We start from the raw sequence: 140,669 nt of genomic DNA, 5'->3' as shown, positions 1-140,669 counted from the left end.
GTTAAGTTAGATCTAGTTTTTATTCAAGTTTCTTAAGTTTTTAATCGGTTGTTTTTTTCCTTAAAATGCATAGATCTGATGTTTCCCGCCACCTTGCATGCTGATCTGAATGCATATGTGTTGATTTCTGCATTGCCTGGTTGCATATGTTGATTTTCGCTAGATCTAGTATTAGTGTATGTTTCGGGGTAGATCTGAGTTGTTTGATTTTGACCTCAAGCATTCATCCATGGAAGTTTAGTTTGCTGATCATTTTTCGTTTGCTTGGTGAAGCAGAGAACGTCGCATTCTAGTCTAGGACAACCTTTTGCTTTAGTTGCTTTTTCTGTTTGTCCTTTGCTTTTTCAACCTTTTTCTGTCAGTCCAAGTAGCAGTTAGCCAGTGAGTCCGTTATTCCTTTTTGCTTTTGTCTATCCATTTAGGGTAAAGTTTCACTTTTCACGTGCACATAAGTTGTCCAACCCTTACTTTCACGAACACATTCCACAGCATTCAACATTTAGTTACTTACTGGTTAGGATAGATAGAGTCCCATTTTATTTTACGCCTAGGTAGAACTCAACCCCAAAAGCGTGGTAGCTAACCAACCCTCTTAGATTATCATCGCAAGTGTATCTCTATGGGATCGATCCTTTACTCCATTATACTAGCCAGTAGAAGTGGGTTGAGGTTTTTGATAGGGAAGATAGACACAGACCCAACGACACAACTAGGTATAGGTATCCTCCTAGCCAGTTGACACACTGCAGAGTCGGAGTCTATTCTCATGTTCTTTCAAATGGCACCGTTGCCGGAGATGGATGCCGTTTTTGCATACATTTGTTGCATGACACTTTAATTTGGTGTATATATTATTAATAGTTTTTCTTTTCTTGTGTTTTTCAGTTTATGAGAAGGAGCTCGAATCTCGAGCATTGGAGACCAACAATCCTTCCACTAGGAACCCTATCAAGTTGGTTAAGGAGAGAAGTGATAGAGCCTGTCACCACTCGTTCTGGCCTGACAACCGCACTACCTGTTGATCTAGGCTCGAGCAGTGACGAGGACAGAAGAAGAGCCAACTAACATGGCCGACAACATTGATGACGATCCAGAGATTGGGCCGCTGAATGCTCATTCCGACGGCGAGCCCCCTCAAGCTATAGTTGTTACACCTAGGCAAGCCGCTTGTGATGCCAAGCCACACGTTATAGGGTTGTTGCCTTTGTTTCATGGGAAGAGCTATGAAGGCCCCTATGAGTTTTTACATGAATTCTGCAAGATATACAAGGCGCAGAAGCAGCCGGCGGGATCGAGCGAGGATGATTACAGGCCCTGCCCTTTGTCTTGAAGGGAGAGGCGAACACGTGGTTTATGAGGTTACCACCCAATTCCATCAGAACATGAGCTGACTTCAAACTAGCCTTCTTTCCTCATCTCTCTTTCTCCTTCCTCTCCTTGTTCTTATTCTTCTCTCTCGGTTTCAAGCCACCATTATTATTTATGTCCCTGTCGCCACTGCATTCGGCGCCTGGACTCGTCATCTTCACCCTCTGTTCCTTCACACTGGCGTCGCCCTTATTCCCGGTGAAATATCTTTCTCTTAACTTTATTTATGTTTTCAAAATTTATAAAATAAATAAAATGTTTTGGTGTTCAAATTTTCAAAAACGGGTGACAATCTACCTCTTTCCGTAGCCGGATTCCGGGCAGAATCACCCCATAAGATAAGCACTGCAATAAAAAAAATTAGTTTACATTAGTTCAATGAAGTCACAAATGCAACCTCAATTAATTGTACACCTATTTTTAGGTATATCAAAACTTCTTCGAGATATTTGTTTCAAAATTTCCAATAGTTATGGCTTTTATTTTCACCAATAGTTTTGTTTCCCGCCTAAACAGCACTCTTGTTTTTCACACGACGCTATATAATTTTTCTGGTGTCTAAGATTTTAATATCCATTCATTGATTAATGTATTTCATAGATATGAATTAAATTAGAGTTTGTAACGTTATCACCAAAGTGAAAATGCAGTTTAATGAATATGTGCTCTCACAATTACTTAATCGTCATTAAAGTAACGTGGTTGTTATGATTTTGTAGAAACCGACCTTGTCCCCCTATTAAATTAGATAGATCAACATGTTGGTATTAGAGATACCCATCAATGAGGAATCCATTTTCTTGTAGCCAAAAGTTACAAACATATGTGGTAGTATATTTTTTTAATTTATTAGTTATATGCTAGCCATCATTTTAACAAAGAAGGGAAAATATTTAATTAGAGCACATGTAAGTGAAGGGTCATATTCTAATGTTTATAGCATTCTAATTCAAAATCAAGATCAAATCTCCATTCATTAGATTTTAAATAAGTGAATGAGATTAAATCTTACGAATCTCAATAAATAGTAGACAAAATATCAATAAAAGGGTAATATCGTCATTATGTTATCATATGATAATTTTCGTGAATATTTTTTTATATCAATATAGTGTATTACAAATATCAACAATATGACATAAGAATATCAACACTAGTACAAGAAAATATCAACACATATTTATTGAGATTTTTGCTACATGGCTTTATTGAGATTTTTTGATGTATTTGTTGATAAAAATCTGGTTATCAACATTTACGAAAACTAAAATAAAAAATATCAAATTTCATCATCTGAACGTCGTCGGAACATATGCAATTGAGATGTCGTTAGAATCCTTATAAAATTATCTTTAATTTGATATATTTTTTGCGAAAAAATAATTTAAATCGAGAGAGTTACGTAAATTTAAAGTTTTAAGGTGATTTTAATGAAAGAGAATTGACATTAATACCCTCTAATTTTGTTTATTAATTTTTTTAATTAAAAATATAATTCGTATGACATTATTTCAACCACTAGATCTTCTAATCTAATGGCTAAAATTTAGTCTTAATTTAGAATTAATTTAGGATATTAGCAATTGATCCCTCTCATGTATGCGTAATATTAAAGCCCGGACTTGCAAAGATGAAAGCTTACTAATTAGTTATAAAATATTTATTTATTTTATCTATAATACTAATAACCCATAGACCATAATATCATTGTCCTCGCTGTCATTCGTCAAATTTATGAAAGCTGGAAAAGGTCATCGACCGGTTGACGTTACCGAATACCGAATCACAATCACACGTTTGCTCACTTTGAATCCATTTACGTGTCATAAAATGATAAAATATTGAACGATGTAAAACATATCATTAATTAATCTTGCTATCCACACCAAATCGGGGAATCATTTTCAGTGAGATATTGTCACATATATTAAAATAAAAAATCAAATAATTTAATTGTAGGATAACGAAACACGCAATATTAATACAACCTTTTTGAATAATTCAAACAAATACTAGTACTACTAAATAAGACTCAACCTTTGTGAACGGGCGATATATTAAATAAAATAATGAGTTTAGGTTGAATTTACGAATAATGACGAGATTTGGCTATATGTAGGTTATTTAATATAGAAGGTACGTAGTTGAGATTAGGTTTGGTCAAATTTATGATATGATCCTCGATTGCGCCTAGCTGTACTTTTTTATTTTATCCTCTTTGTTCATCTACACGTTATATTATATATTTGTATGTTCTAGGTCGCCAATCATTGAATAAGATTTTCTCAAGTGACTTGCATAAAATAATGTTTTTTCAGATATAATAATATTAATTAAATAAAGCTTATTTGTGTTTGAATTCTTAAACTTGATATTTTGCTGCCTAAAACGTGATACCGTTTTGGTGGACGTCCGATATATAGTACCCAATCTTTTAACAATGTAACGCAAAATTTCATTAATTCCGAGTCAATTTTTTCGAGCTTTGAAAGTTGATACCCATCCTTCATATGCAAAAACCCTAAAATAAAAACCAACAATTATTCACCCTTGATGCACATATTTCACCACATTTTCCTAGGTCAAAAAATTCAGATAGGATTCTTTTGTTCTTTATTTAAAGAAATTTAAATTTTGAACATTATGATATTTTCGGGAAAGGGGAGTGATCAATTGCTAACTTATCATTTAATTGCTAACTACAATTAATTTAAGCCCATAGGATTTTAGAAAACGTGTGGTCTACAATTTGCCACGTGTAAAAAGATAAAAAAAAAATAAAAAAAAAAAAAAAAAAAAACTCCAAATTAGGGTTTTGGATGAAAATTTCAATATAGTGTTCCGAAAATATCAACACAATGCTTTGAGAATGTCAACACAATGTTTTAAGAATGTTAACCCATTGCTTATATTGACATTCTACATGTATTATATTGACATATTTTATATAGTATTCTGCTGCATTTAAAAAATTAAAAAATTTCAAAAAAATTTTCAAATTTTGACGTCGGAACATATGCATGTAGGATATCATTGGAATCCTTATAAAATTATCTTTAATTTGATATATGTTACATGAATTTAAAGTTTTGGGATTTCTTTTAAAAGTTAGTTATATCTAATTTTGTAGTTAATTGACATTAATACTTCTATTCATATTTTTTAGAATTAATTCTATGGCCTTATTGATGTTTTTTATTGATCGTATTGACATTTCAGGGTTGATGATCTAGGCCTTTAATTTGAATTTAATGGCTATTGTTTAGTTGTAGTTAACAATTAAGTATTGAGTTAACAATGTAACACTCCATTCGGTGAAAGTGTTAATTAAATGTTGAGACATTTTTCTCATATATATAGTTCAATTTAATATATTTTTTAGAAGTCAAACATAATGGAAGGGGCCGCCCCACAAACACGTTATCAATTTGATGCATATGTGAGAAATAATAAATAAAATAAAATAAAACAAGCAGCCCATAAAATGGTTAGAGAAATAGACTATTTACAGTCAAAAATTGGAAAATGAGTAGTTGATGATTAAAAACGCGCGCATCTACCCCTCTCTATATATATATCCAATTCTTCTTCATTCATCCATTCATTGCAATTTACAAATCACTACTTTTTCATTATTTAGAGAGAGAGAGATGTTGAAAGGTATAGTAGATACGCTGACGGGGAAACATGAGGAGGAGAAGAAGATCAAAGGAAGAGTGGTGTTGATGAAGAAGAATGTTCTAGACTTCAACGATTTAGGAGCATCGATTCTCGATCGTCTTCACGAATTGGTCGGTCAAACCGTTACGCTTCATCTCATCAGCTCCGTCCATTCCGACTCTGAAGGTGCTTTCTCTTTCTCAGTAATGCTTTGTATGTCTTTGTTAGTAAACATCTTTGTCTATGCATGACTTTCTTTCTTCTATAGTCTATATGTCGTACATATTTCATTTTTTTCTCGTGATTTTTCAACCAACCAATATTAATTGCACCTTTAATACATTCACTCACTGCTTAATAGTAGTAGTACTATATATTTTTGGCTCTTTATTTATCCAGTTTATTATAAGGACAGAACTAGAATTATAAGAATGAACAGTTGATATTATAGTAGTGAAAAGGTTTAAATAGAAGAAGAATTGGCTAGTTGACTTTCTATATATATGGGGGGTGTTCGGTTTGCAAGTTGTATCCCGGGATTAAATTTGAAGTATGTTTGGTTCAAAAATTTAATCACACAGCTCAATCCTAGATGGATAATCATGGAATAATTAGTGATAGCTAACCCCGACTAAAATAATCTCACAACTCAATCCTAGATTATATATTGGTATTATTTTATCTTTGAAACCAAATACCACCTTGGTGTATATTTTTATTCCATTAGATGATTTCATGAGCAAAAATGGAATAAAATACGATCACATGATGTATGTAATTATGTAAAGGCATCAAGAACATTATTTTCCTCACTATCTTGATCCGTCGCAATCGCATTCATCTATTTTCAACAACTTCAATTAATACCATTTTACGTGTATGTATCTATATGTGTTGATATTATTCTATGAGTCTATATGACTGTAGAATGTCTTATAAAATAAAGATCAAATACTGAATGGAAATACTATAAATTAATTTGTAATATGTGGGATTAATTAGTTCAGCAAATAAATGATTAGTCGTGGGATGAACCACTCAAACCCTAATAAAAGTTAATGCACCACGTACTAATACCTAACCCATTTATCTAATTTCATTAAGATCGAGTTGAAATTATGCGTCTTGGATTAGAGTGGTCGCCGAATCAATTCTGACGGCGTCATTATTAAATTATGAATTAATCGTATACACTAGTTTACTTTAATTACTCTTTATTTATATTTATAAAATAATAATGAGTAGGGCCCCATTATTGAACCAACTAAACAAGGAGTACAAAAATAGCCACGTGATAAAAAGGAATATTAAATTGTCGGCACTGAAAATTGGAATAAATTACTCCATCCATTTCATATGGAGCAGTGTTTAAGAAAATAAATTAGACAAAAATGTAGAGAATAGTTTTAATTATATTTATTTTATTATGTTTTTATTTTAATTATTTATTATTTTTTTCGTTTTATTTTAGGAATTATGATTTATTATTTTTGGGTGTTCTATTTTAGAAGTATTTGTTGGATATTTCATAAATGGTAATAGGCCATGCATTCCACTAACTTTTTAACATTCATATTTTATTATAAATCTAATATATAAAAGTAGAACCTACATCTTCATTATCTTTTTTCATCAACTTTCCTTTACATTCTTAAAACTCGTGCCGAACTTTAAATCAGATTCTTAAAATGAGACGGAAGGAGTACTCCTCCATCCCAGTCTAAGAGTCACATTTTGTCATAAGTCCGTCTCAGTTTAAGAGTCACATTTAGAATCCTCCATATTTGGACATAAAATTTTACCTCATTATTCATCAAAATTACACCCAAATGTCATTATCTATATAAAAATAAATTCAAAACAAAATGAAAAACCAAAAAGTCAAATCATCTCACTTTTCACCATCTCACTTCATTTATTACCCACTCTACTAATTTAAACTCGTATCATAACTAATTCTTACTCCTAAACTAGGATAGAGGAAGTATTATTTTTCAAAATGACTGAGAAAAAGAAATGTTGAACGTAAATGGAACAGAGGAAGTACAAAAATCCAACGGTTTTAACAGAAACTAAAACCACTACTGCCAACAGCCCAGCAGCAACAATATAATAAGATCACTCAAGAATTTTTTTTGCAGGAAATAAATTGAAGGGGAAGGTGGGGAAAGGAGCAGAGCTAGAAAACTGGATCACAACAATCACATCTCTGAAACCAGAAGATTCAGCATACGAGGTGACGTTCGATTGGGAAGAAGACATCGGAATCCCGGGCGCATTCCTGATCAAGAACAACCACCACAGCGAGTTCTTCCTCAAAACCCTAACCCTCGAGGACGTCCCCGGCCACGAGCACGCCCCCATCCACTTCGTCTGCAACTCTTGGGTCTACCCTTCCGACAAGTACAAATCCGACCGCATCTTCTTCGCCAACCAGGCCTATCTCCCCTCCCAAACTCCGCCTCCACTTCTGCCCTACAGAGAGGCGGAGCTCCTCGTCTTGCAAGGAGATGGCACCGGAGAGTTGCAGGAGTGGGATCGAGTCTATGACTACGCTTATTACAATGATTTGGGCGACCCTGATAGTGGCGAGGATTCCGCCCGACCCGTTCTTGGTGGATCCTCTCAGTACCCTTATCCTCGCCGGGGGAGAACTGGCAGGCCTCCTACTGAAACAGGTAATGTAATTCATTTTTTTCCTCTATCCTAAATTGGAACACTGTATCATATCATATCAGTTTTTTTCTTTTTATGATACGACAGAGTGTTCCAATTTAGGATATGAATAAATGGGTACCATTATTGAATATGAAATGATGGAGTTGGTTTTTTATGGCATGCAGATCCTAATACTGAGAGCAGGATCCCATTGCTTATGAGCTTGAACATCTACGTCCCGAGAGACGAGCGTTTTGGGCATCTGAAGCTGTCTGATTTTCTGGGTTATGGCCTCAAATCCATCACGCAGTTCCTTCTCCCTGAGCTAACAGATTTGTGTGCCAGCCTTAGCAACGAGTTCACGAGCTTTGAAGACGTCCTCCAGATCTATGAGGGGGGAATCAAGCTGCCGGAGGGGCCCCTGCTTCAGAACATATATGACAATGTCCCTGTGGAGCTGCTCAGTGATATTTTTCATAGAGATGATGATGGTTTCTTCAAGTACCCAATGCCGGATATCATCAAAGGTACGCCTTCATATCTGATTCACCCAACCGCAATCAGAAACAGAATGTGTTGATTGATTGATGTGAATATGTTTTGGCAGAGAGTAAGACTGCGTGGAGGACGGATGAAGAGTTTGCTAGAGAGATGGTTGCAGGGATGAACCCTGTCATAATTAGTCGTCTGCAGGTATGCTCAAATCCAATTATTGCATCTATTACTATAATTCTGTTGTTGTTTACACACCAAAAATAGTTGTTCTAGAGTCATGATATTGTTGTCTGAACATGTGAAGTTGTTGAATTGCAGGAGTTTCCTCCGAAGAGCAATCTTGACACTCAACTGTATGGGAACCAGAGTAGCAAGATAACGTGGGATCATATCAAGAATGGAGTGGATGAGCTCACTCTTGAAGAGGTATTTATGGTTGTATCAATTTATGGTTGCAGCAATAATACCATGGATGATATGCATTGATTATGACTGATCTGCAGGCGTTGGAGACAAACCGGTTGTTCATACTGAACCATCACGACTCGCTGATGCCATATCTGAGGAGGATCAACAGCACCACTACTAAAATGTACGCCACAAGGACTCTGCTTTTCTTGCAGAAGGACGGGAGTTTGAGGCCCTTGGCGATTGAGCTCAGCCTCCCGCATCCGGATGGGGATGAACATGGTGCTGTGAGTCAGGTGTACACTCCTGCTCAAGACGGCGTTGAGGGTTCGATTTGGCAGCTGGCCAAGGCCTATGTTGGAGTTAGTGATTCTGGAGTTCATCAGCTCATCAGCCATTGGTAACTAAGATACCATCTTCACCAGCCTTTCTTTTTATATAAACTGGTGGAATTGATAAATGTTGATTAAATTTTATGTGGTTTTTTAATGCAGGTTGAATACTCATGCTGCGATAGAGCCAGTGGTGATTGCAACGAACAGACAATTGAGTGTGATGCATCCTATTCATAAGCTTTTGCAACCCCACTTCCGTGACACAATGAACATCAATGCTTTTGCACGACAAATCTTGATCAATGCTAATGGAATTCTTGAGGCAACCGTCTTCCCTGCTCGATATGCTATGGAGCTATCTTCATTCATCTACAAGGACTGGAATTTCACCGATCAGGCTCTCCCAGCTGATCTACTCAAGAGGTATCCATTGTTTTGTTGTACTAGCTTAGCTATTATTCTATTGTTGAAATTCTTCTTAGTAAGTTGATTCATCATATGATATGTATACTCTGCAGAGGAATGGCTGTGGAAGATTCAAACTCCCCACACGGAATCCGCCTGGTGATGGAGGACTATCCATACGCAGTGGACGGCCTCCAAATCTGGTCGGCTATAAACACATGGGTGGATGACTACTGCAACTTGTACTATCCCACAGACGAGGCTGTGAAGGGTGACACCGAGCTACAATCATGGTGGAAGGAGCTCCGAGAGGAGGGGCACGGTGACAAGAAGGATGCCCCGTGGTGGCCTAAAATGCAAACCCGCAAGGACCTCATTGACAGTTGCACCATCATAATATGGATTGCATCCGCGCTGCATGCAGCGCTCAACTTCGGGCAATACCCCTATGCCGGGTTCATGCCCAACCGCCCCACCGTGAGCCGCCAGTTCATGCCTGAGCCAGGCAGTGAGGACTACGAGTTGCTGAAGACGGACCCGGACAGGGTGTTCTTGAAGACCATCACGGCGAGGCTGCAGACGCTGCTGGGGATTTCCATTATCGAGCTACTGTCGAGGCATTCCTCGGATGAGATATATCTCGGGCAGAGGGACACCCCGCTGTGGACCAAGGATGAGGAGGCGTTGGTGGCGTTTGAGAGGTTCGGGAAGGTGTTGGGTGTGGTGGAGAAGAAGATCACGGAGATGAATAGTGATGAGAAGTGGACAAACAGAGTTGGGCCTACCAAGCTGCCTTATACCTTGATGTATCCCATGAGTGAAGAGGGGGTGACTGGCAGAGGGATTCCTAATAGTACCTCTATCTAAAGTCTCTTATTTGATTTTAATCATGTTGATCTAGGATTTTCTCTTGCTATCGGTCGTGAATAAATGGATTCTAGATTTAGTATGTAATGTTAGGATTTATCTCATGTAACTTTGTATGTAACTTTGTTCCTGCTATGAATAATATGTATGACTTCTTTCTAAATAATTAATGTGTTTCTCTATTTGTTTGTACATTTTTCATTAATGGGAAACTATTGCTTCTTTTAATCATAAAAAATTACTTGTTACTTAGAAAATTGGAACACTATCTCCTTCATTCATAATGATATTGATACACACTTTTCTGTCATAGTGAATTTAACCTCACATAAGTTTTTGTTAATTATTAGTGGAATGGAGCAATTTGATTCACAAATTGACAACTGATATGATAAAGAAGAAAGGCTCTCAAAAATGCTCTCATGATCTTGTCTCTTTTACATGCCGCGATTACAACAATGAACTTACCTGCTGTCGGGATTCGAAACAAGTAGCAGGTTCGATCTAAGCACTCGGAAACACACAAAACTATCTAAAACTTCAGGCCTTTGGCTTTGTTTCTCATCGAGTCTTCTTGGCTTTCGCCAACTTCTTCTTCTTCTTAACAGCTTTTGGTACTTTGTTCTTGCGCGACTCTCTCTTTTCTTCCTTCACTTTCTTCTTATTCTCCTTTCTGGCTGATTTCCTCTCTGCCGGCGTTTGCTTATCACCATCAGAAAAGGAACCATCTTCTGAGTCAGAGTCCCCTTCACTCTCCTCCGTTTCTGTTTCTGATTCTCCATCAACGCAGCCCTCTGTTTCAAGTTTACCATCGCATTGCTGCTGCCCCGATTCTACTAGGGAAGAATTGTTCAGAGAAAGGGCCGACTTGAGACCTGTGATAGTCTGATAGTACATTTCTCCAGTGTCCTTCCCACTGATGATACGTTGCACGTCCTCCTCCACGTGCTTTACATCATCCAGGGTCTTCGGAATGTATGTCTGGAGACAAACAGCGAAATTGTTTGTAATTTGCAACATTGCTAATATAATGTTCAAACGCCAGAAAATAATTTACATATATGTACAAGTGAAAGAACAAATAAAAACCGGCCTTGTTCTATTTACTAGAAACCAATCTTGTTCAAAGATCTTGATTGAGGCCTTGTTCTATTTACTAGAAACCAATCTTGTTCAAAGATCTTGATTGACAGACGGTCAAGATTAGTTCTCAGACAGAATTATGCTTTTTTGCACATAAATTAATTACATCGTCATAATTCTTTGTTCACACTTACAAAAATAAGGCCGATTTTTACCAGAATATGTGAAGATGTATATGAAGAGGGATATGAAATCACAAACCTGGACAAATACTAAATCTGCAATTTCTTCTTCAGCAGATATCTCATCACCTCTAGCTAAAATCTTTTTTTGCACCTATAGAATAGTGCATATGAACAATAGGAAGAATGTTACGTGTCATTAAAGAGATACGAGTTCAGATTGCATCTGTTTGGTTAAAGTATTTGTGTAAATTTTCCATACCACTTCCAGATAACTATCAATAGAATCATCATCAATAGTGGGATCGACTATAAAATCAAACAATTCCCGTATTGTCATAACAGCAACCCCATGTTTCTTGAAAAAATCCTGTATGAAAGAGGAGGAAAGTTACGAAACTCAGTACAAGTAAACAAAGAAAGTATAACCAAGGGCTATAATTTGAGAGGCGCGTACTGAAACATGGATACAATCCTCTCGAAGGAAATCAAGGGCATGAGGATGGTCAAGATCAACTGATTGTGACACGTCAATAATATACAAGTGGCCCTGCATAACGCAATAAATCAATTGCACTAGTAATAGATATATATGTCGGATAATGGTATTCAATATGAGAGAAAAACAAAAGCTTGCCTCATAATAAAGTATATTATACTCACTAAGGTCTCCGTGCACTAGCTTACACTTCTGATACAATGTCCGCATTGACATAATCATCTGGCATTGAGAAGGGAAAGGCATCATTTAGTTTTCTATTTACATATTTCTTTCAGAAAAGGAACTAAAAGTATTTTAAAAAGTAGCAGAAATTACCTCGACATAACATTCACGTAGCTTGTCGTCAGATAAGTCAGCATCTTTGAGCCGAGGAGCAGCCCAACCTGCCTTGCCTGTATTGGAGAAATATAAAACAAATTTAGGCAATTTAAGTAAAGTCTTTTGCTGATAACCAAATCTGATAAAATTTATGGGATGAGATATAAATACACGTAATGTAAATACCACAATCGCCAAAAACAGTAAAAGTACCTATAAATTCCATCACCAGAACATGGAGTCTCAAAAGTATTGGAACTGGACACCGTATTCCTGCTGCTTTTAGCCTTCAGGTTTAGGCAGAAGTACAATCATATCAGAGAAAAAAATGGTTTTTAGTATTTTTCACTCTTCAATTGCATAGAGTTTTACTGAAGCACCTTCATGAATGTTTTTAGGGATTCTGCTGCCGATTGAAGTGCAGAACAGAACTCCCACTTTGTTCTCTATTTTAACATAAAGGAGCAATGGAGGATTCAGAAGATTACCTCATGAGATTCCTCATTTCTTTCTCAGCCCATGTTTTAACCATTTTTCGAGGGTTGTGCTTGCAGTATCCATGTCTAAATCTGTAGTCACCTTGTACATAGCGATCCCTATCCCTGTTGGTTCCAAGAGGAGATAAGATATACGCCATTATTGGTGAACTAATCACCTTCATGCAATAGTTAGAAGGCAAGCAAGACAGAGGAAACATAAGAATATATGAAGATTTTTCGAGGGAAAATATTTAAACGGAAATAAATGGGTTAATAGTGAGACCATCTCCCACTGACCAACATCCACAAGAAGGAAACCAGAAAGTGATTCATAGCTCATACCACAAACATAAAAATAGTTGATGGGTTCATTTGATCATTTTCCCTTTTCTTATCAATCTAAAAGGTAAGTACATTTTCATTCGATAACAAGTTTTACACCAAGGGGCATGAGAAAAAGTCAATGGATATGAACTAAAATGGTCACATACTTGAATACAAGGACTGATGTTTTGTACACCTTGATAGCAAGCTCCTGGCCATCAGATTTGGTAGCATGATATACATTGGCCTGTTGGAGCAGAGAATAAACAATATGAGACTCAAATTTCGACCTGCACTTTCACTAAGGAGAGAGATAAAAAGTTCAACCAGAGAGGAGTGTTTCACTTACTTCTTTTCCAGTTGAAATGCAACCATTTATGTCATTAAAGATACCCTTGTTAAGCATCTTGAATAAAACCATACGGGTTCTAGGGTCAATTGCCTGAAAGGAAGAAGAGATTTCTAAGCATAACAGTATGTATAGTTCAACCAACAATCAGCTCCCTAAAAAAAGGAAATTATTAATCAATAAACAAGGGAGCAGACCTAAGAAATGCACGAAGAAAGATCTAAAAACCTGCACATTCAATGTTTCTGGCAAACAACATATACCTGCTCAACCGTTGCACGATCTGCTTTCTCGGTTGTCTTTGTCTTACCAATAGCCATATCGCGAACACTGCCACGAATTGCAGTGGTAACAGAGTTTGACATCCCAACATCAAACCTTCCTTCCCACTCCTGCACAACATCACAACCAATGAGCAAAATATCAAACTTAAAAGTGGACAAGCAACCACCAAAATACTCGGTAGAAAAACAATCCATAACAATTTCTAAACGACATAAAGGCAATCCCATTTAAACAACACACACACACAATGACTCAAACATCAGAAAATCAACAAACCATAAACACAAATTGCAATCCATAAACACAGAACCTGGATAATTTATCAATCACGGAACACTCAATATCAGAAAATCAGCAAAACACAAACACAAATTCAACAGAAACGCAAAATAAAAAAAAGCAATCTTTATGCAATGCTACCTCCAAAGGCGAAGCCCTGATGTGATTGGCAAGTTTCTGCGATTTATTCGAGATGGGCTGAAGAGAAGAGCTGTTGGGACGCGAGTGGAGGCCACCGTGAGCGTTGGGGCGGCGCGTGTGCAGCGGCGTGAAGGATCCATCGAGTAATCCGCCCTCTGCATCTTCTCTCGAGTCCAGAAAGTCCAAAGCCTCCGCAATTTCGGAGTCTGATGATAGGTAAAGCTCATCGTCGTCTTCCTCTCCCTCCCAGTCCTCTTCTCTCCCCGCCTCATCCCAATTTGTTTTTTTTTCTTCTTCACAGCTTGCTTCTCTGTCCTCTCTAGCAATTTCATGTTCCTGTTCCTTCACAGTGGCCGTTACACAACTGCCATCGCTTTCCTCTCTCAACATCTTGCCGCCACCTAGAATTTCTTCGTGATTTTGTTAGGGTTATCAAGCATCGTAATTTTGAGTCATTCTAGTTTCAGTTCTATTAATCCTAGTCAATGTTTTAAAAACCGGATCGGCCGGTGAACTGGCGAGGCTACTGGTTCACGGTTCAACCGGTCCAACCGGTTCAATCACTGGTCGAACCGTTTTACTGTTACAAATTATATATAATATATAAAATATATTCAATTTCAATGAATGATAAAATTTATTAAATTTTTTATCCATAATTATTAAATGTACAAATTACAAGTTAGTATGGATAAAATTTTTAATATTTTAGATATAAAAAAAATAATTCATAATAATTCAAAAAAATTATATGACAAAATATATAAATAAATATGAATGTTTAATTAGTTTTGATGAAAATATACTATATAGTAAATAATTTATTATAAACCTTAGGTATAGCTACTTATATTTACATAAGTATCTATATTATACAAATAATAGTTAATTTTAGTAAAAAAGAGTGAATTTTAGATGATAAATATATTATCATATTAATACCTACTCACTATAATATAAATTTAAACTTGAATAATTAGTTTGAGTAAATAAAAAAAATATTTTAATATAATAATAACTAATGTTCATGTTATTAACAAGAAATGCTTGTGGTGGAGTGGTAATGGACTTGGTCTTCTTGACCAAGAGGTCATGAGTTCGATCCCCACCAAGGTCCGGTCTGGTTTTTAAAACACTGATCCTAGTATATACTACTATTATTATTTAATTCTTCAAATTTATCGATAAGTTAAATTTGATATCACGTTGGTGGCAGATTATTTATACTATTATTTTCTTTGAAAAATAAACGGTTACTAATTCATAGTACATGCAATCTCCGGCATGTCATATTAACAATTACTATGTCAGAATTTGATTTGGTGAAATTTTAATAAAAAATTGAAAGATTTGATATTTTTAAAAGGTTGAGATAGATTTGATATTATTAAAAAATTGAAAGATTTGATATTTTTAAAAGGTTGAGATAGATTCGAAATTATTAGAAAAAAAAAAGTGTAAATAGTGTCATATTAGAGTGTCCAATATAGGGATGTCAATGTAGCCCGCAACCCGTGGGCCAGCCCGAATAACCCGCCAAATTTACAGGGTTAGGGCTGAAAATTTTTAGCCCGATAAAATTACAGCCCGATTAGCCCGCACCCGATTAACCCGCAACCCGTTAGGGCCAGACCCGAAAACCCGACGGGCTGGCCCGAAAACCCGATAAAATTTCTATCGTTCTATTTGTTTGAGTCTAATTCGAAATTCATTGGCTATTTTATAATATAAATTATTAAAAAAATAACTTTCAGTTTTATATATTAAATATATAAATTAAATATTAAATTTTTATTAACATATTAATAGATATATAAATTAGAAACTTTAAATTCACTGAAAAATATATTTAAATTTCTAAAACATGCTTTAAAATTTTTTGATGTTTACGTTTTATTTTGTATAAATCTCAAAATATTAGTATTTGATCATGTTTATTTTTGAATTTAAGTATATATCTCAAATTTATCATAATTAAATATTTTACATTTTATAAATATAACTAATTTTCACAATTGTTTATTGGATTGAACGCGTGCTAATTTGTCGGTAGCAACCCGATTAGCCCGTTGGGCTAGCCCGAAACCCGAGCTTTTAGGGTTAGGGTTCAACTTTTATAACCCGAAAAAATCACAGCCCGATTAGCCCGCACCCGATTGACCCGCAACCCGAATAGGGCTGGCCCGAAACCCGGTGGGCTGGCCCGATTGACATCCCTAGTCCAATATAGGACCGCCGCCGCGGCGGTCTATTGCTGGACAAGGGGCACTGCGGTGGAGGGGAGCCGTGTATGCGGCGTGGACGGGATGGAGGGGACGGTGACTTCGGCGGACTCGAACCTCGAGACCTTTGGCCTCAGACATTATTAACCTCTCTACCGCTTGGTCAACTCACACAAACTGGATTATGTTTTCATGACAATATATTACGTGGTACTCCCTTCATCTATGATTACTTGCACATTTTTAATTGGCAAGAGTGTTAAAAAATATAGTGGAAAGTGAGTTGAAAAATTGAATGAAATGTGGATCCTATTTTTATATATTACCTTTATAATAAAATGTGAGTGTGATAAGTCAGTGGAATAGTTCATTACTAAAAGTAGTACTCCCTCCGTCCCGGATAATTCGGGTCACTTTGACCGGGAACGGATTTTAAGAATTGTAATGAAAAGTGGGTTGAAAAAGTTAGTGGAATGTGGGTCCTACCTTTATATATTAGTTTTATGATAAAATGTGAGTAGAAAAGAGTTAGTGGAATATGGGGTCCACTACCAAAAATGGTAAAAGTGAAGTGGGACAAATTATGTGGGACGGACCGAAATGAAAAATTGGGACGAATTATCTGGGACGGAGGGAGTAAAAAATAAGAGTGTCAATTGATTGTGAATGGACAAAATAAAGAAATTGGTGTCAATTAAATTATACTGTAGTATTATTTAAATATTTTAGTTATGTACATGACGATATTAATTTGGAATTTTTTATACAAAGAGTGAGAATAAGGAATTTTAGATATCTAAAAGATTTTATCAATATTATTTGATTACTTTTAATAAATAATTTTATTATTTTACATATTATTTATAAAGGAAATACAATTTCAATTATGAATGATTCGATTTTGTTCGTAACTGAATTTAGCTACAACATAATACAAATTCATCACAATACCAATAAGAGGAGTACTATCACATTTTAGCAACAACATAATCGAATTTATCAAAACCTTTTATCTTGATTTAATTTTATCTAACTAACAACATACTTATCATATCTTACCTAAACCACGGGGTGAGTTAGCGAGATATAACGTACCAATTATATTTTAGTTTATTTTATTTTTTCAATATACCATACAATATGTTGTACAACAAATTGAAAGTATAAGTAAAAACAATACATATACCTTACCAATTTTTTTGGTATATTGTATTTTCGGTAAGAAAAAACTCTATACAATATTGTACCTCATTTTCACGTGTCGTATTTGAAATTCTATGTACCAGAATTCTATGACGATATAACTTATTAGAGTTTTGTATACTAAAAATCACATTTTGAATGATTGAATATTGTAAAAATTCTTATTTTATTTTTCAAAGAATAAAATAGATTATTTAGTCATAATGATGTTATGTTTTACATTTAATGGTTGTTTTACATGTTTAAATGTATAAGAAAGATAACAAGTCTACGTCTTTGTTTAGTAGACCAGTTGTGAGCGCCGTCCACTTTAAGGTAACACGACCAGTTCTGAACAAAGGAAAACACAATTTCACAACTTAGATAGGCTTTGACTATTTATCGTGAAAGGTTGCAATGTCACTCCATATATTTCTAATCCGTACTGAAATAAGATGACATTGATGTGATTAGCATTGAATGGATCTAATAGCAAGACATATCTTTATGCTATCTACTCAAAGACCAAGTCTTGATAAATAATCATTTCTTGATCAATACATTTAGCATTGAGCATACATTATTGATTATACATTACTTTGATTTATCAAGTGGTGCGGGTGATAAGGATCTTTGTGATTGAATCCATATGTTTTACCCAAGGAATATGCCTCTAGTGTTGATCAACAAAACAAATAAAAATAGGGTAGATTTAGCCAAAAAACTAGATCCAAACTTGATATGGATGTAAGATTGGAAATGGAAGACTTTGTAAATGTTGAATAACTAGGATTAAAACCATAGGACCTTAACCAAATAGATGGAGACAACCCTTGGCAACTTTCATTAATCTTAATCACTCTTTGGCTCCACTACTCAATGGATACACTACCATTGATGCATACCTATACTGGAATCTATCTAAGGAAATAAACAAGTAACCTTCAAGAAGGTATTAGATAAAATCCTCAAAGAGGAATACTCACAAAAGAGGTTAAAACATTCATCAAAAGCTGCTATCAAAATGATACAAAAGAGTATTTATAGTTAGAGCTTCATCCCCCCAAAAAAAATGGTTCACAAAATCTAAAAATTAAGGCAAACGGATAAAACTCGGATAGGCGTTAGGACAGAGGTAAATCGCCGGACCCGGGCGAACCCTTCTGGAATTCGCAAGGCATATGCCCAATCGCCCGGTCGGGTGTTCGGAAGCGTTATTTCGCCTGACCGGGCCAAAACTCTCTGGAACTCACACGCCTTCCGCCCCAGCGTCCAGTCAGTCGGGCGAAGCGGAGCTACGATTCCTTTGAGCGGCTAAGAGCGTGGTCTTCGCAGCAAGTTCAACCCCGGACTTTGACGATTCTTTTTGCAACACCCTTTAGACGAGATTGGAGACTTCTCATTGGAGATGTCTTGCCTTGGCTCTCGTCACAGGTCCCCCTTGCATCTTGAACGAGGTGCGCTCCTTGGGTGCGGTTCCTTGGGTCGTATTAGTAGGTTTTTCGCAACCCAATAATCCTGATATCTTGGATAGTGGTGATTAATTTCTAGCGGTGCTAGGATTGCTATTATATTTGAGCACACGCCTGGTGAGTCTGGTTTGATAATGTCCTTAAGAGGAGCTCGAAACAAATTTTTATTATTCGGAACCTAGCTAATTGGAATTTAATTATTCCATGAATAATAAATAAACGAATCTTGTTAAGTCCACTCTTGGAACTAACAAGCTATTATTAATTAATTAAATCTATAGCAGACATTAATTAATTAATGGACATTTATATCTTTAGCGCGAGAAATAACTTTCTAAAAGTGAAAACTCGAGTTACTTGTACTTTTGGATTTGGAAAGGTAATTCAATATTATCACTGTAGTGACTGATAATAATATTCCAATTTGAGCTTGAATCAAAATTGAGGTTCAATTTAATTAGATATGAGCCAATTGGGTGTGGCCTCATCCAAACCTCCATAGATCCCTGACTATTCTCAATATGTAACTTAATATAAATATGAGATTAAGGAGAGACAGAACACACAATACTCTCATAATTTTCGTTCCCCTCACTCTCTGAGTGGGCGCCGATTTTTCTTCTCCTACTTTGTGTGGGAGTTCTGTCTTCTTTTATTCAAGTCCTATATATTTTGATAAGATCAGCTCACCTTCATTTTGAAATATAGTTCAGGAACCAGTAAGAAGATTTATAGTTTAATACTGAAGATCGTCACGTGGAGAAGTAGCGAGCCATCTGCGGTACTTTGGAGAATCAAGATGGTGTTAAATCCTTTCTATAGAAAAACATGTTATATGTTTCAATTAATCAAAAACATGTTTTAATTCAAGTTTTGAGCATGATACATGTGATACTTCCGCGAGGAAAATTTTTCTAAATAATCTGCTAAATAGATCTAATTTTCTGATTTATTTGTTCTTCCGCTGCCAATCCCATCAATACTGCAAGACCGTTATTCCATAATATAATATTATAAATATTTTCAATGTAATCTAAATTGAGTGAATGTAAAATGCAAATACATCCTTAGTATGCTACTACAACTAAATTGCCTAGATCATGAAATCAATGCTCAAGAATCAAGATGATCTCCGCAAGTACCAATAAGATGAACAACAACTGTTGTTAACTACCAACTCATTAGATATAACTAACTATTTTCGCTCTCTTAGGAGTATTCGGTTGGCAAGACTAAATCTCATGATTAAATATGTATCATGTTTGTTTCATAAGATTGATCCCTTCAACTTAATCCTAGATGGATAGTCTCATGATAATTAGTTATAGTCTTCCCCCTCCAACTAAAATAATCCTACAACTTAATCCTAGATGGATAGTCTTATGATAATTAGTCATGACAACCGAACGCCACCTTAAATATAGCTAGTATATCTCAAACTTCGAATTCATATAACATTTCAATTTTATTTTATTTTTCTCACAAAACATATATTAATTTTATTTTATTTTTTAAACGAATTCTGATTGTATATGTTCAGATGATAAAATTTAATGGAATAATATTTTCATGAGTTTTATATATTTTGATAATCAATTGAAATCAAAATACCGATCATAATATATCAAATATAATATAATATAGTACATGTATAATGTTAATATTAAATTATGTTGATATTCTTAATATACTGTATTAGGAAGGTGATCAATTGCTAATTAATTAGCAATCCCAAATTAAAACTAAATCTTAGCCATTAGATTAGAAGATCTAGTGGTTGAAATAATGCCACATGGATTATATTTTTAATTAAGAAAATTAATAAATAAAATCAGAGGTAATTTCAATTCTCTCTAATTAAAATCATCTTAAAACTTTAAATTTACGTAACTCTCTCGATATAAATTATTTTTTCGCAAAAAATATATCAATATTTTATAAGGATTCCAACGAGATCTCAATTGCATATGTTCCGACGACGTTCGGATGATGAAATTTGATATTTTTTATTTTAGTTTTCGTAAATGTTGATAACTTGATTTTTATCAACAAATACATCAAAAAATCTCAATAAAATCATGTAAAAATCTCAATAAAACCATGTAAAAATCTCAATAAATATGTGTTCATATTTTCTTGTACTAATGTTGATATTCTTATGTCATATTGTTGATATTTGTAATACACTATGTTGATATAAAAAAACATTCACGAAAATTTTCATATGATAACATAATGACGATATTACCCCTTTGTTGATATTTTGTCTACTATTTATTGAGATTCGTAAGATTTAATCTCATCCATTCATTTTAAAATCTAAGGGTGGAGATTTGGTCTTGATTTTGGATTAGGGTTCTATAAGCATTAGAATATGACCCTACTGTATTAATATTGCAATCCTATGCTCCAAATTTGGTAGTTATTACTCCCTCCGTCCCATAGAATTAAGTCATATTTCATTTTCGCTCTTCCCATCCAAATAGCTCATATGCATTTATGATAACCTTTTTTTCCCATTTTCTTTTACTTTATTATAATGGACCCACTATCCACTCACTATTTCAACTATCTTTTATCTTTCTCTTTTACTTTATTAATTATACATTAAAACTCGTGTTCATACTAAATGGCCTATTTTTATGGAATGGAGGGAGTATTAAATAATAAAAACAAAATTATATCACTAATACATATCATTTGATATCTAAAATCCTAAGGTCTCCATTAGTTAGTATTCCAGAGAGAGTTAACAATTAATTACAACTCTATATAAATATTTTGTATTTGCAGTATATACTGAAGTAGGTATATGCACAATATATCGAAAATTCGGTATATCGCTATGTATGAAAACTCATCGTACCGAAATCTCTTTGTATTCTTTTGTTCTTTTATACATCGGTATTTCGATATTTTTTTTGGCACAGGTAAGATTCTAAACGCAACATAACAAAGTAAGTTCGTGGGCTAAATGTGTGTTGGGCCAATCCTTCAAACTGGGTCTTCAGGGCCGACGCGTTGGTCCAACGGCTCCGTTTGCCTGTGAAATTTTAAAAACAAGCAAAGCGTGTAATCACCCTCATGTTTGATGTATCCATACATAACATTTTCAAATTCAATTTCCTCGCCTTCTAATCTTCTTCATTTCTCTCTCGAGATCAACCTGTGGCTTGTTCCCTCTATCAAATTAGCTTCATAACTAAGCGATTTTATAGTGCAGTCCAAGTCCAAGGATCATTGACTCCGAGCTGAGTTGGGGATATGGAGAATCTGATTTCATTGGTTAACCGACTGCAGAGAGCGTGCACCGCTCTCGGAGATCACGGGGAGGAGACCGCGCTGCCTACTCTCTGGGACGCCTTGCCTTCTATCGCCGTCGTCGGCGGTCAGGTTTGATTGTCTACTTTTACTTAACCATTTTCCCTTTTTTTCTGTTCGATTAAACTCTATTTTTGTCTTGATCTACGCGGAAATAAGGTCTATTTATTTCAAGTGAATCTGCCTTTTGTTTCTGTAGATCGTAGTTAATGCTGAATTTGTCGGTTATTTGACGCGTTTTTTTGTGAGGATCGGAGTTTGGATCTGCTTATCAGCTGTTTTTCGAATTGAATTCGTTTATTGTGATATTGAAGATTTTATTTCACCTGCTTGTTTGATCGTTGTTTAATTCATGTTCAGGTGTGCTATTGGCTTTTACTGTATTGCGCTTTAGGAAAATGTTAGACGATTAAGTGCCCTGAAATCATCGTTAATTGCTCTATATATACAGAGGAAAACGATATAACGGTTCAATGAAAATTGTTACGATAATAACTTTTTCCCATACAGGAACTTTTTGGAGAGAAATTTGCATAGAAAATTAACAGGAAATGCCAGCATGTGTTTTGGAAGTTCGAGTTTATGTGATTTTCTACAAAAAAATGTATAGCCATATTGTTCTGAATATTTCTGATGATTCATATACATTATAGCTCAATTAAGATTTTGCCCCAGCTGTTTTCTGAATGATTCAATAGCATTCAGATATTTTTCTGATCTTATTGTGACATTGCTACAAATCAATTGCACCTCATCATTTATGATTAATTTTGACTTTCTTAACTTACTCATTTGCATTTTTGGCTGTTTTGATCCAAATGTTGTAGAGTTCTGGAAAGTCTTCAGTACTTGAAAGTGTTGTCGGGAAAGACTTTTTGCCTCGTGGATCTGGTAATGCTTGGGCTTTCATTTTTATAGTTATAATAATCATGAATTACTTCCATTTTTGACACGTCAATGGCCTTGATACAAACAGGTATTGTTACTCGACGCCCTCTTGTTCTGCAGCTTCATCGGCTTGATGAAGGTAGAGAATATGCGGAATTTGGACACCTCCCTAGAAGGAGATTTACTGATTTTGGTAAGTTTCTTCATTGCTGGTACTGAACTTTGGATTTTGCTCTGATATGAAATTTCTGTTCATACTTCTCTTTGATTGTTCCAATACAATAGTTTTTACAAGCCAATAAAACCACTGAACTAAAATAGCTCTAATGACTAACCCTCTCTTTCCTTTGTTCCACACTTCTTACATGATTGTTTCTTGCATACTTGTCTTCAAATGCTTAACAGTTCTGGTTTTTGCTTGATCTTTGTCATATTTTGCACAGCTGCTGTGAGAAAGGAGATTGCTGATGAAACTGACAGAGAGACTGGACGTTCTAAGCAAATTTCCACTGTCCCAATATATCTTAGCATTTATTCACCAAATGGTAAGTCGAGTTGATCTTGATTATTTGTCATGTGTCTATGTACCACATGAGTTTCAAAAGGAGCAGCATTTATGGCTGCTGATTTTATACTTTATTAGTTTTGAGAAGAAGTATGCAGCAGCTCTTATTCTACTTCCTTACAATCCTATATCTATTTTTCTCTAAATAAAGTTTACCTAAATAAGAATCAGATGTGATTTCTTATTCTAATCTAATGTTCAGAGAGCAAAAATTAAGTTTGCTAAATTTTGTGATTGCAGTGGTAAATCTAACTTTGATTGATCTTCCTGGACTTACAAAAGTGGCTGTTGGTGAGTTTGCCGTTTTCATGTTTCTTCTTTCTTTTGTTATAGCTATTGTTAGTTCTAGCTTAAGTGCGTAACAACCTTTCAATTTTGACAAAATGGTTATTTGTTTGTTTTTCATAGATGGTCAGCCAGATAGCATTGTTATGGATATTGAGAACATGGTCAGGTCTTACATTGAAAAGGTATTGTCAATCTTTTCATTGGATTTCACTATTGTTAGAATGTCCAGGGCATATATTTTTATCTTATCCTCTGAGGCTTGAAATTATTCACGATATGGTTAGTCCCTGCTTGGTTTTACTTGAAAGGCATAATTGCTGACAGTTTCGTGCTTATGTGATTTCTTTTATCAGCCCAACTGTATTATTTTGGCTATTTCTCCTGCCAACCAAGATCTTGCAACATCAGATGCAATTAAAATTTCTCGCGAAGTGGACCCAAAAGGTATAATCTGTCGGTATTGTTGTAAAACTGTGGGACTATGTGTCATTCTCTTGCATGTGATTGTTGTTTTCAGATAGACTGAGTTACACCTTTTAACCAAATTATTGTAATCACCAAATTATCTACTTTCTGATATTTTATGGTAGTACGTTTTGAAAAGTGACAATCAACTAATCGTATTTCAGGGGAGAGAACATTTGGAGTTCTAACGAAGATTGATCTTATGGACAAGGGTACTGATGCTGTAGATGTAAGTTTACAAATGATGATATCAAGCTTATATATTGTAGGAAAATAATTAAACAAGTAACAATACTATTAGTTTTGATACTGGGCATATTGTACTACCATCTTATGTGTTTTAAACTGATTTTTTAGTGTGTGCGCGTCTTGCCCTATACATTCGCTTAATTTATTTGGATATGCACTATGCAGATCTTGGAAGGGAAAGCATACAGGCTGCAGTTCCCTTGGATTGGTGTTGTTAATCGTTCTCAACAAGACATTAACAAAAACGTTGACATGATCGCTGCTAGGCGTAGAGAGCGAGAGTATTTTGCTCAAACTCCAGAATACAAACATCTTGCACATAGGATGGGTTCGGAGCATTTAGGGAAAATTTTATCAAAAGTGAGCAACTCAGCTTAAACCTTACCGACTTATTCTTGGCATAAGCTTTTGAGTGTTCTATCAATTTCTCACACTGACCTTCGCTTGCATCGTTTGTCGTCTAATATTTATATTTATGCTGCTGTTTTCTAGCATTTGGAAACAGTCATCAAATCACGAATTCCTGGCCTTCAGTCTTTAATCAACAAAACTGTGATTGAGCTGGAATCTGAGTTGAGCCGTCTAGGAAAGCCCATTGCAACTGATGCTGGAGTAAGCTTTTACCTTATTACATTTATATATGTACAATTATTGTCATTAATATATCGCGATAAAGCTTTTTTAGTAGACCTTCGTGATCCTTTCTGTAAATATTTTTCATGTAGGATCAATCTTGTATTTTCCTTTTAAGTAGGGGGCAACCAAGCAGCCTTCTTTAATTTTGTTGATTGCTGGTCCCCTTGATGATCTACATTTTTATTAATATTGACTGCATTGCAGGGAAAATTGTACATGATCATGGAAATCTGCCGTACATTTGATGGAATATTTAAAGAGCATCTTGATGGAGTGTATGTATTTATGTGCTCTACTTGTCCTCGTTAGCATGCATTGCCAGATGTTTTTATTGCTTTGTAATTTGATTTTTTTTCATGTCATTCCTCATTTTTGCAGTCGACCTGGTGGTGATAAAATATACAATGTCTTTGATAACCAACTGCCAGCGGCCTTGAAGCGCTTGCAGTTTGATAAGCATCTTGCCATGGAAAATGTACGCAAGTTAATAACTCAAGCTGATGGGTATCAACCTCATCTTATAGCACCCGAGCAAGGTTATCGCCGTCTCATTGAAACTGCCGTGATCACTATCAAAGGTCCTGCTGAAGCTGCTGTTGATGCGGTATGCATTTTAACTACAGATCGTCTATATCCAGAGTTCATTGATTTTCCTAGCTTTATAGATGGAATTTTCTATGTATTTTTTTAAAATATACTATATATCTTCGTGCTAAGAAGTCATATTTCTTATACTTCCTTTGGATAACTAAGTCTTCCCATCTAGTATTTGTTACAATGTCTTTTTGTCAGAAGCAGATGACCATACAGTGCTCATATAATTTTTTCTTTTCTTACTTTTAAAGGTTCATGGAATACTCAAGGAACTGGTTCACAAGGCTATTAATGAGACAGTAGTAAGTCTTCCAACTTCATTGTAGTCTGTTATAATTGGCTTTTATATAATTATACAAAGTTATAAGCGCATTGGCACAATAATCTTCTTCAATCTTTTCCTTCTCCCTCATAATTCATAAATAGAAATTAGTCTTACGATAGAATCACTTGGTCTCTGTTCCTCACAGGAGCTAAAGCAATACCCCTCTCTCAGAGTGGAGGTGGGGAATGCTGCTATTGAATCATTAGATAGGATGAAGGAAGAGAGCAGGAAAGCAACTCTACAGCTCGTAGAGATGGAAAATAGTTACTTAACTGTAGATTTCTTCCGGAAGCTTCCTCAGGATGTCGAGAAGGGTGGCAATCCGACTCACTCAATCTTTGACAGATACAATGATTCATATCTTCGCAGAATTGGTGAGCGAAAATAACCTCTTAGTGACTTCAGCATGTTCAAATTTTAACAGCGTTCTTTTATCTAATGTATCAGGAACAACTGTGCTGTCTTATGTCAACATGGTATGTGGAAGCTTGAGAAACTCCATTCCAAAGTCTATCGTGTATTGCCAAGTCCGTGAGGCAAAACGGAGCTTGCTTGATCACTTCTTCACTGATTTAGGCAAAAAAGAGGTAAACCCCTCACACACACACACCCCTCCCCAAAAAAAAAAAACATAATGCTTTTTGCTTAGGATTCTCTGAAATATAAATAGAGAATGAAGTAGTAACTAGGAATATTGTCAGGATCACCTTCTCCTAGAAGGATCACATCTAAAATGTGATCCATTTTGTTTTCACTCTTTACTAAAAAAATTAACGTACTTGGTGAACAGGGGAAGCAGTTGGGCAAATTGTTGGATGAGGATCCGGCTATCATGCAACGACGCCTCTCCCTGGCCAAGAGACTGGAGCTGTACAGAGCTGCTCAGGCAGAGATCGATTCAGTCGCATGGTCAAAATAGTGGGTTGATGGCTAAAATATTGCGCCTTTTGCCATCTCATTACATATATAGCGCTTTCATTCTTGGTGCGACCGATTATTCTTTGTATGATCAACAGATTTTTAGGTAATGCGTGCACTCCAGTTTTGTTGTATAATTTTGTCTTACTATTTTTTATATTGTATGTTGGGGTTCTTTGCACTCCAGTTTTACTTCTTTTTCTTTGCAGAAACCGAGGTTTGGGGTTTCAGAGAAGTTCGAAACTGAGTTTTGTTTTCTTAAATTCTTACTTGATTGCAGTAAATTGACTTATCAATCATTACAGAAAGTGAATAATTTTGTTGCTTTTAAAAAACGAAATATACTAGTAGTATAATTAAATGAATAATAGAAGTCAGCAAATTTGGGATTTTTTTTATCAGAATATTACGTTATTCCAAACTTAAACCAAGTTCAATATGTTCAATTTGTTATGTGTCCAAGTTTAATATGATATTTTAAGATGCGACATGAAATTGAGGTAAATATGGTGTTAAACAAAGTTTATTGTGCTAAAAGCGACGTGGCAGCCCGTCCATGGTTAAAAAAATGGAGGTGCGGGGAATCGAACCCCGTGCCTCTCGCATGCGAAGCGAGCGCTCTACCATATGAGCTACACCCCCTTCTGCTTTTTTTGTGGAGGATAACTTATTGAAATAACATAGCCAGATAAATCTGAGTGCGAGATCGTAAGAAACATATTCGGTGAACTATGTTGCAGAAAATGAAAAATGCGATATTTATTTTCTCTCATTATTATGATAAAACAAAGGATCCTCTGTTGAAAAAACTTTTAAAATATAAATTATCTTTTTACAAAAAATATATCAAATTAAAGATAATTTTATGACGATTCTAACGAAATTCTAATTGCATGGTATTATATCAAAGACTAAAAATTTATATTAGAATGTTTATAAAATGATATGATGTTGATGTTTGTTGTTACTGTCTTATTGAAAAAATGATTTTAGTGCATAAAATTATATATTTCCTTCGTCTTAACTAAGTTGAGTCAATTTTTGGACACGAAGATTAAGAAATTGTGTTGAAAAATAGGAGGAAAAATAAAATAGAAAAGATAAAGAGAGAAGAAAGTAGATGATGGAATAAAGTAAGACTGATTGGAAGTTTTATTTTTTAATCTAAAAAGGAAATGACTCAATTTAATTGGGGCCCTCTAAATATCCATTTGTCAATATATTAGTGGTAGGACACACTACGTAACATTTCCACCTTGGTATGTCAAGTCTATGGAATTTTTTCTCGGGGGAGGAGAGAGTATTAAATTGATAGAATTATCGTAATAGTCTTCACAATTATGGGCAAGAATATTTTTTTCACCTTTCAAAAATAAAGTAGTTTCCTTTAAAATTGAAATGAAATTGGAAGAGGCAATGTCAATTTTCATTCTATAGTTAATAAATGGGAAACTCATAAACCGAAAAAAAAAATGAAGGGCAATTAGATTGCCAGAAAAAATCATCATTGTGACGAATTTTAATAAATTCTGATTCCCTTTTCTATCAATTGCAATAGGATTAATTCAAGATGTATCTCGAACTTTCTTGAAGAAATGAAAGGACATGATTTGGTGAAACTTTACAAACATTTAGCAATAAGAATCTGATCCATTTTATTTCCAGTGTATATAGTTCCCATACAAAAAAGAGATTATTTTCTTTTAGTATTACAGATATATGATAGAACGTATAAAAAACAATCATGTTATATGATAGAACATATAAACAATCATGCCACAAATCATATATGATACTCCATATAAACTTTTCACATTCTTGGGGTTCTAACTTTGTTTGCATGTATGAAGCATATAAACAACAATCATGCAAGACGGGTACAAGTGAGTTAGGAGTTAGATTTGTTTGCTTTTAGCCATTTGATGCTTATGAAGCATACTATCTTAAATGAATAAGCAAGCACAACGTGATAAACTTCTTCGTTTCACAGCGGGTAAAAGTAAGTTTGGAGTTTATCTTATACATGCAATAGTTCGATTCAAAACCAACTTTTCCAATATACCAGCTCCAGGGTGTGCTGTGTGTGTAGCACCCCCTACCCAAGCAGCGATTGACCAAATATGAGATATCAAATTTTATTCTTATTTATTATAGAAATACAATATCTCTACTTACTTTACATAGCAGCAGAAATGAGCAACACAATAGTAAAACACTAAACAATACCTTACATGCCACAAAAATTACTTGATGGAAAATCCTACTTTCATCCCAAAGTAGGAGTCACATTTGGTGTGGTTACGAATTTTCAGAAATGTAAAAAAAGTGGGTTGAATAAAATGCAAGTGTAATAAGTTGGTAGAATGTGGAACGTACGTACCATTTATGGTAAAAATAAAGTGTGACTCTTATTGTGGGACGGACCGAAATGACAAAATGTACTCTTATTGTGTGACGGAGGTAGTAATATACGTAAATCGGTGTTGACGAAGAAGCGAACGAATATACACACAAATAATCAATCAACTAGCAAGTAGCACACTCAACAATTTAGTCAAAACTCTCTATAAGCAAATAGTATAGTAATTATAATAAGTTCTTATTTTATTTATCAATGTCTACCTTCAGTATAACTCGACATAACCACAAACATTTCGCATCAAGCACCTATACACATATCAAAATCATTGGCAATCATATTCACCATTCAGCACAAGTAGCAATAACAACAGCAAATTAGCAAAATATTAATATCATCATATGATCACATGTAGCATCGATAGCCCCAATAAAGTGTTTGGTCTCAAAACACAAGTACACGAACAATCACCAGCAACAGCCCAATAGTGGGCGACAATAACACGAGCGTGTAGATAACACATAAGAGGGTGTCGATAACCCATATGAGGATGTAGAACTCATGTTCGGATGCCGAAAACCCGTATAAGATGAATAATCATCACATACCATCATATACGACGATAGCAATACTACAGTCCTATGGCATATGCCAACTATACCCAATGTAATTGACCAGGCATAGGGGCACAACCCATGTACTCATATTCTTTCATTTTCATATTTCATTACCAATTCATTCTACCGCTCATCATATTTCTATATTTTATTCCATGAATTCCTTATCACGTGATTAATCATACATAATTCATCAAGTTAACAATTCACACAATCACATAAACTACACAACGACATTTAATTATCACATAAAAGAAAAACATAGTAAATAGGAGGTAACTATGGAAGGGGATGTAACATTTAGTAATTATCTTCATGAAGAGTTCATAGAAGGAGTAGGATAAGTTCAAAACATCTTCAGCTTTGAACCTCAAATGGAAAACCATAGCATATAGAAAAGTTAACTATGGAAGGGGATATCAAGTTACCAAGTACTGAATCAAATCATAGTATCCAAAATATCGATATCAGAATTGCTTTCTATGAAAGAATTAACCGGGACTTCAAAATCTTTGTTACGCACTGTCAAAATATATCTCAAAATAAAGGAAAGAATGCACCAATATGACTCCAACTCCTTTACTGAATGGTGGAAGAAGCATATACCAGGATCACCACATCCACACAAACCAAGAACAATTTTCAAAAGGAACCTGCGCATTTAAAGATCACAACGATCAGCACAAGATCAAAGCTCCTGGAATATAATTGAGGAAATTGTTACTTCCCGAAAAGTTGCTATTCTATATTGAACAGCCGAGCTTGTGAAAACAACTAAAAGTAACAATCCTTCAGATGGACGGTAATGCCCTATCTCAAAACTAGGAGCTGTTTTCAGCTCATATAAAATAACGCTACGGGACTAATCTATGTAACAATTGAAACCAATGATAAGGATATCTGCTATAGAAGTTTCAGGGGGGAATTATTAAGGCAGATCAGATACAGGACAGTTAGAACTAAAGGGTATAATTAGAACTAACCTTTATCAGCTGATCAACATGCTCAGGCCTGTGATATGCGTATCACTTTTGGATTTTCTGAAATGTAACTTCTATCTCTTTTCAGCCATCGTGTTGTATTATGTGAATAAGATGATAAATCTACTCATGTAGCATTTGCTGAACTGGTCTCTTTGGAGTTAAAGCTCGGGGAATTAGGAAGTTCCGTATCCCTAACAACTCTACTATACACAACTTTGAATGGTTGTGAACTATATGGTCGTTTGAGCAAACTTAATGGCATTCTCAACATCTGCTTTTTGTTCCTTTTCCCTCTAACTAAAACACTGAATCGTTTCTCACTGTCAGCCTTAAACTGCTGTCTCTGAACATGATAATCATTGCATCTCTCGGATTTTTCAGTTGGACCATTACTGCTATGTAGAAGTTTAACAGGGATCGGTAGACCATGGAACTTGGATTCAATTTCTTCCCCATTACCTGATTGAACCACATCTATATCACGTAAGTTCTCCACTGCCTCTGATGCAGGAAGATCTATTTCTTTCTTAGACTCATTCCCAGAGTCAAGATCCAAAGGTAATGCCAAATTTAGGTTCTCTGAGATGATGGATTGTTCCTTTTCCTCCAAAAAAGGTTTAGCAATTGGTTCAACCACTGATGGGGAGGGAAATTCTAATGGATGGCAGCCAGGCCAAAGTGTGACAGGAATGTATTCTTGTGTGTTAGCACGTATATTGCATTGCCAAGCAAATTGACCGTGATGAAACTGGTTGCTGGTAACTTGAAAAGTGCTAGGTGGTAGGGACTGGGCCTGTGTGTAAGGAGGGTACATCAAAGGTAAGGGGTGGATCATATTTGGTGTTGTTGGTGGCGAAGGATAGGGGTGGTGGGGAGAGGAAATTGGACTGGGTAAAAGAGTAGCATGACCTTGATGAAGTCCCATATTCATTGGCCAAGGACCAACTGGTTGAACAGCTCCTGGACCAGAAGAGAGAGAAATATTCATAGGCAATGGTGCAACACATGGACTAATGACTGATGGATTGTACGGAGCTGCTAAAGCTGACAACTTCTTGTTAGAAACTTCTCTTGAGTCACTTTGACAAGCCACTGGAAGTTTTGATTTCTGTTCTTCCACCCCTTGCAAAGTGCTTTCCGAATCACCATTCGATCTAGAGACCAATAGATCTTCAGTACAAGTAGCAGTTTCCAATGACGAACCAGCGCAATTTGGCACATTATCCGTGTGGGTACCTAGCTCTTCGTGTTGACTGGACTCATCATTGCTGGACTGCACTTGTACCATACACTCAGATACAACCATCGAGTTTTCATGATTCTTTGCAGTATCTGAGTGTATTTCCTCTTTCTCTTCAAGAGCTTCATTTTCATTTTTCAGTTGATCTGTGGAACCCATGACTGTATCCTGAATGTTCCCTTCCTGGTCGTTTTGTGAACTTATTTCCACAGACACGGATTTTTCCTGGGCCCTTTTGTTCTGTTCTTCAGGTTCAAGTACTCTGTTATAATGCGCATCATCCTCAGGATGTCTCACTTGCAACATAGATATGGTACCAGGTGGTGCCAGAGCTACTTCCTTATATGAGGGAGATTTACCCAGACTTACTATTGAACTTCTCTTAGCAACAGTTCCAACTTCTTTTTGTGCAGATACCGGCCTTGAGTCTGTTGGAGAGCATGATGTCTCATCTTCATTTTTAGAGTTCACCCCTGCACCATCCATGGTGGATGGAGAAACCGACTTCACTCTATATGCTACAGTTTTCACAACTCTCCGTCCATACTTGGCCCCTGGCATAGAAGTCTTTGCTACATAGTATTCTGCTATGCTTCCTGCAGGAACTGCTCGTTTCTTTAAAACATAAATTTTTCCACTTTGGTGGTTATTCTTCAGTGTGGCATGATCCAATTCAGCAACAAGTTCTTTCTTCTGGTGATTAAAAATCTTAGTTCCGTGCTGACGTCGCTGCCTTAGCCGTTTTCCAAACAAGCCGGACGATCTTGATTTTTGAACTGGCTGCCAGCCGTCTTCTCCTTCAGCATGTGTTTCAAGTGATACATCACTGGACTCAGGAATTCTGATTTCAAGGTTTCCAGGCTGGACAGGATTTTCATCAGGAAATACTTCCACAGTGTCTTCAGACTGAACTGGCCAAGCATGGTTCACTGCTGCATCAGTGTCAGAGACATGAACTTGTTTACCTTCCTTTGCCTCCACAGCAAAGGTATCTGTCGAAGCAACCTCAGTATCTGAGATGGCTAGATTGTCATGGATGACTTTCTCCTTAGCCTAAAAATCAACCAGATAAAAAGCATGGAAATAAGATTATTACATAGAAATTTGATAGCCTTATATGAAAAGCATATTTAGTTGTTGTGCTAAAAAGAATAGCTGCATTTCTTCAGTCGGAATGGCTATTTGGGTAGCTAATTAGAAGTGTGAGCAGCCACAAACCCTCAATTTTATAGAGAAGATTTTATCTGCCTTATCTGGATGGAAATATTCACTTGCATAAAACAATCAACTAGAATAAATAAAACCTTTGCAATGTAATTTCTTCTCTTTGATCCAATGGCATCTTTCCCTTTAGCATCCTGACTTGGATTTATGTAGTCAAGCAAATCTGATACACTGGCAATAACAATTGTGAGTAATTGAGAGACTCATGATCTCATCTAGGTTTCTAGTTTGATCGTTATCCAATACAAGAAACCTTGTTCATTTTGAATTGGTGAGAAAATGTATGCATATCACATTAAAAGAAAGTTACAAAATGAAGGCTTTGTATTCTCTATTGCATCACCATTATTGCTCTTGCATGACCACCAAATCCAAAAGTTAAAACTATTAACGAAGATGACCATTTAATAGTTAGCAACACTAATTGGTGAACCACCATGTGAATAAGAGTTACTTTGCTACTGAGTCCTTAAATTCGAACTTAGGATATATTATTGGTCTTGATCTTACACTACAAAGAATGACCAAAACTAAGTCGCCCATTAAGTATAACTGACGCCAATGTTATCCCTATCAAAAATAGATGCTTAAATCAATAATTATGCAATCCAAATTAAAGAACGGAAGGAAGGAATTATATCTGCAGATGGGAGTGCTCTAACTATACTCAGTTAAGGGTGTTAAAGATGGCTCTACAAATAGGGGTCAGCATTGCAGAAAAATTACATGCATTGATTATATGCCAGATCCCATAAGTTGATTTACCTTAGGTGGCCCTTGCTGGCTATAGAAGCATCTGGCTTTCGTGTCCCATTTCGAGCAGCTTCTTGCTGCTCAAAAGCCTTGGATTCAAAGTATTCAAGCCATGCAGCTGCATCCTGTAAAATACACAAATAAAACCAAGTGTTCAATTAAACTTTCTGAAAAGTTTGTCACAGATATATTCGCAACCAGAAACTATAGTACAGAGATCAAGAATCTCTGGAACTTAAAGGTAAAACTGTGCAAAATAGCATCAACTGTCTCGTTAATTATCCAAGCAAAATGCAATGTAAATAGCAAAAGAACTGGTATCAACTTATCGCTTCTTGAGGAGTCATAAAGACATTAATACCTGTGTCCGGAGGTCGTCTGGTCCCAGCTTTGCCCTAAGTATTTGTAAAGTTGTCTGTTCATGCTGAACACTTAAAGGGTATGCTTCCATCAATGAGAGGGCTATGGCAATGGCATGATAACTTGCAGCTGTCTGAAATGATTAAATAATTAAGCATATTTTATCTGAAACATACAAATCTCAAGCTTAAAAAGATTATAGAAATATTATTAATTTATGTGCATATTTTGAAGTAAAAGAAAACACACCAAAAGTTTTCAGTTGATAGGAAAGATGGTTCAAACAAAGTTTCAGCAATGAAAGAAAGTAAGAACGGTGATTTCTAAATATCACTAGTATTGGGCCAATGGAATTATAAAAATATCATTTGGAAGCAAAAAGAGTACATATTCTAATTGTGGCTACTATCACCACGTAAAAGGAAAAAGAATCACAGAAGTATACAAGAAGAATACAATAATAAGAATTTAAAATGATTAGTTGAATTTGCACGAAACCTGAATATGGTCTGGACCAAGAAGTTTTTGGTTGCATTTCAGCGCTTTATGAAGATATCTTAGTGCAACGTGCACATTACCCAGGCCTTCCTCCATCATAGCCACATTTATGTATGTAGCCGCAGTGTTTGGATGTGATGGGCCACAAGTGAGATGTAAGAGATACAATGCTCTCTTCACGTATCTAAATGATAGAAAATCAAAGGATTATCATTACCATGTATCAATCATCAAACATCTCCGTCCACAAAAATAGTCTCATTTGTGGATGGCACAGGTTTTAATGAGAAATTAGTAAAGTACGAGAGAGGAGAAGAAAAAGTTGGTAAAGTAAGAGAGATAGGGAGAAAAAGTGGGTAATGTATGAGAGAGAGGAGAAAAAGTGGGAAAAGTATTAGAGAGAAACCCATTTTATGAAATTGGACTATTTTTCGTGGACATCCAAAAATGGCAAAATGGGACTATTTTTCGTGGACGGAGGAAGTATAATTATAGGTTAAACCTAGAGAGATCAATGTCTCAGTATTTTATTAGACTTTTATCATTCAGACTCAGATTAATTTAATCTTTTAAGTAGTTGCCAAAAATCAGAAATGCACTGAAGTAAATTCACATATAAAGATACTTAAAGGAAAGGAACTGTCCCTGTTGTTTAATCATACTTATATGATGTAATTGGGAGTCATATATAATCTTGGAAAATGCAAAAGGTTCATCTTTGTATGAAAAAAAGCAGAAAGTTCTTCCAAATTTTTAAAATGGAACTTCTGGGGTAGGAATTTGTGGAATAATTTCAGAGTGCAAATGGCACCAGGCAATTAAGTGATTAACATACTTGAGGGCCAATTCCGTGTGTTGTAGTCTGTAATAAAAAACAGCAAGATCCCCGTAACTTTTCATCGTATCCGGATGATCAAGACCTAGCTCTCGTTCATTGATGTCCAAGGCTTTTTGCTGATAGATAGTGGCCTGTACATAATGAACAAAAGACTTCAGTACTTCGAAATAGACATGTAACATGCAAACATAGTTCGTTAAATAAACTTCAATATTTCTCTATATGGAATCGTAATATAGTACAAAAGATTGAGCAAGGACCTGGTTGAAATCTCCAGTGTGATATAAAACAACTGCAAGAAGGCTGTAAGCACCAGCTGTCATGCGATGATAAGGACCACATACGGCTACCAACTTTGCAAGGGCCTAAAGTGATTGATAAATTACAACTGTTTAACTCATTAACCAAAAACTAAAGCAGTAGATATAAATTTGAATCAGGTTTTACAGATTGTTTATTCTGAATTGTGTTTTCGGAATTTATCAACAAGATAGGAGAAAAAAAGGCAATGCGTAATTTTTGACCCGACTGCTGATCTGATCTCCATGTAGAGAACATTTTCATGGAAGCCTGACACACATATAATCCCCAAAGGATTTCTTGTCAAGTTACATATGAAATAGTACCTTTGTTCCATAGCTAACAGCATCTTCAAGTTTTCCTTTATCCAAGGCTGTTTTAGAGGATTCTAAGAGCTGCCGTCCATCAGCAGATGAGCAGGCTGCTTGCTACAGTAAACATATGACATTTCTTTTTAAGTGAAAACTTCATAGATGGAAATGTGAAATTTCAAAATCTACTTCATTATGGTGGATAAGGGATCCAAGCTCACCTTATGCACTGGTACCAGGCTCACTATATCTTCCTTCTGAAAAGGGCGTGCAGATTCCATATCAAAGTCTCTTGGTACAAGCTCAATACCCACCTAAGGAACAGAGCAAGTCAGGATTTCAAAGTAATACTATGATGTGAACTCTTGCCTATATTGTCTGAATCAAACTAAATATTGCCTCTTTCTTAATGTTTCTTTCTGCCAACTAATAGAGGGGCTGACTTAGTAATTTAGTTTGTGATGTTGATCTAACCAAACAACCTAATTTGACATCTCTGTTCTGGGCTGGTGTTCTTGATAGATAATCTGATTCAGAGCTGCAAAAACTATCTACATAAGAGTATTTGATGGGTACATCAGCATTTATGCTTTGTAAAGCATATGCATAAAAATACTTTTCCATCTTGTATTCTCTGAATGGACTTAGATATCTTGCTGGATTTGAACCCTACAGATTTATGCACGTCGGCATAGGGGAATATCTATCTTTGATTCAGAACAATGTAAAAGTTGGAAAAAAAATCTAGGTAGCAAGAAAATCTGTATGTCCACCGATTACATCTGGTGATCAGGTCATATTTAGTTTTCTGGACAGTTTTTACTATGTAAATCATCATGCATGAAGAAAAAAAAAAGAAGTTATGCATTGATTGCATTCCAATCCAAAATAAATTAAATGGAACAGATCATAGTTCATTTTTCAGGCTTAATAATATACCTTATGGCATAAACCACGAAGGATTGCAAACTTTCTGATATCCTCATAGTTTAAATTCTTTATATTCCACTCATAGCGCTTCAGAAGAAACACTTCAAGCCAATTCCACACAACGGAATTGACACCAGAAGGCTGATCTGGTTGTACATTTTCAGGAACTCCAAGCATTAAATTCAATGCTGCTGCAATTGCTGCTGCCATTTTCTCAGGCTTCTGAACTGCAGATATTACTGCCTGCAGGACATGCTTAAAAGCGCGTACTATCATCTCATGTATGCAAAGGGATTGCACATGTGATAACTTTTCTGAAAGCTTAACCTGGAAAAAAAAACATTAAGTGATAATAATTAGGTTATACTCAAGTAAGGTGGTGTTCGGTTTCCTAGATAAAATAATACCAAGATATAATCTAGGATTGAGTTGTGAGATTGTTTTAGTCATAGGGGGTTAGCTACGACTATTTATCTCATGATTATCCATCTAGGATTGAGTTGGGAGACTAAATCTTATGAACCAAACACACTACTAATTTAATCCCGGGATACAATCTTGCAAACCGAACACCCCCTAAGATTATATGCCAGGATCTTCTTCATCCAAATAGCAAGTAACGATAATAACATCTGCAGACTAAAGGACAACTCATGCATCTGAGCCTGGGTTCGATGGTGATACTAATAGAAAATGTCCTAGTGATAAACATATCAGAAGGAACTGTAAAAACGTACAACTTGTCCAAGGGATCGCATCCGAAGACCTCTAGTATGCATGAAATCTGTCAATGTCCGGCCATCTACTGGTGAGAGCTCTAAAGAACCAAAATCTGCAACCTGTTATCCATGACAAGTGTCACTCGGAATATAAATGGTACAACCAATTTGATTTTTATGGAAGGATATATATAGTTACCAGTTTCGGTAGCGCTACATCATCATAATATTTTTGGGACAACTCAATCAGTTCGTGCAGCGACTGTCAAGGTAAATGCCAGTCAAAAACATGTTTCAACATTGGAAGTAGTATACTCAACCCACATATATGAAACGCTACCTTTGAATGAAGTCCAGTCTCGGACTCTTTTAATCGAGAGAATGCAGCATCAGATAACATTGATTTTAACATAACCTCATTTTCACTTTCACCGTTATCAAGCTGAGATTCTGTCACATTCAATGTTTTTTCAGCTTCATCCTTCACTTCATCAGCAGAAGATTTTAAATTCTCATTCTGTTGGTCTGCAGTATTTCCGTCCAGTGTCTTCTTTCTGTTTTTAAGGGATTTAAGCGGTGTTCCTAGTCCCTCAACCTTCATTTCATTTTTGGTCTTCTCACTAGGCGGTTTCTTCTCTTTTTCTGTTTTCTTCTGATCTTGTAAATGCTGTATCCAGCAGGCTCCAAGTTCCCATCTCACAAAAGCATCCAGATCATGTTCTTCTTGCCGAAGCTCTTCAAGACTGTCTTGCAGCAGTCTCTCAACAAAAGCTTGGGAAGATTCAAGTTGCTCAGATTCTAATGTTCGAGAATGTGCTGATGCTTTATTTTGTTCAGTTGTAGCATTTTCATGTAGTAATAACCTTAAACTGCAAAATATAAGGTCAAAGTAAGGGCTAATTAAATCAAAGACAAAAAGAGAGAAAACTCAAATAAGATACGCGATAAGATACTTTAAATGCAAGCATGGAACAACATCCATGGTTGCATAAGCAACTTCTTTTGTGAATCAAGGTGGAGGTGAAGGAACAAATTGTGTAAGACAAGTATCAAAAGTAATTAATGTGCTACTAAGCATAATTACAAGAAAAGAGTATAGCAACCTATCAATATTTAGGGCATTAGCACCCCCATCAGGCTGGTCAAGAAGCTCTTGGCTTCGCAATGGAGTATTTGCTCTGGCATTGTCAATCCCTTGAACTTTCACGCATGCAATATAGCCACAATACCTCACACTCACAACACCTAAAGTGGCAATATCCTGCAAATACTTATTTAATAAAAATCCAATAAAAAAAAGCAAGATAAGAATGGACAACAGCAGTACTTCTATCATTCCCCTGAGTTTCTTACATGAGCAGCCGTATTTTCATCAGCTGTGATCCCCTTAAGCAGGTTTCTTTCTCCCAGTTTCTTGTCATCCAATCCTATAGCTTGTTCTCCATCAATCTTAGTATCGATTTTGCAACTAGCATTAGATGCATCTTTCATGACAGTTATGCTCAAGTCTCCAACTTTCTCTGTCAAGACAATTCGACTATTTGAAGCAGAATTAGCTGATTCTAAAGTTTGCATTACATGTTTCACAGCCGCAATGGCCTTGAATATTGCAACATCAACAAACAAACTGTGAAGAAGAAATGCTTTTCTATCTCTAATTTGCCTCTCCTCAGCAGTTTTGCATGGCATAGATGCAAGAAACAACAGTTCATTTGCATAAGGTAGCAGGTCACTTTTGCCATCTCTGCCTAGACCACCTCCATTCCCTCCCCAGTTTTCATCTTCTGTGGGCAGAGGGGCAAATGTAGATGGTGATTGTGCAGCTATGGGCGGAATAAGCCACGTGTTGGCTCTGAAGCCAAAAGGAAGGTTTCCAAACTGCAGTAAGAAAATATCAGGTCACACATATTCTGCAATACAATGTTGCGAAGGAAAATCTTTTAAGATGACAATTTATCAGTGAAGCTGCAGAGAAATTAGGAGTAGTATGCCCTCTACCTTATTCCTTTCTGAGAATGCTTTCATGAGTTCATCATAAGCCTGAAATGGATAAATTAAGGTACGTCAAATCTCATAAATATTTCCAGCCTTTGAAAGGGAACAGTTACACAAATTTTTAGACAACAAGTGGAACATTGTTGACCAGAAACATATATTTAGTCATCTTGATCTGTCATCTGTCAACCTGGCAAGAAAGTACTATCTAGCTGAGGCCATTCTTACAACGATTCTGGGAACCCCATTTTAGTGGTGCACCAAATTTGTTTGGAACCCCAAGTACCTCAGATATAAGGAAGCAAAGTCTACACATCTCAACTCTATGAAACATAACTGAAAGATTTACATCCATCTCAATTTAAAGTTGACAGGAGCTACGACACTCAAAAACTCTTATATGCTGTGTGCATAGACAAAATTGGAATATTAAACATGCATGTATAGTTTAAGTCCCATCAATAAAGGTTAGAGTTCTTACATTATCAAAGGCTCTACTGAGTTGTCTCAGCAGATCAACCAGATTATGACAAAAAAACTGCTGCTTTCCAGTGCCATAAAAACCTTTCCTTGAAGCTTCTATAACAATCAATTTCCCATTGCACAATTTTACCTGCAAAAAAACGTTGCTCAAATGCATGCATTAAAACCTCAGCAAATTTAAGCGATAGAAACAGTTCTCACCTCAAGAGAGAAAAGGTGATCATCACCAGAAACTTCATCGACACTTTTCCTCTCCGCTCTCCTTATAACTGCATAAAGGATTTTATAAGTATACCTCATATACTAGTCGAAATCTCTAAGAAGAAGAAGTCTATGAAAAAGCAAGAAACTAAAGAGCCGGACACACATAAAGCAACATCATTAGTTAAAATCTGTGTTAAATTTAACAAAATAGAACAATGCATCAACTTTGCACGGAAGAACTTGAATTCGTTTTCACATCTTAACATATGCTTTGCATAATTCATGATGAAATACACCAACAAACAGCTATGTTATCTATCATTACTTGCACATCGATTTCTCCGATCATACTTAGTTTTTTCTAATACAAACACCACTATGCAGTATCATTATGCATCTCCAAACAAATTTCGTTGTATTATCAATCACATGTGCTTCAATTTCTGGCGCGGATTTCATAATATCAAGTTCAACTGTTTCAAACGAAACAGAACAAAACTACAAAGTTGAAGTGATTGAATAGGTAATTCCAGCTGATAAAAATGCAAAGAGACGGCGTAAGAAAAAGCGGCAGACATTACATTGAAGAGGAGGCGTGAGGTGAGAGAGAGAGAAGAACTCGTAGAAGCTCCCGAGCTTCGGAGAAGTGTTGCTCATCTCTCCTTCTCGATCAACAGCAGCTGCAGATCCGTCCTTCGCCTCCGACTCCGCCGGCGGCGGCGGAGAACTCTCTTTCTTACTCTTAGCGCGGGGAGACTTGATCGCTTTCTTAGAAACCTTGCCGTCCTGAGCTCCACGGCCATCCTTTCCCTCTTCTCCGCCCTTGGGAGATGCGGCGGGAGAAGAGCCCTTTTCCGCCGACGGCCCAAACGACGTCGTGCAAGCGACGATATCCAGCAGCCGTCTAACGTGCGCCGTGGCGCTACCTTCATCGTAGTCCTCTGCGAGGGCATAAAAGAGAATTAGCACCTTTTAGTTGGTACGACGCCGTATTGATAATTTCATGTTTTATTTTTACAATTTTTTTATACTACCTTCCACAAGCGTGAGAGTGCAGGGTTTGAGCGCGGACACGTCCACCGTATCTTTTAATCGTGGGCCCCTCACCTATTTATATAACAAAATAATGTAAGTAAAGAATTTTTTTTCCTACAATTTCCACTTTGGGATATGGAATGACGTATTTAGCTAATTCAGAAAATCCTAACTGGGATATTCATAGATAGGTATATATTTGTTGGATACTATTTTAATATTTTTGGAAATTAATGAAGAATAACAGACCATCAGATGCAACTAGAAGTCTAGAACACAATGATGAATATAGAATATCAATATAAAAATAACTAATTTAAAATAACAATAACAATAATCAAATATATAAATCAACGTATAAACCAAAACACATATTTTTATTAAAAATTGTACAGAATAAAAACATGATAAGCCACTTAATTACCTCATGAGATAAGGAATAGTTAGTGATGTTGCTCGTTACAGTACTAACGGATAACAATCGACGAACGTCTATAATTCTGTCCGTAGAAATTCCCTGCGTTAAATTCAAAAAAAAGTTAAGATTATATATTGAATCGCTGAGATAAAATATTTATTTGAGGCAACTATGTCATCTGTTTACATTAAAATTAAGCTTAATTCCTTTTCTATTTGTGTTTTTTTTTCACCACCGGTGTGTAGGCACTAGGCAAATTTCCAATGACCATCCTATAATAGGAGTAGTTATTTTTCGCTCTTCCTTGATCAAATTTATACGTATTAAAATTCTTGCACTATTAAAACTAATTTTCATGTACAATATATTTTATCATAATAAAGAAAAATACATTAAAAGAAGAAAAAGAAGAAGACACCCGAGTAACGTTTACTTTGTATTGGTCATTCGAATTTGCAGAATATATCGGTTCGCATACTTGATTTTATTTAATTATTTACTTTTTTTCTATTGATTTGAATACATTTACGTAACAGATAATAGCATTCTACAAACCTTCAAAATAACATGAGTCTCGTCCGGCAGATTCACTTTTATATCCACCACAACTGGAAGAACTGCAAAAGTATAAAATTATTGGTTTATTTAATAAACATGTGATATAGTAGCAAAAATATAAAATTATTGGTTTACAATATATAGTAGCAATTAAAAATTATAGTCCTATATATTGTAAATATAATACTTACCCTTTTCTTCTTTCTTCTTCTTGTCTCCCTTGGTCTTGCCTCGCCCACTCTTCGGTGCCATTTCCAAGCTCGAGCTCGACTTGTTTACTTGAACGACGGAAGGCTCACTGGAGTAATTGCATATTACTTAAAATTGCAAGATATCTTTATTATATGCGTAATTCTGCATGAAATTTTATTTGCAATAATCTACAATATACGTCACATTAAATTTAAATTGTTACAGTATTAATTAGTACTTCTAGTACTTTTGCTGAGGAGAAAACAATAAGTTTAAAATCGAAAATTCAAATTTATTATAGCAGGACCCAATAAAAGATGAGATTCTGACAACTTAGAATCCAAAATTTAATGTAACAAGTTATTTAATGTGGCTTTGAATGTCCAATAAAGTAAGAATAAGGAAAGAAAAGTACTAACCAGTAGCAGAAGGTTGTAACCTGCTGCGTATTGCTGTTGCAGTTTGCAGAGGTTTATGTAAGGTTTAAGAGTTTAGATGGTAATGGAAAAAAAGTGCACCATTAGAGAGTTTGTGTTGAAGCTTTTTCACGTATTTAGAGAGAGGGAGAGAGAGAGAATGGAAGAAGAGCAAGAGGAAGAGATATAGAGGGAAGTGGGGTGTGATAAGGAAGGAAGGGTTGAGATTTAACAGTCAGAATTATAGTGGCATTTTGTGGCAGCTTCTGTCCATAGGCAGTCATTATATACTTATTTTCTTATACTATTTCATTTCCACCTAAATTATTTTCTTATAGTAAGTATATTACTAAATTTATGTTCCCAATTATATAGCGAATAAATATAGGATTATTATTTATATGTATGCCGAGCAATAATATTTGTACATATTGTTCAATTCGGCCGTAGGAATTGTCGCAGTGGTGAACTGTTTGAGGAGTATCATTAACTGCACGATTCTTAATTTTAATTAATTGGGTTAAAAAATTAATACTACTAGTATTTATATTGTTGTTCAATTGCTATGATTTATTATATAATTATTTATAAATTAAGTTGTGAGATTATTTTAGTTGGAGGAATGACTATCACTCATATCATATGATTATCCATCTACGATTAAATTGTGAGATTCAATTTATAAACCAAACACATATTTAATTATGAGATATAATCCTTTAAATCGAACGGCTCCATTTTGTACACATACTCAGCTCAAGATTACTAAATCATGCTTATTATAAGCAACATTTTGTGGTGTAGAATTTTGTATTTATATATAATGGTTCGTCATTTTACTTTATAACAGAGGAGAAATGTTTTGTCAATTAAATTGTGCTTGGTCGTTTATTTAACCCATTTGGTTTGCTGGAATTGCTATACACTCCATGATATAGTATTAGTTTTATGCACTTTAGACGCATTATTATTATTTAATTATATATTACTATTATTACTTATTTATGATGCTACTAGTATAACTATTATTTATACCGCTAAGAGGGAGCAGATAACACTTTAGCAGATCGCAGAGGAGAAAAAGGGACCACTTATTGTTTATCTACCCCACAAATGGGACGGTACCACTTGTTGAATAGTTTTTTTGTTATTATTACTATTATTATACGATTAATGAAGATAACCTCGACACATACTATAAATCTTGTACTATCTAATTGAAGTTTTATTATATTTACGTCTTTGTTAGTATATCAATAACGTAAAACATTTATTTGTCATTCAAAGAGACTTGAGTTAGTCTCAGACGCAACATTAAAAACATAAATATTTATAAGATTTAACTAATTAATGGTAATTATATATGATTACCAAATGTTTTAATTATATAATAAATAAAATTAAGATAAAACAAAATTATAATTTTAACTATAAAAGTACTACCATAAATTCATCAAGCGTGTATATATTCGAGCTATGATTTCATTTTTTTAATTTCTGAATACATCATTTTAAAATGGGATTATAGAGAAAACACGTCATTCATATTGAAAGGATCAAGTAAAAGACAAGACACTATAAAATTAAAAAAATTATTTGAGTTGATCACGCATAAAATTATTTTTGTCAAAATTATCTGATTACTTGGTTGCGTTTTCTTATTAATTACTGAAGTTTAAATTGGTCAGTAGAAAAGACACCAAGTTCTTACAAAATTTGTATTAAAATATCAATGAAAAACTCATTAAACTTTACTAAAATAAAATGAGACATATCATACTTTGCCTACGTTTATCTCTCAAATGTGCTCAGTGCATAAAATAAAACCAAAAAAGAAACATCTTAATGATCAGTTAAAACTAAGAAAATGTATCCACGTCTTGTGCTTGTTTTATTGTGTTTTTCTTTTCTTATTCTTTGAATATTAAAGAGATAAAGGAAATGGAAAATAATTTTTTGACAATAAGAAAAAAAGAAATGATGGAGATTGATCAGATGACAGGATGTAGCTAATTTCCCCAACTGCAACTTGGAAAACATGTACAAGAATGTGAATCAATATTGGACAGCTATATTAACATATGGCCATTATTTTTTTTTGTCTTTGTATTAATTACATATTACGTATCTAGAGATTCTTTACAATTGATTTGTGCAAATATTTTCCTCGCCTTTTTCAAATGACTATATCATTACTCATTTCACAAAACGAAATTCATATTATCTCATAGTGGCACTCTTATATATATAAAAAAAAAACCTTCGTATTATCTCATAGTGACATTCTTATACAAAAAAACCATAGTGGCACTCTCATACCAAAAAAATCCTCACTCAAATGTATGACCTTTTAAGTAGTGTTCGGTTTCTAAGATAAAATAATATCAAGATATAATCTAGGATTGAGTTGTAACATTATTTTAGTCATAAGGAGTTAGCTATGACTGATTATCCCATGATTATCTATCTAGGATTGAGTTGTGGGATTGAAACTCATGAACCAAACACACTACAAATTTAATCCCGGATACAATCTTGCAAACCGAACACCCCTTAAGGGAAACACACTACTAGATACAATCTTACGAATCTAGTAGATTCTTCTTGCGTTTCACGAGATAGGAAAACACACACATATATAAATATATATATTGCAGAAAATTACGACTGTAGGATAATACAATTTGCACCACAAGTTTTTTAATTTCTTGAAATTACGAATTAAGAAACAAATAGTCAATTATCGGAAATTGACTAAAAAGGATGAATGAACTATACAGACAAAATTCTATGTGGTGTAATCAACTCGATTTTCATAACGGCATTGCGACCTTTATTTATTGTACCTTACACGCAACTTTATTTGAATTGTTAGAACTTCATTTTCTAATATTACGATTTTCAATAATAAATAGGAAAAAAGTTCATACGCTGCGGTCGTATCATACGTATTTATTCTATACCAAATTTTATTTATCAAACACCAAAATTTATTTAATTAATTAATTATAAATTTAAAGGATATTGGTTCCTAAAATGGCAATTTTCGACTTAAATTTGATATATCTTGTGAACTTTTAAGTTGATCCAAAACTTAGACTTGTAGTAAATCTCCCACTAAGTCGGTATTTTCCCAATTCATAAAAATTCACTACAAGGGATAAGTTCATAATTTTTCCGATCAAATTTTGAGTTAATAGGAAATACCAAATTATGACAATTTTTTATTTTAGGACCACTAGCCTTATCTTAATTTATTGTTTATCATTTCTCGCACAAAAATTTTATTTTAAACGATATTGATTTCATTCTTAATTTTCTTCGTTATCTCAAATTTGTGTAACTAAATATTTTATGTGTTTCACTACTTTCTCCGTCCACGAAAAATAATCTTTTGTCATTTTGTAATGTCCAAAAAAAATAGTCTCATTTCAAAAATGAAAACATTATCTCATATTTTTTTCTCTTCTTTTTCTTCCTTTACCAATTTCTCAATAAAATCCGTGTCATCTACAAATATGACTATTTTTCATGGACGCAAGGAGTATTACTTTCTCAGACCAAATCTTGACAAACAAACTGCTTACATGACAAGTGCACAATAAACTTAATGACTCTCCTTTTGTGTGAATATTACTACTACCTTTGTTCTATAAAAATTTTAGACATTTGGGGTAATAAGAAAATTAATGCACAATTATAAAAAAGAAAAATAATTATAGTATTGTTAATAGAGAATGAAGCTCAACTTAATTACCGAAAATAGAAGGGTATTTTTTTTGGGACATCCCAGAGTAAAAAATGTTTTTATTTTTATGTGACTTGAGGAGCATATATTTTCACAAACGGGAAACCCACTTCTATCAATACTAAATTCGTGAACTGGATGTGGAATATTCGTAAAGTCGTAATAAACGAATAATCAATAAATATACATGCATGTACTTAAAAAACTCTCGTAATTGTGGATTTAAATAAGTAAATGTTGTGTTGAGAATAATAGAACTCGAAGTACTGAGATCAATAAAATAGATATTTATAAGAAAGTTTTCGCCTTATTTTATAAAAATGGTTACTGTTGTCAAACGATTTGTTGAATCGCATATGCTCATTCAATAATATGGTTCGCCTAATTCAATCGGAACGAGAATTAGGATACATGGAAAACGTTATAAATTAGCTAAATTAAATTTATGATTCACAAAATTTAATAATAAAATTATTAAATATTAATGGAAGACTGATAATTACTCCCGGTCTCCATTAAATGTTTCCTTATTTGGATAGTCCTCAATAAATATCGAATTTCATATTCACTGCTTTTACTAAATGGACATTACATTTCCCTAACCCTTTCTACTTACAATTACTTTATAAAAGTGAGGTTCACATTCCACTAACTTTTTCCACACACATTTCTTCATAAAGTCAAACAATTTCATAAAATTCGCATCGGTCAAATATGGAATAAAATTCACACCGGTCAAATATAAAATTCACATTTCTAAAAATAGAAACATCACTCTCTCTACCTTTTCCTCCTCTCTTACTTTATTCACTCCACTTAACTCACTAACAACACTATATAAAAGCTCATGCCAGAATAGAAATGCTCTACTTAGAGTGAGACAGATGGAGTATAAATGAATTGACCAATAAAGAATATTCCAAATTATAAAACATGTTTTGAAATCTATCAAAATATATCTATGTTTCATTTTAATTTTATAAAACTTAATATTTTTAACATATCAATATCCAACAATTCAAGAATTAATATACTTACATCATTTTTGTCCAATGTCATATCTTTTTATATTTATACTTGTAGTGCTTAATCCGATTTGTGTTTATGGTTTTCACATGATTAATATCTTTAATTTTTGTATATGTTTATACGTTATAAATTTAAGTTTCTTAGGAGAAAATAAGAATATTTATTTTAATATTTAGCTTTAATTTTATCCTGATTAGCTCATCAGGCTAGCCCTAATATGAACGTTTAGGTTTATGGTTAAAAATTTATAATCCGATAAATTTCTAACTCAATTATAGCATCAACCAACCAATTAACCTGCAGCTCAAATAGGGTTGAACCGAAACTTAATGTATTGACCCAATTGACATTCCTATTTAGGAAAATAATATGACCGATGATGAATTAATAGAAATAATTTAAATTCATTCATTGTTATTTTGATGAATTATTTGATTTGAGCTAGTTTGACTATTTTATCCTTTAAATTGCTAAAAATATACTTTCATTCAAATATGATTACTAAGCCCATCCAGAGGGTACTTTGTTATAAATGTGTTCTTATTATAAATATTGCATCATACACCAGCAATGCATTCTTATTATATTCTGCATTTTAATTTGTACTATTTCCATTTTTAATATAAAATACAGAGCCGTATTCAGAACCTTTAGCAACAGTAAAATTTATCGAAAATGCGTGCAAATAAAAAGGTGTGTCACATTTATGTATTCTTATAGGTCACTAATTTGCAATTTGATTAATGGGTTCATTTTTCGTAAGTCTACATAGACTACATAGCACACAGAATTCAGTTTATATCAATGGGCATACAAATATTACTTCACCATAAATTTTCGCTTTGAACTATTTTTTTGTATGTCCTGCTTCCATAATGCATCTACGTAATTCTTAATCACTATCATTTATATGTAACCGCACTAGCATTACATTAGGAAAAAAGTTTGGAAGAAGTCAACTAATGCGCAATACCCACTAATCAATTAACGAATTATTACAACATGATTAATTTAATTAGTGGGGCGGTAGAAAGTAGAAACCCTAGTACTACTAATTTATTCTTTCATCCTTAAATATGACATTAGTATACATAATTTAATTCACCGCGTTTTAGTCAAATGATTAAAAAATTGACACATATTTTTGTCACCTCGGTATCTCATCATTAAATATTGCAAATTGGTTGAATTCTAACATTACATTCAGAGTTTATATCATACCCCATAGCAACATGAATATATCTCTACAAGTGAAAAACATGAATACGACAATCGATTTAAGGAAAAATTTGCTAGAAATAAATGATTAATTACTTTATTGCTAAAAAATATAATTAATTGAAACTTTTAAGGGCACCCGGAACGACATGGAAGATTTACTTCTGAGCACGTACCGACTTTCCCTACCGCAAAGCATGACTTGATCGCATGAGGGACAATTAAGCGTGTTGTAGCGTGTAAGAGTGTCCACAATAATGTGGCACAGCCACGAAGGCGCTCAAGGCACAACCACAAAAACTTGTCCAGCCCAATAGTAGTCACGTCACCGCCACAAATCACACTATTTTATCAATTGTTGATATATTTTAACTGGACCGGAACAAAATTAAATGGACAAAAAGAAATAGAATGAAATGGAATGAAAAAAATGATTTAGAAATATATATTTTATAGATAAAGATTTTTAAAATTAAAAAAAAAAAATTAGAAGTCAAAACCGCCGCCGCGGCTCTCAAAGCCATGTAATAGGGCGCCGCGGTCAACGCTGCGTATGCTGCTTACGGCTTTCCTCCACCCTCCACCACGCCTGCCCGTGTCCTCGGCAATGGGGAGCCACGGCGCCGCCGAGGATGCGTCGGCCGCCGCGGCTCCCCTATCATGGACACTCTAGGAGCACACCATTGCACTGCCAATTAGAGTTTGTCATGACATTAATGCTCTACTTCTTAGTACTTAAGAAAGAATTATATATGTATTAATAAAAAACACATGAATTATGTAAGTGCTAAATTTTTTAATGCTTAGAGGTTATAGATAGTACTAAAAAAATAAGTGAATAATATAAGTGTCAACGTATCAGTGTTCAACGATATATGAGAATTACTTTGTCATGCAAGAATGAAAAAATCGGGTAATTTTATATACTTGTGACTGCTATCACTAGTTCAAAACATTAAATATGTCACGTTCTCTTAATTTGAAGGATACGATTGGGAAATATTCACCAATAGGGTTGGAGCTTAGTCCGAATTCTGTTGAGGATTAGCTGAGGTAAGAGCTTAACTAAGATACAGCATTTAATTAAAAAAGATTAAGTTGTACAAATTCCACTGATTGTGCGCCTTATACATACAAAATAATTTGTGTTTTTATATTTTGATTGACATTTTCTAGAGTCGTCTTATTGGAGTTAATTCTTGATAGGATGTCGCATTCATATCCAATTTGAAAAGAGGAAAAATAGAAAAAAGATTATAATTAAGATATATATACACCTTTTTGGAACTTTTTCAATTTTAAATGTTAAAGAGATTTGGACCCCTAATTTTATATAGTTGCCCTCCTCACCAGAAATTATATGTACAATTCGAATATTTAAAAAAACGAGAGATGCACATTACATTACCAAATACTCCTTCCATCCCAGATAGTTTGTCCTATTTTTCTATTTCAGTCCGTCCCACACAGTTTGTCTTATTTAACCTTTTTACTATTTTTAGTAGTGGACCTCATATTCTACTAACCCATTCTTACTCACATTTTATTATAAATAAAACTAATACTCTCTTCGTCCCAAGATAAATTAGCACAAACTTTTCGGCACGAGATTTAAAGAAATAGAGTTTTGTTAGTAAAGTGGAAAGTGAATAAGGTAAAAGAGTTAATAAAGTAGAGCGAAAAAGTAAGAGAGAGAATACCAAAAAAGGAAATGACTCACTTATCTTGGGACGTCCTAAAAAGGAATGCAAGTCGCTTATCTTGGGACGGAGGGAGTATATAAAAGTAGGACCCACATTCCACTAACTTTTTCAACTCACTTTTCATTACATTTCTTAAAACCCGTGGTACTGATCAAAATGAGACAAACTATCTAAAACGGAGGGAGTAGTGAGGGAACTTTTTTTTGGTTCACGAACTTTGCCAAAGTATCATTTTAGGTCCATGAACTTTGAAAATATCATTTGAGGTCCATCAACTATGGGATAATATCATTTGAAGTACTCTTTTACTATTTACAAGTTTTTTCTGGACGAAAATACCCTCAATACCTTAAAGGATATATATTTTTAATAAACTTATCATATACTCATATTTTTTATAAATATCTTTACAATATATTTTTGATGATTTTTCTAAATATAATTTGACCTTCAATATTATCACTTAATTTTGTGATATCCAAGTTAAATTGTTTCTTCAATTATTTATATTAAAGAATTTTAAAATTGAATATAGAACTTCTTTAATAATATAAAAATTGAATAAGGATTATTTCTTGCATGTCACAATATTAAGTGATAATATTGAAGGTCAAATTATATTTAGAAAATTCATCAAAAATATATAGTAAAGATATTTATAAAAAATATGAGTATATCATAAGTTTATTAACAATATATACCCATAAAAATATTGAGGGTATCTTCGTCCAAAAAACTTGTAAATAGTAAAAGAGTACTTCAAATGATATTATCCCATAGTTGATGGACCTCAAATGATATTTTCAAAGTTTACGGACCTAAAATGATATTTTGGCAAAATTCGTGGACCAAAAATGATGTTCCCTCTTTTTTATTTTATTATTAAAAACAATTAATGGGCTAAAACGATTTCTACTTTATAAAACTAATATATAAAAGTAGGACTCACGTTCCACTAACTTTTTCAACTCACTTTTCATTATATTTCTTAAAACTCGTGTCTGATCAAAATGCGATAAACTATCTGGGACGGAGGGATTAGTATTTTTTACTTTATTATTAAAAACAATTAATGGGCTAAAACGATTTCTACTTTATCCAATTGAAGGGCTAAATAAAAGGTAATCATATAGGCCCAATTCAAGATGTCGAATCCTGAAAACGGTACCTGAGTAAGATCCATTTGAAAAACACCGGCAAAAATTTGAATTACGCCCATATATATAACATCCAGAAATTTAAAATATAAAATTGTTTTACAAATCGCAACTGCAGAAAATGGGGAAGAGATTGAGTAAAGCGCGATCAATCTGCTGCTGCGCCTCCCCACGGTCATCGTACCGGTATCCTCTCGCAATTTACAGCTGGTGCGTATCTGATTCGGATGCTTTTCAATGTTTGTGTTACGAGTTTTATTTTTCTAGTATTTTTTTGGAGTCTCTAAACTTGAAGATGAATAATATTGTTGATCTGAGTTCTAGCACGTGAGAATGTATTGCTTGAGTGTGGGTTACAATCGAGTGAGATATGTGGATCTAATTTGTGTTTGAGTGTTTTTGTTGTGTTTTATATTCAGCTTAAATGTTTTCATGATACATAATCCCTGCTTCTGTTGGAGAGCTTCATTCTGTTTTTGGATTCGCTTAAGTTTTTCTGAATTGCAACTGCTTCTATGCTTACAGAAGATGTCTCATAAGTTACATTTGCTGGACCTCACTTTTACATTTGAGTTTTTAACTTGAAAACTGGCTTTGCTTCAGTATCAATTTTAGGCAGTGTGCTGAGCCTCACTTTGAATAATGCAGAGATTGCACCAAGCTTATCCATGAGTTGAAATATGACTAGTTATGCAGTAGCATTTCTATGATCTGAAGGTATATTAACTGAAATCCTTCTGACTCGTATTTATCTTTAACATGAATAGGTATGAAGTGGATGTATGGACGAGGTTGCCAAATTGTTGTATGGGAGATCTCTAGTGATGCTTGCTGTAACTTGCAAATGGTTTCGTCGCATTATGATGGAGGACAGTCTATGGAAGTATTCATGCTTGCGCGACCTTCATGTTCCTGACCCTGGAAACGTCACATTCAAATGGATCGAACTCTATACCACAGCTTTTGGTATTTTCAGTTCCTTAGAAGTTTTGTACAATTGTGGGATCAGAGAAATTGTTTTGACTGATGTATAGAGTTTAATTTACAGATGGAAGTCACACATACATCTTCCGTCAGCAGGAGAAACATATTGGTCATGCATTTATATGTACATTTTCCTGTTTTCTCTTTAATTTTGTTTACAGTGAAGTGTTTGAAGAATGTTGATGGCTCTGAGTGCCATGACTAGGTAAAAATGTAATCTATTAGGGTAGTGATTTTCAGTGAATGACATGATTAGCTATCTCTTCCCTCAAGTTTTAACTTGATATCTATCTAACTAGTATGAATTTTACTCCACTTTCGTGCTTTAGAGGACAATAAACAGTCTTCTGTCCAAATTCATTAGCTTTGTCTGGTAACAGATTGGGTGCGAATTGAAGGATTCTTGTTTGACTCACCTGATGCTCTCCTGACTGAGAGTTTAATAGAAAGCATAAAAACTCCCAAAGAGGAGACATCGGAGAAATTGGTGCAGAAAGAAGGATACTGTTTGTTAAACAATACTAAAACTGGAATCTGGATGCTGGTAATTCAATCAAATTGCACCGTTACATTCCATTCCTTTCTCTAACTGACTTCTATTCAACTGCTTTTCTGTTTGAAGACTTGCATCTTGTCCGATGCCCTGTTTGTGACCTTGGTACTTGTGATGGTGAGTTAAAACTTTCGACAATATCATTTATCAGTTTACATTCAAACTGCCTTAGTATGGTTTGATTCAAGAACACATGTCAAAATCTTTAATCAGCTTGCATTAGCACTTTCTATTGTTAGCTGTCAAGAAATATGAGAAACAAGCGAAACCATTAGTCATTATCTCCTCTGGCATGCTCATCTATAAAAAAGATCTGTCCCTGAACTAAACAAGTATTCAATGCAGGTACAATGCAGACATTGGACGCTAGGCATATTGAACTCTTCCTGAGTGAGGATTATCGTAGTGGGAGCTGGGACTACCACCTTTTCGGATCCCATAATGTCAACAAGCAGGCTGATGGGGCTTTTGGTGGGATTTTCAACGTCAAATATCTTAATGATGAATCAACTTCTGGTATATATCTCATATCATCACATTTCCTTTTTGAGAATTTATTCATCCAATCCTCTGTATCCTCTTAGTCTTCTTATATCCACTACTACAATCAACCTTAAGTTAGCCTGTGTCATTCTGAATAAAATTCCAGATATCTTTGATCTCAAGTTCTGGGTAGGAAAAAGAAATGACTGGAAACCAAAAGCTATGATAACTCTTCACGCAGTTGCAGTAAACACTAATTTGCAAGATAATGAAGGTACTATTTCCATTTTTGGTAATAGTACTGCATCATTCATATCTTGAAATTTGAAACAAAAGCCTTATTCTTAGCAAACAGATTGATTTAGTTGCAACAGCTCAAAATAGTGATAAGAATGCTACTTCTTATGATTAATATGAATCAGTTCTTCAGATTACATACCACGCTATGAGGGCCGGAAAAGACAGCAAAGTCGTATCAATTCGTATATCTCAGTAGCTGCTTTAAGTTTTGCCCTTAGCCTATTCATTTTTTGAATAAGAGTGTGCCTTTAGCTCATTGACTTCTCAGCAAATATAACCATTTTTAGGCTTATCTTAAAGCATGTAGCCCTGCAATTCATTCTTGCACATTGTATTACTCCCCATTTAGCACCACCTTATTTCCTGCCCTTTGAACCTATTTGTTAATTGAAAATACCCAAATAGTAAACAGTTGTTGACAACATTATACAGTAGTTGTAGGTCACCTCTATTTCTTTTTTTTTGCTCTCGAAAATTGCCTTCATTTCAAAATAACATGATTGTCAATCCATCATTCTCCAATAATCTAATCCCTGCTCTGCTCATGTCAACTCCCTGGCTGCAACTTGAAAGAGTAAAATCAATATTTTTTGCAAAAGTCAAAACATATATAGGGATACATGTCGCATGTAATTTAATATAATCCCTTAAATATTTTATAATTAATGTTGGAAACTAGAAGTAAAATGCCTCACGGTTCTTAACAAGATTGCAAATTTGCAATTGTTCCTTTCAGGCCATTTTAATCAATTTAGTGAGATAATCAGTGACATGTTATTAATATCATCAATTTTATATTCAAGTTGAATTTGATCATTTGGTTAGCCCACCAAGCAAGCATCTGACTTTTTTACTTTATTAGCAACCCACACAGTACACATACATGAATTCTCTCTTTAAAACCCCCAAACAAATGACAAATCCAACTCCTTTGACTAATGGAACTTGTCATAAAACTCATCATCTTCTTCACTTTCCTCCTCTCCTCCCACAAAATCGAAGCTCAAAAAAACCATTGCTTACCACAATACTGTGGAATCAATCCCGCACCTGTCCGTTTCCCCTTCACACTGCAGGAACAACAGCAGCCTCAAAACTGCGGCGGCTACCCCGGCTTCTCCCTCACTTGCTCCGGCGATATTGCAGGGAGAGGAGCCCTTCTCTTGACCCTCCCATATTCCGGAAACTTCTCCGTCCGCTACATAAACTACCTCATGCAAGAGATCCAACTCTACGACCCAGACGGCTGCCTCCCGCGGAAGCTCATGGCTCTGAACCTCACCTCCTCCCCCTTCGAGGCCATGTACATGGATGAGTTCGTCTTCCTCAGCTGCCCCCGCGCCGCGGTGGCCGGGACGGGTCTCGCCACGGTCGACTGCCTCGGGAACTCCACGTCGGCCGTCGTGGCCACCACTTCGGGCACCCTCGCTGGGTCGATGAGCATGTGCACGACTATGTTCACGCTCCCGATCCCCGTGTCGTGGGACGACAGCGGCGGGGGAGGAGGAAGTGGTGATTGGCTGTCGTCGGATCTTGGCGGAGATCTGAGGCTGACGTGGAGCTTTCCCGACTGCAAAGGATGTGAGGCGCGGGGTGGAGTTTGTGGTTATGATCGGAACAGCACCGTCGGTGGGATTACGTGCTACTTTGATCACGGAAAAGGTAATATAATCATTGATTAGTAGTATGATTTTGTTGAGCCTTTTGTTCGAATTCAAGCAAAGTCAAAATTATTGTTGGATGTAGGATATTGATGGATTGCGATATCACTGTAATGATTTGTTTTTAGTGAGTATGTTAAACAGATAAATGGGGACTTTAACTTAACCCTCAAGAAAAGAATGGACTTTAATTAGGTGACCAAGTAAATATACACATTGATAATTTTATGTGTCATGATTTCTTTCCTATTGAAACTCTAGGAGTATTTATGAAGTTTTTACAATTAAGATGTTTTTATAAATACGACTCTTTGTTCTTTTACTGAACATAACGAGAAATTTATCAAAGTAACGAGGATTTTAATTACTGATATATTGTCTTCTTTATTTCCACTTGTCACTGTTGTATTTTTCAAGCCTAGTTTAGCGTATTCAACCAAAATTCAAGCCACGAAATTAGAAAACAACCGTCATTGCCTATATATATCACAAATTAAAATACAATGACACAAACCTTATGAACCTCCACTTTCTTATATTTAAAATCCTGGTAAACTCAAATATCTTAATTTAATTGGACTAATAAACTAATCCCACCCCGTCAACTTTGTATTGTATGTTAGTATTTATTTGTTGTTGCAATACTTTTTAGCCAAGTTGTGAGAAATTTAATCTAACAACTACCCACAGGTAAAAAAGGGCTTGAGGTATTCAAAATCATTGCACTATCAATAGTGATACCAGCCATCATATGCTCCATATGCATTTCATGCTTCACATGCATAGTGGAAAGGAGGGCAGCTCGGAATAGGGCTGCCACGGTGGCGCCGCCTCCACCTCAGCCACCGGCAATGGTGGGCCTCGACGAGTCAACCATCGAGTCATACAAGAAGGTTGTACTTGGCGAAAGCAAACGCCTTCCCGGACCTAATGGTGTCACCTGCCCTATATGCCTAGTCGATTATTGTCCAAAAGATGAACTCAGATGCATACCAGAGTGTCAACATTGCTTTCATTCCGAATGTGTTGATGAGTGGCTGAGATTGAATAGCTCTTGCCCTCTTTGCCGGAATTCACCGTCACACCCTTTAGAAGCAGTGTGAGTGAAGATCGATTGTAAGTTCCAAAAGGATACATCATGTTAATAAAATTTTCTGGAGTTATACATGATAAACAATAAGGGCATGAGAGTTTTTTTTTCTGTATATTTTACTATCAAGTCTATTTTAGTTTTGACTATTTAGTTATGTAAAAAATTAACTAGCCATGATTCTTTGTATATGATTGCACAGGTTGTTGCACTCAATGAATATTTTTGTTGAAAGAGATAAAGGTAAATATAAAGAAACATAAATTTTACAGTAATCGTGTTGGATACATTTCATGTTATTGATTTTATAAATTTTTTCCTTCAAAATTGCATAACGAATCAAATATTAAAATTGTATTTTCTAATTAAACTTAAAAAGCCATCAAATGCTCGATTTGATATTCCCTAATACCTGAACGAATCTAATACAAACCGCGAAATGCAAAATTTATTTGTAAATTATTTGAATATCAATTTGTATATTCACCCCCTTTAACAAATTCAGTATAAAGATATTTAGTTCGAGTTGATTCATTTACCTTGATTCATTTACCTCCCTAAGAGCATCCACATTGACGGATTTGGTTTAATTTTTATCCACTGACGTGGATGCCTAACCGTGAATTATGGTTCATATTAATTGAATAGATATTCTAATTTAAAATGTTAGAATACAATGAAGATTTGGAAAGCTTATTTTATAACATGCAATTACATGATTAGATAATTAAGAAGAGAAAAAGGAAAGTAGATGATACTCCATTAACTTAGAAGCCCGCACGATCCAAGCTCATCAACGAAGAACTATTCAAAACCTCATCGGCCCATTATTTTATTAGACAAAAAGATTATTTAAATCAACATTTTTCGATATTCCTAATTCTAATAAAAAACATACTCCATAATTTTGATTCCAAACTCAATTGGAGTACAATAACAATGACATTTAATATCAAAGGAATGTGGTCGGCTCGCTAAACTGCTGCAATATAAAAACAAGAAACAAATCTCATGTGATAGGAGATCAAGAAAGAAGACAGAGAGAATAGCCAACCTTCTCAAATTAGCTGCTGGGACTTATGTAATTTTATATTTTTATGGTCTATGTAGTACTAAATTGAGGCAACATGCTTTCTAAATAAGACAATTGCTTTAAAAAACTTTGTAGCGTTTTGATAGAAATACTATTAATTAATGTCTAATTAACTATGCGGTAGCCAATATTTTTCCCTATGTGCTCTCTAGAATTGCATTCATTTTCAAATAACACCCAAGTCCACTTATTTGCTTGGGTCAAAACTTAAAACACGATTATCAATCCATCATTTTCCTAAGACCGACCATTTTTAATATGGCATGAAAATCTGATACAAACACAGAAATAATGAATTTGGTTTAGTTCCTTATAAGATTGACATGTTGGGAGCCGATAATTTTGTGTTGGATTCAAGTACAGTTAGAGGTTGAGTTCGGATAACCCATTAAAAATAATAATATTATTTTTATTTTTTTAAAAAAAATAATATATAATTTATTCTTTAGTTTTGTGTAAATCGGGTTTTATATCGTGCAAATCCGATTTTTATTGCGTAAATCAAGTTTAACTGTAAATCAGATTTTAATAATGTAAATTAGGTTTTTATTGTGTAGATAAGGTTTGTAAATCAGGTTTTAATCATGTAAACTACGTTTAAAAATAATATTTAATCATGTAAATAAAGTATAATTATGAAATATCGGGTTCACATCGCATAAATCAGGTTAGAGTCATTATCGTGTTGTTATTGCATTGTGTCAACCCATATTTATATCGGGTCGTTAACTGTTTCGTGCCGTGTTCAAATTTGACGGTAGCAGATCAGGTCCGTATTTAGATTAATAAGAACTTTAACGTGTCGAATTCAAATCATATTGACTAATGGAAGTTCTCATAAAAATCATCCTCTTCTTCACTTACCTCCTCTCCTCCCACAATGTACAAGCTCAAACAAACCCTTGCCCACCACAACAATGTGGGGGCAATAACATACCTATCCGTTTCCCATTCACACTGCAGGGACAACAGCAACCTCAAAACTGCAGCGGCTACCCCGGCTTCTCCCTCACTTGCTCCGGCGAGATTGAAGGGAGGGGAGTCCTCTCTTAACCCTCCCACATTCTGGAAACTTCTCAGTCCGCCAAATAAACTACCTCAAGCAAAGGATCCATCTCTATGGCGCCGACGGCTGCCTTCTGCGGAAGCTCATGGCTCTGAACCTCACCTCCTCGCCCTTCGAGCCCGTATTCATGGAAGAGTTCATCTTCCTCAGCTGCCCCCGCGCCGAGGTGGCTAGGGTTAATGGGAAGAGCCTCGCCACCGTCGACTGCCTCGGGAACTCCACGTCGGCCGTCGTGGCCACCACATCGGGGACCCTCGCGAGGTCGATGGGCGCGTGCACGGCTATGTTCACGCTCCCGATCCCCGTGTCGAGGGCCGAGAGCGCCGGCCATAGGCTGTGGTGGAATCTTACCGGAGATCTTGTCCTGACGTGGAGCCTTCCCGACTGCAAAGGATGTGAGGCGCGGGGCGGAGTTTGTGGATATGATCGGAGCAGTAGCGTCGGAGGGACTACGTGCTACTCTTATAACGAAAAAGGTACTATAAATGGCACGAGTTTTAATGCGTAATGTGTAAGTATTGATGATGGAGTGGGCGTCCATATTATTAGTTAGTTTAAAATTTTCTTTATTTAGATGGTCTAATTTTAATAGATGGTTTAAAATGGTAAAATTAAACTATTTTTTATGAACAGAAGGAGGATAATGCTAGTACTCTCTCCATCTCATAAGAATATGCATTCTTTCTTTTTTAGTCCGTCCTACAAGAATATACACTTTCTAATTTTGAAACTCTTTTCTCTCTAATGAGGTGGGACCAATTTTCCACTAACAATACTCCCTCTGTTCCATAGTAATAGGGGCGTTTTTCCATTTCCGTCCGTTCCATAGTAATAGAGTCATTTCCCTTTTTAGTAAAAGTCAACACATTTTTCCACACCTACTTTACTCTCTCTTACTTTTTTCTATCTTCATCTCTCTACCTTTTTCATTTTTCACTTTATTCTCTCTTTACTTAACTCACCTAATACAATTTTTCTTAATCTCCGTGCCGAAAAGTTTTGCCTCCATTACTATGGAACGGAGGGAGTACTTTATTTACATTTTCTCTCTACCTCTTTCCTATTTTACTAATTTTGCATTAAAACTCATGTCGAATCCAAAGGACATATTCTTTGGGACGAGGGAGTACTAAATATGCATAAGTATTTCTTTTTGGATATGATTTTGTGGAGCCTTTAATTTGTTGGAATTCAAGCAAAATCAAATGTTGGATGTAGGATTAATTGAGGAAGTCTATGATTGATATCCTAATGATTTTCTTTCATTAGGTGACTAAGTAAAACACACACATTGATAATTTTATGTTTGTAGATATATGACTATGTTCTTTGAATGAAAATTTTATTACTACAAAAATTTCAAATTAATGAAAATCTTAATTTATGATACAGTATTGCCTTCTTCTTTAATTCATATTGTCAACGTTTGTACCCCCTTCATTCCTATTCCTATGTAGTTAGTCGTACGTATTTCTTTATATCTCTTCACCTCTCTAATTTTTTCCTTTTTTTATTTTTTTCTCCATTTACTTAATTGACTTAAAACAATTTTTCTTAAATCTTGTGCCATAAAGAAATGCTTCTACTACAGACGGACGAAGGGAGTACTACTCAAGGTATTCACTAAATTTTTCAACCAAAATTCAAGCCCAAAAAACTAATCCTACCCGTCAATGCAGCTTTGTATAGTACTACTATGTTTTTTATTTGTTGTTAGATTAGTTTTTATCAAAGTTGTGATCAGAAATTATGATCTAAGTACAGCCATAGATAAACGAAGGCTTCAACTATTCACAACCATTCTTACAATATCAATATTGATACCAATCATCCTATGCTTCGCATGCATGGAGGCAAGGAGGGCAGCTCGGAATAGGGAATTAGCTCGGCGGCTTATGGTTTCCATATTGGAGTCGCGGTCCCCACCGGTGACAGTGGGTCTCGACGAGTCAACCATCGAGTCATTTGACAAAATTGTACTAGGCGAAAGCAAACGCGTTACCGGACCTAATGATGTTAAATGTCCGATATGCCTTGTTGATTACTGTCCAAAAGATGAACTCAGATGCATACCAGAGTGTCAACATTGTTTTCATACCGAATGTATTGATGAGTGGCTGAGAAGGAATGTCTCTTGCCCTCTTTGTCGGAATTCACCGTCACACCCTTTAGAAGCAGTTTTAGAAGCAGTGTGAGTGAAGATCAATTGTAAGTTCAAGAAGGATATACATCATGTTAATTAAACTTTCTGGAGTTATACATGATAATCAATAACGACATGAGAGTTTTTTTTTTTCTGTATATTTTACTATCAAGTCTATTTTAGTTTTACTATTTAGTTATGTAAAAATTGTAATTCTTTGTATATGACTGCACATGTAACGCCCCACTTTTTCAAATCCTAATTTTCGGGTTATAAAATTTTTGCATTAAATGCTATGATATGTGAATTAATTGATGAGTAATTAATTACATGGTGTCTTTGTGACCTAATTGCGTATGAGAATGGAGATTGAGTTGAATAGTCAACTTGTTGAAAATATGACGTGGCTATTGAATAGTCAAAGATGTGGAAAATATGACGTGGCCGTTGAAAGGTCAATGCGTTGAGAAAATAAAGAGAAAGTGAAGATATGATTGATTTGGTGTGAATATTTTGATGCGGAGTAATATAATTGTGGTGGATTATTTTTCCTAAGGGCATGTTTGTTCGACATGGATTGTGGACCGGGAAAGTAATCTGATTCCCATTTGTTAAATTCTTGTGTTTGGTAAAAATGTGGAAAGTAATATAATTCCCCATTATTAAATTACTGTGTTTGATGAAATTATAAGAAAATTAGGAAAGAAATCTAATTCCTAAAATAAGGGAAAGTTATGTACTAATTTAAGGATTCTTTTTCCTCGAATAAACCTTAGTATTCTTTTTCCCCGTATTAAAAAAAACGGTTCTCTTCCACTTCTCCTCTAATATCTCATTTCTCTCTCTTGGAACGTGTTTTATTTACTTCTAACCCTTTCTCATTCATCTCTCTTTCTATCTATTTCTCCATAACTATTTTTCCCAGTTCCCATAGTCTACAATCTTCAGCAAAATTATTGGTAACTTTAATTATTAGTTGATATATTTCTATTCTCTATTACTGAAATCTTCTTGTTCTCAAAATTAGTTGCCGATTGCTGGTTTTTTATATAGTAAAGTTGAGAGCTATGGAGAAAACTACTATTACTACTTTTTTTAAGAGTTTATTATACACCAATCTCACAGAGAAAGGATTATCAATCCATACGAAATGAACAAAGTCCACTAATTAATTAAACAAATCTGATGCATCATTCCATGAGATTTTTGAAAAAGAGGGAATTGTTTATTATATTATTTGATCTCTTATTTATTCTATTCCATGAATAAATATAAATATGCTAGAATATCTTACGATATCTTGCCAAATATAAGAAGATCTTGCCATATCCTAATTAAATTAGGATTTGAAATTTAATCCCTTGTGAGATAGGCATAAAAATCGCCTACTACTATTATTTGGAGAGGATTTAATTATTTATTCTGCTCCGTGATATATTATTCTACTCCGTGAAATATTTGAATTTAATTATAGGCTAATTAAATAGCCTACAAATTTCGAAATCCTCCTAATTCTCAACGGTTTCAACGCCAACTACTATCAAATCTCTCCATATCTTCTAAAATCTTTAATTTATTTAATTAAAGATATTATATCCTACACTCTATAAATAAAAGAGAGACCCTAACCCTAGAAATCAAAACCGACGCCCCACTCCTCCATATTTTCGAAATCTCTCTCCCCACTCTCTCCAAAATTTTCTTCTACTTTCTTCAAGAGTTTTTCATCAATTGAGAAGAATCCAAGTTGAAGTTCAAGATTTTATTGAAGAACCAAAGCTATAACTTGTTTCTACCGATTGTTCTTTTGGAAAAAGGTACTATAATTTTGATCTCCTTTTCTTCTACCGATTAATCGGTGTTCTTAAGTCAACATGCATTTAGATTGAGTGAAGGGGAACTAAATTGATGAATTTGGGATGCATGGATGTGTGTGTGTGTGCGCGCGCACGCCTCGGCGTGCGTGCACATGTGTGGTGTTCGTGTGCGTGTGTTGTATGTGTAGAACACTCATGCGTGATACGATTTAATTGTGAATTTAGAGTTGTCATTCGAATAAAAATGATATGCTAATCGTACCTTGATTTTTGAATAATGATATTAAAGATTTATCAATGGGAAAAAGGGAAACGTGGGAACATGCATGATTTGAAATCAATGATTGAAACTGATTTATGATACGCCTAATTTAAAGGTGATACTTCGCGCTCTCAGCGTGGTAAACGAGGAGAAGAGAATACTTTCGAGCTAAGCCGACAAGGTGGGCTTTTCTTTTAAAATAAGGACATCGTCCTAAACTGATATTGATGAGAATGAGATATGTGTTATCATGCCTTGATTTGTTTTGTCGTGCCTATCCCTCGTGGCTATGCCACTATTGATTTAATCGAATTCGGATCCTTGTAGAGCCGCAAACTCTACTTGGGTTAGTGTACACCAATGTTAGAACCGAGTGTCAGCGTACGGGTTGGCCGGTCTAGTGACCTGGATTGCGGCCGCATTCCTTGTCATGTAGAATGAGGATATGGTAAACGTCGATGTGAAAAATGGTTGCGCGACCGTGATATTTGATAAAGAGTATATTTTGGTGCCTCGGGTCTTTCTAAAGTTAAAACCCCGATGGACACTTGAAAATGGCATGATAATTACTATTGTTGATAAAACTGTTTTCGGCAATGAGTCCACTGAGTATGATTATAAGTACTCAGCCCTGCATGTGTTTTCCCTATGTGCAGGTTGAGCGGTGGCGAGCGGGCGGCGGTGTTGAGTAGGAAATAATATCATGCTCTGTTGGAACTTTAAGTGTCGTTGTGTCTCCATACATAGCTTCACTTCTCTCTTGATCGCTTCCGCTATATTATGAAACTTGTAATCTTTTGGTTGGGTTAAACTCTTTTATTTCGTGGGAATATATTAGATACAAAACAGATGAGATTACTTTGGAACTTTTGCTATTTTTGGAGCATATTTGGTGATAGCCTTTTGTTGGATTTCATTGCTAAGGCGTTATTTCTCTCCTACTTAATTGTTCATTAAATGCTTTGGTTAAATCTCTTTTTAAATGGAACCATAGCCTATGATCTTTGATGCATTTAAGTCCGCCTAGTTAACGATCGCCGCATTTATTATACCCTAGATGAGCGGGTCGTTATAGCACAGGTTGTTGCACTCGATGAATATTTTTGTTAAATACTCCCTCCGTCCCACTTAAAATGAAACATTTGGAATTCGGCACGGGATTTTATGCAGTGTTGTTTTGTGAGTTAAAGAAGAGAGAGTAAAGTAAGAGAGATGAAAAAGTAGAGATAGAGTTATAGTAAAACGTTTCATTTTTAATGAAACGGAGGGAGTATAAAGAAACATAAATTTTACAGTAATCGCGTTGGATACATTTCATATTATTGATTATATAAATTTTCTCCTTCAAAATTGCTAAACGAATCAAATATTCTAATTGTATTTTCTAATTAAACTAAAAAGCACATCAAATGCTCGATTTGATTTTCCCTAAGGCTATCCATAACCCTGGCCCTGATTCAGGCCTCGAAGTCCCCTTCACGTCATCATTCCTCTAAATTTGAATCCCAGGCCACAACTCATCTAGTCCTGCAAGCCTCATCCCAAGCCACAACTATTAAATTGCAATATTCACTATTTACAACCTATTTTACGAGTGAAATAAAAAATGCCAAAAAATTTCAAACACGGAAAAGTTGTTCTTCATTCGGAAATTGAAAATTATAACATAGAAATTTAAAAACTCAAAAAAAACATTAAAACATAACGTCAATGCTAGAAAACGTTGGTGCGTGTCCAAATTTCTTCAGTTAGATCCGCTTGGAGGAGAGTGTGTACTTCTTCTTAGCGCATCGTAACTGACGGGCCATGACATTGCGCATGTAGGGAGGAACACCCTGCACAGGTGGGGCGGTGACAGTGTAGTTACTAGCGGTGCTGGAGAGTGGATCGTCGCTCCACAAAGTGACATTTTCTCGCTCGTCCTCAACGATCATGTTATGCATTATGATACATGCATATATGATGTCGGCGATTAGTGGACGGTGCCAACCACGGGCAGCTCCCTTCACCATAGCCCATCAGGCTTGGAGGACTCCGAATGCACGCTTCATATCTTTCCGAGTCGCCTCTTGTTTGTAGGCAAACAATGACTTCTTTGGTGTTGTCGGACATGTGATAGTCTTCACGAACACGAGCCATCGATGATAGATCTCATCTTCAAGATAGTACCCCATATTGTACCGACGTTGGTTGGTCGTGAACTCTACGTTCGACGCTCGCCCGACACACAAGTCGTTGAACAATGGAGACTCGTTCTACACATTGAGGTCATTGTTCGAACGAACGACACCAAAGTAGGCATGTCAGATCCACAATTGTTGGTCAGCAAAAGCCTCCAACACAATTGTTGGATGTGAGCCCTTGTGCCCGCTAGTGTATTGTCTTCTTCAAGCTGTTGGAAAATTCTTCCACTGCCAGTGCATACAGTCGATGCTGCCCAGCATCCCCGGAAAGCCGTGGACCTGCTCGTGCATATTCACCAACATGCAAACGTCGTCGGTCGTTGGCTTGCTCAAGTATGTATCCTTGAATGCTTTGATCACTGCCCGACAGAATCTAGCTAGGCAATCGCGTCCAGTTTGCTCGCTCACATGGAGATACTCATCAAACATATATGCAGTAGTTCCGTAAGTGAGTTGGCGTAGGGTGGATGTGCATTTCTGCAAAGTCGATATACTTTGCCGCCCAACAGGATCGGTGGTTTGCATGAAATACGAGTCACGAGCTACAACTGCGTTGACGATGCGCAGGAACAAAGGCCTCCGCATCCGGAACCGACGATGGAACATCTGATCACTCCATCGCGGATCTCTAGAGTAATAATCTGTGAAAAGCTATAAACTAGCTTGTTCACGCGCTCGGTGGATATGAACAACTACGTGAGAGGTGTCTAGGTACTTCCGTTCAGGTTCATCCGTTCAGGTTCATGCTCCATGATTGATGTTGTAACGTTTGTAACCGCCGACCATTACAATTAGCCTTAATGGGTGCTTTGACTCCACCTCTGCATGCATTGGACTTGCCTATAAATAGGCATGCATCCCTTGCATTGTCTACACCAATTCATAAGCACACAAAGCATAAGCTCTCTTTCTCTCTTGCATTGTTCTTCTGTCGAAGCTCTGTCTCACCTTCATCCAGTTTACCGGAGCTCTGTTGATTGCGGTACTGCTTCATCAGAGACGTAAGCCGTTTTATCTTTGGGACGACAAGCCGATCCGAGAGCACTACCAGGCGTATCTCGTCTTGCGGAAAGAGGCCTCTTCGACTCGGTTTATTTCCAATATTTTACGGTTTATTGTTTCGAATTCTTCTTTGTAATTTCGTTTCAGTTTACTTTTCTTTATTCCTTCTTTTGGGTATCAAATATCAATTTGTATATCACCCCCTTTTAACGAATTCAGTATAAAGATATTTAGTTCGAGTCGATTCATTTACATTCCTAAGAGCATCCACAACGACGGATTTTTGATTTTTTATCCAATAATGTGGATGCCCTAACTGTGAAATGTGATTCATATTAATTTAATAGATATTCTAATTAAAAATGTTAGAATACAATGAAGATTTGTAAAGCTTATTTTATACTAACATGCATGAATAGATGATTACGAAGAGAAAAAAGAAAGTAGATTATATATTAACTTAGAAGTCCGCACGATCCATGCTCACCAACGAAGAACTATTCAAAACCCCATCAGCCCATTATTTTATTAGACAAAAAGATTATTTAAATCAACATTTTTCGATATTCTCATTTCTAATAAAAAGCATACTCCATAATTTTGATTTTAAACTCAATTGGAGTACAATAACATTGACATTTAATATGATCAGCCCATTATTTTATTAGACAAAAAGATTATTTAAATCAACATTTTTCGATATTCCCATTTCTAATAAAAAGCATACTCCATAATTTTGATTTTAAACTCAATTGGAGTACAATAACATTGACATTTAATATGAAAGGAAGACCTCTTTTTGGTCCTTAACATATTGCGATTTTTTTATTTTGGTCCAGAACATTAACTTTTGAATTATTCGGTCCCTCACAAATAAAAACGGGTCATATTTGGTCCGAATTTGACGGAACTGTTAAAATTTAACGGTCAATGAATTTTAATTACATTTTGACTGGATTAAGAGTTAATATTAGAATTTTAAATTTTTTTTTTTAAAATGAGGAAAATGCAGCAGGAAATTGCTCTCAAATCGGCGTGGATTTCTTCGCTGAGGGAAAATTTGATGAATGCTTCGTTCCAGCATGGCGATTCCGTTCACAATTAACAAAATTATTAATACAGCAAGGAGATCTAGCACATTGAAGCCTTAACGAAGGAATTATCCCTAAATCAGAGGAAATCGGGATTACTATTGAAGATGCTAGCGAGATAGGAGGAGAGGGCGGTCGCGGAGGCAGCGGTGGGGTGGCGGAGAGGGTGGAGAGGTAGGCGGAGAAGCTCTGGAAGGAAGGCTCCGGGAAGAAGTCGTGCTTGCTGAATCGCGATTTTTCTCTGGCGGTGAGGGGAGAGATGTGAGGTCGTCGTGATTTTGATTTTGGTTTGATTAGGTTTCAAATAAGTCCACTTATTTGCTTGGGTCAAAACTTAAAACACCATGGCATTATCAATCCATCATTTTCCTAAGAGCGACCATTTTCAATAAACACTTACGAAAATAATGAATTTGGTTGAGTTCCTTATAAGATTGACATGTTTGGGAGTCGATAATTTTGTATTGGATTTTGGGTACAGGTTCTGTTAGGTTGGGTTCGAATAAGTAATATTATTATCTTTACTTTTTTTCAAATTTATATTTTATTCTTTAGTTTTGTGTAAATCAAGTTTAAATTGTGCAAATCAGATTTTTATCATGTAAATCAAGTTTAATTGTATAATATCAGATTTTAATAATGCAAATTAAGTTTTTATTGTGTATATAAGGTTTGTAAATCACGTTTTAAAAATATGATTTAATCATACAATATCAAGTTTTAATCATATAAATAAGGTATAATTATGAAATACCGGGTTCAGAGGGGTTACGTGCAAAACCGATATAGGTAATACTCCCTCCGAATTTTAATGCATAATTGGTAAAGTAAAAGATTGGTATAAAAGATCAGTTGTTTAAAATTTTCTTTGTTTAGAATTGGTAAAATTAAACTACTACTATTTTTTATGGACAGAAGGAGGATAATACTAGTAATAATACATAAGTATTTCTTTTTGGATATGATTTTGTTGAGCCTTTAATTTGTTGGAATTCAAGCAAAATCAAATGTTGGATGTAGGATTGAGGAACTATGAGTCCGTGATTGATATTGTAATGATTTTATTTCATTAGGTGACTAAGTAAAACACACACATTGATAATTTTGTGTTTGTATATTTATGACTCTTTGTTCTTTGAATGAACAATTTTTTACTAGATTTTTTTTTTCAAATCAATGAAAGTTTTAATTTATGATATAGTATTGCCTTCTTCTTTAATTCCTGTTGTCAACTTTGAATTGTAGTTTAGTATGTCAGTATTTATTTGTTGTTAGATTAGTAATTTTTAATTATCCAAGTTGTGGGAAATTATGATCTAACTACAACCACAGGTAAACGAAGGCTTCAACTATTCACAACCATTCTTACAATATCAATAGTGATACCAATCATCCTATGCTTCGCATGCATGGAGGCAAGGAGGGCAGCTCGGAATAGGGAATTAGCTCGGCGGCTTATGGTTTCCATATTGGAGTCGCGGTCCCCACCGGTGACAGTGGGTCTCGACGAGTCAACCATCGAGTCATTTGACAAAATTGTACTAGGCGAAAGCAAACGCGTTACCGGACCTAATGATGTTAAATGTCCGATATGCCTTGTTGATTACTGTCCAAAAGATGAACTCAGGTGCATACCAGAGTGTCAACATTGCTTTCATACCGAATGTATTGATGAGTGGCTGAGAAAGAATGTCACTTGCCCTCTTTGTCGGAATTCGCCATTACACCAATTAGAAGCAGTGTCTGAGAATGTTTGATATATTCACTTGTATTAAAAATGAGAATGCAGCCATATTCACTCTCCCATGTTAGAAAAGGATATAGAGCTATCAATAACAACATATAGTATAAGTTTGTTTTTAGTACTACTATTTGCTATTAGTCTATTTTGGATTTGACTATTCAACTATTTGAATTATTTTGCTACAATTATTTTTTACATGATCAGCTAAAGGAGAAAAGGTAAATAGGGAGTAGTAGTATAGGTTGAGAAACATAAATTTTATAGTACATGTGTTGGATACATTCCACATTTATTGAAATTTTAATTATTTTATGAATTTTCTCATTTAAAATTGCTAAAAGAATTGAATATTTGAATTGTATTTTCTAATTTACGTTTACATTTAAAATACGAATCAAATGTTCAATTCGATATTCTCTAATACGCTAACGATATTGAGTTCAATTCAATTCATTTATATCCATAACCGTGAAATGTGATTCATATTGTATAATTGAATAAATATTCTAATATAAAATGTTAGAATATAATGAAGATTTGGAGAGCTTATTTTATAACAAGCGAATTACATGATCAGATAATTAAGAAGATAATAAAAAAAGTGAAGGGCATTAAGTTTGAAGCTGGCACGATCCATGCTCATCAACTAACAGTTCAACACCATAACGGGCCATTATCATATTAGATTAAAATATTATTTTAATCAACATCTCTCAATATTCCCTATTCTAAATTAGAGGAGTATGTTTTATTAGAATTTCTAATAAAATATAATATAGTTTTGTTTTTCATATCAAATGAATATGGGAGCCACGCTCTCTACTGTTGCGAAATAGTAAAAGCAAGAATTAAATCTCAATAAGATAGAAGACTGATAATACTAATAGTCAACCTTTTGAAATGAGCAATCAGAAAATGTCTTATCACTTTCCCAGAATAAATTTTTCCCAACTAAGTTTTACTAAAACGTTCAATAAATTAGTTTGCAGCATGCAAATAGCAGAACACTTCTCCAACTGAAGAAAAGAAAAATATAATCCAGAAAAAATAAAAAGGAGAAAAGACTAAAGCAAAAGTTGACAATGTCTCAACAATTTCCTTCCCTTGTCTTTACCCTCTAAGCAGGCCTCACTACTAAAATATGGGGCATCAGACAAAATATTAAACAAGTTTACATGTAAAGTAGTACTAGTAAATGTTCATGATGAAGACTTATACAACAACCTTCTTATTCTTCTTCCAGTTAAAACCTCAATCTTAATTATGCATATGGATATTCTTAAACTCTTGATTTTCTTCAATCTCTTCTTATCAGGAAACTCTAACAACCTATGTCCAATTTCACATTGTCCAAACAGCACCTTGCCTGTCAAATACCCTTTCAGAATACAAGGCTATCACACTCCAAAGTGCAGCTATACTGATCTTAGATGCAGCAGTGAAGGTGCAGTGATCCTTAACCTTCCTAACTTCGGAGATTTCTACGTACGAGACATACGTTATGGACAAGAAGACCCTCTGATCTTTCTCTATGATCCTCAGGAATGTCTCCCTAAGCGATTCATGGCCTCAAACTATTCGTCGTTCAAACCTGGGGAGGCTGCATATTTTCTTTACTACACCTTCTACAGCTGCCCTCCTGAAGAAATTGTTCGGAAAGGATTTCCGACAATCACTTGTCTGAGCAACTCCTCAAGTGCTGTAGTAGCTACTCGCGCAATTTCAAGGCAGACGATGACAGATATGTATAGTTGCAAGGAGATTGTTACCTCATCCGTGGCAGTTGCAGGGCACGTTCCGCCAGATTTTATTGGAGACGAGACTGATTTCGCCTTGGAATGGCGTGCCGGTAGCTGTGTGAGTTGCCCTTATAAGGCAGGTAAACATTGTTTTTTCTCAGTGTTTACCTTCATCAACCATCAATGCAGCTGGGAATGAAGTGTTTTAGTTTGTTTTTGCAGGAGTGGTGTCGGATCCTGTTTGGATGGCCTTAGCTATGATCGTTTACTCTACAATAATAGTGCCGGGTATAATCTGCTTAGGCTGCTGTGTGAGTTTCATCTCATTGTTTAGGAAGGAACTCAAGGAGAATAGGTCAAATGCACCTACTAGCATCTCAAATGCACCTTAGCTGTTTTCAGGCTTTGCCCCAAAGATCGCGGACTATTGCTTGAATTTGTTACAGGAGAAGCTTATTACATAAGTGTAAAACTACTTGAAAGATCAGAACAATCTATTTTTATAATGAGATGTCTAAAATGTGCATATTTGCCAAGTTCCCATTTTGTCTGAAGATGAATGCACAGTTTTGAGACAGAATATCTAGTTGTTTACCACAAATCATGGATGTTAGAATAAAGAAGTTTTCTTGCAACCAGACCATTTGTACATGACTAGATGTTAACCACAAACAATTTCTGCTATCAAATGTTTCAACCACACTATGTAATAATGACAAATGCATTTCTTGAAGGAATTAGACAGAGCCAAATAGTCTTAACCAAAAATCATGGATATGTTATGAAGGAAAGCAAATGGTTCATTCACTATATTGATGCAGAGAACAAGAAGCATATCGAGATTGATCTTTGCTTGATGTACGATTATTTGATGAAGCAGCATATTTCCTCATCTATTTTGGGTAAGTACAAGGCTAGTTGCATGCATATCATTTCTTGATATCAGGTTAGTCAAACAAGGTAATTTTGTCTCACTCTCTCTCTCGTAAATTTCATCGCAAAACTCACAGCTAATAGCAATGAGCTATTAGTGTAGCTTAGTCTCCTTGCTGTTAAAATTTCACGACAGTGTCCAAAAAGTGATATCAACAATGCAAACACTCTCCAAAGATTCTACTTTGGCCGGCAGCCTCACATACATACAACGAGACATAAGAAAATAAGTTTCATTACATATGAAACTGCAATAGATAGTCCAAAATTGTTTGATTTTGGAAGAATAGTAGTAGTTGTTTTTGTTCTAGTGTATGTGCATAAGTAAGCAGATTGTTCCTAGAAGAAAAAGGGTCAATATTACTCACTCCAAAATAGCTCAGCCCACCTAATATGTCCATTTTTCTATGTTATACCATGAATCTTGACTATGAATATGATCTTTGATTTGTGGATTTTGTTAGTAAATCTATGTTCTTGAATATGTATTGAGAGAAAATTTAATTTTTTTTGCAGGTGGATGTGAGTGATGAATATTCTGAAATTAATACTTGGTTTTATACTTATGATACCAGCTATCACTTTCCTTATGATGGTGGTCTTCCTCTGCGTGGCATGCATATCGCACACAATGGACTGTTACACCGGAGAAATAGACAGTGAAACTGCTCGTAGAAGGATCATGGCTGAATTTGGAACTCCACCCACCACGTTGAATGCAGCTCCGGCTGCTGCTAATGCAACACATCTTGATGATACTCAAATTAAGTCATGCTCGGAGCTGATAGACGTGGAGACTAATGGAAGTGGAGTTCAAGTCCAGAGTGAGAAGTATGGCTGCTCGATCTGCTTAGAAGAATACTGCGCCAACGAGAAGGTAAGGCAGATAAATCTATGCCAACATCGCTTCCATGCTGATTGTGTTGATCATTGGTTTCAAAAGAATAGCACCTGCCCAATTTGCAGAGTGTCTCTGTTAGATGAGAAATTGTAGCATTTTCTTCATGTTTTGAAACATGACAAATTTGTAACCATTGTAGTTTTTTGTGTAAAGATTGTGAATGATCTGATATTCAAGAGCAAGGAGAAGGCATTCCCTTTATTTCCTTTTTTTGCCTTTTCTTTATATTTTGGTATTGCTAATTAGTTTTTGAATTTTCTTCGGAGAACATATGAACTAGCTCCCGTTGTGACAGACAAACTGCTCAGAAAATGTTCCAAATGTATAAAACCATTTTCTACATAGAATTAAATATAATGAGAACCACGAAAATCACATGTAACGTTGGCAAGAAAAAACATATGGTGCGTGTAGCTTTTTGATTGTTGAATCCTTCAAACACCAGATAGAGTAATATATTTTCTAGAAGAAAGAAAGAATAAGAATAAAGAAAGACCTGATTTTGTCTTTCACATATGTTTCCTTGTTATAACTCAAGATAAAATAGTTGGAACATGACACCATTTTGTCTTATGTAATGAATCAATATCATTAAAACTTGACTTTAGGGAATTTTACAGTCAATGTTTTTGGCATTGCACATATCATCCCTTGTAGAAAAAAAGATACAATAAAAAACACACTGCAAAAAGATCAGTTAACAACATGAGAATCCTTAATTTTTCCTTTTCTGTATTCATCTTCATCTTCCTCGATGATCCAGTCATCCATGCCCTCGACATAAACTGTCCATATTCTCGCTGTGGTAGCAATCCTTACTCCATACAATTCCCTTTCATATTAAAAGGCCAACTGCCTCAAGTTTGCAGTCACTACATAGACCTAACATGCATTTCTCAGACCAGCACTGTTCTGAGTATTCCTTTTTCAGGAGACTTCTATGTCAACTATGTTGACTATTCTGCACGAACAGTCACACTTCTCGATCCTAAAAACTGCCTTGCAAAGCGGCTGATGAAGTTGAACCTTTCTTCTTCTGCTTTTGCACCTGTATATGATTACCAGAACTTTACATTTTATAACTGCCCTGGTGATAGGCCATTGTACAATTTTAGAGTGATTAATTGCCTCAGCATCGATCCGAATGTTACTGTTGTTAGCTCCCAGCTTTCGCCTGCAGAAATGGAGAAATTCTATGGCTGCAGCAAAATTAGTACTGAGGAATTCCCTCTTCTTGAGAATGATACTTTTAGTGAACTCAAGTTGAGATGGAATGTTCCAAGTTGTGTAGATTGTGAAGGATTTGGACCACGGGGAAAAGGTAGAAACTGTTATCTATATTACTTCAAGAGCAAGTTTCTATAAACTAATTTTGTCCAAAAAATTTACATAGTTATTGACTTATTGTATAACTAACTTTGTTCTATCCAAAATCTGTATTGTGATATTTAAACATAAGAATAAATCATGACAGATGGATCCAAGGGAAATACGTTCAAACACGTTGAATTCGTCTTATTGATTCCTTTGGCGATAGTGGTGGCGTTTCTGGTTGCATCATTCAAAAGAGTAGCAGCAGCAAGATCCGCCAGGAGGGATGTGGCTCTGACACAACAATCTACGACCACCACCAACTCTGGTGATGGTGTAATGCAGCCACGATTGGTTAGCGTTGAAGCTATGATGGTCTCTGATGGTCAGCAGGCCTGCTTGAAAACCATGAATTATTTGAAGTTTGTTGAATTTAATGATGGAAATTTAGAGGGTCATGATCAAGGTAGTTGCTGTACTGTATGCCTTGAAGAATATAGTCCACAAGATGTAATCAAGTGCATAACTTCATGCCACCATTACTTCCATTCAAAATGCATCGATAGGTGGTTCCAAGATAACAACACATGTCCAATTTGCAGGAATTCAATCTTTGATGTATAGTATGTGTGTGTGTGAGAAAGGGAGAGAGAGAGACTGTGAAGTGTATGTAGATTAAAGTTGATACGTTGTAATTTGCACGTGTATATATTTTCTTTGTTAGTTTTGGGATATGGACATTTTTGTCTTAGCAGATCATTACTAGTACATATTCTTGAAGAGTTAAGCATTACTATTTCATAATCCAGCAAATTTTCCTTCCTCTCTCTCTTTTCATTTTCTCACTGCATGTGAGATGATCTTAGAACCATCCCCCTGCAGCTGATGTACAGCCTGAATCTGCCACCACCGCCACAGAGCCACCGCGATGATATGACAGTGGACTAGATGAATTGAATCATTAGTAGTTCTTAGTGAAGTTAAATCAATTCATGAGGCTCCAGTGCTTAAAAAACCAAAATCATGGATATTAGAATAAAGAAGTTTTCTTGCAACCAGACCTTTTGTGCATGACAACATGTTAACTACAAACAATTTCTGCTGTCAAATGTTTCAATTCCACTCTCACAATGACAAATGCATTTCTTGAAGGTGTTAGACAGAGCCATATTGTCTTAACCAACAATTTTGGATATGTTATGTAGGAAAGCTAGTGGTTTATTCACTATACTGAAGTAGAGAACAAGAAACAAATTAAGATTGATCTCTACTTGATGTAAGATTATTATTTGATGAAGCAGCATACTTCCTCATCTATTTTGGGGAAGTACAAGCTAACTGCATGCATAACATTTCTTGGTATCAGATTTGTCAAACAAGGTAATCTTGTCCTACTCTCCCTCGTATCAATTTCATTGGAAAACTCACAACTAATAGCAATGAGCTATTAGTGCAGCTTAATCTCCTTCCTTGCTGTTCAAATCTCATGATACATCCAGACTCCCTTAAACTGTCAGTGTCCAAAAAGTGATATAAACAATGCAAACACACTCCAAAGATTCTATACGGCCGACAGCCTCACAAACATACAACGAGGCATGAGAAATAAGTTTCATTACATATGGAACTGCACTTGATGGTCCAAATTCATTTGATTTTGAAAGAATAAGTGTATAGGCATAAGTAAAAAGCTTGTTCCAAGAAGAATAAAAAGGGTGATTATTACTCCAAAATAGCTCAGCCCACCTAATACGTTCAGTTTTCTATGTTATACCATGAATCTTGACTATGAATATGATATTTGATTTGTGGATTTTTAAAGTAAATCTATGTTCTTGAGTATTTTAAACTTTTTTTGCAGGTGGATGTGAGTGATGAATTTGAAGAGAATAATACTTGTTTTTATACTTATTTCACCAGTTATATTTTTCCTTTTGATGGTGGTCTACCTCTTCGTGCACAATATGAACTGTTACGCTGGAGAAATAGATATGGGAATTGCTCGTATCATGGCTGAAGTAGGAACTCCATCCACAACGTTGAATGCAGTTCTGGCTGCTGCTAATGCAACACATCTTGATGATACTCAAATTAAGTCATGCTCGGAGCTGATAGATGTGGAGAGTAATGGAACTGTAGTTCAAGGCCAGAGTGAGAAGAATGGCTGCTCGATTTGCTTAGAAGAATACCGTGCCAACGAGAAGGTAAGGCAGATAAATCTGTGCCAACATCACTTCCATGCTGATTGTGTTGATCATTGGTTTCAAAAGAATAGCACTTGCCCTATTTGCAGAGTGTCTCTGTTGGATGAGAAACTGTAGCATTTTCTTCAAGTTTTGAAACATGACAAATATGTAACAATTTTATTTTTTTGTAAAGATTTTGAAGATACCTTCCACCTATATATAGAGCTATGGAAATAGTCCTATTACTAATCAATAAATTCAGAAATAAAATCCTAATTACTACTTAAAATAATAGGTTCCAACTTGATGCCTATCGGCTACTCCTCCAGATGTGGCAGAGACTCGAATGCCACATTCCTCTTGTTCTGATATCAGTCTTTCCACATACGTTTCCTTGTTAACACTCAACCTAAAATAGTTGAAACATGACACCATTCTGTCTCATGTAATGATTCAATCTCATTAAGACTTGACTTTAGGGAATTTTACAGTCAATACTTTTGGCATTAATGCACATAAAAACACCAGGCCTGCTAGTATCATCCCTTGTAGAAAAAAGATCCATCAAAAACACACTGTAAAAAGATCAGTCAACAACATGAGAATCCTTAAATTCTCCTTCTCCATAAACTGTGCATGCTCTCTCTGTGGTAGCAATTCTTACTCCATACAATACCCTTTCATATTGAAAGGCCAACTTCCTCTAGTTTGCAGTCACTACATAAACCTTATAACATGCATTTCTCAAACCAACACTGTTCTGAATATTCCGTTTTCAGGAGATTCCTATCTGCACGAACAGTCACACTTCTTCTTCTTTTTAAGATGGCAGAAAAACACTGCATGATCAGTCAATGCTTGCTTTTTTCTAATATAACATTAAGATTATATGTTTTTTCCCAATTTCCCAATTTCCCAACAAATTTCCCAACATCACGTGTAACATTGGCAAGAAAACACTATCTCTCCCGAAATATATATTTTTTACCATATGGTGCGTGTAGCTTTTTTATTGTTGAAGAAAGAAAGAATAAGAATAAAGAATAATATATTTTCTAGAAGAAAGAAAGAATAAGAATAAAGAAAGACCTGATTTTGTCTTTCACATATGTTTCCTTGTTATAACTCAAGATAAAATAGTTGGAACATGACACCATTTTGTCTTATGTAATGAATCAATATCATTGAAACTTGACTTTAGGGAATTTTACAGTCAATGTTTTTGGCACTGCACATATCTTCCCTTGTAGAAAAAAAGATACAATACAAAAAAAAGTGTAAAAAGATCAGTTAACAGCATGAGAATCCTTAATTTTTCCTTTTCTGTATTCATCTTCATCTTCCTCGATGATCCAGTCATCCATGCCCTCGACATAAACTGTCCATATTCTCGCTGTGGTAGCAATCCTTACTCCATACAATTCCCTTTCATATTAAAAGGCCAACTGCCTCAAGTTTGCAGTCACTACATAGACCTAACATGCATTTCTCAGACCAGCACTGTTCTGAGTATTCCTTTTTCAGGAGACTTCTATGTCAACTATGTTGACTATTCTGCACGAACAGTGACACTTCTTGATCCTAAGAACTGCCTTCCAAAGCGGCTAATGAAGTTGAACCTTTCTTCTTCTTCTTTTGCACCTGTGTATGATTACCAGAACTTTACATTTTATAACTGCCCTGGTGATAGGCCAATGTACAATTTTAGAGTGATTAATTGCCTCAGCATCGATCCGAATGTTACTGTTGTTAGCTCCCAGCTTTCGCCTGCAGAAATGGAGAAATTCTATGGCTGCAGCAAAATTAGTACTGAGGAATTCCCTCTTCTTGAGAATGATACTTTTAGTGAACTCAAGTTGAGATGGAATGTTCCAAGTTGTGTAGATTGTGAAGGATTTGGACCTCGGGGAAAAGGTAGTAACTCTTATCTATATTACTTCACGAGCAAGTTTCTATAAACTAATTTTGTCCGAAAAATTTACATAGTTATTGACTTCTTGTACAACTAACTTTGCTGTATCCAAAATCTATATTGGGATATTTAAATATAATAATAAATCATGACAGATGGATCCAATGGAAATACGTTCAAACACGTTGAATTCGTCTTATTGATTCCTTTGGCCATAGTGGTGGCGTTCCTGGTTGCATCATTCAAAAGAGTAGCAGCAGCAAGATCCACCAGTAGGGATGTGGCTCTGACACAACAATCTACGACCGCCACCAACGCTGGTGATGGTGTAGTTCAGCCACGATTGGTTAGCGTTGAAGCTATGATGGTCCCTGATGGTCAGCAAGCCTGCTTGAAAACCATGAATTTTTCGACGTTTGTTGAATGTAATGATGGAAATTTAGAGGGTCATGATCAAGGTAGTTGCTGCACTGTATGCCTTGAAGAATATAGTCCACAAGATGTAATCAGGTGCATACCTTCATGCCACCATTACTTCCATTCAAAATGCATTGAGAGGTGGTTCCAAGATAACAACACATGTCCAGTTTGCAGGAACTCAATCATTGATGTATAGTGTGTGTGTGTCAGACAGAGAGAGAGAGACTGTGAAATATATGAAGATTATATTTGATACGTTGTAATTTGCGCATGTATTTTCTTTGTTGGTTTTGGGATATGTAAATTTTATCGTTGCAGTTCATTCCTAGTCCCTGGCGCAGCTGGCCCTGAGCCTGGTGTGGCACCCGTTGGTGTTTGAGGCAGGTTCCATCCGGCTCGGGCTGGTGCTGTGTGCGGCCTTGTTTGGGGCACTAGTCGGCTGTGACTTTATAAAACTAAAACATCACAAAGTTTTACTAAAGCATTCATCTTCCTGCGCATCTCATGCTTTCCGTGCATCATGTTAGCAGCCCGAATGTAAAAATTTGGAAAGAATTTGGCCCTCTAGATGGACATGGTCTTAACTTGGTGTCACCATTATTTTCATGCTAACTAAATTCATTTGATCATTGCATTGAAAAGTATCTGACTTCCATTTGTTGATGTAAAGTTGAGATAAAATGGCAACTTTATGTGCATTATCAGCATTGTAAGATGATACTTTTGTCTTCTTCTTTTTAAGATGACAGAAAAACACTGCATGATCAGTCAATGCTTGCTTTTTTCTAATATAACATTAAGATTATGATATGTATTAGTACCCCAGAAGTCTATTTTGTCTCTAGTTTGCTCTCTCCCACATGCATTATTCAGCTGCCATATTTTGCAGTTTAATCACCCAGAAAATTGTTCCAGATTTTGAAACTATGGATCTTACAATCAAGCATACTTTTCTCATAATTCTCATAATCTCCCCTGTTATAATCCACTCCAAAGGTTCGTGCCCGAATTCAAGCTGTGGAAGCAGTTTCTTCCCAATAAAGTACCCTTTCAAGCTAGAAACGGACGAGCCACCAATGAACTGTCACAAATCCATCAATCTGAGATGTGATGATGATGGCCGCACCGTGATAAATCTCCCTCATTTTGGTGATTTTTATGTCACTGATATCAACTACAATCTCAGAATAATAGCTCTGACATATGCAAAAAACTGCCTTCCAAGAATGCTCATGACAAATTTTTCTGTGTCTCCTCTAGCTGCCTTCTCTGTTGAGAATTACACTTTTTTCATGTGTGACGAAAATCGTTTTACACGTCGGTATGAGATCAGATGCCTGAGCAACTCCACTAAAGCAACTGTGGCGATGACTAGAGATTCAAGTGGACATTTTGAAGGGCTAGGATGCCGGCCAATAGTTAGCTCGATGATCCCTGTCCTGTTGTCAGATGAAGACAATGATTGGCAGAATCTTGATCATCTTGAACTAACATGGAATCTTCCTAGCTGCCAACATCATTGTGAACTGCTTTATGGTCAAGACAAACAAGGTTAAGTTATGTTAATTATCTATTCTCAACTTTCTTAAACTTTTTCTGAAATTTTATCATGATGTAAGACAATTGGTTTTGGTATAATCATCTTCTTTGAAATCAATAATTCTCACAGATGAAACCAAGAGCAGATGGGTCAAATTGATCACAGGATCATCTGTCTTCATTCCTTTAGCTGTTATACTCACAACATTCTTCAGCATAGCTTGCATCATTCGCCTTCTGAAGCTCATAGCCGGTGGCGGCACCACTACCACAGTGGCCCGAAACATCCCAGAAGGTTCCACCGCTACCACCGTAGCACCACCACCGCCAGGCGGGCCCGCCAGCGCCGAGCCCTCCAAAGTGGAAAGTTTCTCACAAGTGATGGTTCTTGATGAAGGGAATCAAGATACAGCATTGATGTGTTGCTCAATATGCCTTGAAGAATACCATGGCAAAGATAGGGTGAGAAGTTTGGGTCAATGTGGACACCTTTTTCATGCTGAATGCATAGATCAATGGCTACTGAAAAGCAATAGTTGCCCAATCTGCAGAACTCCCCTTTCTGTTCTCTAAGTTTGTGTGTGCGTTTCTTTATATAAGTGTATGTTATATATCAGACAGTCAGTACTACAAATTTGTATTAAAAGCTTTCTTGCATTCCAAGATCAGGTCCTGAAAAGAAAATCCACTTAAGAGAGTGAAAGTAACTTTATCACCACCAAAGCTTGCAACTTTATCAAATGAACTTTTATAAATGGGTCATCTCTTACACATATCTTTGGATAAGTATAAAAATTAAAACAAAAATGCATTAACTGATGGAGAAACCTCTTATCTTCACTTCATCGAACGCTTTAACGCATAAGCTTAGTGGAATCATAGTAAAGATTCTTCTTAAAATATTAAAAATCTGTGGATACTTAGCCTGCTACAGTTAAACCTTCATATCTTTGCTATTTTTCCAAAATGTGACCAATGGCTGAACAATATGGGCTTATTGCAACTCAAGTTGCTAGTTTTGCTTTCTGTTTCGAGATTTGCTCATCACATAACCCCCTATGATCTGAAATTCCCTGAACCTCACTTTTTCTGAGGAGTTCTACTTTCAAGATATCGACTATTTTCAGCAGCAGATAGGGCTCTAAGATCCAAACAACTTCCTTCCAAGGAGGATCTTGAGCCTTTCGTCTTCTCCATTTGTTGCTATGAGCTATCAGAATTATACCTTCTTAAGCTGCCCTCTCGAAAGCCCAATTTCTCGTAATCTCACTGGGATATGCTGCTTGAGCAACTCAACACCTCAGTCGCACCTGCATCGGAAATTTCATGATGGATGAGATCAAGGATGTACAGTCTGCAACTCCAGGTTTCGCAGGTTTTAGAGTTTCTGTACAATGGCTGTGATGGTGATCTTTCAGTTGGCATGGATTGATCCTAGTTCCACAGGAAACAGCAGAGGTTGCTGATATATTGTTGCATTTTCATCACGTTTTTGGCAACAGAACTCTAGGATTTAGTTAGTCCAATAACAGTGTTACAATGTTTTAGCATCCAATCTGGTAAGTTCTTAATAAGAAGTTATGTCTTTATTTTCTTTTGGGAAAGAAAGTTGATCATATAACAACTTTTTGAACAGTCAGATTCCTTAAAAAACATTTGAAATGTGCTTTTTTTATGCAATAGTGTCAAACCCACTTCAACTGTCATTTCTGAGTGTGGTTGCAGACGCCCCTGATGGCTTCGTCTCAAGCATATCTGCAGCTAGTGACTCCAAGTGTCGCTGCTGCAGTCCACTCTTACAAGTCAGAGTGTGGCTGCAGATGTAGTTGATGGCAGTCTCAGTCACGGCTTGGGCATGCTTGCAGCTCGTGGCAACAGATTCCATTGATGGCTCTTCAGTCATATCTTCGATTCAAGCCACAGCTGCTCTGATGATTCTTCATCCGACTTGACTTGCTTTTGATTAAAATTGTAAACTATTTTCTGATTTAATTATACTATTGTGATTGGTGATTGCAGCCCTGCTGCTTAAATACAGGTTTACTACAACTATATGCTGAAGATGTTCTAGTAACAATAATATAACAGACTCATTTGAAAGACCAATGTCAAACACATTATTTAAAGTAAATTGGAAATTAACACCTGTTCTTGAATGTTTTGCAAAGCTGCAATATAAAAGCAGCCTTTTTTTCCAAAATGTACAAGAAAATAAATAATAAATAATTATATCAGCCAATAATTATATCAGCCAAATATTAGCAAGTTTAATTTGTAAGAACAAGATAGATATGAAGAAGAAAGTTCATTTCTTGAACAGCTAACACAGAAAATTCACATACATCATCAGTAAATAGTGACGACTTCGTCATCTATTCGATAAAAGCAGTAGAATAGCCCCCGTTCATAGAAAGACGAGGAGTAGTACTAGGGGTTTCATTTCTTGGCAAACAGCTTCTTAGGAAGCATCTCCAACGGGGTGGTTTTGAGAAGGAAAAGCCTCTCTGCACGTTCTTTCAGAGTGCCACCACACTTCAACCCACGGGCTTGAAGTTCTGATTTTAACCGTTCCAAGCCAAGAACCTGCAACGGATCCATGAAACAAAGGATAAGTTGCCAACAACATTTATACCTTACAGAAATACATGATAATTGAGGTTGACATATCATCAGCAGAAGAGAAACAGAAACGCACCTCCATCATAGCAGCTGAATTATAATCATCAAAGTTAAGAGGTTTCTCTACATTTTCAAGACTTGCAGCAGCAGATGCTGATTCCACAGCAGAAACTTCTCTTGTTTCTGCAGCTAGTACCACTTCATCCTCTGAACCAGAGGTACCAGGGGGTTGGCTAACCACTTCGTGTACCTCACTTGGGTGAGATTTGCTGGGAGAAACTACTCCATTATTGTCTTTACTTTCATTGGGACTCTCTATCATTATCACATGGGTATCCCCAGTTTTACTATCGCCATCTTCACCACATCCATCAAGACCTTTTGTCGATTTTAAGGACTCCTCACTACCTTCTTCCTCTGAGCAAATCCCCGAGGAGCCTTGTTCAATAGTTCCAGCACCAAGTTCCTCACTGGCAACTGAACCTGAACTTCCACCTACTTCTTTGCTTGAATCTGAATGATTCCCATCATCTATTATCACAGACCCCTCATTTTTCTCTTCTTTTACGCATGTACCATCTTCGTCATCATCCTCATCCTCTTCACTGTCGCTGTCACCCAATTTTCTCTTACCATACCTGAGGAACAAAGTGCAATAAAAAATTATGACCAATGTTGTGGACAGAACACATAAACTACTCGATATTCAGGGCATGGTTCCTCGCACTTTGTATTCATAACATATATGTTTTCAAACTACAACAAAAGCCTCATATACAAACGAATGGTATTGAAACCAAGACTATAATCTTTCACACAACCAACAAAGGCAAAAAAATTAAGCTGCAATGAACTAAACAAATTTCTGTTTTCACTGATAAGGCGATAACCCAGGTCATAGAAAACACCCCATTGCACCATATTAATCACGTCTTCTAGTATTAACTAATCGCCCTATAATTGCAGAAATTCGAGAAATAAATTTACTCATACCAACCCAATGCAAACAATCAAAAAACCAAATGCATCATAACGCGGAGTTCAGAAATTCCATACCATATCTTAAACTTCTTGGCAGCAGACTCATTCCCCTCCTCCTGGTTCTTCCTCTTCGAGCTCATCAATCCCTTAACCGACTCACGCACCGACCTCTCCACCTCTTCCCGACACTTCTCAGAATCCTCCCTATACTTAGCCACATACTTCTCAGCACCATCACCCCCATTTCCCTTGCCACTCTTCTTGATCTCTTTCGCCTTCTTCTTAAGGAACTCATCCGCCATCTTCTCCAACCTCCTCTCCTCTGCCCCCGCCTTCCACTCCTCCAGCTTCTTCTCGGCGTTCGCATGCCGCAGCCTCCGCCCACTCATATCCCTACAAGCATCAAAATTGTTCGTTTTCTTCTGCCCAGCCTTGGTCGCCGCCCCTCTCAACAACGACCCGAATCCCCCTTTCCCACCCCTTAGCCTCAGCAACAAATTCACCACAACAGGAAACTTCCCAAATCCATCAGAACGGGATCGAGTAAAGCCTCGATTTTGATCCAATTCGGAACTGGAATCAGGTATTAGGGTTTCAGAAGATTGGAAATTCTGGCGGAGGATTAGGGTTTGGTGGTCATCGAGGATACGGGAGCTGTTAAGGAGGAGCTGGAGGTCGGAGGGGATGGAGGTTAGGGCTTCGATGCGGCGTTTGAGGGCGGAGATGGAGACGGAAGGCGCGTCAAAATTCAAGATCCGGTGGCTCCCATCTAGCAATTTGACAAACACCTGGTGAATCTCTGACTCGAACGCATCCATTGAATAACTTGTGATGAACGATCTTCGATGGATTGATAAGGTTATGGTTGTTCTTCTCTGCTAACGTGCGCGCACTTGGAATCTGATTGAAGGAGGAAACTGGATAATGATCTTGAAATCACGCCCCAATTTTGCTACCAATTTATGCTTCTCCGATTATATGAACACTCTGGGCTTTGCTCAAAAACTTGATAGTTGGTTGGGCTTCTTAGCGAGACTGTAAGCCCAGTGAGAACCATTACAGTATTTAAATTTTGATTAAAAGATTCGTTCTAATTTCTAAATCCCTATCTTGATTAGTTTTTAATTAGTTCACCCAAAATAAATCCAATCTTTAGGTTCGTGTTAAAAGTTATTTTTTTTAAAAAAATAGTTATATTAAAATTGCAAATATATAGATATATTTCTATAGTAGGGGAATGATCAATTGTTAACTCATCATTTAATTGTTAACTGCAACTAATTTAAGGCCATAGGATTTTAGAAAACGTGTGGTCTACAACTTGTCACGTGTAATTTTCATTTTTATTAATTAAGTCAAAAAAGATACTTAAAAAAAACTCCAAATTAGGATTTTGAATGAAAAGTGTCAATATAGTGTTTCGAAAATATCAACACAATGCTTTGAGAATGTCAACACAATGCTTTAAGAATGTTAACTCATTGTTTATATTGACATTCTACATGTATTATAGTGACATATTTTATATAGTATATTGACATTTCTATTTTCTGCTGTACGAAAAAATTTAAAATTTTCGAAATCTTTTTCAAATTTTGACGTCGAAACATATGCATATAGTTATCGTTGGAATCCTTACAAAATTATCTTTAATTTGATATATGTTATATGAATTTAAAGTTTTGGGATTTCTTTTAAAAGTTGGGTACTCTTTCATAATATTCACTTCTGTAATTTTGTACTTCGGATGAATAATTGTACCACCGCGTGGAGGTGGAGCCGGATTATACCATACACAATTGAATAAGACAACTTTCTTTATTGGTCTCGCACGGTATTTCACCTCCACAACTTCTTTTAAAATGCCGTAGAAGTCATCCTCGTCATAGCTGTAATTCGACCCTCTGATGCACACCCCACTGTTGACCGTGGATTTACTCTTTCCATAAGAGTCTGTGTGGAATTTATATCCATTGGTAATACAAGCATTATAACTCGTGACCCGGATCAATGGTCCCTGTGACAGATAGTACATATGACTATCGCGAGGCAAATTATTTTGGCCTTGGATACCGAACACTTAGTAGTGAGTAAATTAACATCTTTTTTACAATTTAACATGTACAAAATAATATATATAGAATACTTACATATTCATTAAACCATGATGCATAGTGATTTTCTAATTCTTGATCTATCTGGGGCAGTGTTATTCCTGGAAAGCACTCGTGCAATTGCTCAACGAACATGCTGTCATATTAAAAAATCGTTAACTAAGTAGTATATAGGTAGTTCAATAATTGATAATTAAGGAAATCAAACTTACAGCTCAAACTCATTTGCTTCCTGTGTATTAAGCAATATGTAAGTATATGCAGCTTTGTACTCGATTTCTGACAAGAATCGTGTCCGTCCCTTTCCAACACATCTGGTATCATATGTAAAAATCTGAAGCATATCTTTAGGGTAAGTAGATCCCCCTCCGTCGTCATTACGAGGAACATCTCTACCGCGGCAACGGACATGTGACTCGAAGTAATGAGTGCAAAAATGAGATGATTCCACGGCCAAATATGCATTACATATCGATGCTTCCACAACAGCCTTATTCTTTACATTCAACTTCAACCTGCGCATGTACCGTTCAAACGGATACATCCATCGGAAATGCACCGGTCCTGCGATCAATGCCTCATATGCTAAGTGGACTGGAAGATGCTCCATGGAGTCAAAAAAAGACGGGGGAAATATCATCTCAAGCTTGCATAAGGTAACTACAATCGACTCACTGTACTTTGCCATATCAACATCTCGTATCATTGTAGCAGTGAGATCTCTAAAGAAATTGCTCAACTCTGTCAGAGGTTCCCATACAGCGTGTGGAAGTAACTCACGAAGTCCAATCGGTAGCAATCTTTGCATAAACACATGACAATCGTGGCTTTTCATACCATACAACTTGTGTTTCTTCATATCAATGCATCTTGACAGGTTAGAAACATAACCATCCGGGAATTTCAAAATGTTGAGCCACTTGAGCAATAATTTCATGCTTTCTTTGTCAAGTGTGAAATTTGCCTTATGATATTTCCCGTCATATGGCCAAAGTTCAGGTCGTATGCCAAGCTCTTCCAAATCTCTTCTTGCATTAGGATTATCTTTCGTCTTGCCTTCCACATTCATGATGGTATTGAAGATATTGTCAAAAACATTTTTTCTATGTGCATGACATCTAGATTATGACGAATCAAATTTGTCTTCCAATATGGAAGATCCCAAAATATGCTTCGTTTATTCCATCCAAAAATCTTGCTCAACTCGGAATTTGATGTTTCTGCACCTTCATCAAACACTCTCTTGAATTCAAACTGTTTCAAGTTATCAAGTATCTCTTCTCCGTTTAAGATCGAAGGAGGACCAGAATGTTCGGTTCTGTTCTTTATAAAATTCTTTTTGTCTCTACGAAACCGATGATTTCTATTGAGAAACCTCCTGTGACAATCAAACCAAGTGGTTTTTAGACATTCGATGTTCGGCCTTCATAGTCATTATTCGAGCATTTGTTGACAACTCAGAATAATCACATCCTGCCCACAAATCAGACTTAGACGCTTCCAACAAATTGTAGAAATGTAGCGACTCATTTATGGGGGGCTCTGGCATGTATGTAGGCGGAACATGTTGCCAATGCTCATAAGCACTTGATTGTTCCCGTGCATCGTGCACCATATGTTGGTAAGAATTCAATGGAGGATCACAATGCATGGATTCTATCTGTCCCGAGCTGGAGGACGCTTCAACATCATAAGACGATGCTTCAACATCACAATGAAATCTCCAATCATAATAATTTCGAGTGAATCCCTTTTTCACAAGATGCGCATTCACCGTGTCCGGATGATAAAATTTTTTGTTATTACAACGTAAGCATGGACATCTAATTTTCAAACCATCCATTCTCGAGGGATGTTGCACAACAAAACTTATAAACTTATCTAATCCATCAATAAATTCCAGATTCAATTCTCCACTAGAACATTTTCTCTCATACATCCATTCTCTTCCCGGAATTTTATTCATTTCACTATCTATCACACAAATATAATAATATAAATCAAATCAAGTATAGAAATATTTAGAATTAATTAGCCACAAATTGAAGAATAGTTAACAAATAAAAGTTGTACCTTTAAATAATTGGAAAAAAATGTCAAGCTGAGCTGACCGTGGGCAGCTAAAATACCTCCAAATCGCAGAAATCCTAGGCAAGAATAGTGAAAGTTCAAAAATTTTAAAATGTGGGAAAATGAGAATTTGGAAGAATAAACTTATACCTTCATATAATTGGAAAATGTGAAGTTGGGTTGACCATGGGCAACAAAAACACCTTCAAATCGCAGAAATTCTAGGCAAGAAAAGTGAAAGTTTAAAAATTTTGAAATGTGGGAAAATGAGAATTTGAAAGAATAGCTAATAAATAAATTTATACCTTCAAATAATTGGAAAATGTGAAGTTGGGCTGACCATGGGCAACAAAAACACCTCCAAATCGCATGCAAGAAAATGGAAGGTCGAAAATTTAGAAATGGAGAAGAATGAGAATGAAGAAAGCGGATCTGGATAAGACTAAAGAATTTGCTAGAACCTGTATGTGTGCTCGCAAAAAGTTTTGCTAGCACATACGAGTGCTCGCAAACTGAAGGAAATTTGACTAGTTGGTTAATTTGCTAGCATTTGATGCTCACACTTTTGCTAGCACTTGTACGTGTACTCGCAAATTTGCTAGCACATTTACTCCCACTCGCAAAGTTGCTAGCACTTTTATTCCCACCCACAAAATAGTCGACGGAAAATGATTATATTTCCTTTTTACATGAAAAAACATTTGCTAGCACATACTAGTGCTAGCAAATTGAAGGAAATTTGACTAGTTGGTAAATTTGCTAGCATTAGGTGCTCACAATATTTCTAGCACATACCAGTGCTAGAAATACCACTCAATATTTTGAAAAATGGTTGTTTTTACCATATATGCTCGCAAATATGCTAGAAAATATTTCGAATTTTGCAAGCACAGCCTGGTGCTAGCAAATATTTGGTAGAAACCAGCGCCTTTTTTTTTTTAGGTTTTACCAAAATGCTTCAGTAAACTAGGTATTGATTTTGTATCAAAACTCAACATATTTATACATAGTAAGCAAGAAAAAAAAATTCTAAGTGCAAATCCATTTATCTGATCATATCTAACTCACAAGTAATGTTGCAATCAAAAAAATTATAAATAGGCTTTATCAAATGATGCAAAATTCACTTTTCTAATGTAAAGGATTATAAATTTACAAATTTAATCTTCCATTAATCCACTGATCCAACTTAAGTATAAACCATTTGTTAAATTATAATTTTATTCTATTTTTAAAAATATTTTTTAATAAATAAAATATTTTGTTTATAATTAAAAGTCTATATATCGAGAGTAACTTTATATAGCCGCCACCCCTCTAGTGCATAATTAGAGAGTAAATCCCAATCACTAGATAATAAAATGGGGTGGAAGAGATTGTGTTTTAGAAATCTTAGAATTTTCAATATATGAGATCATTTTAAGATTATTTGAGTTCATTCCATGAGTAATAAAGTCTTTTAATAATTCACAATAATGTGGTAAGTTGTGAAATTCATGGAGGTAACATAATTGGTGAAGAAAATTAAGACAAAGTGTGACCGTAGCATAGCCAGAGCTGGAGACGAGCAGATGATGAGCGAGATTATGCATCATTTCATTTTGACAATTTCATATATTTTATACCTAAAGCTTTTTCCTCTTTTAGAGGTATATACGTCCAATTTTGAAACTCTTTTATCGATTAAATTTCTATTCAAGAAATGATGAATTTAAAAAAATGCATTACAAGTTAGAGCAAGAAAAAAATAATCCCACAAAATTTATATATGAGAGGAAGTTGCAGATTTTGCCGTGGATGTTATTTCCTTTTTGGGACTGTTTTCCTTTCCTTAAAACAAAAACACACATACTCCGGCACCAAAGGGGAGGAGGGTGGACGCGGTGAAGGGGAAGAGGAGGAGGGTGGCTGCGACAAAATTTCAGAATTAAGGAGTATCAGTGTATCACATACGCGATCGGTAGAAGAGTTTCAAAATTGGGGTTTTAAATTATAGTATGTGGTAAATATTAGGGCATTCACAGTGGGACGCCCTAAGCGACACCCTATGCACCGCCATGTTAGCATTTTATCATCCTCTCATTCCACCTGCAGTGGGGCGGACTATAGCCCGCCCTAAGCATTTTATCTATTATTTGAATATTTAAATACTTCAAAATTTGGAAAAAAAAAAAACTTCATTTCATTATAATTAAAACATTACAATATGAAATAAAAAAAGGCATTGAACAAGGCTCGAGTCAAGGCCCATCTGCATTTTTGCCATCCGATGTACTCAAATCGTAGTCGTCGGGATTCATTTTTCGAGACGATGAGAGAGAATAATTGGAACGTGTGAAATGGTAGAGAATTGTAGTTTTTAAATAAGAAAAAATTTTGGAAAAAAATCAAAAAAACAAAACAAAACGCGTGAGCATCGTCCGACCCATCGTCCGCGTCGTCCACAGTGGCAGACGATGCGACGGACGATGGGGTATCCTTCGCGCATCGTTCGCGGACGATGTATCGGGCGCGGATGATGGTTAACCCATCGCCCACGATGCTGCAGTGACTGACGATGCGACGGACGATGCATCGTCCGGCGTATCGTCCGCACCATTGCGAATGCGCTTAGTATGAGGGAAATAGTAATAAAAAGAAAATAAAAATGAGAAAATCTATTATTCTAAAAAATTTGTATACCTCAAATTTCTAAAAGTTCAACAAATTTAATCTCCAATTTCAAAAGATCTGAAATCTCACTTCATATACTATCATAATTGAGTCTTCATATTGACATATTGTTTTCCAACCAGCTTATGCTATTTGTCAATATATTTAATGCATCATCGTGTATAAATTAAAAATAAAATAAATCCCTTTACTATTAAGAATTAAATATACTCAAATCTTAATTCGGTTAAAAATGGGTAAAATATACACAATTCTTAGGGCATCCACTATAGGGGCGGCGCGCCGGCGCCCCGGAGGCGGCTTAGCCGCGGCGGTCTATAGGGGAGCACGCGTCCGCCCCAGGGGCGGCTTAGCCGCGGCGGTCTATAGGGGAGCACGCGTCCGCCCGGGGGCGGACGAAAATGTTGGGGCGAAAGGGCCATCGCCCCGAAGTCGGCGAGGACGGGCCGGATGAGAGAGAAGCGCGGCGGCCGCCGCGCCTATCTATTGCGCGGCGAATCGCCGGCTTTTACTTTTTTTGATTTTTAATTCGAATTTGTAATTATTTTTTTTGGCTTATTTAAATACCCCACCAATTTGTTTTTCACTCCACACCCATTTTCACTCCACCCCCAATTTCACAACCCTAAATTTTATACCAAATGCACGGGAGAGACGAAGATTCACCCGGCACGGAAGAATCGGGATACGGATACTATCCTTCTTCCCAGCCATCTCAGCTGTGGGATCGAGTCCCACCCCCCGGGGATCGAGTCCCAGTCCCCCTCCATTCCAGTCGTGGTCACCGACATCCCCGCCGTGGCAACAAAGCCAATATCGGGGTCAATCTTCTCATCAGAGGAATTTGGGTCGTTCGGCATTTGGAGATTATCGACCCACTATGGACTCGCCCACCCATCCGCGGCCGGATACCCCTTCTCACTCTTTCCAGCGCACCCAGCACTCCTTTGTCTGATTTCGATAGGTTCACACCGGAGCAGATGATGGGGCTGATGAGTCCGGGCCTACCGGAGACCCCGCCGACGAGATCTTCCGGCGACGGCGGTGGTGGGAGTGGCGGCAGCGACAGCGGTGGTGGGAGGGGCGGCGGCAACGGTGGTGGTGGGAGGGGCGGCGGCAACGGCGGTGGGGGAGGGCTGGCGGCGACGGCGGTGGGGGGAGAGGCGGCGGCGACGGCGACGGCAGCGGCAGCGGCGGTAGCAAGTCGGCGATAACAAGTCGGGGCGGGCACTACACCAAAGACGAGTTGATTGTTGTGGCGAGGGCATGGGATGCCGTCACATCAGACCCCCGTGTTGGCACCGATCAGACCGAAATGGGCTTTTGGAAGCGTGTCTTGTTGACCTACAATGAGTTCAAGCCGAGAGGCGCCAAACCGCGTGACGCGGAACAGCTCCGGAAAAAGTTTGGGAGGATTCTGACACCCACCAGGAAGTTCGCGGGCATCTACGGCAACAACCTTCTCAACGCTGAGAGTGGCCGCAACGAAGCCGACGTGAAGGCTCTGTCTCGTGTCCCAATACAACGCGCTATATAAGCCTATGTTCACCCAGTGGGAGGAGTTTCTCATTCTCGAGAACTGCCCGAAATTCAAGTCCATCTGTGCAGAGGAGACTGAAGGTCACGGGGCGAAGCGCAATAGACGCAACAGAGCCGGGAACTACAGCAGCAGCAGCGGCGGACACTCAATCGACCTCAACGACGCCCAAACGGAGGAGCCCTCTGATACATACACTAGGCGTTCACACCCTCCGGGGCAGGTGGCCAGCATCGACGCCCAATGTCCGGGCAGTGTTCCTTCGCTACTCGGCGCCCGGGCCGGATCGCGCAGCCGCGCAGCGCCTTCTGGAGCTCGGCCCGTGGGACCATGGGGCCCATGCGGTCTTGAACAGGAACCTGAATGTGCAGTTGATGAAACAACTGCAAGATAACTGCCGTTTCTACGAGTCGGCCACCGACTCGATCACCAAGGCGATATACTATGAGCTCATGTGTAGGATCGAGAGGATCTGGGGCCGACTGGTCCAGGGGCGACGGGGCGGCGGGGCAGGGCGGCGCCGGGGGGAGTGGGCGACGAAGAAGAGGCAGAGGATTCCGACTCCGCCACCGAGTAGATGGTGGCGGTGTTTTTATTTGTTTTTAAATGTTTTTTTTTTATAAAATGTTCGTTGTGTAATTTTCCGGTATCCATTAATACAACAAATATTTGGACTCATCGCACTTTTTAATTTTATTATTATCTCGTTCTCTAATTATTTATATTCCGATAATTTTCATTGTAATTGAATTAAAATATACAACAAATAAAATAAAGTGAAATTTGTCCATCAAAAAGTGCCCACTATTGCTGCGGACACTTTTTTTTGTGGTTGTGGACAAATAAAAAGTGGCTATGGACACCACCAAAAAGTGTCCACCTATAATGGATGCTCTTAATAAAGAATTAAAAATGTTAAATTACTCGTTAAACTTTATCTTTTTATTTTCTTTATTTCCACGTTTAAGGGAAACATATTTCCATTGGATGCACGATATCTCACTAATCTGTTGCTTTGCGAACTAAACAAATATATTCATCATCCAAATTTTGATTGAAGAATTTCAAACTGATCGAGGGATACACAAAATTCAATTTGATATGAAGAAAAACGGAAGCGCGAGCAACGTTTCTGATAAGGGTCGGATCCTGGCGGTCGACCCCAATCTCCCGCGGTTTCTCTGCCAGAACTGCCGCCAGAGTCTCTGCATCGTCGGCGTCGATTCCTATGCCGACAGATTCCCCGGCTCAGGTTTCAATTTTATGATTCTCGCCTTTCAATTTTTGTTCTTTTTACTCGAGTTGATTGTCGAAATTGGGGTTGATGGAATATTATATTTAGAATGTACAGTGATGGAGAACGGGATTTGTGGAAAAAATGCTTAATTTTTAGCTAAACTGGTTGTTTTCTTAGTTTTTACTTTTTCGAGTGATCGATATTTTGGTTGAGCTGGATTGATTGAGAAGTTTGCAGTTTAGTGCATTGTTTGTATAAGTATGTGCTTTATTGTGCTTCTAGGGCATAGCTATGAATGCCTATGATGTGTAGCTGCTTTAGCTCATATGTGAATTTAGCCTTATTTTTCTCTCCCAGCTCGATTTTTGTCAGCTATGTAGATGAAGCCCTCTTCTATCGGAAGTGCATAGTTTTATTTAGGTGCAAGTTGATAAGTATAAGTATTCTGCATTGAGATTTTTGGTGTGTGTTGTGCAGGTATGCAAGGTTCTTCAATCCTTGGTACAGGTAGTGTTTCTGGTTCAACACGGATGGACCACTCATTTGTTGTGTTGCCAAAGCAAAGGAATCAGACCCCAGGTGTTCCTCCTCGCCCCCGAGGTGGAGCAATGAACCCAGATGCTAGCCAGTCTGGGAAGGCAATAGATGAGTCATTTGTTGTGTTACCTCCGCCAGCTGCTTCAGTGTATAAATCGGAACCTGGAGGTGATGGAGGTGGGACCAACTTGTCATCACCTGAGGGTGGACCCACTAGCTCCCCTACACAACCACACAATTCAGGCTTCCATTCCACAATAACAGTCCTGAATCGTGCATTTGATATTGCCACTACGCAAACGCAGGTCCACATAATATATGATATTCATGTTTATTGCAAAAGTTTGTGGCATATTGTCTAAGATTCCACATTGTACTATTCTGACTTCAAACATTTCATGTTCTGCATGTGGCATGTAATTAACAATTTCCATAACTCCTTTATGTTCTGTACATCTTATGTTCAGGTTGAGCAGCCTATGTGCCTGGAGTGCATGCGTGTTTTGTCTGATAAACTTGATAAGGAGGTTGAAGATGTGAATAGGGACATAAAATCTTATGAAATGTGTCTTCAAAGATTGGAAGGAGAAGCCAAAACTGTGCTCAGCGAACCAGAGTTTCTTAAGGAGAAACTGAAGGTGCTTATTCTATGATCATATTGAAATTAGTATGTCGTGTTTGTTTGGTATATGTGAATTTTATGGAGCTCAGTGCTATATTTGTTTACCAGTTTGTCTTTCATCTAGCAGAATGTTCAAGTTATTTGTTGATGTTAAATCTTCATGATGGAAATCCACTGTAGTTCGTGCTTATGTATCTCCAGAAATTATGTAATCAATGTCAAAGGGGAAATAGTTAATCACTTTATGCTGTATGTACTGAAGTTTTAACTTTGTGGGAAGTGTGCCCTTTTGGTATCTAACTAGAATTCAAAGACTGATTATGTCATATTGGTTAACTTATAAGATAGAAGAAGAAGAACGAAAGCTCGAAGCAGCAATTGCAGAAACAGAGAAACAATGCGCTGAAGTAACTGCTGAACTAAATGAGCTGGAGTTAAAGTCTAGCCGGTTCAAAGAGTTAGAAGAACGGTAATGCCAATAAACTTCATTATAGGACATGTGCCTTTGAGTTGTTTCTGTGGTGATGTCTGAGAAAAATGTGCATATTTTTGTTCATTCATTCTTCTTCATTTTCCATTTCTTTGTTGCCATATTTCTTGCAATTCCTTTGGATTATTCATATAGTGTTCTATCTTTTACAGATACTGGCAGGAGTTCAATAACTTCCAGTTTCAGTTGATCTCTCATCAGGTTTGTCTCAGTTGCTCCTCTGGAATCTTAGTTTCTATTCATGCTCTTCCTCGCAGCCACTCCTTATGAGCATTATACTTGCCATGCTTCCTTAAGATTAGAAGATAGAGATGCATGAAAAGAAAAGATCCCTTTCTCCTATCTGTCCTAGTTTTTTTCTCTCAGAAATATGTTCTGTAAAATTATTTAGCTTTAAATGTATGGTCACTAGGAAGAGCGGGATGCAATTCTGGCGAAGATTGAGGTCTCACAAGCTCACCTAGAGCAGTTGAAGCGCACCAATGTGCTAAATGACGCCTTCCCGATCTGGTATGATGGAGAATTTGGAACTATTAACAACTTTCGCCTGGGAAGACTTCCTAAAGTTCAGGTATATTAATGGTGTAAATGAATAATGTTATTTTCTCTTTAAATGTCCACCTTTTTCACCCGGCCTGTGGAATATTGTTAGGTCGAGTGGGATGAGATAAATGCTGCTTGGGGGCAAGCTTGCCTTCTCCTTCATACGATGGCACAATACTTCAGACCAAAGTTTCTGTATCCTTCTATAATATCGAATGTCTGCATATTATTTTCTGATATTCTACTTTGTAAAAGTATCTAGCAATGAACTTTGAGTTTAAAATTTTATGTTACCTTTCTGGTTTATCCTTTATTTTCTGCTCAAGCATATCTGAGTGTTATTTTCATAGAACTGAAATAATGAAATCTCTGCCTTTTCAATGGTTATTCCTTAATTCTTGCTTTCAGATATCGCATTAAAATAGTTCCAATGGGAAGTTATCCTCGCATAATGGACAGCAGCAATAATACTTATGAGCTGTAAGTTGGAAATGATGCCCATATCAGTTTACCAAATTTGAAATTATTCTTTGGCCACATCCAAAAGGGAAGTAAAACATTGATAATACTTTGTAGTGGGGTTGATTATTGTGCATATCATAAATTCATAATGATTCATGCTGTCAGAATCCAATAATTCCAATTGCATCTTTATTCTGCGACTTTCTCTGGATCTAATTGTCTAATTGTACCTTTAGTTCCATTTATTTGTGCATATCTAGGTATATTCTCATTCTTTCTTAAACCTTACAGATGTAGCCTGCCATAATTTTACTGCTCTTTTTTAAATTAACGGGACACGTGGTTTACTGTATATTTAATTAAGCACAATTGTTTGATCTTACTTGGATATTGACACATCTAATGTTAATTATTTCCCAGCTTTGGCCCTGTTAATGTATTCTGGAGCACTCGTTATGACAAAGCTATGACGTTATTCTTAACGTGTCTAAAGGAGTTTGCGGAATTTGCAAACACAAAGGATAAGGAAAACAACATACCTCCAGAGAAATGTTTCAAGCTTCCTTACAAGTAAGTTGATTTGAATATACATGTCTTTCATTGGTGGTATCATTTAACTGTTCATTCAATAAAGTCAAGTAGCTACTAGCTACTGAAATCGTAAAATCAGAAGCATCCCCAATCTCAAGAAACGCATACCATTCCTGCATTTCCTTGATACTTCCGGAAGCGCTGCTGTCTCTAGTTTCCTCTGCTGATTCTCTTAAGTTATCGTTAAGTGGGCGTAGTTTATTGTGCTTGCTTTCATCTGACCAACTAATCGCAATCAGTTGCGGTGCAGCGTTATTAGTCGGGTCTAAAATTACTTTTAAAGCTTAATGAGAACAATGATGTTGTGCGAGAGCTTTTACCAATCTACTCTGGTTTCTGACTTTCACATGATGTATTTACAGAATTGAGAATGACAAAGTGGAAAATTACTCCATAACACAGAGCTTCAATAAGCAGGAGTATTGGACCAAGGCTCTTAAATACACCCTTTGTGATCTCAAATGGGCTCTCTACTGGTTTGTTGGGAATACAAACTTCCAGCCACTCACTGCCTCCGTAGCAACCCATACAGACGTCTCAAGCGCTGGGTCGATCTACAATAAAAGACCAGCCGATACCAGGTTACAGTCAAAGTAAATCTTCTGCTCATATAGAAAGGTTAGAGACCAGAATGATTGTACAGTGCACAATGTGATTAAACAGCTGTTATATAAATAGGCGTAGCAACTCCAACTTGTACCACAAATGCAGTTTCTGAGTTGCTAGCACAGTGTAATCTTACTTCTTCTCTGTTGACATGATAAGATTGCTCTAATTTTAATAGTTTTCGTTGTTTGAATTCATCATGCTCGATTTAGTAATCGAGCTATGATTTGATCTGATTGGTAGGAGTATTACATAGTTATGTATAGTTGAAAGGAACCAGATAAGTTTTCCTAGTGTTTAAAGTGTTCAACTCGAAATTTATGATTACCTTACTGTTTATCATATCCATACTTATTATGATTAATAAGCTTTCCTCAAAGATTGCTAATGCTCAACGGTGATCTATTACGCACTCTTTCAAGGGTGGTTGCTAGGCCTGTATATTCGGGTACGCGAACCCGAAATTTCAAAAATATCATACCCAATACCTGACCCGTATGTGAATTCGGGTATCCTAATACCCGGTGCGGGTACCCGAACCTAACTAATCAGGTATCCATAAACCCGAAATTAGTATTTCAAATTTGTTCTTTTATATAAATTATATTGTGATGAGAATAGAAATTATTAAAAATAACAGAATAATACTATTTATTGACTATTATTAAAAGTCTAAACTTCAATTCTAATACTTTAGCTTTCTCTAGATTATGATTCCATGACTATACTATAATTAGATAAATAGACACTACTTAATTTTAAAATAAAGAAATTTTTGGCATAAATCTACATGTGATTAAATAAATTTACTCTAGATTTACCCTACGGGCCATAGGCCCTATACTAAATAAAAATATTTATCACAAATACATAATTAATCGGGTATTAGTCGGGTACCCTAATACGGGTTTCGGGTACCCTAAACCCGAAAAATCCTAACATTAACTACCCAAACCCCGTACCTGAACCCATAATTTCGGATTTCGGGTACCCAAAACCCGTCGGGTATTGGGTCGGGATCGGGTATACCTGAAACCCGCGGACTAAATTTGCAGGCCTAGTGGTTTCTTCTAGCCGGACCTCATGTGGTAGGATTGGCATTAGCCGAGTTAGGCGCCGTTTTTGTTGCCATACAACAAGCCTTGGTTATATGTATTGGCACAAAAGGCTCGGGATAAGTGACTTACACACCCAGAAAATGGCCATGCCAGTTTTTGGGCCGGGCATGGCTGTATCCCGATTGGCTCAGGTTGTAATGAGAGCTAACTTGATCTAAGTTAGCAATTAATTATTGAGTAAAAGTTTGATGATATTTAACTATGTCGAGCTTGAAAAGGGTGAAATTTACAAATAAGATACTAGTGACTGAAACGAAACCATGTTTTCTTGAATTCTGGAACAACGCAAAAAAAGTGACAATCAGAGGATCATGCAAATATCACATAAAAAAAGCCGCACAAGAAACATAGTATCACTAAACAAACTCAACTAACTAAAACAAATGTAGCTACTTATATAAGCCTCACTGGAAACTCCTCTGTTTCCACATCAAAATGAGCCGCTTCCTTCACATACTCGCCCTCCTCTTGTTCGTCTCAAAATACGTCGTCTCTGCTCCTTCATGTGTGCTGGTTGTGAAGGACGTAGCGCCTTGCCTCGAGTACCTGCAGGGAAAAGGTGCCTCCCCTGAGTGCTGCCAAGGGGTGAATGATTTAAGTGGCCACGCTAAAACCAAAGAAGATCGAACCGCCATTTGTAACTGTGTGAAGCAAGCTCTTTCTTCCTATAAGTATGATCCCAAGCTTATCCCTCTTCTTCCTAAGAAATGTGGATCAAATCTTGAGTTGCCACCCGTTGATAAAGACTATGATTGCTCCAAGTAAGCAACAATTTTCTTTGCTTTTTTTTACTATGTTCAATTTCACTTTTGACTGTGATTTGTTTGGATGATGATTGCAGGGCCTAGATTATGAAGATGGAGATATGATTTGGTGGAGGTGATAAATCTTTAGTTGTTTGGGAAAAAGAATAAATAAATCAAACAAGTTGTAATATGATGATGTAATAGATCCTGTTGAGATAGAGAATAAACATTTGGATAAAAGATATTTGCCTTTTCCTTTCTTCTTTTTACATGTATAAGCAGTGCTTATGTCTTATGAATTATACTACTATGAGGAAAAAGTAAACCAATAAGAGAATAAATATTGGTGATGATAAAAAGGGGTTGATCAGATTTACCTAACATTTATGGAACTGAATCAAATATATCTGCTGTATTTTTAATTTTAATTTTTTAGCTAGATTATCTCATGTAAGCCGCGATGAATTATTCGTATGCATGGACGAAACATCTGTTTCCTTCTTCTTGAAGCAAACTACTGTCAATTTATTGTTGGGTGGTTGGCTTTGAAAAAATATAAAAACAGAAACTTATGTTTTGGTCACCAAGAATCTTGAAAAGGCTCCACTGAAGTTTCAGTTTATCCATCCTATAAGAAGGCAGTTTTAATACTCAACTTTTGCATACAAAAAAACTAGATAGGGAGAGAGAGAGAGAGATGGCAGAAAATAAGAAGTTCATCATAGAGATTGAGAAGGCAAGAGAAGCTAAAGATGGGAAGCCATCAATTGGGCCAGTTTACAGAAACGCGATTGTCAAAGATGGATTCAGGCCGTTGCCACAAGGCCTGGAGAGCTGCTGGGATAGTTTCTGGTGAGGACTTTATCAGTATACAAATAGAGAAAATAGAAATAATTACTTGATAATGTATGCAAATTTTGCAGCCAATCTGTGGAGAAATACCCCAATAACCAAATGCTTGGCGAAAGAGAAATGGTAGATGGAAAGGTAGTAGCATGAGGAGATTTTTTATGCATTTTCTCAAAAAATGTTTTGTATTTCAACTGTCACAGTTTGTTTAAGCATGTTTTGGCAGGCGGGCCAATACGTTTGGTTAACTTACAAAGAAGTGTACGATTTAGTCCTAGCAGTCGGTGCATCTGTCCGTTCTTGTGGTGTCACTCAAGTAAGAATTTTTACATATATTCTACCAAATGTTGAGTTCAAGATAAAAAAAATTATGCTAAATTATGACAGAAGTTTCTAAACATGTGCAGGGTGACAAATGTGGCATCTATGGTGCAAATTGCACGCGTTGGGTTGTAAGCATGCAGGCATGCAATGCACACGGTCTCTACTGTGTGCCATTATACGACACTCTAGGTAAGCTCCGCTCCATCTCCTTCACTCTTCTTCCAAAATCAACGTAGAAAAGTAGTTGCATATTATACGACACTCTATGGTATTGAACTTTCGACTAATTTTGGGCTCTCCCGTCTCTTCTATGTTTTACTCCAGGTGCTGGTGCAGTGGAATACATCATCTGCCATGCTGAGATCTCAATTGCATTCGTAGAAGAAACCAAAATCTCTGAGGTTATGCAGTTTTTTTTTCACTTTTTTCTTGTTTACTTATGGTAAATAATTGATTGATCTTGACTATCATACTGCAGCTGTTGAAAACCTTTCCCAGCTCTGAAAAATACTTGAAAAGTAAGTTTTTTTCCTTCGAATTTTGTAAGTGTGTGATTTTTGAAGGATACATAATCAGACACTCACAACATCGTATAGCTATTGTAAGCTTTGGAGAGGCAACTCAAGAACAAAGGGAGGTTGCTGCAAATTTTGGCACAAATATATATTCTTGGAGTGAATTTTTGCTTCTGGTACAATTCCTCTAGGCCTAATAATCTTCTTCATGATTTCCAAACAAGAGTTTTATTGTAATACGATGCGGCTTTCTCAGGGAAAGAGCAAGAGATACGACATCCCGCTGAAGAAAAAAACCGATATCTGCACAATAATGTACACTAGTGGGACGACAGGCGATCCAAAGGGAGTAATGATCTCAAATGAGAGCATTCTGTCAGTTATTTCTGGAGTGAATCACCATTTAGAGAGCATAAATGAAGAAGTGTGATATTTTTCATACTTTTTTATATATAAAAATAAATAATTTGGTACAGAAGATATCATAATATCTTCTTCTATTTACCTATTCTCTTGCATTTACAGTTCAGTGAGGCAGATGTGTTCCTTTCCTATCTCCCACTGGCGCATATATTTGACCGTGTTATTGAAGAACTGTTCATCTCAAAGGGCGCCTCGATTGGATTTTGGCATAAGGCAAGTTTTAGAAAATAGAAAAAAATCAAAATAGACTGCAGCATCTCTTGAAATTATCTTATCTGATGTTAGTGAGTGGTCTCATCAGGATATCAAAAAGCTTCTAGACGACATCAAAGAGCTCAAACCGACAGTCCTATGTGCTGTTCCACGCGTTCTAGACAAGATATACACAGGTATAACAAATCATGTCCTAAAATCTTGAAAGAGTAGAAGTTCATGTAGAATGATTTGGCCAACCAACTCTAGGATTGATGGAAAAAATTTCTTCGGCTGGCGTAATCAGACAAACACTCTTCAACGCGGCCTATGCCTAGTAAGTACTGAATGTGCTCACTCCATTCATCCACTTACAGAATTTGAACAAAACTTTAATAGTAGTTCTTACATATAACACTGCATTTGACAAAAAAAAATGCAGCAAGCTGCATAACATGAGCAAAGGGTACAAGCATTCTGAGGCAGCTCCAAAAATCGACAAACTTGTATTCAAGAAGGTGATTTGATTGTACAATGCAACGTATGAATCTTTTCTGTCGCCTTCAAATTCTACAAACTTACTACACCCTAATATACAGGTCAGAGAAGGCCTAGGAGGAAAACTGCGCCTTATCCTATCTGGAGCAGCGCCCCTCTCTCCCAACGTGGAGACATATCTACGCGTTGTTACCTGTGCTCATGTCTTACAAGGATATGGTAGATTGGGCGTATAAAATGTTTATGATTACTACAAAAGTCACAAACTTGTGTGTTTAAGAATTTTGACAAAAGAGTGGTAATGTGATGCAGGTTTGACAGAAACCTGCGCAGGATCGTTCGTTGCAAGGCCCGATGAGCTAAGTATGGTGGCCACAGTTGGCCCTCCCCTCCCTGTGGTAGACATACGCCTAGAATCTATTCCTGATATGGAATATAACGCACTATCTTCAACTTCTCGTGGAGAGATATGCATAAGAGGGAAATGCTTGTTCTCGGGATACTACAAGCGCGAAGATCTCACCAAGGAGGTCATGATTGATGGATGGTTCCACACAGGTAGGTAGACAGATTCACTACCTAGCTAGTTTCAAAATCATTCAAGATTCTTGAAAAAGCACCTCGTCGTTTTAGTACTAATAAGGCAATGCATTACCACAGGGGATGTTGGCGAATGGCAGCCAGATGGGAGCTTAAAGATCATTGACAGAAAGAAGAATATTTTCAAGCTCTCACAGGGGGAGTACGTGTCAGTCGAGAACTTGGAAGGCATCTATTCCCTAGCGTCCACCATAGACTCGGTGAGTTCTCTGCTGTATCACAGTATTTTGCATGATCAGATTATTCTGATGCATGTTTATCGACAGATATGGATATATGGCAGCAGCTACGAGTCATTCCTCGTTGCTGTTGTCAACCCCAACCTCGATTCCCTTGAGCGTTGGGCTGAAGAGAACAAGGTTGATGGAGATGTTAGTGCCATATGCAAAGATACAAGAGCTATAGACTACATTCTTACAGAGCTGACAAAGACTGGGAAAGAGAACAAGGTTTGTCTATGACCATGATTGTTGAAGGATGAAGATATTAGGAAACTTATTTGTGAAAAATGATGTTTTTTTCTTTTGCAGTTGAAGGGATTTGAGTTTATCAAAGGCGTGTATCTAGAGCCGGTGCCATTTGACATGGAACGCGACCTTATAACTCCCACTTACAAGAAGAAGAGGAACAAGTTTCTCAAGTATTACCAGAAGCCCATTGAAGATATGTACAAGAACAAGAACACCAAATGAGAGAGATGCAGATAAGAGTCTGATTTATGTACCTTTTAGAATAGATCAGAAAACATACCAATCATCTCAAATACCATGCATTTACACCTCTACAACATCTTCATAACATCATCACTATACATGTAACATATGAAATGAAACACGAGAAACACGGCCAAAATGCAACAACATTATTCCAGTAGAGAAAAATAAAGTAAGCACAGCATGATAAAACCTTGGTTTATAAAAAACTGTGGTGCGAAAATCCATCAAAACATAAAATTAGGACAACAACATCCACCACAAAAGGGTGGGAACTAAACGCCTGCTTCTACAACGCCAACAGAGAGGGAGCGGTTAATGTTATCCGATATCTCTGGTGGTGTCTAAAAGTTATTATAAACTAGGCCCTCATCGTTGTATCCTAATATAGATAAAGATTGTTTCCTTTAATGATTTTATTGTAAACATAACCTCAACTTAGAGTCTTAGACTAAAGTTTGGCAAACTTCAGCAAACTGAGGTCTCCAGCTACGACTTCTCCTCATCTGATGGTGGGCATTGCCCTGGCACAGAATCAGAATCAACAAAGAACTCCTCTACTGAAACAAAGGCAAACACGAGTAAGGAACCAGCTGTAGTATTCAAAGCAAACATGGTAGCCATATAAGATAGAAAGCCCTTACTTAACCCAAAACCATGATCAAATGTAAAGTGTTGACTCACTTATATGCTTACCCACTTTCGTGATAACCGATGTGGGATGTATCAAGCATTAGGTCAAATGAACGACTATATGCAAGAAATGTCTACAAAACTAGAAATGCACCAACATATAGACTTTCTACAGGACACTTTGGTCTTGCAAATGGTGCCAAAAGAAATGACTAGAAAGGTAAGTTCATGCAGTTGGGAATATGAAAAAGAGTTATTGTCTACAACGTTAACTTTTGAAGATCATTAAGGTTTTCTGCAAAAGGTATCATCAAGTCGCACTTCTATGTCATCCATAATCGAAAATAGCGTTTTGATCTACAAAGGGTAGAGCAAAGGGCGATTTGGTACTCACCTATATCCTCTTGTTCTGGAGAATCAAGTAGAATATCAGAATCAGAAGGCAAAAATGGAGAGCCAGGATAGTTTCCGAGAGCTCCTAAATCTGCATATATTATTTTTAGCAACAAGAATCACATAAAATATGAGAACTCATGATCATTACAGTCTTGTAATAAAGAATAAGATTTCAAACTAAACAGAAATTACCTCCCAAGTTTGATAAATCTGCTGTCAGGTCTGAAAGACTAAAGTTCCAGGGAATCTGAGCCAAAGATCTGAGGGAATCTCTAGAATTTCCAACTCCATTATCCGGAGGAAGCTGCAATCCAACTGAACTTGCCACATCAGATGTAAAAGCTGTGTCAAGTGCCGAAGCATCAACCCCCATGCCTGATATTTCTGATGTGCTAAACGGGAAATGGCCGCTTGATGCCACTGATGTAGGGCTTACTGGTATATCCGACATCGAGGACATCGCATTGTTTGGTGGCATAATTGGGGACACATCAGCTGTATTTGTGTCAATCACCATACTGCAGAGAAAGGATGAGAGCAGTAAGTCATCAAAACAAAATTCTGAAACTTGAGAATTATTTTCATACCCCAAACGCCAAACAAGAAAATGAAGTTCAGAATAGGGACTCACTCGCTCCCAGAGTTCATTCGCATAGGATGAAAATTTCCCGGGGCAGGAACACCATTGACAATGTGACAGCTAGATGTTGAATAGCCCATAGGGTCGATATGAGGTTGACCGGTAGCTGGAACGGGAGGATGCTGTATAACAGGGTATCCCATTGGCAAGTTGGTGACTGCACTGCAAAGAAGTGACACTGAATAATGATGACGACAAAATATAATAGGAAATACAACACGAGACCATTGTTCCAGTTGGTTGTTGCCTCGTTTTTTCTTGTATGATATCCTACTCTATTTGAATATACAGCCAGCAGAAAGCTAGCCATGCTCCAAAAAAAACATCATTGATAGTAAAGACCAAACGGGGCAACTTTAATTTGTCTCTAAACCTTCACAATTGAATTTTTCTGATGGGACTAAAGCAAAATATGTCACAAATTGAGGTTATGATGCTCCAGATCAGAAGAAAAGGTTTACCAGGCATTGGATGGATTCCGTTCTGCATGGGAGCTAGTGGAACCTTCGGAGGCCCGGGGTATTTCATTAGATGAAACTGATGCTCTAGCAAGTGGTTGAATAAGATTATTTGTTTCTTCAACTTAAGCCTTATGTAGTAGGATCGGAAGAAGTCAGCATTTTCTTCCTCTAACTTCTGCCACACTGTCAATAGAGAGAAATATATTGGTAAACGAGTAAATAGATTTAAGCCATTATAAGTATAATGTCTAATTAACAATGCGTTAAACAGAATACCTACCTAATGTTGTGAAACCAGGATCAATTCTAGCACGATTGAGTAGGGTCTTTACCACCTCATCTCTATTCATGTACAGCTGTAGACATCGTTCTATTAGATTCTGCACCTACAGAAGAATAAAACAACAAAAATCAATATGCAGCTCAGAATTAATTGTTGAAGCCCTGAGGAGAGGAGGAAAAGAGAGACAGGAAAAAGAATCGAGAAAATTATAGCCTTACAAGTTCGATATCCTCACGGGATACTTTTCTGTTGTCATTGCTTGATGCCGAGACTGAACCTGAGTCTGGTATAGCCGCCTCTGTGGCATTATTTGGCAGCTCAGTTTGGGAATCATGCGAAATAATATTAGGCTTGATGTCCTGCTGTTGATCCTGAGAAGACAAAAAGAGAATGATAATGAGCTCTCTCTCTCTCTCTAGGGCCTTTCCTAACTGAGATCAGATCGGAATCTGAATATAAGCTGTATAAAATCGACTAGGCACCTTTACATGGGGATCATGCATGACGATACGCATGAAATGGAACAAAAACAATCTCAAACTTAATAAGTGAAAATCTAGACACCACATCACAAGCATTATATGGCATAGTAATCTGAAACACTTTTTGTAATAACTGGTAACACTTCTTATATCCTTCGTAAAGTAGAAAACGATTATTAAAATGCAAGAGTTCAAACCTGCATGTTCTTCATTTTAACAACAAGCAAGACGGGAGCAGTGTTTCAGGAAACTGTTTATCTAATGGTGGTATTGCTCCACTCTCTACCTGAAACAGAAAATTCAAGTGTTAACTAGTTTTTACATCCATTGTCACTTGCCAGTTGCCACCTATAGAGAAATGCACGGTTACCATATTTTGGTCAATACAGAATCTTTTAGGACTCATTTGATCAAAATACAGTTCGAGGATTATGCAAATTACAACAGGCTGAAGTAAGAAAAGTATGTTTAAGCAATTCACTAGTTGGTCTTCGGATTTCAAGATGCATGCGTAAGCCAACATTATGAGATCAACATGATGATGTACAACTTCTAATTTATGAAAGCTGCACTGGTGCCATATAGATCACACCCGATCTTAAGAGAGTTGGCAATCCTCATTAATACTAACAAACTAGGCCTTCATTCTCTTACTAGAATTATTCCATTACTCAATATCAGAGATTTCAAACCACTATAGCATACAAATTACACAAGATATTTATCCAATCTATATTGAAAAGAAATAAACTACTGCCTTGCATCTGAAAATCTCAACATTAACAGCACCACTACCTTCAACCATACAAATTACATCATTGAACAAGAACCGAGAAAGGAAAAAGGCCAGTGAACTATTTATGCGAGGAACTAAATTATGATGAAAGCACTACGAAAAAGAATATACATTGGCCTCGGTGAATTAATTTGGCAGAACTTAAGAGAAAAGATTTGGCGCATTTTAAACCAAGATTCAAACTTTAAAATGAAAATCAGTTACTTTCATTAATTCAACCGAAAAAATAAGCAACTGAATTAAATAGCACTTCCACAAGCAAAAAGATGTAGCAAAATTCAGAAATTTTCATAATCCAAAGCTGGCTATCAAATCTGTCTTATCTATTACTTGATGTTACTTGATAAATTAGAAATGTAGACTGGTTTTGTGAACCAAAATACACAAATTTACCAGCTCACTCTTATAAAAGATCCACAGAATCTAAAAGGCGTATGTCATCACCGAATTATAGAAAATAATTATAAAAGAAGTTATTTACCTTTTGAAGAAACTTTCAACTTCAAACGCCTAAAAGATCCAAACTTTATGATTTTTTTGACAAATTATGCACACCCAGTTTAGAAAAAAGCAGATTTAATCTGGACAAAGAAACTTACGAGCTGAACCAAGAACACTGAGATGAGCAAGGAGGTCACAGAAAAGTTTCAGACTTGAAGGTGCAATTCAAAATTAAAAGTTCAAGAAATCTCCTCCTCTAGAGTCCATCTAAAGTTGCATTCTTGCAGAAAACTTGAATTGGTTATATAATGAGAGAAAATTTGAAGAAGCAAAATTAGAATTGAGGGAGAGGAAACTAAGAAAGTAGTGGTTGGTCAGAATCATGGAGGATTTTGCCTTTGGTAAAAATGGTGGATATGCTGAATCTTGTGAGGGGTTTTATTGTGGTTTAGTTGTTGTTGTCATAAAGGTGAGTGAGAGAGCGAGACTTATATAGACTTGTGAACAGTAGAAAGTGAAGGTGGGAGAGAGTAAAATTGGACAATGATAATCTCAAGTTTTGTTTTTAAAAAATCAATATTAGTACTCTTCAGTTCTCTATTAAAAGAGATATTCATATTTTATTGTATACAAGCTTTTACAAAATGATAGAAATAGAAAATGAGGGTGAGAAAATAAAATAGAGATATAAATAAGTAATAAAATAAGAAATAGTAAAGATGTTTTTATGCTAAATAATTATGTGTTTATTTAGGTGAAATATCCTTTAAAAAATATGAGTCAATTATAATGAATTCGAGATAGGAATAGATTGCGTCCTGGTGTAGTCATGATATACATTTACTATTCGCATATCAATTACTTTTAATCCTTATTATACCTGCCAGCAAAATGCGCGTGAATTTGATACCTTATAATGCTTGCCAGCGATAACTGACAATATTACACATTACGATTCACGTGATTTGATACCAAGTAGTGCTTGCCAGCGATAAATCGTCAAATCATATTATACATTATGATACACGTGATTTTGATTCCAAGTAGTGCTTGCCAGCAATAAATCAACAAATCATATTATACGTGATGATACGCCGTGATTTTGATATTCATAGTGCTTGCCAGTGATAAATCGGCAAATACTATTATACATTATGATACGCATGATTTTGATACTCTATCGTATTTATCAGCGATAAATCGATAAATCGTATTGTACATTATGATACGTCTTGAAAGGTTGGTAAATTATATGACTATTAAGTATATATTTAACTATTAGAAGTGTAGAAGTTTTATATTTAAATTTTAAAAGTAAATGTCTATTGTTAAAAATCATCTTTATTTCATCTGTATTTATAGAGTGTAAATAAGTTCTAATAAATTTGAGGGAGTTATTCTGTTTAGTTGTTGTTGTCATAAAGGTGAGTGAGAGAGCGAGACTTAATAGGCTAGTGAATAGTAAAGAGTGAAGGTGTGAGCTAGTAAAATTGGACTGAGATAATACTCCCTCCATCCCCTATTAGGAGTCACTCTTTAACCGAGCACGGATTTTAAGAAATGTAAAGAAAAGTTGGTTGAAAAAGTTAGTAGAATGTGGGACCTACTTACTATTTATGGTAAAAATGAAGTGTGACTCTTAATTGGGGACGGACCGAAACAAAAAAGCGTGACTCTTAATGGGGGACGGAAGGAGTATGTTACTAGTATACTAGTTTTGTCGTTATAGAATCAATATTAGTACTCCTCAGTCCTATTAAAAAAGAGATAAAATGTGTTCCATCCGTTCTAATTAAGTTGAGTTAAAGTTTTTGGGCACAGAGATTAAAAATTGTGTTAAATAATACTCCCTCCGTCCCGCTTAAGATGACACGTTTTCCCTTTTAGTTTGTCCCAACTAAGATGACACATTTCCTTTTTTGGTAACTTTCTCTCTCCAATTAATACACTCAACCACTTTTTCTCACTCCTATTAAAATATTCATCTTTCTTCATTTCTCTACTTTAATATCTACTTTAATACCTACACTCACCTTCTCTCTCTCCAATTAAACACTTTAACCAATAACTCCTAAAATCCCGTGCCGGCTAAGCAATGTGTCATCTTAGCCGGGATGGAGGGAGTAGAAGAGATAAATAAAGTAGGAAATATAGAAAAATAGTAAAGTAGGTGATGAGATAAAATAAGAGTGATTGAATATTTTATTTTTTGTCGAAAAGTAAATGACACTACTTAATCGGGACATCTCAAAAAGGAATACAATTCAACGTAGTTAGAATTGAGGAATACTAGTTTTGTTGTTATAGAATTAATATTAGTACTCAGTCCTATTAAAGGAGAAACAATTTTTTTGGGTATGAGATTATAAAAAATTATACACCCGGATTAAGTTAAGTGGAAATAAAATAGTGTAGGAGAAAAAATAAAATAGAGAAGTCAAGATATAATAAGAGATAGTTAAAAAGATATTTTTCTGCTAAAAAATAAAATGAGTCCATATAAATGAGACATCCAAAAAAAAATACGAATCAATTTTAATGAGTCGGAGAAACTAATAGATTTCGTGGAGTGTACTCATGGTATACATTTACTATTTACATATATTTTTAATCCTTATTATACTTGTCAGCACTATACGCGTGATTTTGATACAATGTTTTCCAACGATGAATGGACAAATCATATGATACATTATGATACATGTGATTTTAATAACGGATTATACTTTCTAACGATGTATAAACAAATCATATCATACATTAGGATACACGTGATTTTGATACCCTATTATACTAGCCAACGGTGAATCAACAAATCATATCATACATTATGATGGGTTTGAAGAATCGGTAAACTATCAGTACAATATATCTTTAATTATTACTCCATTCGTTCACTAATAAACGTCTCATTTTGTTATTTTTATCTGTCCACTAATAAATGTCTCATTTGCTTTTTTAACTACTTTTTGTAATGAACCTCATATTTCACTAACTTTATTTCACTCACGTTTCAATATAATTTTAATATATAAATGTAGGATCCACTTTCCACTAACTTTTTCTACTCACTTTCTACTACTCATCTATCTCATTCAAGATGTCCACATTCTTGAATGGCATGAGATTTTAGGTGGAGTAATTGAGTGTGATAAAGTAAAGTGAAGAATGTGATTGAATATTTTAATAAGGAGAGAGGAAAGAAATATTTATCCAAATATAGAAAATATAGTAAAAATTTAGAGTGAAACAAACTAAAAGGAAAAATGAAGATCTTGGGTACGACGAAGAGAGTACATTTTTTAAAACCTGTACCAGACAAATTGGCCTTGTACTAATATACGGAAAAAATAGAAGTATAAAAATTTTATACTGTATTAAAATTTTAAAAGTATATTATTAAATGTTTTCTTTATTTCATTTCTATTTAGAGAGTCCTGTACATAAATTCCTACAGATTTGAGAGGACGGTCAAGGCTTGAATTCAATAAAAGGATTACAATATTGGCCTCGTAAGAGAATTATCGTTTGTTTTGTTCCAGTTGGAGTATATTTCAGTCCCTTTTTCTGGTATTAGAAGTCTCATTTGGGTTAGACACAAATTTTTAAAAATATAAAGAAAAGTGGATAAAAAAGATAATGAATTGTAGAACACTTTTTTTATACTACATCCGTCCCATAAAAATTTGAACTTTGAATATGACATGAGTGTTAATACAAAATTGAAAAAAGTAAGAAAGAGGTAAAAACAAAAAGGTGATTGGAATATTGTTAGTGAAAAATTAGACCCGTCTTGTGAGAAAGAAAAAATTGCCAACAATTGGAAGATATATGACTATTTTGTGGGACGGTCTAAAATGGAAAAGAAGACTATTTTTATGGGACGGGGAGTTAGTTTTATAATAAAATGTGAGTGGAATGTGAGGTCTACCTATTACTCCCTCGGTTTGCCATTAAATGTCCCATTTTTTTCCTTTTTCGTCTGTCCGCCAATAAACGTCTCATTTCACTTTTACTATATTCCACTAAATCATTGCACTCACATTTTATTAAAAAATTAATATATAAAAGTAGGTCTCACATTCCACTAACATTTACAACTCACTTTACTTAAAAAGGTTAAATAATTTCTTAAAACTCATGTTGGTCAGATATGGGACATTATGAATGGAGGGTATTTATAGTAAAAGTGAATTGAGACTCTTAATAGGGGATGGACTTAAAAGATAATCGAGACTTCTAATGGCGGACGAGGGAGTATATTTATATTCATATTATTCGTTGTCAGCCTTCATCACTTCTTTTCTCTAACAATTTGGTGCGGTGAACGTGGATATGGTGGTGACGCGAAGTACGGATGTGTGTCTAGAAGCGTTATACCCTCCGTCCCAAGAAAGATGACTCTTCCTTGGGCGGCATGAGAATTTGTGTAACTTTATATTGTGTTTAAGATGGAGAGAGTAAAGTACAAGATATGGTACAAATAGAGAGAAATGTTTCTATTTTTATTAATGAGTCATTTTGAATAAGACAAACTAAAAAGAAAAGTCTTTTTCAATGGGACGGAGAGAATAGAAGACAATGGAGGAACAAGTCAACTGCCTAACAACAACATCCATCTAGAAGTCATAATTCGACTTTTTCATACATCAATTTGCAATTTTCGGAAGCCACTCAGATCTTAGGGAGTTTGCTTGGGCCATTTTTTGAGTCATGACCCAGCATTGAGGACAGATTATTTCAATAGCGGTGAAATTGATACGAATGAAGAGTTAGAAAGTTGTAAACTCATAAGTTATCTTTAATTATTAGAAGTCTTCTTAGCGTAAATATTTGAAGTTTAAAAGTATAGTAAATGTTATATTTATTTCCTTAATTTTTTTAGAGTTCTATAAATAAGGCAGGACTCACACATGCACCCACCTTATCATTCTTAAGTGTGAAGGCATTGTTCGCGCACGCACAACACGATTCGCGTCATCTTCTTCATGTGTGGCCCGTGTTCAGACACCTCTAACGCCAACCCGCAACATATACCTTAGGTTAGGTCCATCTTGAATGGGCATTCCTTGTAGGTGATACAGAGAGTGAAGGAAAAAGAAAGTAAAGTTTGAAATTGTGAAAAAAATTAGATATAAATTTTGGTATCTTGTTAACTTTTAAATTAGACTTCTAGACTAGGGAAGTAATTTATAAACTTAAAAATGTCTTATTTTGAGCATTTCGAACCATTTCACTAAACTCAAATCCATCCTAATATAAATATCATCAAATAGTGATTTTACTCTAATTATTCACACTAAACTCAAAATTAAAAGAATATTCTCTACTATTTTATACTCCCTTCGTCCCAATTAAGTTGGATCAAAACTTTGGGACACGAAGTTTAAGAAACATATTGAAAAGTAGGAGAGAAGAATTATTTGGGATCGATGGTGCACACCTGAACTCCGCATAAGTATGATATTTCCACTTTGAGTAAAGCCCTCACGGTTTTGCTTTTGGGATACTCCCCAAAAGGTATCCTACTAATGAAGTTGGGGTAACCCATATATATACTTGCAACTCTTGTTCACTCTCCGATGTACACCACACGTTCACACATGATACAGGTCACCAGGTTACCCCAGGTATTGGTCGAGTTCACATAGAGACATTGGAAAACTTGCAAGTGCAATCCACCGAACCCCGAGGCACACAGGCCCCGCCTCTGAACCATGACTCTAAAACCATTGTTGGGGATCAGTGGTGCACACTCGAACTCCACATTAGTATGATATTGTCCACTTGCTCTTGGGATACTCCCCAAAAAGCCTCATACTAATGGAGTTTGGATAGCCCATATATGCTCACTCTTCGATGTCGGATATGGTTTACTCCACCACAAGAATAAAGTAGAAGAGATAAAGACAGAGTAAAATAAGTGAATAAAGTAAGAGTGATTGAATGTTTTATTTTTTCCGAAAAATCAACTTTGTTGGGATATTCCAAAGGCAAAAAGGAATACGATTCAAATTAGCTGGAACAGAGAGAATTCCTTTTTTACCCACAAAATTTAAAAAAATAATTTAAGTTTATTTTAATGTAAACCTAAAAATACGTATACTTTACTCAAAAATAAAATTAGTTTTAGAAACCACTGAAACTAATTGCCTATTCCATATTGATTTTCATTGTAACATTGGAAATTGTCTTAATATAACAAAATACTTTTTGTAACCAAATTCATCCATACACAATTCAGACTAATAAATAAATATGAGTAATACAATTACATGTTGCAGGGATTATTTTAAAATCGATCACATGCATTTTTTGTTCTAGTTCAATGTCACTATATGAGTACATAACATATAGTATCAATACCAAATTCAAATAGGATCGAAAATCGACCATGCCCACAGGCCACAGTTAAGCTATTTCAATATTATTTGGTTCTAGTGTTATATGCAAACTTGGGATTTAGTATGAAACAATAAAAATGTTGGAATAAGTGAAATTCAGACATTTAGTAAATCACTTAATTAGTTGAAGAATAGTGATTTATGCATGTGGGAGTGCATCACCAAAAAGGGAAGCAAAATAAATGTTGAAAAGCTTCCGTCACTTTTTGCTCAGATTTTTTCAAATTTGAACAAAAGGAGGAAGAAAAGAAAAGCTGTGGGCAAAGAATATTAGATGTAGGCCATATAAATAGATGTTTGGAAAGTACCAGCTCTTTCTATGTAGCTATTTGAACTAAGTTTTTTCCTCTATTTCAACACATCAATTAAAATTATAATTTTGTTTTGAAAAAGGTAACACAATTATTTCAGTTTTGAGGGGTCTTAGAAAATGACTTTGTGTTATTTGCAGCCTGTAAATACAATCTCAAATTGTTTTTTGTTTGTTTGTTTGCCAATAATATTCTTGGCATTTCACAATGTTCTTCACAATATAGGAAAATCAATCAATTTTTTTATAATATGAATTGGGCCCATAGTTTGTGTGGTCCCGTGTTCTATATCTCATTGCCCATCAAACTGACTTTGATTAAGAAATCCTAAGGTATGAAATAAAGCAGAATGTATGGACCACTGCTCTAATAATAGACAATATTGTAAAAATATTTTTCCAAATAAATTCACTTACCATTAAATTGTACTAACATATTCACAGTCATGTAACTTGTTGCGTCAATCTGTTAGAAGGGTCGGTTTGGGCCCAATTGGTACTTCAGATTCTTGGGCCAAAAAACAGGTGTCATTTTCACAGTTTTACTTGCACTTGGGGGAAAATAGAGTATAGATTAACGAAATAACATTTCTACGCATAAAATCGAATACAAAATATTTTGATGTCCCAGGTAATAAAAAGAGTAAATGAAAGTAAAAAAGTGAACTCGACTCTCAGAATATTGGGGATAATGGTGATTAGAGGAGTGGGGAAAGAGAAGTAAGAGTGACATCGATGTATTCAGTCAATTTCTTGATTTAGTTTGCATACTATACGAAATATAATACCCCCTATGTCCCATTAGAAATGAAATATTTTCCTTTTTAGTTTGTTCCATTTAAAATAAAATATTTCTTAAAATGGAAACATCTCTATTTCTATTTTTTCATCTCTCTTACTTTACTCTCTCCTCATTAACTCACAAAACAACACTACATCTGTGCCGATTCTCAAATGTTGCATATTTAATGGGACGGAGAAAGTATAATTTTTATTTTTATTTTTATTATGGCTTTGGATGAGTTAATTTTTGTTATTTTGAACTTAATATGGGTATGAAAATTATTGGATGCGCATAATTTCATCAAGGGTGCACTTGCATGTGGAAATGACTGATATTGTAATTTTTGGTGATACAATAGTATTCTCTTTCGACATAGTGGTATAGACATGTCGGACACGATAGAATCGTAGGTTGGATTTGGTAAAATTTGTGTTGATCTAACTCACGGTGAGGATAACATTATGATATATGAGGTGCCGTAAAAGTGCAAAATTTTATATAGCTATGGGGAGATTATCCAAACAAGAATGCATCTAAATTCAGAAATGCAGCCCAAATCTTGATTCTAGAATTAAGTGATCTAATGGCCAATAATTGACAAAAACACGGAATGTCATTATTAATCAATTTTAGGTCATTTTACAAAATTTGAGTTTAATGTCATTTTTAGTTCATTTTAGGTCATCCATTATTAAAATGACCTAAAAATACACTAACAATGACCTAAAAGTGCCCTCCGTATTTTGATCTCCGTTTTTATATTAAGATCTGGTTTTGCATAGATCAAAACCCGACGACTATATATTCAAATACTAATCATGTCTTATATGCTAACCAAGAACTCATCTAGATTGCACGATTTCAAAATCGGACATCTGGAAATATGCCAAGTATCATCCACATTCTACCAAAAATTATAAGACAATGTCATATAGGTAATTTGTCCAATGCAGCCGTATGAACCTATGGTAAATCTATTTTATCAAACACATGATATGTACTACTATATGTGATTCTATATAGCATATGAAATCTAATTTAAAAAAAAAAAAAAGAAGCTTAGAACACGACAGGGGAATAACATAATGGCCTGTATACAATTTGCATCTCACTCTTACAAATATTATGGAAAATATTAGGAAAGTGAACGAAAATTAATGTTAAATGACAAAATTTATTAAGTTGAATTGTTTCCAGAATGAAAGCAAGAAATTTTCCACATAAGACTTAGGACTTTATTTTTCGCCCTTTAAGTCTTGTTCTCTTTTCCATACTTATCTATAGCTATGTCTTGATCTGAGTTATAGTCCATCTTAAGGTCCAAATCCGATCAAATGGTTATTTATATCAAAATTTAAACTGATGTTTGATCCAAATTTTGATTGATTATTTAATCATCGTGACTCTTAAGTCTTAACATTGTTCTAGACTTCTAGTTGCATCTGAGAAAAAAGATTAAAAAAAGAAAGAAAATTTTATTAATGGTGTTATACTAATTGGAAACGTTGATTGGTCGTGTTACATTAATTGGAAAAGTTTTAATTATCCCATGTGCGGAAACAGTAGGTTGATGTGTAATCAATGGACAATGATTATATGCTAAATTAAAAACCTTTTCGTACTATTATAATTTTCTTCTCGGTTCAACATGCAATATTATTATGTTTGATAATGTCTACTATATGAGAAGTGATTTTATTTTCAAATATTCACTGTCTCATGTAGTTGTGTGTAGATCAATATTTGTTTCTTTTTTGTTGTAAATTTGTAAGCATTTGTATTATTGTATATGTGGTTTGGATTGAAATGGTGTCGGTTTCTTTTAACTTCATTTATTCATCAAATAAAAATATTATGGAAAATAGTGATTGTCGCTGTTGCATTGAATAGTAGTACTTGGTTACACGCCTAGGCAAAAAGTGCCTTTTTTTTCCTTTTGGGGATTGCGCACAATTATCTTTTTCTTCTTAATTGTATTTTTCGTTTTCTGCTTTATTGATTAAATTACTCCACTCTCTTTCCCTCTCTCAAATCGAAGTGCAAAAAGTAGAGGAAAAAAGAAAAACAGGCTGATGGAATCATGCACAGAGTCACGTGGAGATACACCCTCCGTCCTACAAAAGATATCACACTTATTGAACGGCACGGGATTTTAGCAAGTTTTATTTTATATGTTAAATATTGAGAAAAAATATAATTTTTATATTCATGTGAGAGAGAACTTTTTTCGAAAAGGGAAATGTAATATCTTTTGTGGGACAAACTAAAAAGGAAAGTGTGACAATTTTTATGGAATGGAGGAGTAGTATATAATTCCACTTGTTCAAGCTATTTCCGTTGTCAGACTTAGCTTAATATTTTCCAAATTTGAATATGTATTTTGTTGGCAACTAAAATTAAAAAAAAATACTATAATACAATGATTCTACGTTAGTGTTAAAAATAATTGAAATTAGTATATAAATTTTATGGCCGCTCCTATTACCAAAACTAATTGTATATAAATTTTATGGGTCACTTCTATGATGGGTCCATGGAATTTATATTCAGTTTTTATCTTGAAAGTGATGTGAAATAGTTATATGTTACTCCCTTCGTCCGTCATTAGAAGTCATATGTATAAGCGGTACGTGTTTTAAGAAATGTTAAGAAAAGTGGATGGAAAAAAGTTGGTGGAATAGAGGTTTCAGTTGTATATATTAGTTTTAAATGAAATGTGAGTGGAATGAGTTAATGAAAAGTGGGACCCTATTACCATTTATGGTAAAAGTGAACCGGGACTCCTATTTGCGTACGGGCTAAAATGGAAAAACGGGACTCTTATTCGCGGACGGAGGGAGTATTTTTTAGTGTCCATTGCCAACACATTCTCTCAAACCCTTCAAAATGAACCTTGGAGGGATTGGACTTTTTTCTGATTGTTGGATGATTGACTGAATTTTTTCCCGATTGGTTGGACCATTGACCAAAATTTAAGCTCAGAGATATTGCTAGGTCAATTATTTTTTTTAATTTCAACCCAAATATACTACTAAAATTAGTTAAATTTAATTTACAATAGGCGACTCACTCTAATATCATGATAGAAATCCATGAATTCTATCAGTCATTTTTTTTAGTTTAGTGAGTTAAATAAAGTAAAATAGAGTATAAGAAAGAATAAAATAAAAGAGTGAAGAGAGAGTAAAGTAAACAAAGAATAAAACTATGTGAGATTAGATGTTTTACTTTTAACTAAAAAGGGAACTGACTCAAGTAACTTGGATTAATCAATTAAAATAGAATATAACTAAAATAACATGGGAGAGAGGGAGTACGAGTACGATGGTAAAATAACAACATTTTTGTTCATAAAATTCCATCCCTAAATGAGTTATTACCCCTACTAAACATGTCTCAAGTAATACTACTACTAATAATAGTAATATGTGGGTGGTCGAACGAAGCTTATAAATTAATTTCTATAACCCCTTCCGACTCGCTCATATAATTATATTTGTCGAGGATTAGACCATTTAAAATAAGAGCTAATGTTACCATAGGTTAGTTTACAAAAATGCAAGTTCAAAGTTCAAACACATGCGACTAGTTGAAGTGTATTAACCATACCAATAGAAATAAAACTACCTAATTTCATATAAGTCCCAATCTTATTATTCTAGATTTCAATATATAGGACATTAAAATTCTCAGAAGCCTAAATATTTTATATTTTCATCAAATCTATCCATGTAGCCTGAGAATCCCTCCTTGTTAATTGAAACAGCAATATTCAGGATGATATTTATTGATAATCAAAATGATGTAAATACAATCTCTATTATTCTCTTTTTACGTGTAATCCACTTTTAATTTCATACTTACACTAATTACTGCAATACACATATCATGACATAGAAAGATGATTTATAAATTATTTTCAATACTTATAATTTCTAATCAGTCGAAAACAATTTTTCTCAGAGCATTCACAGCGGTGGCGACCGTCCGTCTCCGTCCGTCCGTGCCGCTGAGCACGAGCTCGTCCGTCTGTCGCTGCAAGCTGTCCGTCCGTGCCAGCGGCACGGCGCTGCTCTTAGCTAAGAGCACGTCCGTGCCGCTGAGCAGCCTTACGTGACGGCACACGATTGGCCAACGGCAATTTCGTTTCTTTTTGTAATTTTTTTCAAAAATTCGAATTTAATTTTAAAAATTATTTTTTAATTATAAAAAAAATATTTTCCCACTTCTCAATAAATTATATCCATTTTCTACATACTTTTAATTTATTTTTCAATTTTCCCCCCCAAAATTCACTTTTAATTATGTATTTTTATTTTTTAGAATTTTAATTTTGCATTTTTTAATTTTTAGGATTTAATTATGTAATTTTTATATTTTAATATATTTTTATATTGTAAAAATATTTTTAGTAATTGAAGTATTTAAATTAAATAATAGAATAGTGGGACCATTGAGCTTGTCCTTACGGAAGAACACAGATGTGGGTGTCGTACTCTTGCCTAAGGACAAGGAGTAAAAGTGGGCCCGGTCTCACCTCCGTACTCTTATTTAAGAGCACGAATAGGAACGCTCTCAAGAAAGAAATCACGAGCAATAATTTTATTTCACACATTTAATATTAAAAATAAAAAGAGTGACAAATAATGAGTAGGTGACACTTGGTGATGTTTTTGTTGTCTACAACACACCAACCAATGAGCGTGTTTATCCTGACAGTGACAGCTCTGTCAAAATCCGCCCGACCCGTCACAGTCGGGCTGTCTCCCGACACGTGTCTATTCGTGAGTGGTACGTCGTGGCTTGCAGCTGACCGCCCGTGCACACTCTCGTTCTGGGCCTCATTTCACCCCAAAAGTCCAAGGACGTTAAATGGGCTGTTGGGCCGTCAGTTTCTAAAGTCAAACTCCGGTAATGACTAATGACGTTTTAAAAAAAAATTATTTTATAAAATAAGAATGTATTTTACCAATAACTTGGTCATTAAAATATGTCTCCCTCATACACTGTTAAAGAATCATATTAAAATAATAGATTAATAGTACATCCCTCCACAAAATATACTCCCTCCGTTTTTTATAAAATAACAACTATTTTAATTTTCGGTCATTCCTTAAAAATAAAAACTTTTAAAATTTTTCTATTTTAGGACATAGATCTCATAATCCACTAATTTTATTTTATACATTTTTATTTACCGTCCTCATTTTTTTTCTCTCTTACTTTATCAATTCTTCTCACTTACTTTACTAACTGTGCATTAAAATTTGTGTCATTTCTAATGTTTCTGGATTATTTTTTTTAATACGGATGGAGTATACAATATTCCTAAGATTTCCATTTTGAATTGTCCACTAAATTTAGTCTCTATTTATTTATAATAATTTTTTTTAATAATAAGTTAAAACATGTATCATCTATACTACTAGAACTATTTATGATAGATTTAGGTAGTAGATATTATCGAACAATAATTTATGTACACTACAAAATATATCAATGTCATATATTATAAAAGTCGTTATAAATTTATAATCAAACGTGTTAGGTTCAATTTCATGCTGATTGTTACTCCATTCGTATGTAAATAGGAGTGTCATTTCTTCATTTCAGTTCGTCCATAAATAAGAATCCCAATTCCATTAACTTATTTCAATATTTCATTTGAAACTAATACATACAAGTGGAACTCATATTTGACTTAATCTTTTTATTCATTATTTTTAATATTTTTTAAATTTCATATCGAAAAGAAAGGAAACTGCTAATGACAATAAGGTGGTACTATATAGCTTTGCGTGTGAATTGGAAGATTTTTACTACCTAATCATAATGTTAATTGCATATACAATATGATGTAAATAAAAGTGGAATGTAGAACATGGGGATATGCTGAGTCATAAAAATATGGATTTATTTTAATGCGATAAGGATGGATTTTTCATCAAACTCGGATTTCAATTAAATTGTGAAAGTGGTGTGGAGTGGAGGCACAAACCATGAAAACCTATCGAGGGTGATGTATTTGTCATTGATAGGCATAGGAGATATATGAATTGATGTATTTAATTTTGAGTTGCATGTGATATAGGGTCAAGATCATTAAATGAGATAGACTTGGATGAAAGTTAGATAAACTGAGTGGACCTAGTAACTGATATCGGTTACTAAGTTTTAAATTACTTTTTTTAACAATTATAGTAAATTATTACTTCAACCGTTCCAGATAATTTGTCCCATTTTTCCATTTTAATCCGTTCCACATAATTTATCCAATTTCACTTTTTATCATTTTTAGTAGTGGACCACATATTCTACTAACTCATTCCTAATCACATTTTATTATAAAACTAATATATAAAAGTAGGACCTACGTTCTACTAACTTTTCCAAACTCACTTTTTATTGCATTTTTTAAAACTTGTGTCCAGTCAAAATGAGACGAATTATCCGAGACAGAGGGAGTAAAAGTTTACATAAGAACATGTATAGATGGATCACAACGCTAGTCGTTCCAATTTGCCATTAGCCACCACCATTGCAAGGGATAGAGTCGCCGGCCCGAGCCTCTCCTGCGGCTCTATGCCCAAAAGGGTCGTTATTAAGTTATTTGCACATGTGTTGCACTCACATCTTTTAGTCATTCATAATGCGAGAGCTAGAGCCTAAATGCATAGGAGGACTCATAAATTAAACTAAGAGGGGACAAAAATATTCATAATCAAATTTTGAAGAATTGAGAAAGGGTCTTTGAGAGAGATGCAAATTTTTGAGAGAGAGAATTTGCATCGCCTAAGAGCATCCAAATAAGAATAGGCCAGCTATAGACCAGCTACTCTCTCTCTCTGCCACGTCATCAGTACTAAAAATCCACCTGCCACATCAACATTTTACTCAAATAGGCTAGCCCTAGGCCAGCCGCAATAAAAATAATTCAAAAACAACTACTCCCTTCGTTCCGTAGTAATAGAGACATTTCATTTTGCACACTCATTTTGAAAAAATAATTATAAATAGTTAAAGTGAAGAAAAAGTAAAATAAGAGAGAGAATAATATAGAGAAGAGTCTTCTCTATATTATTCTCTCTCTTATTTTACTTTCTTCTCTATATTATTATAAATAGAGACATTTCATTTTGCACACTCGTTTTGAAAAAATAATTATAAATAGTTAAAATGAAGAAAAAGTAAAATAAGAGAGAGAATAATATATAGAAGAGTCTTCTCTATATTATTCTCTCTCTTATTTTACTTTCTTCTCTATATTATTCTCTCTCTTATTTTACTTTTTCTTCACTTTAACTATTTATAATTATTTTTTCAAAACGAGTGTGCAAAATGAAATGTCTCTATTACTATGGAACGGAGGGAGTACATTAATGGATTTAAACACAAAATTCTGAATTAAATTTATGACACATATACGGAAAAAATTCGTTAATTTTATTTAAATAAAAAAAAGTACATTAACTAAAAATCAAAAAAATTACATAATAAAAAAAAATCCGGGCTTCCACACACGAGCCACCGCCCCACTCTACTCCTCATTAATTTATTAAAAAAATACATTAAAAAATGTTAGTATGCCTTGAATCCGTTATAGTTTGCCGCTAGCCGAACGGGGGTCTCGCTGAAATCGAAATAAATAGATATTATAACACACTTGAAATTAAATAATTTTTAAATTGAAATTCAATTTTCTTCTTTTCTAAGAGAAAATAAAAAGGTAAATTTTCATTAGTTTTGAATTACGATATAAAGATATTTTTCAACAATAGGAATGTGATCAAATACAAACTCTAAATATTGTACAAACTCTAAACTATGATCTGAACCGTTAGAAAATATCAATAGATGATAAAATAATAGCAATAAAAAATGTCAACACAATATCAGCGGTTGATACTCTGTTGAAATTGTGTGGACATCTAAATCTTGAAATTTTATACTGTATTAACATTGTGTTGACGTTGTATTGATACTGTGTTGAGTTTGTAATTTGTGCAATATACGAATTTGCATTTTATCATTACCCTTCAACGATATATATGTTAGCATTAATTGGCTAAAAATTTAGCTCGTTCTATAAAATGAACAATGGAGATAGGCAAATTCAGGCTAACAATTAAAAAAGATCAAAATTGTGATAATTTGTAAGCATAACAACTTTTTTAAAATTATCAATAATGATTTAAGACTATATATTAAGTTATCTACAATAAATGGAATATGGATAAAGATTGTGGTCATATATATCAGAAAATGTTGATATATATAGACTTCAACTCGATAGTTTGGTTAGTAATAATGCGGATTATGTCTCAGTGAATATGGATAATCAGATGGTTATGCGGATTATGTCTCAGTGAATATGGATAATCAGATGGTTATTGTGTTGTTAAAGTAGTAATTACTTGTAAATAATACAATCCAAAGACATATGTACCTCTTAATGATTTTTGTTAATCATTATTGATCACCTATGTTGTGGAGAAGAACTTTACGAGCATTGAAAGCGTTGGTTAAGTTCTAAGAACTCGTCAGAGGCCACATTTTGCAAAAGCATATTGTTGAACTGTTACGACAACTGCAAGCACTTGAACACGCTCAAGTCAGAACACAGGCTAGCCGATCCCCATTGAGGAGAGCGCGAATCCCTCCCGCTTCAACCACACAAGAACACATAAAGGCCAAAGGCTGTCTAAGAGGGCGTTCACACCTGCCTAAACACGTGAGCTTGTCCGAATAATCCGATAAAATTAGCGGGTTAGTGTTATATTTTCGTAATCCGAATACACAATCAGGCCATTCGGGTCATCCCATCCGGGCTGGCCCAGGTGGGTTGCGGGTCAATCCATAGGTTGTGTTTTTTATATACTTATTGGCTTTTTATCTAAATTGAGGTATGTATTTCCTGCCAAAAACCGTGGAGGTAAAACAATGTCATTTTATTTTGATTTTAGAAAAATATATTAACTTGCATTTAAAATATAATAACGAATTAACGAAATATATTTAATTTGTTATAATTTAAATTATAGTATAAATTGAATAATGTTGAACCGACATTAATGATTACGTTCCTTATGTTTGTATTAATACCTTCAAATTGATCATATTTTTGGTTGATTAAAAAAAAATCTAAAAGTAATCATAAGAGAATTTTTAATTTCAAAGAGACATTTGAAATGTTTATATAATTATATGTATAACTTTACTAACTACACAAGTCTGTACACATTTAATTTTCTTTTATTATGATTAACAATGTCGTTTTGTAAATTACTATAACTTGTTCTTGCGTCGATTTATATTTTGTTTACAAAAAGTTAATTTAGCATTTTTTTTGTACATACTCCTATTTTTCAAATTACAGTTAGGCCCAGCCCAAAAAAAAGGTCATGTTTGTTAAACGGCATCGTTTAAGCGAAAGGGCGACGCAACCGTTCGTTAAAGGCTTAAACCCTGATATCTCTTCCTTCCAGATTTGGGTGAGGCAGAGCTTAAACCCTATCTCTCTCCATTTCCCCTGAAACCGCTTTCAAATTCCCATCACACCCTTCTCGCTGACACGTAATTTCATATCATGGCTTCCCGAATTGCCCCATTTCACCCAATTTTGAGACCCATTTTGTGCGATGTTTTCCCTCACAAGCTGCATTATCAATTTCTCAGGCCCGCAAATTTGCAGAGGAGATTGCTGTTAGCCTCGGTTCAAGCAATTAGGCCGGTCCCACTCGGTAATATCAGATTCTCGACTCGTTCGTCTCGGGAGAGGATGAGTTCGGGCATGGGCCAGGGTTCGCGGGCCTCGGCCTCCAAGAGTTTGATTGAGGATGAGGCTGATCTGAGTGACTGGGTTAGTGATCTGAATTCGAGCTCATTCAAGAAAACTCGGGTGTATAGCGATAGTGAGGATGATGGTGGAAGAGGTGGGGATGGGAGGAGAAGGCGAGATGGTGAATTTGATAAAGATTCTGACTTTAGTGGTAGACGAGGCGGTGGTGGACGTGGAGGGCGGTTTTCTGGTGGTAGGGGTGGTGGGAGAGGCGGGGAACGTGATTCAGATAGATTTAGCAGGGGTGGTGGTAGTTCGTTTGGAGGGAGAGGTGGCGGGCGTGATTCGGGTAGATTTAGTAGGGGTGGTGGTAGTTCGTATGGTGGGAGAGGTGAGGAGCGCGAATTTAGTAGGGGCGGTGGTAGTTCGTATGGTGGGAGAGGCGAGGGGCGTGAAGCGAGTAAATTTACCAGGGGTGGTGGTAGTTCGTATGGTGGCAGAGGTGGGGGGCGTGATTCTGGTAAATTTAGTAGGGGTGGGAGATTCGGGGGTGTCTCGGATGAGAGGAGAGAGCGTAACAATGACTACGTGAGCAGGGGGGGTGGAGAGTGGAAAGAGAAGAGACAGAGTGAGAGAGGTTCAGGAATGACATATGGAAATAGAGGAGGAAGAAGTGGGGATCGAGGTGGTTTGGCTACGAAAGGAGGAGGAAGAGGGACGGAAAGAAGAGGGTTTGTTGTTACAGATGACGAGGATGTGGATGAGGATGTGTATGATGATGCTGAGGAGGAGGAAAATGATAAGGGGTATACGAGTTTTAAGGATTTACTTAACAGTGATGAAGCAGATGAAGATGATGACGATGACGATGAAGATGAAGGGAGAGATGATGAAGAAGTGGAAGTGGTGAGAGCCAAGCTTGAGAAAGGGAGCTCTGCTAAAAGCTCACCCCAAAGTAGCGAATCATACCTTAGTGAAAGCAGGTGAATTTTATATCCTTCCAGTTGTACATACACAATTCCTTTGTTGGATGATCGTTTTCGAGTGGGAACACAGTATTGGATGTAAATAAGCATATAGTGCCAGTATAATTTATAACTGTAGCGTTGTCGTTTTAATGTATAATGATCATGGATCAAATCAAAAAAATGTTGTCAGGGTGGTCTAAGTAAAATTATGTTAACAGTGATTCATAGAGATCCCACTAACTTAGTTGCTTATTGTTTGGCATTTGGAAAATGTATATGGGTTGAGAAGAATATCAGCTGGGAGGTTAAAACACAGCATCATTGAATAGTGAAATATCGGTTTCTCAAAATAGTTAGCAAAAGAAAATTGCCTAAGATTGAAGGGCCTAAGCATTATCTTTATCACTTTTTATGTAGTGTGTGTGTTCTTTTAATGGTTTTGAATGGGTATGCTCCACAGGTTCGACCAATGTCCCATCTCACCTTTATCACTTAAAGGAATCAAAGATGCTGGTTATGAAAGGATGACTATGGTGCAAGATGCAACTCTTCCTATCATTTTGAAAGGTTAATAAAGCTTTAGAAGTTACTTTGTTGTGAATCTGACATGTGCCGGAAGTACCCACAAACTGAAACTAGCAGTCTTTATGCTTTGCCAGCAGTTATCTCTTCTGTTTACTACATATACTTTTCAAGTTGAAACTTAAGCAAGGATCATCTAATGCTTTATTTGATTCTTCATTTAGGAAAATTATAGTTGTAATAGTATGTTTGTAAGGACATCTAGGGATTGTGATTTTAATAGGTAGTTGCACACTTATATTGCATATATGAGAACATACATAAGCAAACTATATAGTTTCAGTGTCTGACTAATTCATCATACTATTATTTTTGTATGTTTTTTTTGCAAATCTCTAATGATCTGTTTCCAGGTAAGGATGTCCTCGCCAAGGCAAGAACTGGCACAGGGAAAACTGTTGCTTTTCTGGTAATGGTTTTGGCTTATCATTACAGTTTCTCTATTATGATAGTAATTTTAATAAATGAAAGATCCACATTTTCACCTGTAAATTATGAACTTCAATACAAGGTTATCGAATTAAATTTTACGTCATTTTATAATGCTGGTAGATAATGATGAAAATTGCCAATGCTTATGATTGCTGTGTCAATTCAGCTTCCTGCAATTGAAATCATAGCTAAATTACCTCCTGCTGACCGCGATCAAAAAAGATCCCCTATACACGTGCTAGTTATATGCCCAACAAGAGAGCTTGCTACTCAGGCTGCTGCCGAGGCCAACAAATTGTTGAAGTATCATTCCTCTATTGGTGTTCAAGTTGTCATAGGAGGTACCCGGTTAGCTATGGAGCAAAAAAAGATGCAAGCAAATGCATGCCAGGTGATTTTTCTATGTCACTGTGTGTGCTATCCTTTGGTTTAGTTATTATTGTTTTAACTCTATATTGTTCTCAGTTGGTCATATAATACATAAGAGCTTGTAAGGCTCTATCAGATCTCGCTATGTCTGGCTCAATCATCTTTTCTGTTTGAAAATGCAGATACTCGTGGCAACACCTGGAAGGCTTAGGGACCATGTAGAGAATACAGCTGGATTTGCAACTCGACTCATGGGAGTTAAAGTCTTGGTCCTTGACGAAGCTGATCATTTACTAGATATGGGATTCCGCAAAGAAATAGAGAAAATAATAGCTGCTGTCCCAAAACAACGACAGACACTTCTATTTTCTGCAACAATTCCACAAGAGGTAATATTTATCTTTGGTCATGTGGTATCTTGTGAATTGGTGAATTCTGAACTTATAGCACGCAGGTTCGTCAAATCTGCCATGTTGCCCTAAAACGCGACCATGAGTACATAAATACAGTAGAAGAAGGAAGTGAAGATACACATGCACAGGTTTGTTGGAGTGAGCTATTCTTCTCACTGCTATATCTGATGTTTTGTAAATCAGAGTCGTGATGATTTGTAGCGTTCCAACCTTTTCAGGTCAGGCAGACACACCTAGTCGCTCCTTTGGACAAACACTTTTCACTTCTTTACACTATGCTGAAAGAGCATATTGCAGATGATGTTAACTACAAGGTATCCATATCTACTAACTCTGTAGTATTCTCCTTAATCATCCTCACTCTGATTTAGGTATTCTTCAAATCACATTAAGAATTAGAATAGCGAGCCTAGAAATGGAGTGTGACGGGGTATTCTCTACGAGGAATTAAAGCATGTTTTTTTGGGGGAGTAAGGCCTTGAAGTTCTTTGAAGAGCCCATTGTGAAATAAATAAAAATCACTTTGTTGTCAAATGGAATAACTCTAGAATTCTTATGAGATGGAGATCTCCAACAATTCTTAGCATCTATTTGTATCTCCATGATTGGAATGTTAATTATAATTCTGATCCAAAAAAGTGACAGACAAGACAGGTTTGAGTTATGATTTATGACCCGCAAGAGAGAGCTACTGGTCGTGATGTATTCTTAGAAGATTGGAGCCTAATTACACTTTTCTGTAATTCATTACTAAATCCGTGGAAAATATTTACTTATGTGGTCCAACCTTTTATTGTGTATCAGGTCCTTGTTTTCTGCACCACTGCAATGATGACAAAGCTCGTTGCTGAGCTTCTCAACGAGCTTAACTTGAATGTCAGAGAGATACATTCTCGAAAACCACAAAGTTACAGGACTAGAGTCTCGGATGAATTTAGAAAGTCGACTGGCCTAATTCTCGTCACATCTGACGTGTCTGCGCGTGGTGTTGATTATCCTGATGTCACCCTCGTTATACAGGTTATTCATTACTCGATCCTATTCCTTTGGTTTTAAATTCCTCATTGTACAGGTTGACTGAATTGTCATTGCTTTTGTCTAGATCGGTGTTCCAGCAGATAAACAGCAGTATATCCACCGATTGGGTCGAACTGGCCGAAAAGGAAAAGAAGGGGAAGGTGTGCTGTTGTTGGCACCTTGGGAAGAGTTCTTCTTGAACACTATCAAAGACTTACCAATATCGAAGGCATCCGAACCAATGGTCGATCCAGATACTACGAAAAGGGTAAGTAAATCATTCATAACCGTAGATAGAATTATTTCTTTTTCATTCTTTATTCTTAGTTTTGGTGTTGTGTGGCAGGTCGAACGTGCTTTGTGCCAAGTTGAGATGAAGAGCAAAGAATCAGCATACCAGGCGTGGCTCGGGTACTACAACTCTAACAAAAGTGTTGGTCGAGACAAATATAAGCTCGTGGAGCTTGCAAATGAGTTCAGCAGGAGCATGTGTCTGGACAACCCTCCGGCCATTCCGAAGCTAGTCCTCGGGAAGATGGGTTTGAAGAACATCCCTGGGCTGAGATCGAAGTAGATAGTGAAAGACAAATTTTCATTTTACATTAGTTTTATGCGAGGAGACTGACCACCATTAACCTAAATTTTTGTGGCACAACTTCGGTAATGGTTGTAAATTCAATCTAAGCGGAGAAATTTGTAGGCCATTTCATTGTAGAGAAACATTTCTAATGCATATGCTTTTGCAAAAATGTAAACGAAGATAATTTGATGGAAATCTAGCCTAATATTACACGTTCCCCGGTTCCCGCAATTACATATATTGTCTACAACATAATTAAAAGCTTCATCTCTCCTTAAATCCCAAAAATCACAGATAATAATTTGTTATAAAATGCATATAAACACCAATCATAATCCACAAAATTACACGGCTTACACCTAAACAACTCTAACCATAAACCACTTTAACAAAAATAAATAACTAAGCAACAACCCAACAAAGTGAAGCCCACTAGAATTTTATAACACACAAGTTACTTAAAATGACGTAATGGGACAGAGGAAGTATAATAGTAGTATTTCTATTGTTGGAGGTTTATGTGAATAATAATTTGCATGAAAGTTACTACCTCTGTCCCACAAAGTGTAACATTTGCTTTCCTGCACTTATTTTGTAAAATTGATAATAAATAGCTAAAGTGGAGAAATAGTCTCTCTCTTACTATTTGTCCACTTTAGCTATTTATTATCAATTTTACAAAACGAGTGCAGAAAAGCAAATGCGAACGGAGATAGTAAGAAAGCTATTAAGATAAGCAGAAAAGTAGGTGCATTCACACAAAACTTTTGTCGAATTCTTGTTGGTTCAGTAACTACTTTGAACCAACAGGTATCTAACAAAACAAAAGTATGTCGTAAGTGCAACTACTTTTTGGCTTCTCTTAGTATTTTCTGATTTTGGTGTAGATTCAGTAGATTATTATCCACGTTACCTTCCATCAACAAAAATAACGAAAACACTGTAAATATTTTAGGCCTAAATTCTTAAAGAATTGTGCATAATTGTCATCAGATATCTTCATTTGAATAACAATTGGAATAATAACAACACAACAAAGTAACAAGAGGTATTGCCAAATGCCAACTCCACGTAAAGAATGAGTGACCAAATTTCCCTTTCTCGCTAGACACATTCGTGGCATTTATATATGCTCTATCCTCAATTTTCAATTTGCCACATCAAAACATCATGGTTGGCGGTATCATTTGAGCGTACATCTATAATACCATGGATAGATTTACTTGTCTCTACTGTACTTACAAAAAATAGTAAGCTTGTGTTACTGTGACTGAGAAAGGATTAAAGAAACAAGGAAGAAAGAAGAATATCAACATAATTTATCATAAATTGGAATAAATTGGACTAGACTTAAAAGTATCATAGTATCGGCTTATCAGTACATAACTAGATCGAACATAAGTTTGAGTTTAAATTGCAGAAGAAGAGTTCATAAAAATGAATGACATCTTTAAAATCACCTCTCAGCTCAACAGCTTTAAAAGACACTCACCTCTCAGCTCAACAGCTTTAAGATCATCACTACTCAACCCAGTGGCGGACGCATGAATTTGATGGTGGGGGGTCCAAATTAGTGTTCCTAATATTGTGGTAATTTTTAGCACTAACGAATTAGAGCATCAATTATAAAAAATAGAGATATGTGTAAGGTTATTGTTGATAGATGCAATGCCCACGTAAAAAAACATTGTCGGAAAAGTGAGTTTTGAAAAATAAATAAAATAAAATATAAATTATTAAAAAAAAGAAAGACTTGATTAAATTTTAGACCGTAGCAATGTAACACATAGAAAAAAAAAGTGATATTATAAATATCAGCACATAAAATATAAAATACAAAATTCAATGTAAAATGTAAGAAAAAAATTAGTAATTTCTGTTATAGTCAAGTATAATTAAAAAAAAAGATAAAACTCAAGTTTAACTGTAAATAATAAAAATAGGGAAAAACAAAGTTGTAAGTAGAATCAGTAAGAAAAAGTAAATAAACACCAAACTATTGTGTTGCTGGGAATCGAACTCGTCGCACATATCATTGTTATGGCTGTGAAGGAAGCCAACCGTGCTACTGAACTATTTAGCATTATCATTAATATGAATTATATATACTCACTCACAAAATAGTTGGGGGTTCCATGGGTCCCCCATGTCCCTCTTTAGATCCGCCTCTGACTCAACCTACATACTTTAAAATATATGCATGGTTGAGTACTTGGTACACTGTAGATAGTTGTAGAAAATATAAGTTTAACAAAATTAGTATTGCCAAGGCATCAATTAAGTGTGCGCACAGTTTATCTTAAAAGGTCCAAGTACACTAAAATCATTTCGTACAAAAAAGTTGATTGCACAAATCTAAGTGCATTTAGAAACTACCATATCTATAACATTAGTGAACCGGAAGGTGACCACATTCCACGACAGTTACATGACCAACCAACTCTAGGGATGACGCACAGTCTGTTTGTTAATCTTGACACCAATTCAGTTCGTTTGCTAATCTTGACATATTTAATTCTTGGGCAAATAGCAAAAAATATATGAACTTTAAATGTGGTGAAATGTATAGTACACTAACTCTTAACTTGTAGTCAATTTAACACAATCTAGTTTTCCGTTAAACTAAATCCTATGCAGCCGACTATTTATACATCATGGCGTGCCATGTTGGATTTAATTTCACCGACTGAATCGTGGTAAATTGACAACAAACTAAGTTTGTGTATTATTTTACCATAGTTAAAGTTTAGCTCATAATTCTTCATGTATACTGAATGAGAGTGCGTTAAAATGACAACACTCTTAAAATGACACTGTAACACCACGCAAGACTGCAATATTATATATGCTAGACTGCAATAGTATAAACACTAGACAGCAATCTACAACAATCTATATATTGCAGTCTAACATATTGGATATTGCAGTCTAACGTATTAGATATTGCAGGTCGCGTCACCTTGCAGTCTAGAGTATTGGATATTGCAGTCTAGAGTATTGGATGTTGCAGTCCGCGTAAATTTACCCTTGCGAATTTTTTATGATTGCCACATGACAGCTGATTATTCGTCCACGTGTACAAATGATTGGCTAAGAATGGTGGTATAGTGTTATTTTAAGCGAAGTTGTCATTTTAACACATCCCATACTGAATGTATCTAATTCTTTGAGTATACTTGTGTGAGAAGTGGTTGAATTGGTAGCACAAACCATAATCCAAAGAGCATGAACATTTAGTTTGCCACACATTTTAATGCATAATTGGAAAAATAAGAGAGAGAAAGAAAATTAGTGGAGAATGAGTCATACTTCATTAGAGAAAATGAGTTTCCAAAATCAGAAAGTTATACTTTTCAGAGATGGACTAAAAATGAAATAATTCATACTTTTCAGGGACGGATAGTGTATAAGTTTGGAGCATCTGGTATGTTTTATGCCATCTATAGTTCTCTATTGACCCACTAGCTACTTGTGTATATTGCATGTGTCTGTTGCATATTTTTAATTCTTTTGTATATGTCTGTGTGTTATTAATTCTTGTGTATGTTTTCATTTTGTTTGCAAAAATTGTGTTTTGATTGACTTTCTGTTCATTTTGTTTACAAAGATAGTAGTACTTTTTTTTAGTTTTGGATTGAAGACAATTGACTAGACCAAACTTCTCCAAATTTATATGTAAACAGAAGTTTTTATTTGCTTTATCTTGAAAAACCTTATAAATAATTTACTTGGGCGATGGCATACTTTTGTGAGGGTACTGCATTTCGCCGATTGAGGTAATTTCTCTTTTTTGTGTTTAGTTCGTTCTAAGACCATCTCCAAGGGTACTCAAAAACCAATCCTATTTTTGGGATAGGTATTTAGCTCCAATAGTACTAAAAAACCAATCCTATTTTTAGTTTTTGAAAAAAAAATATCTATCTTTAGGTTTACACTAAACCAATACCTAAAAGTTTTTCAAATTTTATGAGTAAAAAAAGTATAATATAGAGAATATTCTTTTAAGGTTGAGTTTAATGTAAATGGTTGGAGTAAAATCAATATTTAGTGTGAGATTTACATTAAAATGAGTTTGAGTTTAGTGGAATGGTTGGAGATGCTCTAACCATTTGTATCCTTCAAATTATTTAGTTTAAAAATATAGCTAATGATACCTTAAGCGTGTCTAACTCAAACCTAATGACATCAAACTCAAAAGCAAGACATAAGGTGATTTTATGTTTAAGAAAGAAAAGGAGGCCATGGGAAATAATAACATTAGGTAATGGTATGTAGGGTGGGATGTGTATCATTTGATTGTCATTGACATGATCATATTTTTCGAGTTACTCAACTACTTTTCGTATATCTAGAATCTTTTACTAACTATAGTGAATGATGGTCAATTGATTTCAATATTTGAATTGAATTCTTGAAAAATATACTTTTCCAAGTTCTATATTTCAATTTGCAATAATTAGATGAGTGCTATACTCACTTCATCTACTTAATTTCTCTCTTCTGCATATTCCTGCACTTATTTCCAATATTTATAGCTAGTCTAAGTCGGTTAAGAATCAACTTAAAAAAGACTAGAAAATTAAAGCTACGTTTCTAGATTATTTATTAATATCTAGTTGCTACATAATTCTCCAACCTTCCACATATATATTTGTCCAAAGGTGGTGTGGGTAATTTATTTTTTGTTTAACCACGGGTGTATCGAATCCGCCTTTTGGCAGAATCCAACTAATCCTGCTCGATTAGGCTTGTGGATTAAAGCCGAAAGTCTTTCGTCTCTAGTGGGTGGCAGGGTTTGAACCCAGTATGGGTATTTATTTCAATAAGATTAGCATAAGCAATTCACATTGAAGAAATTTTAAAAGACGAGCTTGCTTTCCAGAGAATTTTCATGAACAGGTGCAAAATTCAATCCTTAATATTAATATATTTTAATAATGAATTATCTATAATATCTGTAGGTTTCCGAATGAATAAGGTGACCACTATAGTTACTACTATAATGCAAATACAATTATGGATAATATTGCATATAATACAAAGGAAAGGAAAAAAAGAGAGAATATTTACTATAAAAAGATGCAAATCCATTTTACTCCCCCGTCCAAGAAATTAAAATACGTACATTATCAATTTAATTGTTGTATACCCTTGTATTGTTAAGCACAAAATTATTAGGGAATAAAATGAATGTGTGACCGGTCTCTAATTTCTAACATTAGGGTAGGGATACATATATAAGACTTGTTAGGGCTCTAAAATACTGAAAAATAAGTATAAAAATCAAATTGAAGTAAATATTTTTAAACATTAGTGAAAATGGGCAGACAAAGGAGTTTCTTGTATGAAAAATTCTAATTACGAGGTTTGGAACAATTATCTACTATGTGGGTTCATTCGTACCATGAAAGTGCGAATTATGAATTGGAACCTTCATTTTTAAATTCAATTCAATTATAATTATAATTCTAAACAAGGTCGAATATTAATTATGAAAATGATTGAACTATAAAAATGCTAGGCATCAAATTCGAAACCATATATAGATAAAGACTAATTTTGGTTGATGAATCAAAAAGGAAAAAAAATGACTTCTTGATAGACGGGGACAATATTATTTTTGATTTTGATTAGTTTTATTTTAAAAATAAAATACTACTCCTTCCGTCCTCCATTAATTATCCATGTTCACTATTTTGCCATATAAATGTTAAGTAGGTTTATTCCATTTCACTCACAATGTAATCATAATTATAAAATTGAGACTCATCATATTCCACTAAACTTTTCAATTCACATCCTTTAATATTTTTTTAAATCCACCCTGAAACTAAATTGGATAATTATTTGGGGATAGTGGAAGTACTAAATTTTGAATTTTGTTAATTTTGTTTATGTTTAGTACTCTTTCTTCGTTTTCTAATTTTGGACTATTTGGAATCTTTCATGTATACATCCTAGCAAAATTCATACTTTCATTGAGCTCCAAATTCTTTCATGGCATAAATGTCCCTTTTTGGTGCTTCTCTTATTGATAAGGATGCAAATTTACAAATGAACACTCTCACTCTCACTCTCACTCTTTCAACGTGTATCAGGTATCTAAGCAATACGCTGACTTCTTTATTGATTGTATTGAAATTGTATATTCATGGATAGATTTGTGTTAAAATGACAACACCTCTTAAAGTGACACTGTGACACCACGTATCTAATAATATTATAAATGCTACACAGTAATCTACATATTGCTGTCAAGCGTATTGGATATTGCTGGTCGAAAAGAAATTTGTCTAGCGTAGTGGATATTGCTGGCCGAGAAAATTTACCCTTGAGTATTTTTTATGATTGCCACATGACAGCTGATTATTCGTCCACATGACAAATGATTGCCTAGGAATGATGGTATGATGTTACTTTAAGAGGTGTTGTCATTTTAATGCACTCCATCATTAATATGTTTATCGACAACATAACACTCTTTTGGCCAAAATTATATCTCACATTAATATGGAATATATACTTTCTTCCCATTTAATACATAAAACATAATCTCAAAAAATCTATGTCATTCTACAAATTTGACATCTTCCCATTTAGGGGTATAGAATTCTTCTATTTTGTAATGAACTTATTTATTATGAACCAAACACTAGGATTTATATTTCTTTTTTGGCAAAATATGCGAACACGAATTTATCAGCCAATTATAGGCTCCGTAAGTCGGTATGCAAAAAACAAACCCTCATTTGACTTCTCGAATTTCCTTATCAAATTTTAAAGTTACTACTATAAGCATTGCAAAAGCATTCAAATTAGTAATTAGGTACGTATGCAATTCTCAAATCTCAATATGCATATAGGAGTAGCATTAAGAAACCTGACTCAATACAGTTAATTTAACAAAATTAAAAATTCACGTAATGATTGACAAAAGAAAACTTAACGAAAACATACAATCTGGATTGGTAAACTAATTCATCAATTAATTGGACTCATAAGTCTGCATATATAAACTTGATTCAGAATTCCCAATTCATTAATCAAGGCAAATTCATTATTTTTTAATGAACCACTTTAATTGTGCAACTAAAAAATAACCATGCATATTAAATTATTGATGTGTTGCAATATCCCAAAATTCCACAACATACAAACAAATAAGAATCACCAACAGGACAGGAATTAAAATTGGGATAACATCTGTCCAGTGAAAATCGTCTCTCCTGAAAAAACAGGTTGCACTTTTGTATGCTTCAACCAACCTTAAATTACAGCATGGTCTCCACTTCTGCTCCTTCTCTTCATTTAACTGGACAAGATGATAAAATCTGATAAATCTCTTATTCATATGAACAACCAAACCTCTAAAGATTCAATATCTCTTTTTCAAATTCCTCTACCTTAGTAAATCTTAGCAATTGGCATACATATATACTCTAGATTTTATCTTAATCTTAATGATATATATGAACAAGCAAACCTTTAAAGCTTCAAGAGCTCTTCCCCTCTTCTTCTGCACAAAATAATGATAGTAAATCATATAAGTTTAAACTTAATGAAGTGAACAAGTAAACCTCACCAGAATTTCTATCTGAATTTGAGTCGAGGGCTTGCTCTCGGGCCGGTCATATTCCACAACTAGTCGAATAAATTCAATAACTTTTCGGGTCCATCTAATACTTTTCTGAATTTCATGCACATCAAACAGATTCATCCTCACATAAATCTCCAGCAATGCAAACAATACAGTAAATAAAAAGGGGCCTGCATTCTTGAAGAATTGTGCAAATTCATCGTTAGGTTTCTTAGATGCAATCACGGTCGGAAGAATAACAACAAGGCCGAATAACAAGAGATGCACCAATCTCATCATCTTGAATACGAAACCATAATTCGCTATCTTGCTCGACACATTCATGGCATTTATATGCTCTATCTCCAATTGAATTAGCTTAATCTGGTAGTCTGAATTGCCGGAGACGCTTACAGTTTTTAACATATTCATGACAGAACGGATAGTTTTAGTATAAGCCATTTTACACTGAGATGAAACGGCGTCGTAGTCACTTTTCAACCTCTCTTCAAGCAGACAATATCCCCCTCTCTATCACTTTATTTGTATCTGGAAATGTAATCATCGGCATTACGCCGTCAAAACGCACATAATCTTCGAATTCATCTGCCAAACTCCAATAAGTCATTCTGCAAATTCGCCAAAACCGTTTATTTATTACTACTATACTTACGTTTATTTACTCCAAACAGTCAAAACCGTTGCGCTGAATATTCCTATTAATTAGCTAAAATGATTTTTTCTAATAAAGTTAGTTACTAACTAACTCGCTAATAAACATAATTGAATAAGTTTACCGAATGATCAGATTAATTTACTAGGCCCATCTAATTAATGAGTTAATTAAGTTTATTTAAATGATATATTCTGAAATTTTAACAAAATAAGTAGTGGTATCAAAAAAATACTAATATACTAATCCTAACATGAAAACACATCTCAAATGGATAGGAAAAGATAGATAAATCACTATAACTAGATAAAAGTAAAATATTTTACTGTACTATAATAATAATAATAAATCTCCTTTAAGATATTTGTTTTTGTATTAATATATTGATTATAAACTGTTATGGACTAATCTCAACAAATTTTAAAGTAGTTAGGGGTAACTGGTTTTAAAATCATCAACTTTTCAAGAATTCCGGTTTTTCCCACGAATTTTAAAAAGTTCGTGTAATATCACGAACTTTGTAGTTGGTTGCCGATTTCCCATATCGGGTTTTCCGGCAGAGTAGGTCGCCACGTGGATTATTTTTCTACGTGGCAATGGCAATGACATGTTAAATTTTTATTTTTTTTACAGCAAAATTAACTTAACCTAAATTATAATTTTACCCAATTTTACCTCTTCAATCCCCAATCTAACTTTCACGCCGCCGCCTAACTCTGAGAGAGAGAGAGCCGCCTAACTTCACGCTGCCGCTTAACCGACGACTCTTCGCCGCCGTCGAGCCGCACGAGCAGCAGCAGCACATGAGACGCTGCACAGGAGACATCAGCAGCAACGATTCTCCTTCCATGGTGCCAAACCCGTAAGTCTCTCCTACCCCCATTCACTGAAATTAGACCGCAGCAGCCATTCTCCTTCCATGGTGCCAAATCGGAACGTTGTTTGTGCGATTCTGAAATCTTTGAAGTGAAAGCGGGATTGAATCTCTGATTCTGAATATCGCGATTGATTCTGAAGAAATTAGGTTGAAATCTAATTATAAAACTTATGAAATTTTAAAGGTTGAATCTATGAAACGACGTTGTTTTAAAGGTTGAAATCTTTGAAATTTTACATATTTTAGACGGTTGCCACATCAGATTTCAGGCATGCCCCGTCAGCACTATTTCTGCCGGAAAAACCCCGGGTCGGGTCGAATGGGAAAATCGCAACGCCCGACAAAGTTCGTGATATTACACGAACTTTTTAAAGTTCGTGGGAAAAACCAGAATTTTTGGAAAATTGATTATTTTAAAAGCAGTTACCCCAAGTAATTAAAATAGAGTACAGAGTGTACTCCTTTTACTTATACTTAATTAATTACTACTTTATAGTTTATACTAACAAATATTTATTAACATGTTATTTACGGTCTCAAGGAAAAGGAAAAAATTGAAGAGGTTTTCAATATACTATTCAAGTTTCAAGCTATTTCCACGGCAGTAGACTTAGAGATGTCAATTTAGTCCGAAAACCGCGGGTTGATCCGAATAACCCGGTAAAATCATAGAGTAAGGGCAGGAAAATCGCAACCCAAATGCAAGATAGGGCTACACGAGCTGACTCGTTCGGGTCGGCGGGTTATGCCGGCTGGCCCGGGTGGGTTGCGGGTTAGCCCATGGGTTGAGCATTTAAAATAAAAATATAATTAAAATTTTGGGTTATATGCTTAGCAACATTGATACGAAGTATATATGGTAATTATGTCTTTTTTCTCTCAAATTGAAAGTTAGGGTTCTATGGAATATAGATGTTATTAATATGTACTCATATTAAACGTTGCATTACGTCTTTCCTCTCGAAGACAATGATTCGGTTGAAGCTTCAAAAGTTATTGATGTAGAAGAATGTCACTCAACTCCATAGAGTTTATTTTCTGACATACTACTATCTATACTACTCCCCCCGTCCCGCTTAAGATGATACGTTTTCCTTTTTAGTTTGTCCCAACTAAGATGACACATTTCTTTTTTTGGAAACTTTCTCTCTCCAATTAATACACCCAACCACTTTTTCTCACTCCTATTAAAATATTCATCTTTCTTTATCTTTCTATTTTAATACTTAGAGCATCCACAATGGATGCCCGATCTCACGCCCGATCGGTCGAGATCGGGCTCGGGCATGATCGGGCATCCATTGCAAGTCTCGGGCATGCCCGAGGACGACCGAGAGTTCGGTCGCGCCCCATCTCTCGCCCGATCCATCGGGCGTGAGATCGGGCGCCCATTGCAGGCCGATGCCCGAGCCCGAGCCCTATCATTTTCCGTTTTTTTTTTTTTTATAAATTATATAAATCCTAATTAAAAACACTATAAATACTCCATTTTTCTTCACTTTTCACACACCAAATTTAGATGACTAGTTTGATTTTTTTTTTTTAATTTAGTATGTTAGTTTTAATGTAGTTGTTTTTTAAGCTAAGTATATGATGTAGTTTCACTTTTAAATTAAGTAATGTAGTTTTTTATTTTTTGCATTTGTGGTGTTTAATATAATATATTTTGGTATTTTAGTTTAAATAAAAACAAAATTAAAAAACAATGATTTAAAATTGAAATGAAAAGTGGATAAGAGATAGGGCATGC

The 140,669-nt window shown here is 35.6% G+C and overlaps 17 protein-coding genes, 1 non-coding gene and 1 pseudogene across 22 annotated transcripts; 12 read left to right on the top strand and 7 right to left on the bottom strand.

The window, feature by feature from the left end:
- Window positions 1-4,953: 4,953 nt before the first annotated feature.
- LOC125200846 (probable linoleate 9S-lipoxygenase 5) lies at window positions 4,954-10,397 on the top strand. The gene is made up of 8 exons (XM_048098644.1): window positions 4,954-5,214; window positions 7,170-7,706; window positions 7,872-8,213; window positions 8,294-8,379; window positions 8,500-8,607; window positions 8,685-8,989; window positions 9,084-9,347; window positions 9,443-10,397. Exons 1-8 carry the CDS (start codon window positions 5,019-5,021, stop codon window positions 10,194-10,196), a joined length of 2,592 nt encoding a protein of 863 aa, XP_047954601.1. The 5' UTR covers window positions 4,954-5,018; the 3' UTR covers window positions 10,197-10,397.
- A 188-nt stretch (window positions 10,398-10,585) lies between these two features.
- On the bottom strand, window positions 10,586-14,573 carry LOC125202267 (serine/threonine-protein kinase RIO1-like). Its single transcript, XM_048100636.1, has 12 exons — window positions 14,139-14,573; window positions 13,697-13,825; window positions 13,434-13,526; window positions 13,252-13,331; window positions 12,770-12,883; window positions 12,495-12,568; window positions 12,279-12,355; window positions 12,099-12,182; window positions 11,919-12,011; window positions 11,724-11,831; window positions 11,541-11,615; window positions 10,586-11,177 (listed from the first exon to the last, which is right to left on the bottom strand). Exons 1-12 carry the CDS (start codon window positions 14,526-14,528, stop codon window positions 10,758-10,760), a joined length of 1,737 nt encoding a protein of 578 aa, XP_047956593.1. The 5' UTR covers window positions 14,529-14,573; the 3' UTR covers window positions 10,586-10,757.
- A 7,538-nt stretch (window positions 14,574-22,111) lies between these two features.
- LOC125201377 (dynamin-related protein 5A) lies at window positions 22,112-27,459 on the top strand. Its single transcript, XM_048099459.1, has 16 exons — window positions 22,112-22,407; window positions 23,163-23,226; window positions 23,312-23,416; window positions 23,667-23,768; window positions 24,029-24,079; window positions 24,197-24,258; window positions 24,430-24,520; window positions 24,706-24,770; window positions 24,956-25,150; window positions 25,283-25,402; window positions 25,631-25,701; window positions 25,805-26,030; window positions 26,272-26,322; window positions 26,491-26,719; window positions 26,793-26,932; window positions 27,136-27,459. Exons 1-16 carry the CDS (start codon window positions 22,279-22,281, stop codon window positions 27,262-27,264), a joined length of 1,830 nt encoding a protein of 609 aa, XP_047955416.1. The 5' UTR covers window positions 22,112-22,278; the 3' UTR covers window positions 27,265-27,459.
- A 373-nt stretch (window positions 27,460-27,832) lies between these two features.
- On the bottom strand, window positions 27,833-27,905 carry TRNAA-CGC. The gene has a single exon. It is a non-coding gene; the product is annotated as a tRNA-Ala (tRNA).
- A 2,610-nt stretch (window positions 27,906-30,515) lies between these two features.
- LOC125201394 (protein REDUCED CHLOROPLAST COVERAGE 1-like) lies at window positions 30,516-43,944 on the bottom strand. Its single transcript, XM_048099480.1, has 25 exons — window positions 43,700-43,944; window positions 43,280-43,386; window positions 43,086-43,147; window positions 42,537-42,629; window positions 42,112-42,184; window positions 41,659-42,018; window positions 41,075-41,142; window positions 40,872-41,003; window positions 40,394-40,435; window positions 39,749-40,273; window positions 39,499-39,656; window positions 38,736-39,264; window positions 38,595-38,657; window positions 38,414-38,515; window positions 37,686-38,003; window positions 36,968-37,060; window positions 36,762-36,863; window positions 36,396-36,500; window positions 36,133-36,266; window positions 35,298-35,481; window positions 34,801-34,932; window positions 34,452-34,564; window positions 33,767-33,857; window positions 31,223-33,515; window positions 30,516-30,892 (listed from the first exon to the last, which is right to left on the bottom strand). Exons 2-24 carry the CDS (start codon window positions 43,338-43,340, stop codon window positions 31,347-31,349), a joined length of 5,709 nt encoding a protein of 1,902 aa, XP_047955437.1. The 5' UTR covers window positions 43,341-43,386; window positions 43,700-43,944; the 3' UTR covers window positions 30,516-30,892; window positions 31,223-31,346.
- A 9,389-nt stretch (window positions 43,945-53,333) lies between these two features.
- Window positions 53,334-55,067, top strand: LOC125213208 (probable F-box protein At3g61730). Of its 2 annotated transcripts, XM_048113619.1 has the most exons (7): window positions 53,334-53,517; window positions 53,600-53,644; window positions 53,916-54,081; window positions 54,135-54,205; window positions 54,434-54,604; window positions 54,738-54,845; window positions 54,994-55,067. In XM_048113619.1, the coding sequence occupies exons 1-7, from the start codon at window positions 53,334-53,336 to the stop codon at window positions 55,065-55,067; spliced, it is 819 nt and encodes a 272-aa protein (XP_047969576.1). The 2 variants fall into 2 exon arrangements, 1 of the variants encoding a protein (XP_047969576.1); XR_007174890.1 differs by lacking the exons at window positions 53,916-54,081; window positions 54,135-54,205; window positions 54,738-54,845; window positions 54,994-55,067 and having other exon boundaries at window positions 53,390-53,644; window positions 54,434-54,658.
- A 700-nt stretch (window positions 55,068-55,767) lies between these two features.
- Window positions 55,768-57,833, top strand: LOC125213201 (putative RING-H2 finger protein ATL21A). Its single transcript, XM_048113608.1, has 2 exons — window positions 55,768-56,533; window positions 57,223-57,833. The coding sequence occupies exons 1-2, from the start codon at window positions 55,810-55,812 to the stop codon at window positions 57,633-57,635; spliced, it is 1,137 nt and encodes a 378-aa protein (XP_047969565.1). The 5' UTR covers window positions 55,768-55,809; the 3' UTR covers window positions 57,636-57,833.
- A 1,707-nt stretch (window positions 57,834-59,540) lies between these two features.
- LOC125186098 lies at window positions 59,541-61,976 on the top strand (annotated as a pseudogene).
- Window positions 61,977-66,390: 4,414 nt separating this feature from the next.
- Window positions 66,391-66,771, bottom strand: LOC125186088. The gene has a single exon (XM_048082406.1). It carries the CDS (start codon window positions 66,769-66,771, stop codon window positions 66,391-66,393), a length of 381 nt encoding a protein of 126 aa, XP_047938363.1.
- Window positions 66,772-74,301: 7,530 nt separating this feature from the next.
- LOC125186078 lies at window positions 74,302-77,228 on the top strand. Its single transcript, XM_048082394.1, has 4 exons — window positions 74,302-74,917; window positions 75,071-75,373; window positions 76,769-76,774; window positions 76,828-77,228. Exons 1-4 carry the CDS (start codon window positions 74,302-74,304, stop codon window positions 77,226-77,228), a joined length of 1,326 nt encoding a protein of 441 aa, XP_047938351.1.
- Window positions 77,229-78,391: 1,163 nt separating this feature from the next.
- On the top strand, window positions 78,392-79,621 carry LOC125186068 (putative RING-H2 finger protein ATL21A). Its single transcript, XM_048082386.1, has 2 exons — window positions 78,392-79,007; window positions 79,161-79,621. The coding sequence occupies exons 1-2, from the start codon at window positions 78,392-78,394 to the stop codon at window positions 79,619-79,621; spliced, it is 1,077 nt and encodes a 358-aa protein (XP_047938343.1).
- A 730-nt stretch (window positions 79,622-80,351) lies between these two features.
- On the top strand, window positions 80,352-81,537 carry LOC125186057 (putative RING-H2 finger protein ATL21A). The gene is made up of 2 exons (XM_048082376.1): window positions 80,352-80,976; window positions 81,095-81,537. The coding sequence occupies exons 1-2, from the start codon at window positions 80,352-80,354 to the stop codon at window positions 81,535-81,537; spliced, it is 1,068 nt and encodes a 355-aa protein (XP_047938333.1).
- A 1,715-nt stretch (window positions 81,538-83,252) lies between these two features.
- On the bottom strand, window positions 83,253-85,480 carry LOC125201403 (replication stress response regulator SDE2). Its single transcript, XM_048099489.1, has 3 exons — window positions 84,640-85,480; window positions 83,660-84,221; window positions 83,253-83,547 (listed from the first exon to the last, which is right to left on the bottom strand). Exons 1-3 carry the CDS (start codon window positions 85,380-85,382, stop codon window positions 83,401-83,403), a joined length of 1,452 nt encoding a protein of 483 aa, XP_047955446.1. The 5' UTR covers window positions 85,383-85,480; the 3' UTR covers window positions 83,253-83,400.
- Window positions 85,481-93,955: 8,475 nt separating this feature from the next.
- LOC125202104 (beclin-1-like protein) lies at window positions 93,956-98,239 on the top strand. 2 transcript variants are annotated; one of them, XM_048100447.1, is made up of 10 exons: window positions 93,956-94,210; window positions 94,673-95,037; window positions 95,200-95,370; window positions 95,699-95,823; window positions 95,997-96,045; window positions 96,257-96,415; window positions 96,497-96,582; window positions 96,796-96,867; window positions 97,343-97,419; window positions 97,803-97,977. In XM_048100447.1, the coding sequence occupies exons 1-10, from the start codon at window positions 94,060-94,062 to the stop codon at window positions 97,835-97,837; spliced, it is 1,290 nt and encodes a 429-aa protein (XP_047956404.1). In that variant the 5' UTR covers window positions 93,956-94,059; the 3' UTR covers window positions 97,838-97,977. The 2 variants fall into 2 exon arrangements, with proteins under 2 accessions (XP_047956404.1, XP_047956403.1); XM_048100446.1 differs by having other exon boundaries at window positions 93,962-94,210; window positions 97,270-97,419; window positions 97,803-98,239.
- An 818-nt stretch (window positions 98,240-99,057) lies between these two features.
- Window positions 99,058-100,154, top strand: LOC125202634 (non-specific lipid-transfer protein-like). The gene is made up of 2 exons (XM_048101080.1): window positions 99,058-99,925; window positions 100,006-100,154. The coding sequence occupies exons 1-2, from the start codon at window positions 99,600-99,602 to the stop codon at window positions 100,010-100,012; spliced, it is 333 nt and encodes a 110-aa protein (XP_047957037.1). The 5' UTR covers window positions 99,058-99,599; the 3' UTR covers window positions 100,013-100,154.
- A 438-nt stretch (window positions 100,155-100,592) lies between these two features.
- Window positions 100,593-104,093, top strand: LOC125200993 (long chain acyl-CoA synthetase 4-like). The gene is made up of 17 exons (XM_048098850.1): window positions 100,593-100,762; window positions 100,834-100,897; window positions 100,986-101,075; window positions 101,167-101,272; window positions 101,408-101,484; window positions 101,562-101,601; window positions 101,680-101,774; window positions 101,855-102,022; window positions 102,124-102,234; window positions 102,323-102,410; window positions 102,484-102,550; window positions 102,656-102,731; window positions 102,813-102,930; window positions 103,024-103,269; window positions 103,372-103,511; window positions 103,578-103,760; window positions 103,842-104,093. The coding sequence occupies exons 1-17, from the start codon at window positions 100,608-100,610 to the stop codon at window positions 104,001-104,003; spliced, it is 1,986 nt and encodes a 661-aa protein (XP_047954807.1). The 5' UTR covers window positions 100,593-100,607; the 3' UTR covers window positions 104,004-104,093.
- Window positions 104,094-104,208: 115 nt separating this feature from the next.
- LOC125200994 lies at window positions 104,209-108,620 on the bottom strand. 3 transcript variants are annotated; one of them, XM_048098851.1, is made up of 9 exons: window positions 108,311-108,620; window positions 107,117-107,177; window positions 106,656-106,808; window positions 106,435-106,540; window positions 106,155-106,337; window positions 105,685-105,850; window positions 105,246-105,571; window positions 105,052-105,141; window positions 104,209-104,584 (listed from the first exon to the last, which is right to left on the bottom strand). In XM_048098851.1, the coding sequence occupies exons 2-9, from the start codon at window positions 107,129-107,131 to the stop codon at window positions 104,514-104,516; spliced, it is 1,110 nt and encodes a 369-aa protein (XP_047954808.1). In that variant the 5' UTR covers window positions 107,132-107,177; window positions 108,311-108,620; the 3' UTR covers window positions 104,209-104,513. The 3 variants fall into 3 exon arrangements, with proteins under 3 accessions (XP_047954808.1, XP_047954810.1, XP_047954809.1); XM_048098853.1 differs by having other exon boundaries at window positions 104,209-104,581; XM_048098852.1 differs by having other exon boundaries at window positions 107,117-107,205; window positions 108,315-108,620.
- A 16,506-nt stretch (window positions 108,621-125,126) lies between these two features.
- Window positions 125,127-129,988, top strand: LOC125224406 (DEAD-box ATP-dependent RNA helicase 31-like). Its single transcript, XM_048127805.1, has 10 exons — window positions 125,127-126,415; window positions 126,861-126,967; window positions 127,336-127,391; window positions 127,581-127,805; window positions 127,966-128,172; window positions 128,238-128,324; window positions 128,415-128,510; window positions 129,001-129,216; window positions 129,299-129,481; window positions 129,560-129,988. Exons 1-10 carry the CDS (start codon window positions 125,241-125,243, stop codon window positions 129,785-129,787), a joined length of 2,580 nt encoding a protein of 859 aa, XP_047983762.1. The 5' UTR covers window positions 125,127-125,240; the 3' UTR covers window positions 129,788-129,988.
- Window positions 129,989-136,907: 6,919 nt separating this feature from the next.
- On the bottom strand, window positions 136,908-137,916 carry LOC125186049. The gene is made up of 3 exons (XM_048082367.1): window positions 137,376-137,916; window positions 137,277-137,309; window positions 136,908-137,105 (listed from the first exon to the last, which is right to left on the bottom strand). Exons 1-3 carry the CDS (start codon window positions 137,829-137,831, stop codon window positions 136,908-136,910), a joined length of 687 nt encoding a protein of 228 aa, XP_047938324.1. The 5' UTR covers window positions 137,832-137,916.
- Window positions 137,917-140,669: the final 2,753 nt, after the last annotated feature.

The sequence above is a fragment of the Salvia hispanica genome, chromosome 1 (assembly GCF_023119035.1).
Source record: "Salvia hispanica cultivar TCC Black 2014 chromosome 1, UniMelb_Shisp_WGS_1.0, whole genome shotgun sequence".
Lineage (NCBI taxonomy): Eukaryota > Viridiplantae > Streptophyta > Magnoliopsida > Lamiales > Lamiaceae > Salvia > Salvia hispanica.
This window is presented reverse-complemented; position numbering and strand designations above follow the sequence as displayed.

Excerpts from the sequence above, each read along its gene's own strand:
- LOC125200846 (XM_048098644.1), top strand. The coding sequence starts at position 5,019 with ATGTTGAAAGGTATAGTAGATACGCTGACGGGGAAACATGAGGAGGAG. Across the intron at positions 8,608-8,684 it reads ATGAGCTCACTCTTGAAGAG|GCGTTGGAGACAAACCGGTT; the intron begins GTATTTATGGTT and ends ACTGATCTGCAG. Across the intron at positions 8,990-9,083 it reads CATCAGCTCATCAGCCATTG|GTTGAATACTCATGCTGCGA; the intron begins GTAACTAAGATA and ends TTTTTAATGCAG.
- LOC125202267 (XM_048100636.1), bottom strand. The coding sequence starts at position 14,528 with ATGTTGAGAGAGGAAAGCGATGGCAGTTGTGTAACGGCCACTGTGAAG. Across the intron at positions 12,569-12,769 it reads GAAATGAGGAATCTCATGAG|GCTAAAAGCAGCAGGAATAC; the intron begins GTAATCTTCTGA and ends CTAAACCTGAAG. Across the intron at positions 11,178-11,540 it reads CAGATTTAGTATTTGTCCAG|ACATACATTCCGAAGACCCT; the intron begins GTTTGTGATTTC and ends GTTTGTCTCCAG.
- LOC125201377 (XM_048099459.1), top strand. The coding sequence starts at position 22,279 with ATGGAGAATCTGATTTCATTGGTTAACCGACTGCAGAGAGCGTGCACC. Across the intron at positions 24,521-24,705 it reads TCGCGAAGTGGACCCAAAAG|GGGAGAGAACATTTGGAGTT; the intron begins GTATAATCTGTC and ends ATCGTATTTCAG. Across the intron at positions 26,720-26,792 it reads TTCATATCTTCGCAGAATTG|GAACAACTGTGCTGTCTTAT; the intron begins GTGAGCGAAAAT and ends CTAATGTATCAG.
- LOC125201394 (XM_048099480.1), bottom strand. The coding sequence starts at position 43,340 with ATGGCACCGAAGAGTGGGCGAGGCAAGACCAAGGGAGACAAGAAGAAG. Across the intron at positions 39,657-39,748 it reads ATGAAAATACGGCTGCTCAT|GATATTGCCACTTTAGGTGT; the intron begins GTAAGAAACTCA and ends AAGTATTTGCAG. Across the intron at positions 36,267-36,395 it reads ACACTGGAGATTTCAACCAG|GCCACTATCTATCAGCAAAA; the intron begins GTCCTTGCTCAA and ends CATTATGTACAG.
- LOC125213208 (XM_048113619.1), top strand. The coding sequence starts at position 53,334 with ATGGACGAGGTTGCCAAATTGTTGTATGGGAGATCTCTAGTGATGCTT. Across the intron at positions 54,082-54,134 it reads ACTGGAATCTGGATGCTGGT|TTCAACTGCTTTTCTGTTTG; the intron begins AATTCAATCAAA and ends AACTGACTTCTA. Across the intron at positions 54,846-54,993 it reads TAATTTGCAAGATAATGAAG|TTCTTCAGATTACATACCAC; the intron begins GTACTATTTCCA and ends AATATGAATCAG.
- LOC125213201 (XM_048113608.1), top strand. The coding sequence starts at position 55,810 with ATGGAACTTGTCATAAAACTCATCATCTTCTTCACTTTCCTCCTCTCC. Across the intron at positions 56,534-57,222 it reads CTACTTTGATCACGGAAAAG|GTAAAAAAGGGCTTGAGGTA; the intron begins GTAATATAATCA and ends AACTACCCACAG.
- LOC125186088 (XM_048082406.1), bottom strand. The coding sequence starts at position 66,771 with ATGCGGAGGCCTTTGTTCCTGCGCATCGTCAACGCAGTTGTAGCTCGT.
- LOC125186078 (XM_048082394.1), top strand. The coding sequence starts at position 74,302 with ATGAGAATCCTTAATTTTTCCTTTTCTGTATTCATCTTCATCTTCCTC. Across the intron at positions 74,918-75,070 it reads ATTTGGACCACGGGGAAAAG|ATGGATCCAAGGGAAATACG; the intron begins GTAGAAACTGTT and ends AAATCATGACAG.
- LOC125186068 (XM_048082386.1), top strand. The coding sequence starts at position 78,392 with ATGAGAATCCTTAATTTTTCCTTTTCTGTATTCATCTTCATCTTCCTC. Across the intron at positions 79,008-79,160 it reads ATTTGGACCTCGGGGAAAAG|ATGGATCCAATGGAAATACG; the intron begins GTAGTAACTCTT and ends AAATCATGACAG.
- LOC125186057 (XM_048082376.1), top strand. The coding sequence starts at position 80,352 with ATGGATCTTACAATCAAGCATACTTTTCTCATAATTCTCATAATCTCC. Across the intron at positions 80,977-81,094 it reads TTATGGTCAAGACAAACAAG|ATGAAACCAAGAGCAGATGG; the intron begins GTTAAGTTATGT and ends TAATTCTCACAG.
- LOC125201403 (XM_048099489.1), bottom strand. The coding sequence starts at position 85,382 with ATGGATGCGTTCGAGTCAGAGATTCACCAGGTGTTTGTCAAATTGCTA. Across the intron at positions 84,222-84,639 it reads GCCAAGAAGTTTAAGATATG|GTATGGTAAGAGAAAATTGG; the intron begins GTATGGAATTTC and ends TTTGTTCCTCAG. Across the intron at positions 83,548-83,659 it reads ATTCAGCTGCTATGATGGAG|GTTCTTGGCTTGGAACGGTT; the intron begins GTGCGTTTCTGT and ends GATCCGTTGCAG.
- LOC125202104 (XM_048100446.1), top strand. The coding sequence starts at position 94,060 with ATGAAGAAAAACGGAAGCGCGAGCAACGTTTCTGATAAGGGTCGGATC. Across the intron at positions 94,211-94,672 it reads CGACAGATTCCCCGGCTCAG|GTATGCAAGGTTCTTCAATC; the intron begins GTTTCAATTTTA and ends TGTGTTGTGCAG. Across the intron at positions 96,868-97,269 it reads AGCAATAATACTTATGAGCT|CTTTGGCCCTGTTAATGTAT; the intron begins GTAAGTTGGAAA and ends ATTATTTCCCAG.
- LOC125202634 (XM_048101080.1), top strand. The coding sequence starts at position 99,600 with ATGAGCCGCTTCCTTCACATACTCGCCCTCCTCTTGTTCGTCTCAAAA.
- LOC125200993 (XM_048098850.1), top strand. The coding sequence starts at position 100,608 with ATGGCAGAAAATAAGAAGTTCATCATAGAGATTGAGAAGGCAAGAGAA. Across the intron at positions 101,076-101,166 it reads GTTCTTGTGGTGTCACTCAA|GGTGACAAATGTGGCATCTA; the intron begins GTAAGAATTTTT and ends AAACATGTGCAG. Across the intron at positions 103,761-103,841 it reads AGACTGGGAAAGAGAACAAG|TTGAAGGGATTTGAGTTTAT; the intron begins GTTTGTCTATGA and ends TTTCTTTTGCAG.
- LOC125200994 (XM_048098851.1), bottom strand. Across the intron at positions 105,572-105,684 it reads CGAATGAACTCTGGGAGCGA|TATGGTGATTGACACAAATA; the intron begins GTGAGTCCCTAT and ends CTTTCTCTGCAG. Across the intron at positions 104,585-105,051 it reads TCCAGAACAAGAGGATATAG|TAGAGGAGTTCTTTGTTGAT; the intron begins GTGAGTACCAAA and ends CCTTTGTTTCAG.
- LOC125224406 (XM_048127805.1), top strand. The coding sequence starts at position 125,241 with ATGGCTTCCCGAATTGCCCCATTTCACCCAATTTTGAGACCCATTTTG. Across the intron at positions 126,968-127,335 it reads TCTTCCTATCATTTTGAAAG|GTAAGGATGTCCTCGCCAAG; the intron begins GTTAATAAAGCT and ends ATCTGTTTCCAG. Across the intron at positions 129,217-129,298 it reads ATGTCACCCTCGTTATACAG|ATCGGTGTTCCAGCAGATAA; the intron begins GTTATTCATTAC and ends GCTTTTGTCTAG.
- LOC125186049 (XM_048082367.1), bottom strand. The coding sequence starts at position 137,831 with ATGGCTTATACTAAAACTATCCGTTCTGTCATGAATATGTTAAAAACT. Across the intron at positions 137,310-137,375 it reads AAATTCAGATAGAAATTCTG|AAGAAGAGGGGAAGAGCTCT; the intron begins GTGAGGTTTACT and ends TATTTTGTGCAG. Across the intron at positions 137,106-137,276 it reads GAGCTCTTGAAGCTTTAAAG|TTAAATGAAGAGAAGGAGCA; the intron begins GTTTGCTTGTTC and ends CATCTTGTCCAG.